Consider the following 144,179-nt stretch of genomic DNA (forward strand, 5'->3'; position numbering starts at 1 on the left):
ATGTCAAAACACTTAAGCTCAATATCAATAATCAAACTGTAGCTCATCAATGTAATACAATTGAATCAACCAATCACTGAACCCAATCAACTGACACTTAATCAAAACTCAACCAATCAACTGGAACAGTCAGATCACTGTAATCAATACAAAGAACTGAACTCAGAATACTGTATCAACACACAAAATCAACTACAACCCTGATCATTCAAATGCCAAAATGTATACGCTACTTTACTTAAGGCAACCCGTGTGTATATGCGCTTTTCTGTAGAGAAACCCTTGTACCGATTTTAATATACTGAACACTGAAAACTTTTAATTCTGAATCAAACACGGAATTTACCAGAGATATACTGAAATATTTTGTTAGCTTACAGAACTCTCATACAGCCAACAACATCAACAATCTTTTCAACCAATCAGCATGTAGACAAATTCAACTTCATCATTCAATCAATTCTACTTTAAACATTATCACCCAACCCGATCAACATCAGGGCTTCATTGACAGACAACAGAGAAATAGTAGAACTGATCAGGTTGATCAGTCATTTATGAACAGAAACCCTTACTTTATATACGCGACTTTGAAGAAGCAAACCCACGTGTATACGTGCTTTTCCCGAGACCAACCAGTGTATAGATCTGCAAATTTTGACCTAAAACTGCGCAACTCTTCAAAAAGACCCAAATCATAATATTCAGAGATAAAACATGGTCAATACTAAGATCTAGTTAATCCATGAGAGATCATACAATGAAAATTCATTTCAAGTCCGGTGATCCTGATCCATCATTGTGTTCATCGGTGCATAATTATTTCAGATCTACGTGACAATTATGGCCCTTACAATGCAAATATACTTCAGATTGAAGTATTCATCAAAAACCCTTTCACATGCACACTTAGCACTTTGATCTTCACATCCTTATATAGTTTAGTCCTTATCCAATACCACAGGTCAAAACTACACTAGTGCGGTGGTAATCTTTGACAAGATCAATATCCGTTGTCGCACTCATTACTATGGGCCAATACCATGGTAGAGACCCCTGGTATTTAGAATACCATGGTGCAAAAACCATATGCTACTTTGCTTCACCAAACTCGTGTGTATACGCGACTTAGCCTTGACGAACCCGCGTATAGATTTTCAAATATTCACCTGTATCAAACTTTTGATTCTGATCTGTAAACCTTTGACCCATCATTTTGGTATTCTGTTCCATCATTCTATCACCTCTGAATTGACCTGTGGATTCATCTAGTTACCATATACTTGTTTTGTTACAAGTGAGTTTCCATCAAGGACAACACATGCATCATAATGCCAACAATCTCCCCCTTTGGACTTGATGGCAACCATGTTGGTGTTGATCACCTCAACCTGTAGAAACCTGTTAGATACATCAAATAATCGTTATTCAAACACCAAGATATTCTCCCCCTTTGACATCAAGGGAAAAGGGCGGACCAAAGCTCCCCTTTGGATCTGATTTGCACTATACTATCCATGCTCCCCCTGAGCACATGCTGAATCTTCAGAAAGATTTTCAAATGAAGAACATGACTCTATAACTCAACTGAGTATGACCTTTCTATCACCAAGGACTCATACATCAATCACCCAACCAAGTGGGGATACATATTTGACTCAACCACTCAACCAAGTGGGATTACATTTTTGACACTACCACCCAACCAAGTGGGATTACATATTACATCAACTTCCCAAACATAGTGGGGTTTCAAAATTCATAAGTCCAAAAGGACTTGACCACAATAGTCCATACATGGCTGAATTTTACAATGAGTACATCATAGGTCTTTATATGACCTTTACATCAAATGACATTTATAACAAAGACTAAAGACATAAACAAGACCATGATAGTTATCAGCAACTATCATACACCATATATGATCTACACCATAAGCATCTATCAACAGCATCAAGAACAACAACCTGTATATGTCCATCATCAATTCACAAGATAAGACAATGTAGCTTTAATATCATCAACCTATGACTAAGTATGCTGCATATAGATTTTCATATATATCTGCTATCAACTCATCCTCTTGACCTTATCAAGATCAACTTGCTCTTTTTCTATGTTCATAAAAAACATAGCCTTTCATGAATCAACTAAGCATATGCCATATCTCCAAGCAGTAATGCCTATATCTTCACAAAACCATTCACATCATATCATATACATGTGAAAGCACCATAGTCATCATCCATGACCACAACATCATCATCAAATTATCGTAGCAAGAACTGCATGTTCTTTCCTCAACAACCCTCAATATATCAAACATGTATCATTACTAGGGAGTTTTCTAACATCCCACATTAAGGGAATTTTGAGGTCTAAAATGGGCCTCCTACAAAAAATGTAGGACCAAAATAAACTTTATAAGAACCAATAGAATTCAAGATGATGATGTCAAGCATGGGGGATGATTCACCATTTTTGGAGTAAAAAAGTAAAAGGATTAAAAACTAATAAAATAATAAAACTAATTTTTCAACTCGTATTTTCAACTTATCTCCCTAAGGTTTTACTCAAATTTCGAGCGAGATTGCAATCACGTTTTTCATGTATTTCTCATTTTTCATGTAGCAAGGTCCATTGAAAGTATGCAACATGGGTACTCCTTGCACGAGGAATCAAATTGTGCATCCAACGAGTGTTTCCGCTCGAAATTTGAGTAAACCCATAAGGAAATAAGTCGAAAATACGAGTTGAAAAAAGTTTTTTTCTTTTTTTCCTCTAAAATTTGATGATGTAATCTAATCTTATTTTATTGTTAACACTATTATTTTATAATTTCCTTAGGAGGCCCATTTTAGACCTCAAAATTCCCCTAATGCATCCGATAAGAATCAACCATGATAATCAACATATGTGAGAACCAAGCCTATCATCATAAAGTAAGATAGGAAGAAGTATTCATCATTTCTTATCATCATCATTATGTGACTAAGTAAGCCATGTCTCCAAATAGCCATGTCTTCATGAAACCTGCAATAACATCATTCCCTTGGCCAATTTTCTTCATATAAGATCTTTTATACCAACATCGTGCAACTTAAGTAATCATCCATGTGATCCTTATCTTGTAATGTATCCATCAATATGTATCTAGCTTCTCATCAATGAGAAAAGCAAACCATGAGCTCACAATCATTTGTCAAACTTTCTTGATACCATCAAAAGCAACAATCCTCAAACATGTGAGAGCCAAGAACTATAGGAATCCTCATCCATAACTGCACCATATGAAATTTATGCATCTTTGAAGGCATGATGACAACAACATAAAAGTAATGAGTGACACTTATCATCATCAAATAATGAAGTTGTGTACTCAAGCTTTGTTTTTCTCCTTGAACTTATGAAGATCACCATGTAAGCAACATAACATATGTACTATATGCATCATCAAAAGAATCATCCATAAATCTGATCAATAGCATCAAAACAACTATGTGGCTTAAGCAATATATAAGTATCATCTGTGATTTCATCATAGACAACCCATGACCACAGCATATAGCATGATGCATCATTTAAACACTTCAACAACATAAGCATCATCACCATTGATAAGCATCATTACGTACCAAGGACTTCTAAAGCAAACATAATGCCAACAATGCATTATTAGAAGCATAGAAAATGCTCCCCCTAAACCTGTGCCAACTATTCACTGTCAGATCTGATCATTTCATATATCAGTAAGAATCATCAAGGCATCATCATCAACCAGTTATACATCAAGTCATCAACAACTTATGAGGGCCAAAAGAACTTCTAAATAGCATCAACAGACTGTAATCATCAACCATCAAAACAGAAAAGACAATTGATAATTGACTGAACCATATCAGACCCTCTTTCCTAAGTCTATCCCACTGTTTCTTCATCAAACCAAAGTATATGCGACTGTGCAGTTTAGAACTCGTGTATACATGCGACTTGTATTCATAAGATCTGCGTATAGAAAGTGAAATACTGAAATTTCACACTTTCAGCTCCCCCTGAGTCTATTCTGATTGTACCTGGTCCTAGAACTTTTGCTAAAACATTAGTTCCAAGAATACCATTACCATGATGGTTCTTCATGAGAGACTCCATTTTACTCTTATCTCCAGTCATGTGATGAGAACATCCACTATCTATGTACCATTCATCTTCGTCTTCGAATGAGAAGAGAGCAAGACCACACCTTATCTGTTCTTCTTTTTCTTGCTTATTGGTGGATCCATCTTTTTCAGATTTTCTGATATTAATGTTCTTATTTGGTTGCTTACCATATTGTCTACGGCAATCCATAGACTTGTTCCTACATTCTTTTGCTACATGCCCAAACTTGTTACAAGCATAACATCTTATATGTTTCATATTCCTTCTATAGCAATCAATGGCTTTGTGACCAAACATATTGCAAGAAAAACAATATCCCTTAAAGTACCTGGAAGCTGATGATCTTTCTGTGAGACGGTTATTAGCTTGAAACATTATACTTCTGCAACTAGCTGCAACATGTCCAAAATTATGACATAAAACATTCAACATTATTGATCAGAGGAAAAAATCGATTAACACTTCTATAGTTAGGAGTAAATGATTTCCTTTGAAGACTTTCTTTCCTTGGTTGTTGATGGGGTTGACTTCTTATCTCCTTGTTGAGCATTTCAGATTTTGCATTAGAATTCCTTGCCTCGACTTGTGAGCTAAATTCACCTTTAACAATTTCATGAAAACCAATACCAAATTTGATGGTAGGAGACCTTTGACTACTAAGAATATTAACCAAAATCTTAGTACTATCTTGAAATCGCAAAAGTTTATCATTTTCTTCTAATTTACCTTTTAAGATATTTACCTCATCCTGATATTTCTTTTCCTTTTCTAGATACTGCTTCTTCATGATTTCTTCAACCTTTCTTCCTTCCTCCACTTCTTGTTTTAATTTGAGAATCCCAATTTCTTTTTCCTCAAATGCTTGAAGTAGTTCTTCATTCTACTTATTTGATTTTTCAAGGTCTTCTTTTAGAGAGACAACCTCAGCTTCAAGACCTTTACCGTAACTGGTTCTTTCTTTAAGTTTCTTGGTTGTTGTATCATTTTCATTCACTTGATTTCTTAATGATGTTACTTCATCCTGTAGCCTTTGACATTGATCTTCCTTTTCCTTGTACTGCTTCCTTATTTTGTTTCCTTCCTCCAACTAAGTTTTTAACCTAGTAACCTCTTCTTTGTAGGTACATTCCCTTTTATCAAATAGATCTTGTTGATCTCTAATTTTATCTATGAGCCTTTTAACTTCTACTTCTATGGTCATTAGATTTCTTTCACTTTTACCCATAAGAGAAAATTCAGTTGTTTCATTGTCATATTCATTATCTTCAATATTGCATGAACAGGGAAAGGTATCACTAGAGGACCAAAAATCAGTACCTAATAATTCTTTTGTTTGATCATCTTCATTCTGAGGTGATTCTGAATCTGAATATTTTCTTCCATCTAATAGACAATCATCTCTATCACTGTCACTGTCTCTTTGAGATGTCTTCTTCTTTTGAGGTGCTTTCTTCTTTGCTTCTTTCCCATTGTCTTGATAGATCTCCTTCAAGCGATAAAGCTTCTACCAAAGGACCTACTTTGATACCAATTGTTGGGAAAAATACTGGGGGGGGTGAATCAGTGTTTTCAAATAAATAACTTTTTCATTTCATATTCTAATTTCTATACGCGACTTTATTGAAAGGAACCCGCGTGTGTACGCCACTGTTCTTAAGACAACCAACGTACATCCATTAAACTTATTTTTCAGTTAATTCATCATTTGTTTGTCTTCATCCAGTGCATCAGTATTTTATTAAACATTAGATAGACAGTAACCATGTGTTGTAAGAACAAAAAAACCATCACACATAAGAAACACATGTGAAGACTAGGATTTAAGGTGGAAACCCAATGCGGAAAAAAGCCACCTGTTGTTGTCGTCTCTGTCTTATTTTTAATATAAAAAAAAATCTTTTTACAATCTTGTATTGGTGCAGACTCGTACCAGTACGCAGGCACCCACCTACGAAAGGCTACAACCTTCGCTCGTTCTCCAACTCCTACTAGAAGGGAGCTCCAACCCCCTGATCTGATTACCAGCTATGACTGGCAGGAAGCTTCGACTTCCTCACTAAAGGCTCCAACCCTCAGCAACATCCATGGACCACGTTTCATAAATTTTCACACTAGATCCAATATCAACACTTAAGCTCAATATCAATAATCAAACTGTAACTCATCACTATAATACAACTAAATCAACCAATCACTGAAACCCAATCAACTGACACTTAATCAAAACTCAACCAATCAACTGGAATAGTCAGATCATTATAACCAGTACACAGAACTGAACTCAGAATACTGCATCAACACACATAATCAACTGCAACCCTGATCATTCAAATGCCAAAATGTATATGCTACTTCACTTAAGGCAACCCACGTGTATATGCGCTTTTCTGTAGAGAAACCTGCGTACAGATTTTAATATACTAAAAACTGAAAACTTGTAATTCTGAATCAGACATAGAGTTGACCAGAGATATACTGAAATATTTTGTTATCTTACTAAACCCTCATACAACTAGCGACATCGATAATCTTTTCAACCAATCAACATGTAGACAAATTCAACTTCATCATTCAATCAGTTCTACTTCATACATTATCACTCAACCCAGATCAACATGAGGACATCATTGACAGACAACAGAGAAACAGCAGCACTGATCAGGTTGATCAGTCATTTATGAACAAAAACCCTTACTTTATATACGTGACTTTGAAGAAGCAAACCCGCGTGTATACGCACTTTTCCCCAGACCAACGTATAGATCTGCAAATTTTGACCTAAAATTGCGCAGCTCTTCAAAACTTCAGAAAGACCTAGATCATAATATTCAGAGATAAAAACATGCATCAATACTTAGATCTAGTTAATCCATGAGCAGATCATACAATGAAAAGTCATTTCAGGTCTCATGATCCTGATCCATCATTGTATTCATCGGTGCATAATTATTTCAGATCTATGTGACAATTATGGCCCTTACAATGCAAATATACTTCAAATTGAAGTATTCATCAAAAACATTTTCACATGCACACTTAGCACTTTGATCTTCACCTCCTTATATAGTTTAGTCCTTATCCAATACCACGAGTCAAAACTACACTAGTGCTAGTGGTAATCTTTGACGAGATCAATATCCGTTGTCGCGCTCATTACTATGGGCCAATACCATGGTAGAGACCCCTGCTATTTAGAATACCATGGTAAAAAAACCACAAACTACTTTGCTTCACCAAACTCACGTGTATACGTGACTTGGCCTTGACGAACCTTTGGATTTGAGAAGGTGGACTCAACTCCTCCTAGGAAATGACACCAAAAATGTTGTCACAAAATCAAGCAGGCCTAATGTAAATCTCCATTAGGTAGAACTAGACCTTCAGACTGTTGAAGTTTCTAATTTTACTTAGTTAGAAACCCTCCATGCACTTTATCTGATTTATTCCTACCTCCTTGTTATCTTCCTTAACAAGTTATTTACAATGTAAATACTGAAAATAAATACTAATGCATGCTCAACATATTATAGATCAACAACTAAAAGAAACAAGAACAAACACACCACATGACACCATTATTTTTGGACTAATGTCCCCGGAAAAACCTAATGTGGGAAAACTGGTGAAGTTATCTGAGGGTTTTCTTATTAAGCAATATCAGAGTACAATCTGGGTGCCGAAACTAGCCTACCCAACAGAGAATTTCTTAGCAGTAATAACTCTTGGTTTCTGACAAATCTACTAGCTGAAACCTTGGATAATCCTTCCGGCAGCTACTCAGCACCAATCTGCCCCAGAAACCCCAGCGTCTGCCCAGTCTAGACTGCATCAGCCTCTCCTAGCCCAACGCTGGCACTACGTCAGCCTATCTTGGCCTGCGTCCAACCTAGGAGGCCCTGTGTCAGCTCTCTGAGCCTCTGCGTTAGCTACGCCGACCCTTCTAGTGCTCTGCGCAACACTTGGTTGCCTCTGCGTGGCCCTGCGTGAGCACTGGATGCTCCTGCGTCTCTCTCTCTGGCTGCTTTGTTGTTAACCTGACACTATCCCTATCTCTCTATCTCTTTGTACTCAATGCCCCGCAGCTACTCTCCCGATCACTAATTCTATCTCTCTTAGCAAACCCCGCTCTAGAGAATAGAATGACTGATCACTCTGGTGTATTCTCCAAGTGACCCTCAAGCCTCCTCTTATACTTTTCCTGTTGACATCTCAACGGTCGAGATTAAGTCCCTAATCAATGGCTAAGATTATATCTGGCTTGATCCATGTCTTTTGGACCATTCTAACACAGATTCATATTAATACACATTAATATTTTATTTTCCCTAAGTTTAGACTTAGGGACTCCATTAAAAATATTAATTATTTTAATATCTCTTGATCTGTTTAGAATCTGCCCAAACCCTTTCTGGGTATTGGAGATCTCATGTGCCCAAACCTCTCCACCAAATTTCGTGGCTAGAGCACATCTGATGCTACCCCAAATCAACACAGACACCAATAAAAAGAGTTATCTTGTTCTTTAGTGGTATTTTACCATGAGAGAGGCTTCTATACTCACCTAAAGGATATTTAATTACGATGGCTCAAGGTGATTGATATGAGGTCTATAAAATGGGATAAAGTATCGACAAAGCCTAGAAGGCCTAGATATTCTATGCCAAAGTTCAAGTATTTAATTCCTAGACCAATTTGATGGTTGTTATAAGTTAGGATTTTTCTTGTTTTCAATGATAGGGTATATAATGTCGTACAATAGCTAAGGGAAATTGTCTTTCAATGGATAATCAACAAAGGGAGCAAGGCCAATAGTAGATCAGAAAAGTTATCGACATTGACTAATAAAATGAAACAAGAGAGCCATCTATGGGCCCGTCTGTTGACCCGCCTAATCTCACAATATTTTTTTTTATTTGATTTATAATTTATTTTATTTGATTTTGTCAGCGACTTACTCGCTGCCTAGAGGAAAGGGATGTTTCAGGGCGGGACTAGGTGGGACTGAAGAGACAAATATAGGAGATCCAAATTAATAATGCTCCATCCATAGGTCATAAACACCAAGGATTAGGGTTTACCAATGGAAATATATGGTTGAAAACATGCATAAGCAACAAATTAAGAATGACATCAGCAAAGTGGTGAGTTTTATCATGCAACAATGCTAGATTTTGCTTTTATATTATTTATTGATGCAATTCCTACTTTATGAACCATAAACATCAAACTTACATTTTATTTTTAACAATTTTCAACATAAAAACCCTAATGGCTAACCCTAGGTATTTAGGAAAATATAAAGAAGAAGAAATTTAATTAATTTAATAGATGGTCAACACAACTCATGTTTAGTGCCTTATCATAAATGGTGTTAATGTAGTCTTCAAAGCTAAAATCAATGATACTGATTTTGATGGAGTAAACATGATGATTAGGGAATTCACTTTTAAAACTCTAACTATTTTCATTGTGAGGGGAGAATTTAAGTAGAAGAAATACACACTCATAGTTTCCTTATAGGTTTCAAAAATAACATTTTTCATGTTATAATGTAGGAATATTTCAACATAAAATTAGTATTCAATCATGTCACAAAATAGAAACGCTACTACACAAATACAATATGAGAAATATAGAAGATAAATCATGAAACTTATAATATTATCCAAAAAGCCAATTCATTCAATCCTAGGCAAACATCTCCACACAAAGTTCCATCTCTAAGAGAATTTGCACCATAAAAAAGTCACATTGCAACCCAAGTAGCGAAAAATGACTAATTCACACACTTTTCTAGAGGAGTGATCAATGTGTGATGATGAAAAAAGAAATAAGGGAGCCTCTATTTGTATGAGGCTTAAAACCAACCTTATTTTTACAAATTTACAAGTAAAGTTCTAATGCAAGATTGCTCGAGTGTTCAACGGGTGAAAGTTTACAAACCAACCTCATAATAGCTCAAACATAGAACAAATAATGCCAAAACAACCCATACGCGTGGGAAATAGTCTCCTCCATCATGACATCATTCTCTAGAAGTGATCAATATGTCACAGGTGACAAATGGGTAATGAGTGCTCCATACTCCTAGAGATAGATCAAAGTACACAGGTATACCTATAAAACCATGACGTAATTATCAAGGTCCCTATGTCACCCTTCTAAGCGAAAAAGGGGTGATGTGGTAGCTTCATGCTCAGGCATTGGGGTCTCTCAATGATGTGCAAGCCCTCCATTGTCATATCAATGATAACCATCATCATCCAATCTATGGAACAAGTAATTCCCATCAAACAATGTCAAGGCCATCATGGGGGCATCCTACGTCTATCTAACATTATAAATAAATCAAACACCAAGCCTTGTTGGCTTAATGTTTTAGCATATGGGGGTACTCAAGTGAGTCAAGTACCATGTGGAACCATCTCATGGCCCAACGCTTTGCTCTGGAGGGGAAACACTATATCACCAAGGTCAAAAAGCTCTTTGTACTAGGTAAAATAACCTCTATAATGTTATTGAATGGGATGAGAATCATCTCTCAAGAGGCCTATGTTGTTGTGATAGCACCGCCTAACAATTCCTCACTCAAAATCTAGTGAAATCAGCAATCATTAGGGAAAATAACCAAATATGCATAATAGTGGACCATACCTAATGTTAGGGGCACAAAAATACTTCACACAAAGCTCAACTTCAAATGTCTAACTAGATCAAGTCACATAAACAAGTTACCCCCTTATATCCGAGATAGGTTAGGTTAATAATCTTATTAGGTGTTTCCAACCCCCAAGGGGAAGTGACATGTCCTAGGTTAGTCCATCAATCTATAGGTGTGCGTGAAAATGATGGCTATGGAGTGGTTAAGACTTTAGGGCAAGGTACCATAGACATGTGACCAACTAATGGAGGTCCAAAATCCTAAGTGTATATATGTACAAAGGGAGAAATCGTATAAGCACAAGTTACTCCTTTACTCGGCCTACTTTTTTTCAACCCTCTGGTGTGCCTATTACCTCTTTATGATTTATCTTTATTTAGGTGCATATATCAATATCCCAAGCTTGCTTTTGAAATTTTTAATTACCTCTTTAGGATGAGTTAATTTCTCACTCATAAGGGTTGGGACATACAAAAGTTCCTTTCTTTAGATAAAAGCATCAAATGCTTGAGGAACCGATTGATGGCTAGTGAGGGGAATGGAGCTCATGCTAGCTTTTGCTGACGCACTAAATAAATGTCCCAACCATTTTTTGCATTTTGCATTTTTCTTTTGTTTTAGATTTTCTTATGCTTTTATCTTTCTTTTAATTGAATCAACCTCCGGAGCTATGTTTTTTGGGCCCAAACGTAAGGATGAGGATGAAGGGTGTCAAATCCAATGACCAATTATTACCAGCCCAAAGAATAGGGGTGAATAAGGGAAATGATGGAAAGTGGTAAGTATGGATTACCTTGGACACACTGCTTCAATTGGTGCTTCCCTAGTAGTGCCCTAGTAGTGTCCTTCCTATAACCCTAAGGCCTCAGAGGAGGTCCCACAAGACTAGAGTAAAAGGCTAACCTACCAAATGAAGTGAGGGGACAAGAATACAATTGAGATTGATCATTTATCTAGTTTGCATCTTGATCCATATTAGTATGCCCATGAAAGCACATTATGGAAATAATGACTAAAGTACTAGCCAATGGATGACACGCCTTCCTTCAAGAAAGAATGTCAAATGGGAGAGAGAAATCTAACCATAACAAAAAGCATAGAATCATAACATCATGTTATGCGTGATCATACAGGGCCACCCATTGGCTTCTTGTCCAAGGAGATGAATTTTTTTCTTCCATGGGTTACCGACTTTATGGTGAGTAACAGTGCCTACAATCATAGGGTGATATTTCATTATTTCTTTGTTAAGTTACCTAAATGTGAAATTTGTTAGACTATTTCAGCCCCCCTCCATGTAAAACCTACATTGTTGAAGACTTAACCAAAAGTCATCTCCACCCCATCCTCCCACAAAGTAAACACAACTTGTGGAATTTCTATCATTCAGGTATGTTCAACAACAAAAGGGTTATCTTTTGCATCAGTGATTAGCACTTTTGTTTTCTACTTTTCAATGAAATTCAATTGGTTTTGATGTTAAAGCAAAGAAAACCTCTACTGGTCTTTAACTTGAGCCTTTACCAATTTGATAGAACAATCTTTCCATAACAAGATATTATTGCTTTTGTTATTAAATTAGAGAGAAACCTTTACCATCTGATGCAACACTTTACCATTTGTTCAAGCACTTCAAGCTTAGCACACACAAATCCATCCCAATATCTCAACTATACAAAAGCAAAGCCACTATTTAGTTTAAGTTTCTCGTTATAAATGGTACACCCTCCACTGTGAGGAACAAAAATAAAATAAAAAATTGTGAAAAGAAATAATATGATTTGTATTGTCCAATACAAAATTCCATATTTTATATTTATGATTCCCACTTTAAAAGACAATTGTAAATACCTCCTCTTATCTCACCAAACTCTTCAACTAAATTCATCTACTAATATTGTTACCTAAATATGTCTAATGAACTAATAAAAATATAGCTTATATCTAGATATTGTTATCCTTCTCTTTCATCTTCTTTTTATATGTATTTTTATTCAAATATATATGATAAATTGTAGAAAATACAGATTTACACAAACGTATCTAATTAACTACAAATTTTACAAATATATATAATAAACTAAACTACAAAATTTACAACATGATATGATTTGTATGGTCGAATAAAAGGTTGTAAATTTTATATTCATAACTCTTTCTTTAAAAGTTAATGATAAATACCTCCTATTATTCTACCAAACTCTTCAACCAGGTTCATCTATCATATTTTTACCTAATTATATCTAATAAACCATTAATAAATTATCTACATGTAGTTATTCTTCTTCAAATATATCTGATAAATTATAGAGTACAAATCTACACACGTTAACTACAAAGTTTACAAATATATAAAATAAACTAAACTACAAAATATACAACATATCTCAAATAACTTTAGAGAGTGTACATACAATATAACGTCGAGTTGGTAGTAATTCTCTCTTACATTTTCCTTTGTATGTGTTTTTCATTGCTGACTTATGTGTACATATTGGGACATTCCAAATGATAATGGGAACCTTGGTGTCTTACTAACACAGAACGATGATTGAAGTTTTGCCAAATCACATTCAAAATAAAAACCAACGAAACAAACAACATCTATTTTAGAGCTCTATTCATATAACATAGAAACGTAGAATTATGTTGAAGCTTTGCCGAATCACAGTCAATAAAAACCAACAGAATAAACAGCATCAATTTAAGAGCTATTCAAACCGAGATTGCAAAATTAGTGTCACGCTTCTATCAGCAGATATTGTTATTCATTTAACATATAAGCATAATTTTGAAAATTAACATCAAGCTTCAATCAGCAGATATTGCTTTTCTTCAAAATGTCGTAAATATTCCTGGTGTATTTAACATCACATCTGTTCAACTTGTATTTGTTTATAATGGACAAGCCTACTTCCAACTTCATCTGTATCTAACCAGAACAATGAATCTAACAGCTGTATCGTCCTCAACAGCATGAGCACCTAAAACTATCCATCTGGCCAATCAATCCTCTAATAATAATTGGATCTAGCAGGTACATAATTGTTAAACAGTTTCTTTGGCTTTTCTTGCAACCTAAATTCTCAAAGAAATCAAAAGCTAGCTAGATCTACACAATCGCTAATGGAAATAACTGAACGGCTAATCCAGAAAATGAATTTCCTCAAGAAGAAAAGTTTGTTTAACATCTATGACGAATACTCTCCAAAGCATGTCTGACATGACCCTGGAATCATAATGCCATATAATGCAGAAAAAACACAACTTGCCACACATCTTTCAAAGTTAATTTTTAAACAAAGGAAATAAAGGTTCTTCGGTCCAGAGGAGAGGATTAAACCTGAATACAGTTGAATAGCTTCGATTTCAGAATTTCAAGAGAAACATTAAACCATGTTAAAGACATTACCTTCACGTTTACTGCATAATAAATATTTCTTTAACCATAGAAAGCAAAATGGTTGCACAGAATGCCATCCTGCCTAGAAGAGCTACAAATATTTATGAATCAAGAAACTACAAAAGCCATAAGGGGAAAATAAGTTAAAGCCATCGTATTATTTATACAAATGGACCAAAATAACGAGCAGATAAGAACATCGAGTGACTGTTTCAGCGTCACAAACAGAATGCATACAAATATCATATTCAAAGCACCCGATTTCCTATGAAGATTATATATGCCACCATACAAAAACAAATAGATAGATTTTGTTAAAAATACCATCCTTTAAGAACTGGCCATTTAGCAATTGAAATGGAGTCCTTCATAGATACCATTAAACCAAAATTCGCCCCCACTCAAGAACACCACATCATGCTAATAATGGAAAAGTTGGTTTGGAGCAGGCAATGGATCTCTCTGAACATAATACACCAGCCCATAGCAAACAGATAGTTTATCTCAATCACAAGCTAAAACAACACCTGTCCCAGTTGCAATAATACTTTTATTTTATTCCTCAGGTCGTTGAACATCCTCAGTCATATCATCAAAGTGCCAGTCCTCGAATATATCTCTTCTAACTGCACGGCAGCGAACCAAACGAGGTGTACCAGGAGGGTCTTGACTGGTCACAACAGGGCGTGGAGATGCCTGCGAACTGGCTGCACTGTTTGCAATATCTGTAGGAGCTGTCATGGGAGTCCTCCTCCAGCAGTTCATTGTTGCTCCACATCGTCCTTCACCATCCGAATCTGAAACTGAGTAGCTCCTGAATGACTCTGATCGACTATTTACACCATGGCAAGCAAGACATGAAAGACTTATGGCTTCACAACATCGACTAGAAAATGGCAGCCTACGCCTCATCTTCGATAAACCAAATTTAACACACGACAATGGTCCTGAAGATAACTAAAACATGCCGTAACACTGGATGCAAGTGGATCTCGCTCCCTTCCTTTCCAAATCTGCACGCGTGAATGTCAAAAACTAAGAGTCAAATAACTTTATATCAAAAAAATTGCAAATCTAAAGAAATAAACTCAGAATTCAGCATGTGTGACGTACGAGTGCAACATGCCCGAGGAAAAGCCAAATTTTGAAAAAAGGAAACAAGGTAGTCTAAGTAATCGACGTTCTTGATCTTTTCGGGGGATATTTTCTGGTAGATTTTACTGGAAATCTGGCAGGGATTTCTTGGAATTGTGAGTTTGAATCTATAACCTGCCCAATCCTAGTGCTTCATGGTATTTCAGGACACTGAATCAATTTGTGCATTCAAAAATGCATCTAAACAGAAAATTCATTCTTGCAAAAAACTGCATCTCCAGATTCCGGCCCAAAAGACAAAAACGTCTGTTAGTTAGAATGCACCGAAGGAAACATAATAATGGTTATGGTATTGAATGTTATAGCACACCATATCGTCGTTTAAGTCCTAAAAGAAATCATAAAGCAAAATTTCTTACTTTTCCATTACCGAAGGACATGTATTGGATCAAGAATATAATATATTTTGGGAAGAGCAAACTCATATTAATCATATAAATATATCAAAATCTAGCTATAATGTCAAAGAACCACTTCATATATAGTAAGTGCATCCCAAATTTTGTAAAATTACGTGCTATAAGCTTGGTTCTTTTGTCAACTTTAAGTTCCTTCTGGAATATGATGTTGCTCCTTGGTTGGCAATATCCTTGCATGAGTTCGACAACCAATCTTGAGCAACCCAGGGACCATAGTACAAAAATATATACGAAAGAATGTCAAAATCATTGTATGAGAAAAGTAGAATTATCAACCAAAAATGGATGTAATGTTAGAGTTGTTTTCCATAAAATCCCTATTTATGAAGGTGTCCAAACCTCTCGAGTAACCAAGGTTCGCTACGAGAGACCCAAAAGTGTATTCAGATCTCAGCCCATGCAAACCAAAAAAACAATGTTGACATGCCCCTTACTCTTGGAAGTCCGACTGCAAACTTTGGCGTGTGCCTCTCTGATACTTCCGTTATTGTGTTAAAATATAATTAGTAATAAATATTGGTAACAATACAATAATTACCATTATTAATGTTTCAAGTATTAAAATGTGATTGGTAATTAATAAACATGTTAACATATCTAGAATTATATAATAGGCCTGTACTGCTCAAGTTGCTTCAACCTCGAAGTAGGATCCGAATAACACATTCCTTGAATAGACAAAGATATCATATTCTTGAACCAGAGTGCACAAGACTTCTGGACATCGCTTGCAACAATTTTTTTATAGAAGAATTGACCTCCTTTTACAATTAATGAAGCATTCCACAAGCAACACTGATCAGATGGAATGAATCTTGAAATAGCCTTTTATAAATCTGGTAATATCCTCTTAATTGACATCAAATAAGAGCAACTGGATGTCAAAATCCAGCTGTACATTGAATAGGTCATCACTGTTTATTACTTTATAAAGGAGTTTCATGGACAATTTGAGGATTAGAAGGGAAAATTTGAACTTTGAAGCTAATATTGAGATTATTATTCCATAATTATAGAACAATTGGAACCATTTAGATTTTTTTATTAGTTAAAAGAAAAAGAAATCACCAACAGAAAATTTAGAATCTAATTTTTCATTTCCACTTCTAGTAGTCAACATTGGCAAAGTCTAACAATTCTACATGTTTGTCTTTTTTGCCAGAATCCGGCAATACAATTCTTGGTGACATTGCTATTTTTCATTATGTGAAATGCATTTTTGAGCACATACGGATTCAGGGCCCTGAAAAATCCCTGGGGCACTCACTCAGTACAGATTTAACAACTCAAATCTGCAATTGCAACAATTGTTGGCTGGATTTTGGGTAAAACTCATCGAAAAACATTCCCAAAAAAGAACAAAATCTCAGAACATTTAGACTACGCTGTCAACATTTTGCAAACACGAGGATCTTGTAAACTAATAGGCTACCTGTTTTTGCCTTTTTAATTCGTTATTTCTATCCATTTAGTTCATTAATATGAGGCTAAAGGAGTCTTCAACAATGCTATTTGCATTGCATTCTATGACAAAATCAACAGGATTGGCTCCTTTGTTGATCCAAGTTCATGCCTCCTCTTCATCCCCCCAAGGAGTGGTTAGAGAGGTAAATGATCAGTGAATGGAACAATGTCTTTGTCATAATTGTTCTTGTTATTGCAAAATCTAGAAGGTTTAGTGCAATGCCTCACTAGGCAACCTAGGTCTTATGGCAACAACAAGATCAGACACCATTCTCACCCCCAATGGCCTTTCTCAAGTGTGTCAAATACGAGTATCCATACACCACCAATAAATATCCATACACCAGCACTACTTTTGAGTTGAAGAATGCAATTAAAGCTAGATTTTTCCCTTTTGATTATTAAATGCAATTTCTATCAATAGAGAAATGACATAACAAATGAAAATTACCATAAAATGCAAATTAAAACCAAACCCTAACCCTACTTAAGAATAAATTAGGAAAAAGAGGTAAGAATTTAAAATGATCACCTTTACTCAATTAGGCAATGGAGTTAATTAGGCAAGATCAATGATAGAGGTTCTTGGATGAAGAGGGTGGAAGATCAAAATGCTTCTCTTAATAACCCTAGCGATTTATTTATATGGGAGATTCAAGGTCAAAGAATGCATGCACCAAGTTCATTTGATGGATTCTTGAAAGAAAAATTTTGCATAACCACATTGTTGCCGCAAAATCTAGCAGGCCTTGGAGAGGGGTACCTAACAAGGCTATTAGTAGGCCAAGAGACAACAATGGGGTAGTGGCCCACTGTCACCATAGCCAAAACCCCCTGCTCTTCCAAGAGGCTGAAATTCCAAGTGTGTGATGATGAGAAACAAATGATTCATCTCCTCTTTTTATATGAGTACTAATGTCCTTTTTAGCCTAAAATCCCCTAAAACAATAAATTATGTCACAACGATGAGTTAGGTCACAAGCAAACCTACTAGCTTAAACAAAAACACAAGAATTTTCCCACAAGTGTGAGTTGTAGGGCCATATATGCTAAATTCATCCATGCATGAGGATTTCTAGGGCATGTGTTGAGGGCTTAGGGTGCCAAGAGTGGTGTAGAAGCCCTCTAAAATCCTCCTCTGAGGGTTCGCCTTTAGATCTCTATCAATCTTCCTCTATGGACCCCAAATTTTATCTTGGGGCAACAAAGGTGGTCTCATGTGCCTCCATATGGCCATAGTGCTTGTCTTTGCTCCAACATTGAGGGCTTACAAGGTGGTGCGAGCCCTCCCAAGTCTTAAGGGGTGAGACCATACTCATCTGCGCCATGGATCAACTATGATCCCCCACAAAGTGCTAAGGCTGGCTAGGGGCATGTTGGGTCTAGGTGCATCATCCTAAAAAGTCATCAAATGTAGGGCAAAGTGATGAAATGTTGTGGGTGTTGAACGTGCCCAAGGGTGTGTATGATGATCTATTGTTGCTTGGAGTCCCATGGCTTTCAAATCTTCACCTATGGGTGACAATATGCTTCTCTAGAATCCTAGACCCAGTTAAGGTGGCCAGGTCCAACTATGGAACCACCTAACAATCACATCACAAAGTCTAGTGAAAGCAACAAACCATCAGGTACAATAATCATTTTTACATCTAAATGACCAAACTTGAAAGTAAAGGGCTATTTGACACTTCAAATAAGACATCCCTTCCAAAATTAGGGATTTGAACTCGCAATGGTGTTACCTGCCTAGGTAGGAGTGGCTAAAGTATTAGGTGTTTCTAGCCCCCAAAGGGAAGTGACATTTCCTTGATCCAACTTTCAATCAATAGGTATCATGTGAAAAATTATGGTAATTAAGGGGAGAAAACTTCATGGCCAAGTGCCACGGTCAAAGGGACTAACATGATGGGGATCCACATCCCGAGTGTATAGATGTGAGGAGGGAGCAATCATGGATGCATGAGTTACCCACTCAACCTTTGTTTTTCCACCCCTCTTGTGCTCTTTTTACTTTTTCTTGATTTTTCTTTGTAATATTGTTCGTAGCTGAAAGGGTTAGAGCTTGCTTTGTATGATGTATAACAATTGTATTACCCCTTAATGATGAAGCAATTCATTTCCCATCAGAGTTGGGATATGCAAGGGTTCCTTTCATGATGTATAGGAGCGATATGGTGCTCAGGAATTGGGTGATAGCCATAATGGATGAGGTAGAGCTCATGGTAGGCTTTTGCCCATGTGCTAATGTGTATGCCCCAGCCATCTTTTGCATTTTAACATTCTTTATTTTATTTTGCTTGTGGCCAATATAAGATTTTTCCTTTCTTTCAGCTGCATTAACCTCCTAAGGCCAAGTTTCGAGCCCTACTTAGATATGAGGATGTATGGTGCCAAATCCTAGAGAACCAATGGCCATTTGAACCTGAAGAATGGAGGTGGAATATAGGGCTTGAAATGTAAGATGAAAAGTGGTAAGTATGGAATCAGGATAGATGGAACAAGATATCCCAATCAAGGCTTCCCAAGTAGTGTCCCTCCTATACCCATTGGTCCATTAGGGGAGATCCAACTGCACTAGGATTGAAGATTAAACCCCCATTTAAGGTGAAGGAACACAATCACGATCAAAACCCCTCCTCCTTCTAGGTCACCCCATAATCCATGCCAAAAGCCCAAAGTACAAACAAGCATAATGCCCTTGATTGCAAAATTAATAAAGTACCTTTTGATCGAAAGCCCACCTTTGTTCGCGTGCTCCTGTGAGGTGGGTGAGAAGTCATGTGACTAATGCAGGGGACAAAGATGAATGGTATATCGTCTTTGGCTAGTGGTGGCTGTAGGGTTTGTTGCCTAGCAGGCTAGAAGAGATGTTGGGAGAAAAAATTTCTCCTATGGGGTCACCCACTTTTGGTGGTAATGTTGTTGCACAAACTAGCAGGCCTAGTAAATAGGCTAAAGTTAGAGGGCACAACAACAATTTGGGACAAAGGCCCATTGTCACCACAGCCTATGTCCCCTTCTCTTCTCGGATTTTCACCGATGGGAGGAGTCCCAATATGGAGGAAATCACCTAGGATTGTGGCATTAATGATGAGGTCTGTAGTGATTTCAGAAGCCCATTTAAAGGAGAGGCTCAATATGAGGCTCACTTGCTCCAATGAAGCTTAATGGCTCTCTAAGAAAGACCTAAAGGAGTAGGAATCAAGATCTAGGGATTTATGATGTTACAATAAGGTTAGGTATACCTAGAGTCAAGATCAAATGATATAGGACCTCTCAATAAGCTCTTTAAAATAAGCAATTGCTTCCAAGAAATGTGTTGCTAAAATCAAGAGACCTAGGTTGGGTCCACACGAGACCTAGGGTTTTAGGATTTATCATGAAAGGGAGGCCTCCAAGGAGAACTCTAGGTCAAGCTAGGACAAGGAAAGGGTTAAGAATGATCAAGCTTTGATGGGAGATAACCCTCAAGAAAGTCTTTCACTATGATGTCAAGATTAGCCTTCAATGTCTGAGCTAGGGCTTGGTTTTTCTCACAAATGAACCGTTGAAATCTCGTGAAACCTTGAAGATCTCTAGGAGAGACACCAGCGCAGAAGGTTATCCAAGCAAAATGGCAAAATCATCCCTCTAAAGAAATTCGCATGATTCCCTAGCAAGGTCATCCCCGAAATTTTTGGGAAGAAGAAAAGATAATAAAGGAAGGGTGATCACCAAAATTTCTTAGACTAGTGCCTTCCCCTTGGGCAATGGAGTCTTTATGATTCGAAATTTAGACTAATTCGTTCCTCAAGGAGGTTGAAAAATGATGCCCTAAAACCTATCTCTCAACAATTACCCATCAAAGATCAATGAACTTTCATGGAAGAAAAGAAACTTCAATCCACTAGGAACATTCTTCTACTTGTTATCAATGAGTAACATGCACAAATTTGCAATCTAACAATCTTTAACAATGATATTCAGCAATTAGGGCATAAAAGAAAGAGCTAGTTGCATAATTTCCACACATTAGACATTATTCATGAAAAATTATTTTACACAATTCACTTACAACAAGAGATATATCCAATCCAAGATCAAGACAATGGCTCCAAGAAGAAAATCGAACTAGCCTCCAAAGATATCGAATGCAAGAAAAGTATCTCCAATAGTCATCCAAGAAGAAATGTGAATTACTCAAGAAGAGCTAATCCAAGAATGTGATGATCATCCAATACAAAATGAGGCCTCTCTTATTTATATGAGGCTCCTCAAGTTTGATTTAGCCTAATTTAGCCCCTAACAATATTTTAATGTACAAAATAACATGTCTTTGGTGACAAGCCCACCAAATAGCTCATGAAGTGAAAGATAAGCCATCCAAAGCTAGCCGAAATGATAAAATAATGGTAAGAGGGTCGTTGGAAGGCCTGAATGAGTCCTCAAAGTGCCATGATGAAGAGGAGGGCTCCATAAATGATGATCAAGGGGGTGGCCCCTTGATTTCCAAGAAAAACATCATGTGGTGCTCCCAAGTGGTTATGGGGCACAAGCAATGGTCTCATGGGTCTCCAAGTGGCTCAATAACAAGTTGATGCTCCATCAGTGAGGGCTAGAAGATGACACATGCCCTCCCTTGTCTCCCTAGAGGAAACAAAACTTCATCTGGGCCATGGATCAGCGACCAAGTTCGAATGCAAATGTGTGGTCGGTTGGGCAATGTGGTCCAAGTGCATCATCATCTTTGTATGGTTGGGGCACGAACAAGCAATGTGTGTGGTGCTGAAGAAGCCCATGGTGTGGCAATCAATGCTCTGCAATGACGGAGGCCCATGGCTCTCAACGCTCACCCTACAAGTGCCATTATGACCCTCTGGAGGGCTTGGACCCCGTATAGGGATACCAAGTCCAAGATGAAGACCCACCTGCAATCCTTTATAAGGTCCAACACGTTTCCTTACCCTTCAGTACAATTAATCACTAGTGCAATTAAGTAAATAAGCGTGTTGATCAAGGGAAAAAGTGGACACTTCATAGTGGCATCCCCTTCCAAATGGGCTTTAAACATGTACAAATGTTACCTTGCTCGACAAGAGAGGTTAATGAAGGATCCTATTAGGTGGTTTCAAACTCTAAGGGGGTGACAGGTCCATGGTACATCCATCAAATTGCAAGTGTCATGTGAAATAATGGAACGGAGTGGGGGCAAGAGGGAAGGATCCAAGCCACGTGCCATGGTACAACGGTAGCTATGATGAAGGAAGCCCACACATCGGGTATATGAATGTAGGTAGGAGGGAGTAACCATGGTACACGAGTTACCTCGACTTTTGTTTTTCCACCATTCTTCATATGCCTTTTGCCTTTTATTGATTTTTCTTGATTTTACTACTCGAGGCTCAAGGGGATGAGAGCATGATGCATAATATGTAGCAGTGAATACCCCCTTAAGGTGGGGCATTTCATCGCCCACTAGGGGTTGGGACAATCATGGGTTCCTTAATGATGCAGGGGGAACTCATAGGGGGCCTAGGAACCAGGGTGATGGCCACAATGATAGGAGTAGAGCTCATGTTTGGTTTTTGCCCACACGCTAAATTTTATTGTCCCGACCATATTTTTCATTTTACGGTACATTTCATGTTGTATGTGGCCATATTATGCTTTTATCTTCCATTTTAGCTACATCAACCCTTGAGGGATTATTCCAGGCCTAACCCAAGGTGTGGACAAGGGGAATGGGAGGCTAACACCTCATGGACCCAATGGACAAATGTGGACCCAGATGGGGAAAATGTGAAATGGGTTGTAATGAGAAAAGAGGAGTGAGAAATATGGTATCGGGAAGCGCGACCATGCAACCAAAATCATGGTTTCCCATTTAGTGCCACTCCTAAAGATGGTAGCCAATAAAGGAGATCCCAAGGGACTATGATACAAGATCAACCCCCAGGTTGAGGTAAGGGAAAAAGAGTACCGTCAAAGCCTATTCTTTTCGTTGAATCCCCCCACTAATCCATGCCGAAATGTGCCCAAGAGAAGAAAGCATAAACACCCAATTACATAAAGAAAAATCATACCTTCGGTGTTAGATGGTCCACCTTCAAACATATGATCATAACAGATGAGCGAGGGCACACAATAGTTGGCTCAAGTGGCGGAGAAAAGTGGCACATTGAGTTATCAAGTCGCTGCAAGGGGTTGTTGGTTGTCCACACTCCATTTAGAGATAAGTGAGTGAATGTGATGATGATAATCTAAAAGTGACTACCCTCTATTTATATGATGGAAATCAAGTCACTTTTCACAAAGTTACAACAAAAAGACCCAAAGGTTTGCTTGAAGCATTCAACTAGGCCTAAAGGTCACACGCTGACCTTAAAATTAATTTACAAAATGATAATACATGAAAATACATCATAAATCCTCCACATATGTAGAGGAAAGGCTCTCCAACATGACATCACCCTACAAAAATGGATATCTCCATCAAGCAAGTGGAAAAATGGGTCCAAGAGTGCTCCTCACTCCAAGGTACATCATCAAAGTGCATGGGTATATCTCCAAGTAACATATACTCTACCATGATGTCATCAAAAAGGAGGCTAACATCACCCTTCTAGGGCATATATGGATGATGTGGAAAGGTCATATTGGCATCAAAGGCATGGTGTTCTTGTTAATTTTAAATAACAATGGTATGTTCTATGCTTAAGACAATTTACTTTCAATGTCCCTTTAGCAGCCCAATGACAAATTCCAATTATATCCAGTAGCAATCACATTAACTTATAAATATTGATAGTAAATGCAGATAGAACATAAAATCATATGTAGAATACAAGTCAAGACAAGAGGACACAAGATGTGGCGCATGCCAGGGACAAACCCCAATGTGGGGAAACCCTTTGATCAAATCTTCTTATTATTTTTCAATAGTTCAGCAGAGAGAGAGTACAAATATAAGCCCAAAACAGATATGCTAAAACAGCAGTCAAATCAGCCCTAACCAGAAAGTCAATGGTGGTCAAAGCTACCCCAAAACATCCTCCAAACAGCAGTCCAATTCGGCCTTCCAAGAGAGTCAAAGTCAGCTCAAAATCTTCAGTCAAACCCAATCAAAGGAGAGAGAAGTCTGCTGTAATTTTCTGCAGTCAAACATAAAGTCAACATTGGTCAAACACCTCCAAATGCCTCGATTTTTGTGCCAATAAATGCGGCCTAGGAAAAACAAAATTCTGGCCCAAAAACCAAGGTCAACTCTGGTCAAACACCCCTTGGTCAACGATAGTCAACACTCTGCAATTTTGACTTGTTCTGCCCAGAAAAATTTGGCCTCTTGCCAGATGTGCGAAGTAGAAGAGAGAAGCCTCCAATGTTGTTTGACCCAATAAAGAGAGAGAAGAAGATGTGATGAGATGATGATGTCCAAATGAGGAAAAGGTCTCTCTTATTTATACACAACGTTGAGGGTGAAGAGACACATTTGTTGGTCTTCATGAGCCTACATTTAACTGGATCCGACCTTGACAATTTGTCCATAGGAGAAATAAATTCATAACTCCATTTTTGCTTATCAGAATGAGATTATCTTTATATCAAAATTGTACCCCTCTGAAAGAGGAATCCAATGCAATAATCATCTCCATCATATGAGTTGTCCTAAGGTGGAATTTGGCCCTGGTTTCCAATTTTAACACTCCCTCTCAACTAGGGAGAATTCCACCTGTCAATCCATCATCATGCCAACTTGTCATCTTGTACCATCATGCCATCACTGCTCTGCTTTACTGAACCATGAAGTAATAATGAAGAAGAAGTGATCGAGAGTATATCATACCACTCTCCACTGACTAAAGTCAGTCCTTAATCCCAGATCAAGTTGTTGAACACCATCCATCCTATTCATAGGGAGTACGGCAGTACACGATGCGTCCATCAATAGTGTTATGGTCCCTAACCAACTTTTCCCAACTCATTGGCCAGATGAAAGGTACTTCCCATGAGTTTTGGACTCTATGGGTAGGATGTGTGTCAGGGCATCAACAGGAGAAGGTGAACCACTCATCCTACTCATATGCCATAGGAGAAGTTGAACCACTCATCCTATGCATATGTCAACTGTAGGGGAAGGACTCACCCTACATGCATGTGTCTGGGTAGGGGAAGGTGAACCACTCACTCTACACACATGTCAACCATAATGGGGTATCACAGGGGAAGGTGAACCACTCATCCTATGGTCGCTCATAGCTAGCTCCAAGAAGTACCCCACGCCCCCAGGAGCTCCCAGAGCTCTGTGTCCAACTCATACGAGACCCTCATAAGAGGGTCATTCCACGACTCCAAGTCTCTCTCAGAAGAATAAGAATTTTACCTTCCTAAGAGACTTCGTGAGAATGTCAGCAACTTGCTCATCTGTCCTGATGTGTTGGAGCCTAACTGCTCCCCGTTGTACCATAACCCGGATAAAGTGGTACCTGATATCGATGTACTTGGAGCAGTTGTGGAAAATGGGATTCTCTGATAAATGAATCCCACTCTAGTTGTCGCAGAAGATCACGGTTGTATCTAGCATGTTCTCAAATAGCTCACTGAAGAGCTTCCTCAACCAAACTGCTTCACAATAGGCATACTTGCAGTAATGTATTCAGCCTTGGCGTTTCTTAGTGCAACCGATTTCTGGTTCCTTCTCATCCAAGATATAGAAGCAGACCCCAAAGAGACACAACATCTGTTGGGAAAAATACTGAGAGGGGGATGCTGAATCAGTATTTTCAAATCAATAACTTTTTCATTTCATATTTTGATTTCTATACACGACTTTACTGAAAGGAACCTGCATGTGTATGCAACTATTCTTAAGACAACCAGCGTACATCCAGTAAACTTATGTTTCAGTTAATTCATCATTTGTTTGTCTTTTTTTTTTTTGGTAGGTAAGCACCCACGGGGGATTTGAACCAGTGACCTATTGCAAGGAGTGCCTTAACAGTGCACCCATTCACCGTCAATCCAAAGCCCCGTGGGCTATCATTTGTTTGTCTTCATCTAGTGCATCAGTATTTTATTAAACATTAGATAGACAGTAACCATGTGTTGTAAGAACAAAATAAACCATCACACATAAGCAACACATATGAACACCAGGATTTAAGTTGGAAACCCAATGCGGGAAAAAACCACCTGCTGTTGTCGTCTCTGGAAAAAGATTTTTACAATCTTGTACTAGTGCAGACTCATACCAGTACGCAGACACCCACCTACAGAAGGCTACAACCTTTTCACGTTCTCCAGCTCCTACTGGGAGGGAGCTCCAACCCCCTGATCTGATTACCAGCTACTACTGGCAGGAAGATTCGACTTCTTCACTGAAGGCTCCAACCCTCAGTGACATCGGTGGACCACGTTTCATAAATTTTCACACTGGATCTAATATCAACACTTAAGCTCAATATCAATAATCAAACTGTAGCTCATCAATGTAATACAACTGAATCAACCAATCACTAAACCCAATCAACTGACACTTAATCGAAACTCAACCAATCAACTGGAACAGTTAGATCACTATAACCAGTACAAAGAACTGAACTCAGAATACTGTATCAACACACAAAATCAACTACAACCCTAATCATTCAAATGCCAAAATGTATACGCTACTTTACTTAAGGCAACCTGCGTGTATATGCACTTTTCTGTAGAGAAACCCGTGTACCGATTTTAATATACTGAAAACTGAAAACTTTTAATTCTGATTCAAACACAGAGTTTACCAGAGATATACTGAAATATTTTGTTAGCTTACAGAACTCTCATACAGCCAACAACATCAATAATCTTTTCAACCAATCAGCATGTAGACAAATTCAACTTCATCATTCAATCAATTCTACTTCAGACATTATCACCCAACCCAGATCAACATCAGGACTTCATTAACAGACAACAGAGAAACAGTAGAACTAATCAGGTTGATCAATCATTTATGAACATAAACCCTTACTTTATATACGCGACTTTGAAGAAGCAAACCCGTGTGTATACGTGCTTTTCCCAAGACCAACCAGCGTATAGATCTACAAATTTTGACCTAAAACTGTGCAACTCTTCAGAAAGACCCAAATCATAATATTTAGAGATAAAACATGCGTCAACACTTAGATCTAGTTAATCCATGAGCAGATCATACAATGAAAAGTCATTTCAAGTCTCGTGATCCTGATCCATCATTGTGTTCATCGGTGCATAATTATTTCAGATCTACGTGACAATTATGGCCCTTACAATGCAAATATACTTCAGATTGAAGTATTCATCAAAAACCCTTTCACATGCACACTTAGCACTTTGATCTTCACATCCTTATATGGTTTAGTCCTTATCCAATACCACAGGTCAAAACTACACTAGTGCCAGTGGTAATCTTTGACAAGATCAATATCCGTTGTCGCACTCATTACTATGGGCCAATACCATGGTAGAGACCCCTGGTATTTAGAATACCATGGTGCAAAAACCATATGCTACTTTGCTTCACCAAACTTGTGTGTACACGCGACTTAGCCTTGATGAACCCGCGTATAGATTTTCAAATATTCACCTGTATCAAACTTTTGATTCTGATCTGTAAACCTTTGGCCCATCATTCTGGTATTATGTTCCATTATTCTGTCACCTCTGAATTGACCTGTGGATTCATCTAGTTACCATATACTTGTTTTGTTACAAGTGAGTTGCCATCAAGGACAACACATGCATCAGAATGCCAACAATCTCGCCCTTTGGACTTGATGGCAACCATGTTGGTGTTGATCACCTCAACTTGTAGAAACCTGTTAGATACATCAAATAATCGTTATTCTAACACCAAGATATTCTTCCCCTTTGACATCAAGGGCAAAGGGCGGACCAAAGCTCCCCTTTGGATGTGATTTGCACTATACTGTATGTGCTCCCCCTGAGCACATGCTGAATCTTTAGAAAGATTTTCAAATGAAGAACATGACTCTATAACTCAACTGCGTATGACCTTTCTATCACCAAGGACTTAGTTACATCAGTCACCCAACCAAGTGGGGATACATATTTGACTCAACCACTCAACCAAGTGGGATTACATTTTTGACACTACCACCCAACCAAGTGGGATTACATATTACATCAACTTCCCAAACACAGTGGGGTTTCAAAATTCATCATAAGTCCAAAAGGACTTGACCACAATAGTCCATACATGGCTGAATTTTACAATGAGTACATCATAGGTCTTTATATGACCTTTACATCAAATGACATTTATAACAAAGACCAAAGATATAAACAAGATCATGATAGTTATCAGCAACTATCATACACCATATATGATCTGCACCATAAGCATCTGTCAGCAGCATCAAGAACAACAACCTGTATATGTCCATCATCAATTCACAAGGTAACACAATGTAGCTTTAATATCATCAACCTGTGATTAAATATGCCGCATACAGAGTTTCATATATATCTGCGATCAACTCATCCTCTTAACCTTTATCAAGATCAACTTGCTCTTTTCTATGTTCATAAAAAACATAGCCTTTTATGAATCAACTAAGCATATGCCATATCTCCAAATAGTAATGCCTATATCTTAACAAAACCATTCACATCATATCATATACATGTGAAAGCACCATAGTCATCATCCATGACCACAACATCATCATCAAATCATCGTAGCAAGAACTACATGTTCTTTCCTCAACAACCCTCAATATATCAAACATGTATCATTACTAGGAAGTTTTCTAACATCCCACATTAAGGGAATTTTGAGGTCTAAAATGGGCCTCCTACAAAAAATGTACAACCAAAATAAACTTTATAAGAACCAATAGGATTCAAGATGATGATGTCAAGCATGGGGGATGATTCACCATTTTTGGAGTAAAAAAGTAAAAAGATTAAAAACTAATAAAATAATAAAACTAATTTTTCAACTCGTATTTTCAACTTATCTCCGTAAGGTTTTACTCAAATTTCGAGCGGGATTGCAATCACGTTTTTCATGTATTTCTCATTTTTCAGGTAGCAAGGTCCATTGAAAGTATGCAACATGGGTACTCATTGCACGAGGAATCAAATTGTGCATCCAACGAGTGTTTCCGCTCGAAATTTGAGTAAACCCACAGGGAGATAAGTCGAAAATATGAGTTGAAAAAAGTTTTTTCCTTTTTTTCCTCTAAAATTTGATGATGTAATCTAATCCTATTTTATTGTTTCCACTATTATTTTATAATTTCCTTAGGAGGCCCATTTTAGACCTCAAAATTCCCCTAATGCATCTGATAAGAATCAACCATAATAATCAACATACGTGAGAACCAAGCCTATCATCATAAAGTAAGATAGGAAGAAGTATTCATCATTTCTTATCATCATCATTATGTGACTAAGTAATCCATGTCTCCAAATAGCCATGTCTTCAAATAGCCATGTCTTCATGAAACCTACAATATTAAATAACATCATTCCCTTGGCCAATTTTCTTCATATAAGATCTTTTATACCAACATCGTGCAACTTAAGTAATCATCCATGTGATCCTTACCTTGTAATGTATCTAGCTTCTCATCAATGAGAAAAGCAAACCATGAGCTCACAATCATTTGTCAAACTTCCGTGATACCATCAAAAGCAACAATCCTCAAACATGTGAGAGCCAAGAACCATATGAATCCTCATCCATAACTGCACCATATGAAATTTATGCATCTTTGAAGGCATGATGACAACAACATAAAAGTAATGAGTGATACTTATCATCATCAAATAATGAAGTTGTGTACTCAAGCTTTGTTTTTCTCCTTGAACTTATGAATATCACCATGTAAGCAACATAACATATGTACTATATGCATCATCAAAAGAATCATCCATAAATCTGATCAATAGCATCAAAACAACTATGTGGCTCAAGCAATATATAAGTATCATCTGTGATTTTATCATAGGCAACCCATTGCCGCAGCATATAGCATGATGCATCAGTTAAACACTTCAACAACATAAGCATCATCAACATTGATAAGCATCATTACGTACCAAGGACTTCTAAAGCAAACATAATGCCAACAATGCATTATTAGAAGCATAGAAAATAACCCCCCTAAACATGTGCCAACTGTTCACTGTTAGATCTGATCATTTCATATATTAGTAAGAACCATCAAGGCATCATCATCAACCAATTATACATCAAGTCATCAACAACTTATGAGGACCAAAAGAATTTCTAAATAGCATCAACAGACTGTAATCATCAACCATCAAAATAGAAAAGACAATTGACAATTGACTGAACCATATCAGACCCTTTCCCTAAGTCTGTCCCACTGTTTCTTCATCAAACCAAAGTATACACCACTATACAGTTTAGAACTCGTGTATACATGCGACTCGTATTCATAAGATCTGCGTATAGAAAGGGAAATACTGAAATTTCACACTTTTAGCTCCTCCTGAGTCTATTGTGATTGTACCTGGTCCTAGATATTTTGCTAAAACATTAGTTCCAAGAATATCATTACCATGATGGTTCTTCATGAGAGAATCCATTTTACTCTTATCTCCAGTCAAGTGATGAGAACATCCATTATCTTTGTACCATTCATCTTCGTCTTCGAATGGAAAGAGAGCAAGACCACACCTTATCTGTTCTTTTTTTTCTTGCTTATTGGTGGATCCATCTTTTTCAAATTTTCTGATATTAATGTTCTTATTTGGTTGCTTACCATAATGTCTATGGCGATCCATAGACTTGTTCCTACATTCTTTTGCTACATGCCCAAACTTGTTACAAGTATAACATCTTGTATGTTTCATATTCCTTCTATAGCAATCAATGGCTTTGTGACCAAACATATTGCAAGAAAAACAAAATCCCTTAAAGTACCTGGAAGCTGATAATCTTTCTGTGAGACGGTTATTAGCTTGAAACATTATATTTCTGCAACTAGCTGCAACATGTCCAAAATTATGACATAGAACATTCAACATTATTGATCAGAGGAAAAAATCGATTAAAACTCATATAGTTAGGAGTAAATGATTTCCTTTGAAGACTTTCTTTCCTTGGTTGTTGATGGGGTTGACTTCTTATCTCCTTGTTGAGCATTTCAGTTTTTGCATTAAAATTCCTTGCCTCGACTTGTGAGCTAAATTCACCTTTAACAGTTTCATGAAAACCAATACCAAATTTGATGGTAGGAGACCTTTGACTACAAAGAATATTAACCAAAATCTTAGTACTATCTTGAAATCGCAAAAGTTTATCATTTTCTTCTAATTTACCTTTTAAGATATTTACCTCATCTTGATATTTCTTTTCCTTTTCTAGATACTGCTTCTTCATGATTTCTTCAACCTTTCTTCCTTCCTCCACTTGTTGTTTTAATTTGAGAATCCCAATTTCTTTTTCCTCAAATGCTTGAAGTAGTTCTTCATTCTACTTATTTGATTTTTCATGGTCTTCTTTTAGAGAGACAACCTCAGTGTCAAGACCTTTACCGTAATTGGTTCTTTTTTTAAGTTCCTTGGTTGTTGTATCATTTTCATTCACTTGATTTCTTAATGATGTTACTTCATCCTGTAGCCTTTTACATTGATCTTCCTTTTCCTTGTACTGCTTCTTTATTTTGTTTCCTTCCTCCAACTAAGTTTTTAACCTAGTAACCTCCTTTTCGCAGGTACATTCCCTTTTATCAAATAGATCTTGTTGATCTCTAATTTTGTCTGTAAGCCTTTTAACTTCTACTTCTATGGTCATTAGATTTCTTTCACTTTTACCCTAAGAGAAAATTCAGTTGTTTCATTGTCACATTCATTACCTTCAATTTTGCATGAACGGGGAAAGGTATCACTAGAGGACCAAAAATCAGTACCTAATAATTCTTTTGTTTGATCATCTTCATTCTGAGGTGATTCTGAATCTGAATATTTTCTTCCATCTAATAGACAATTGTATCTATCACGGTCACTGTCTCTTTGAGATGTCTTCTTCTTTTGAGGTGCTTTCTTCTTTTGCTTCTTTCCCATTGTCTTGACAGATCTCCTTCAAGCGATAAAGCTTCTGCCAAAGGACCTACTTTGATACCAATTGTTGGGAAAAATACTGGGGGGGGGGGGGGGGGGGTGAATCAGTATTTTCAAATAAATAACTTTTTCATTTCATATTCTAATTTCTATACGCGACTTTACTGAAAGGAACCCGCGTGTGTACGCGACTGTTCTTAAGACAACCAACGTACATCCAGTAAACTTATGTTTCAGTTAATTCATCATTTGTTTGTCTTCATCCAGTGCATCAATATTTTATTAAACATTAGATAGACAGTAACCATGTGTTGTAAGAACAAAAAAAACCATCACACATAAGAAACACATATGAACACTAGGATTTAAGGTGGAAACCCAATGCGGGAAAAAGCCACGTGTTGTTGTCGTCTTTGTCTTCTTTTTAATATAAAGAAAAACCTTTTTACAATCTTGTATTAGTGCAGACTCATACCAGTACGCAGGCACCCACCTGCGAAAGGCTACAACCTTCGCTCGTTCTCCAACTCCTACTAGAAGGGAGCTCCAACCCCCTGATCTGATCACCAGCTATTACTGGCAGGAAGCTTTGACTTCCTCACTAAAGGCTCCAACCCCCAGCAACATCCATGGACCACGTTGCATAGATTTTTACACTGGATCTACTATCAACACTTAAGCTCAATATCAATAATGAATTGTAGCTCACACTGTAATACAACTGAATCAACCAATCACTGAAACCCAATCAACTGACACTTAATCAAAACTCAACCAATCAACTGGAACAGTCAGATCACTGTAACCAGTACACAGAACTGAACTCGAAATACTGCATCAACACACAGAATCAACTGCAATCCTGATCATTCAAATGCCAAAATGTATATGCTGCTTCACTTAAGGCAACCCACATGTATATGCGCTTTTCAGTAGAGAAACCCGCGTACCGATTTTAATATACTGAAAACTGAAAACTTGTAATTCTGAATCAGGCATAGATTTGACCAAAGATATACTGAAATACTCTGTTAGCTTACTGAACCCTCATACAACCAGCAACATCAATAATCTTTTCAACCAATCAACATGTAGACAAATTCAACTTCATCATTCAATCAATTCTACTTCATACATTATCACTCAACCCAGATCAACATGAGGACTTCATTGACAGACATCTGGGAAACAGCAGCATTGATCAGGTTGATCATTCATATATGAACAAAAACCCTTACTTTATATTTGCGACTTTGAAGAAGCAAACCCGCATGTATATGCGCTTTTCCCCAGACCAGCGTATAGATCTGCAAATTTTGACCTAAAATTGTGCAGCTCTTCAAAACTTCAGAAAGGCCTAGACCATAATATTCAAAGATAAAAACATGCATCAATACTTAGATCTAGTTAATCCATGAGCAGATCATACAATGAAAAGTCATTTCAAGTCTCATGATCCCAATCCATCATTGTGTTCATCGGTGAATAATTATTTCAGATCTACGTGACAATTATGGCCCTTACAATGCAAATATACTTCAAATTGAAGTATTCATCAAAAACCCTTTCACATGCACACTTATCACTTTGATCTTCACCTCCTTACATAGTTTAGTCCTTATCCAATACCACGAGTCAAAACTACACTAGTGCTGGTGGTAATCTTTGACGAGATCAATATCCATTGTCGCGCTCATTACTATGGGCCAATACCATGGTAGAGACCCCTGCTATTTAGAATACCATGGTGAAAAAACCACACGCTACTTTGCTTCACCAAACTCGCGTGTATACGTGACTTGGCCTTGACGAACCCATGTATAGATTTTCAAATATTCACCTCTATCAAACTTATGATTCTAATCTGTAAACCTTTGACCCATCATTCTGGTACTTTGTTCCATCATTCGATCACCTCTGAACTAATTTGTGGATTCATCTAGTTACAATATACTTGTCCTGTTACAAGTGAGTTGCCATCAAGGACAACACATGCATCAGAATGCCAACAGCATCCAAACATGCTCTTACGATTCAACATATGTATATCCATGTAGTCTCGAATCCCCGACAGTGTATCTCAGTCCATAGAGGATTGTGCCTCGGAGATATCTCAAGAGATTCTTGGCAACAATCAAATGAATGTGATGAGGCTCGACTATATATTGACTCAATTTATTCACAGCGAAGCATATGTCAAGACGGGAGTTGACCAAAACATCAGTGCCCCCACAAGTTGACAATACTCGGTATGGTTCGCCAGTCTGAGCCCAGCAGCACTTCCACATAGCTTCTTGAAGTTGAGTTCCATCAGAGTAGTCACGGACTTGCAGTCCACCATCCCACATCTCTCAAGTAGCTTCAAAATATATTTTCCTCGAGAAAGGAAATTCTCACCTGGCTTTTGTCAGACCTACAACCCTAGGAAATAATGCATCAGTCACAGGTCCTTCATCTCGAACTCGGAAGCCAACTCCCTCTTGCTTTGATGAATGAGAGGGTCATTGCCTTTTAGAAAGAGATCATCCACATAAAGGACTAGAATAAGAGGTCTGTCATTTTCAACCTTGAAGTATAGGTTCGGATCAGCATCACTTCTTGTATATCCCAGCTTCATCAGATAGATATCGATCATCTCATACCAAGCCCTAAGGGCTTGCTTCAACCCATAGAGGGATTTCATCAACCTGCATACATGTGTCTCACGATCTTGAACCTCGAACCCTTCAGGTTGTTCCACATATGCTTCCTCCTTAAGCGAACCATGCAAGAAGGCAATTTTGACATCCATCTAACGAAGGTTCCATCCTTGCGAAGCAGCAAGAGCTATGATCGAATGGATGGTGGTATATCGGGCAACTAATGCAAATATCTCATCATAGTCTACTCCTCCTTTTGAGAGAAGCCTCGAGCTACAAATCTGGCCTTGAATTTCTCAGCATCTTTGTGTAGATTTCGCAGTGTGTCCAAGAAATGCAATGCTCTGCTCACATCAACCCAATTCATAACGAGTAAATGGGCGGAGAAGCCTGGTAACAGGAAGCCATGGCTGCTTGTGCAAGATGTTGGCAGAAGGCCTCTTCATTGTTTGGCTTTCTTCTTCTTCACAGGAACCTGGAGGAATACCCCCTGCATCTCCTTTCCCTCCTTCGTGGCGCCAAATGGTAATGTAAAATTTGTTACTTTCTATGGATCAGGGGCAGGCTTGTTCTTGCACACAATCGATCTCCATCCATGTCTATCATTTGTTGTTTCCAATCCCCTCACAAGAACCTCCTTAAAACTGACCCCCATCTCATCCATAACGGTCAGGCATCGTGGAAGGGGAGGGCGACAGTAGAGGGACATACAAAGTGGTGGTGGTTGGTGAGGACAGCCATGAAGCGGGGATAGTGGAAATATATGATTCTGCATTCAAGTCATGGAGAATTGCAGGACACCTGCCACATGAAACTCCCATCAGCTCCATGTTTGATCTTGTACAACCATTTTGAAGTGACCACAAACATATTCTTGGGTCTAGGAACCACATCGCAAACATCATTCTTCATGATTGACTCATACTCTTCATTCATCGCATCCTTCCAAACCTGTTGCTTTACAACTTCTTCGAATGTACAAGGCTCAGATTGTACAATGGTACTCATGGCAACTAAGTAGCCTTGGTACCTATTCTTCTTCTTGCTTTCACAAATTGTCCCCCTCTGTGCAATGTGTTTCTCGACGTCTTCAAGAGTATCTTTAAGCCACAAAGGCCTCTTTCTTGTAGTAGAGGGATCACAAGGAGGTGGATCAATGGGATCCATCGGTCCTTCAACATCAGGCATCTGTTCATCTGACAAAGATTCATCCTTCTTTCTTGCATCATCATCATCATCATTGTTCTTCCTAGGAATAGGAAGATTTCGAATCTTTCTAAGTGCAGAATCTTAATCAAAAGTGACATTGTGACTTAATTCCACTTCCCTTTGACTAGGCACATAAATTCTATATGCCTTCAAAGTTTCACTGTAGCTCACGAATGTTCCTTTCTTCCCAAATGCATCTAGTTTGTTTCTTTTCTCTTTCGACACATGAAAGTATACGGGACATCCAAAAATTCTAAAATGAGAAACATCAGGTTTCTTACCGGTGAATACTTCTTCGGGTGTCTTGAAGTCCAACACTTGATGTGGGCATCGGTTTTGGACATACACAGCGGTGTTGACAGCTTCTCCCCATAAGAACTTTGGAAGACCTTGATCATGAAGCATAGCCTAGGTAGCTTCAATGATAGTACGATTCTTTCTTTCGAAAACACCATTTTGCTCAAGAGTATAAGTGGTTGTAGTCTCCCTCTTAATGCCATCTTCTCTACAATAGTCTTTGAAGTCATTAGACTCATATTCGGTCCCATTATCAGTCCTCGGAACTTTTATCTTCTTCCCTATTTGATTCTCGACCAAGGGTTTGAAGAGGAGGAACCATTTCAATGCTTCATTCTTCTTCTTTAAGAAATAGATCTATGTCTTGCGAGAGAAGTCATCCACAAAAATAGCATAATACAAATATCCACTCAAAGATGTCATGGGAAACATACCTGATAGATCAGAATGGACCAATTGAAGAATATTAGTGGTTTGAGTCTCAGTTGAGGGGAATGGTCCCCTTGTATGTTTTCCAGCTTCACATCCCTGACAAACACCTTCATGAATCAAGTTGAATTCGGGCATACCTGTGACCTTCTTCCTTACATCGAGTAAGGCTTTAAAATGAAGGTGAGAAAATCTTCGGTGCCATAATTCGGATTGAAGAGAGGTGTCACAAATCATAGCTCCCAACGGACTTCCTCCAACTTGATAGAGACCTTCAACTCTGAATCCTAGAGTGAATGCATCTCTTGGATTCCTTTGCCAAAGACGAACCTTCCCATCAACGAATGACACCTTAAAACCTTTATCTTCCATTGCAGAATTAGAAACCAAGTTCTTTTTCAAGTCAGGTGCATATAACACTTCTTGTAGGTGAAGGGTTTGACTTTGATTTAAGTGAAGAGTAACGGTCCCAATTCCTTTCACAAGATAGGTGGCATTGTCCCCAAGTATGATCTCCATATTTGTCTTCTTCTCAACCAGGTTTGAAAGAGCTTATTTATACCCAGTGAAGAGCCTTGAGGCACCACTATCAATGTATCTAGAGGAGAGGCGGTGGAGAGGGAAGAAATAAGATAAAATTCTTTTTGCTTTACAACATTAACTTCATCATACCTGGCGTTTCTCGACTTCTTGGGAGGATGACCACCTCCATTTTGAGTAGTAGGAGCATTCCTCTTTCCTTGTTATTAAAGTTGTTGTTCCTTCGATTGCCATTGCCCTTGAAGTTGTTATTATTGTTGTCATCATCTCGTGGAGTATCCTTCTTGTGAGGACACTCTCTAGCAAAGTGGCCAAACTTGTTACAATTGAAGCATCTTCCTTTTCTTCCTTCTTTGAATCCCTGCTTGAACCCTTGTCCTTGATTCCTTGGACCAGCATTGTTCCTTCTCTTAGAATGAGCGGAGAAGGCAGTAGGATTGTTTCCATTTGAGGGCTTGTCTCATTCCATCATCCTTATTTCTTCTTGAGTGCATCTGGCCAATAGTTCCTCATATCCGGAATCCTGTCATTGTTAAGAATGGTAGTGTTGAACACATCCCAATCTCTTGTAAGGCCCCCAAGTGCAATAAGAGAGAGTTCCCTATCACCAATGACTTGTCCAATAGATAAGAGATCATTCTTGATCTCGGTAATCCTCATGAAGTAGGATTGGATGGATTCAACTCTATCCATCTTGATATCTTTCAGCTTGTTCTTGAGAAAGAGAATTTGATTTGCATTGTTCACTTTGAACATCCCAACCAGCTTTTCATAGATCTCCTTAGATGTTTCCAAATCAGAGATATATGCAACCAAAGGCTTATGAATGGAATCAACAATAATATTCTTAGCTTTTACCTCACATTTCTTGTACTTGGTTTGTGCAACAGCGGATGCATTTGAAGGAGGCTTTGTTATTCTTCCTTTGACATAGTCCATGGCATCATTCTCTTCCAAAGTCAAATCCAAAGTCATCTTCCATGCATGATAGTCAGATTTGTCCTTAAGCTTGTCCTCAGATTTGAACAAAAATGTAGTCGTCATTGGGAATCGAGACTAGTTCCAAGTCCTTGTCCAACAGCTTCCTTTAGTGATTGTTTTGCTTTACTCTTGCTTGGGCTTTGTCTTCATCTGAGCTTTGATACCATGTTAATTTTAATTAACAATGGTATGTTCTATGCTTAAGACAATTTACTTCAATGTTCCTTTAGCAGCCCAATGACAAATTCCAATTATATCCAGTAGAAATCACGTTAACTTATAAATATTGACAGTAAATGCAGATAAAACATAAAATCATATTCAAAAGAGAAGTCAAGACAAGAGGACACAAGATGTGGCGCATGCTAGGGCAAATCCCAATGTGGGGAAACCATTTGATCAAATCTTCTTATTATTCTTCAATAGTTCTGTAGAGAGAGAGAGAGTACAAATATAAGCCCAAAACAGATCTACTAAAACAGCAGTCAAATCAGCTCTAACCAGAAAGTCAACGGTGGTCAAAGCTGCCCCAAAACATCCTCCAAACAACAGTCCAATTTGGTCTTCCATGAGAGTCAAAGTCAGCTCAAAATCTTCGGTCAAACCTAGTCAAGGGAGAGAGAGTTTGCTGTAATTTTCTGCAATCAAACTTGAAGTCAACGCTTGTCAAACACCTCCAAATGCCTCTATTTCCATGCCAATAAATGTGGCCTAGGAAAAACGAAATTATGGCCCAAAAATCGAGGTCAGCGCTAATCAAACACCCCTTGGTCAACCCTAGTCAACATTCTGCAATTTCGACTTGTTCTGCCCAAAAAAACTTGGCCTCCCGCCACACGTGCGAAGAAGAAAGAGAGCTGCCCAACGACATGTGCTAAGTAAAAGAGAGAAGCCTCCAAAGTTGTTTGACCCAATCAAGAGAGAGAAGAAGATGTGATGAGATGATGATGTCCAAATGAGGAAAAGGTCTCTCTTATTTATACACAATGTTGAGGGTGAAGAGAGACATCTGTTGGCCTTCATGAGCCTACATTTGACTGGTGCCAACCTTGACAATTTGTCCATAGGAGAAATAAATTCATAATTCCATTTCTTCTTGTGAGAATGGGATTATCTTTATATCAAAATTGTACCTCTCTGAAAGAGGAATCCAATGCAATAATTATCTCCATCATATGAGTTGTCCTAAGGTGGAAATGGCACTAGTTGCCAATTTTAACAGTTCTAGATGGCAGTTATCATATGAAATAATGATGGAATAAAGTGGGGCAACAAAGAGAGCTCCAAGCCACATGCCATGATACAAGGGTAGCTATAATGAGGGAAGCCCGCACATGGGTATAAATATGTAGGAAGGAGCTACATGAGTTACCCCAACCTTTGTTTTTCCACTGTTCTTGATATGTCTCTTGCCTTTTATTGATTTTTCTTTCTTTTAATTGCTTGGGGCTCCAAGGAATGAGAGCATGATGTGAATGATATAGGAATGGATACCCCCTTGGGGTAGGGCATTTCATCGCCCGCCAAGGGTTGGGACAATCATGGGTTCCTTAATGATCCAGGGGGCTCACATAAGGGGCCCTACGAAATAGGGTGGTGGCCATAATGATAGGGGTAGAGCTCATGTTCGGCTTTTGCCCACGTGCTAATTTTTTGTCCCTGCCATCTTTTGCATTTTGTGGTACATTTCTTGTTGAGAGTGGCCAAATTATGATTTTTACTTTCTTTTAGCTACATCAACCTCTGGGGCATCGTTCTAGGCCTGCCCAAAGTTTGGACAAGGGGAGGGGGAAGCTAACTCCTTGTGGACCCAATGGATGAATGTGGACCCGAATGGGAAATATGTGAAAGGGGTTATAATGAGTGGAGGGAGATGGTGTATGTGGTGTGAGGGAGTGAGACTACGTAGCCAAAATCAAGGTTTCCCATGTAGTGCCACTCCTAAAGCTAGTAGTCAATAAAGGAGATACCATGAGGCTAGGATACAAGACTAACCACCAAGGTTGGACAAGGGGACAAGAGTACATACCAAGCCCATTCTTTCCGCCGAATCCCCCCACTAATTCATGTCTAGATGTGTCCATAATAAGTAAGCAAAAGTACCCAATTACATAATGAAAGTCATACCTTCGGGGTTGGAAGGTCCACCTTCAAACATATAATTTCATCACAGAATGGGCATAGGAACATAATGGTTGGCTCGGGTGGCGGAAATGGTGGCAAATCAAGCTATCTGGAGGCTACAAGGGGTTGCTGGCTACTGGCTAAAGACAATCTAGGAAAAAAACTTCTCCTATGGGTGTCACCCACTGGTGGTGGGTAACAACCTGCTCCAACTAGGACATGATCTCTCAGTAGAGTGAACAAACGTACTTGAATGAGGAGGTCATGAAAACACCAGTTATTTCTTAGGATCGTAGACATGTTACCTACACATTCAAAGACTAAGCATACGGGACAACATGTTTTTGCGGCATCTCTTGGTCGTCCATGCTTTTGTTGGGCCATAAAAATCAATCAAGAAATAAAATTTAATTCTAAATGCAATTTTAATCTAAATGAATCTTAATCTAGCATGATAATATCATATGACATTAGCTCTAAAGCAAAAATCAGCATGCAATGCATCCTACTCTAATATGCATATTACATCACACAAGTACTAAGTGTAATCATAGACCCAATGAAACCAACATATCATCCAGTCAATATGTGAACGACTGCCCCTCTTCTTACTCATGCAATAGATCCAAAGGGAAGGGCAAGATGCTCGGAACGACTATATGGAAGGTCACAAGGGCGGGAGGTGGGAAAATGGAATATCCTCATATGGAGGATCATGGACAAAGAGGGAGTAAAGGGATACAACCTATTCCATAGGATCCTCTCTTTCAACCAAAAGATAGAGATATCAACAATTAAGCCCATAAATTTCCAATGAATGGAAACCTTAGGCATACCATCCTCATCATGGTCCCTATCATTTGTATCGAGTTTTGCAGCCACCACAAGGTCATGATCGAAAGGAATAGGAGACCGATGACATGGAGAGACAAAAAAGTAGGTTGCCCATGATGATCACACTTATGAGAGCGTGAGGATTCCTCATTATTAGTGATAATGTAAGAATGGGTTGAGGAAAGGGTCCACACGAGACTCAACAACATTCCCAAGATCGTGAGGAAAGACAAGGGTCCTATGGATGTCATCATCATCAGTGTCATAGATAGGATCCTTGTCAAAATGATGCCCATGAACCTCCCATTTCCCCTTTTCAATATGTAAGTATTCATTGATATCAAAGTTCAAAGGGGGAGCGAGATCACTTTTCCCAAGATCTTCATGATGTTCAATGAAGGCTTCCTTTTGAATATCCAATGGTTGGCACACCTAAAAATGTTAAAGAAAGTCATCAAAGAATGCTTCAATAGATGAGATACTCTTAGGTTTGCAATTATGTAACCATGAATCATGACCATGGAGGGATCTCATAAATAGCATCATAAGGACATCGTGATGAACCAATTCAGCCTTTGAGGCATATGTGGCAAATCTTGCCACATGATCAACTACAGATAGTGGATCACCATCAAACTTGGGCACCCCATGTATGATAGTCCAGGTGAGATGCTTAGGGCGTCCAGGAATGTGAACGATGTCCAAGGCAAGTAAATCATCAAAGAAAGACATCCTATTGAGTTAGGCATATCAGTTATGTAGGAGCTGCCAAGGTGAATTTAAATGTGCCTAAATATATGCTTGCTTCACCCTTCAAGCATTGACTTTGGAGTTCAATGAAGAACTAGAGCTTCGTTCTTCCAATGGAGTCGCCAAGAATGATATGTCAATATTTTTGTACGAGAATCAAGACACACGTCTCGTGTCCCCGGCAATGATGCCAAAAATGTTACCACACAATCTAGCAAGGGTCCTAGAAGGGATTCCTAAGGGACAACTACTAGACCAAATGGCAACAACAGGTTAAGGACCCACTGTCACCTCAATTAATGTCCATTGCTCTTTACGGACTTTCACCGATGGGAGGAGTCCCTATATTAAGGAAATCACTAGAATGATGAGGTCAATAAAAACGTGCAATGTGATTTCCAAAGCCCATTCACAAGAGAGGCTCAAATAATGGCTTGCTTGCTCTCCAAGAAAGGCTTAGGGAGGGAGGCCTAGACCTAGGTAAAAAGGATATTCAACAAGGAATGTACTTAGATCAAGGATTCCCAAGGAGATAGAAGGACCTCTCTTAAGGTCTTGTGAGATAATCAAGCATATAAATGTTTGGGACCACAAGAGAGACCTAGGGGATCCGTGCAAGGCCTAGGGTTTAAGATGATCACCAACAATATGACTAGGCCAAGCAAGGATGAGAATAAGGGTCAATGAGAGATGAACTTCCATTGAGTTTTTGAGTGAGAAAGGACCCTTTGAAAGCCACCAACCAAAGAAACCTAGGAGCGAAAATGATGTTGGTGCTAGGGCTTGGGTTTTCTCCAAATTTAACAGTGGAAAATGCTTCAAACTTTGTGGACACTTGGAGGACACCCCAATGCAGCTATAGACCAACTCGCGCTTGATTTGGGCTATCCTAATGCATTTCGCACAAGGCCCTAGGAAGCTATTACGGTTAGGGCAAAAAATAGGAAAAAAGGTGAAGAAAAGGGTTTGGAGATTGATCAACTAGGAATGGGGCCCAGTGCCTTGACAATTGGGAGAAGTTGAGTCAAGATAGGCCTTGATGAAGGAATTTCGGTCTACCAAGGAGTCCAATGCTGCTTTTCGCTATCCCTAGATGAGGCAACTACCTAGCAACAAGGGATTTATACTTCGATTTAGCAATAGATGATGGAGTTTAAAGGTTTATTAATCAATACAAGCCTCTAGGAACATTCATTAACTTTATCTTTGACATGTAATGCATGCAATACTTCAAAATCCAAGTGTTTCCACTAGTTCACATTACAATTAGGGCACAAACGGACTTGACAAGACATTCCATACATTAATCATGTAACATAGTAAAGAAAATAGCATTAAATGACAGTTTCAAGAGAAAGAGAATATATCCATCCATCACATTTGCAATTAGAAGCTCCAAGATAAGAAAAGCAAATATCCAAACATCAAAATGCATCAAGAACAACCAATTTCGTCCATCAATTGTAGGTCTGAATTCTTTTCACAAGAGAAATCCTAAACCAAATGATGATGAATGATACAATGAGGCTCTCATGTATTTATATGAGTCTTAGGGTATTCGAATAGCCTAAATTAGCCTAATAATGCCCCTAGAATAAAATAATGTGCACAATAACACTACTTTGGTGACAAGCCCACCAAATAGCTCCAAAAGATAAATAATAAGACTCTCAAGAGGGTCGAAATGATAGAACAATAGCTAATGGGGTTGTTGGAAGGCCAAATCAAGTCTCTCATGTGCCACAATGAATAGGAGGGCTTCAATGACAATGAGGAGGGGGTGGCCCCTTAAATCTCCAAGCAAATAACCTGTGGTGCTCCCAAGTGGCTGTGGGGGCACAAAGAATGGCCTCATGGGTCTCCAACTGAATCAAGCAAACCTATGCTCCATCTATAAGGGTTGGAGTAATGATACAAACCCTCCCTTCTCTCCCTGAGTGAGACAAAACCCCATCTGGGCCTTGTATCAACTGCCAAGTGTGTGGTCCAAGTGCTTCATCATCATCGAATAACAGGGACACGAGCAAGAAATAAGTTGTGTTGAAGGATCCCATGGTGTGGTTATCTGCTCTCTGTTGTGGTGGAGGCCCATGGCTCTCAACACTCACCCTACAAGTGCCATTATGACCCCCTAAAGGGCTTGGATCCCATATAGGGAGGCCAAGCCCAAGATGAAGACCCACCTGCAATAATGTATAAGATCTAATGTGTCTCCACACATTCTAGTACAACAATTTCATTAGTGCAATTGAGTAAATGAGCTTACAAATCAGGGAACCAATACTTCATAGTGGCATGCCCTTTCATAATGAGCTTTACAATGTACAGGTGTCTCCAGGGTCAGGAGGGAGGTTAATCAAGGACCCTATTTGGTGGTTTCAAGCTCTAAGGGTATGACAAGTCCATGGTACATCTATTAGATGGAAGGTGTCGTATGAAATAATTATGAACAAAGTGGAGCAAAAGGGAGGGATGAAAGCCACATGCCATGGTTCAAGGGTAGCTATAATGAGGGAAGCCCACACTTGGGTGTATAGATATAGGAGGGAGAAATCGTGGTACATGAGTTACCTCGGCCTTTGTTTTTCCACCCTTCTCCATATGCCTCTTTTAACTGCTTGGGGTTCTAGGGAATGAGACATGATGTGAAGGATATAGCAGTGGATACTCCCTTCAAGTAGGGAAATTCATTGTCCACCAGGGGTTGGGACAATCATGGGTTCCTTAATGATTCAAGGGGCTCACATAAGGGGCACTAGGAACCAGGGTGATGAACATAATGATAGGGGTAGAGCTCATGTTCAGTTTTTGCCCACATGCTAATTTTTTATGTCTCAGCCATCTCTTGCATTTTGTGGTACATTTCGTGTTGAGAGTGACCAAGTTATGCTTTTTACTTTCTTTTAGCTCCATCAACATCTAGGGCATCGTTCCAAGCCCGACACAAAGTGTGGACAAGGGGAGGGTGAAGCTAGATCCTTGTGAACCCAATGGACGAATGTGGAACCAGATGGGAAATATCAATATGTGAAAGGGGTTATAATGAGCAGAAGGGAATGATGTATGTGGTGTCAAGGAGCGGGACTACGTAGCCAAAATCAAGGTTTCCTGTGTAGTGCCACTCCTAAAGCTAGTACTCAATAAAGGAGATCCCACTAGACTAGGACACAAGACTAACCACCAAGTTGGACAAGGGGACAAGAGTACAAACTAATCCCATTCTTTCCGTGGAATCCCCCCACTAATTCATGTCTAGATGTGTCCATAATAAATAAGCAAAACCACCCAATTACATAATGAAAGTCATAACTTTGATGTTGGAAGGCCCACCTTCAAACATACAATCATAATAGAATGGGCGAGGGCAGATAATGGCTGGATCAGGTGGCAAAGATGGTGGCACATTGAGCCATCTGGAGGCTGCAAGGGGTTGTTGGCTATTCGCTGAAGACAATCCAGGAGAAAATTTTCTCCTATTGGTGCCACCCACTGGTGGTGGATAAAGGTACTAAACCAATTGAGAACTGGTCTAAACCATTGTCTTAAAAACCAAAACTAGATTTTGTACTAGTCCCCCTATCAAACCAGGTTTCAGACCAAAACTAGATCAAACTGACTTGCACAGAATTCAATGAATAGGTCTTTAAAAAAATACACAAAATAATATTTTTTAATGAAAAACAAATTTCAAACCATGATTCCAAACCATTAGAGACAAAATATGCAAAGTTTGTTCCTCTATATACCATGTAAAGGTGCATATATCAAAATAGCACTGAGTGTAATACATATCATCAACAAAATACATAATCAATGAAGCTATAAATGGCCTCTAGAGTCCAAAAACAATGTTACAAGTTATTGGGCCACTAGCCTACTACAAATCATTGAACAACATGATCACTCATCAAATTCATTATTAATTCATATCACTACTAGAAATGGGATCATCAACAAGAGCTATATAAAAATCACTTGGCTTAAAGTCTTCAAATTCAAATTCCTCAACCTTATAATATGGTAGAAATTGAGAAATCTTAACATGCCTAACCAATGATTTTGATTTGAGTGAAGCGTTCATCTCCTCAACCTTATAATATGGTAGAAAAAGCTTTAAATTCCTAATAAATTATTTTGGTTTGAGTGAAGCGTACATTTTTGTTAAGGCCATGGCAAAGGAGTTCAACAATCAATACCACCAACATCAAAGTACATAAAGGGCGTCATGCTCTTGATTAAAAATCAATTCCCTACCCCCATACATGATAGAACTCAATGAAAATGTTGCAAGCCTACCAATCCTAAAATCCTGAAAACTATTCAGTCTATCAAATTTTGTGTGGGATGTTAAATTCTAATTTCTCTGCATTAAGTCTGATATGGCTAGAACCACTCTTAAGAATCTTGAAACAATTAATGGTAATGTTAAAATTTTAAGTAAAAAATGATATTTCCTTTTACTTTAAGAATTTAAATTATCGTTGGTAGCCCACATTGTTAAAGTTGAGTTAGGTTTTTTGTTTAGGATTAGGGTTTGAGGAGGGGGAGGGTTGGTTTTATAGCCAAGGGGGATTATTTTGAAAGGGAAACTACCCCTAGTTTCTTCCAAAACCACCTAAAAAACCGCCACTGTGGGTCCTAGACTCTCCCCACCACATGTGAGATATGACTAGCCTAGTTTGGAGTGGAATCGACAAATTCAAGCCAATTGGTCCTAATTAGATACCAACCAATCTCCAAGACAAATTTTTCTACTAATTCATTGGCTAAAGGTTGTTGACCAACTAGTTTGACCAATTACCAATTCAAACCAACCCATTTTTCTAGTTGTTTTGATACTAGGGAGGCTGGTTCAACCACTAATTTAGGAGTTGAACCATCTAGGTCGACACTGATAACACCAATAGTGACAAAGGGGAGGAAGAAAGCAAAAACAATAGAAAAGAGCAAAGTTGAGGGCAATATAGGGCAACATCCTATGGGCAATAACGGAAATGATGTGGATAAGAGAAACATTGGTTTCCTGAAAATTAATAGTTCCATGTGTGTCATTTGAACAAGTCATGAATTTTCCCATATTTAATAAAGGATGACAACTAAGAAGGATGAAACAAATCAAGTTCAAGAGTTTTCAAATTAACCAAAAGACATCAAGAGATACAAGTTTGGGAAGGTCGAGGTAATAAGAATGACAAATGACAAAGCAGAATGCATCATGACATGAAATGAAATGAAATTATACTAATATCTACAAGTGAGAAAAATAGGCCCATGGGACTAAGAACAAAAATATTTAACAATGAGGAATGCCTTGAGCATCTTCAAAGTAGTTTGAAAACAAGTAAAAGAAAGTAAGATAAATGACGTAGAGAAAAGTGTTGGAAACTAGGAAAACCAAGGGATGCTAGATACAACTAATGAGGTAAAGTAGAAAGATGGTGATGTGATAAAATAGGACTAGATACAAAAAATAATATGACAAATGCAAGACGTTTTTTTTTCCCAAGGATGAAGAATGCAAGACTTGCATAAAAAGGCAAAGAAATTCAAGAGAAGGAAAAAAGTGGTATGGGTGTAGGGACATGAAAAAGTCAAGAGCAGCAAAATTGCAAAAGAAGGGAAAATGTTAAGGGGAATTGAAGAAGAGTAATCAAAAGGGAGCATGAGTATTAAAATTCACATAGTTTACAATGTTGTAGGCATGATCAATAAGGGATGGGAACATGACAAGGACCAAAATTGGCAAGCTCTAATATTACTTGTACGCAAGGATAGCTATGTGGATCGATAAGGTCATTCACACCATAGGAGATGCTTAGATTAGAGAGAAAGTAACAATTAAATATATTGAATAGGAAATTGTGACAAAGTACAAATGCTAAATGTCATACATATAATATCAGCATGCTTCTTACATTGCAATGGTCACCATTGGGCAATGCCATTTACCATTTGCACAGGGACCTGCCAGCCCCCCCAACCAAAATAAAAAATGTGCCCTCTGTTCTTGTGTTTTTGGGACTTGTGAACCCTTAGGAAACGTCCCTAAACTGTTGGGGACTTCATCAAGGACTTGTTGGCCATCCCCAAGGCATTTTGGGCAAATGTCAAGTACATTCTAGACAAATTTCAAGGATTTTTTGGACAGATTTCATGGATTTTCTGAGCAGATTCCAAGGATATTCCAAGAATATATCTTCAATTTTAACAATCATGGACATTGGTGATTAGACAATATGATCATTTCTTCCATTCATTATTTTTGTATTGCACTGAATCTAAATTGGTTGTACAAGTTGTAACTCAAAACATGGATTTTGCATGATGACTTTCAATTTGGGTTTCTAGTGATTTGAATATTGTATTTTAAGCAATAACATTACAACAAGGAAAGCCTCCATGTCAAGAAAATAGGAAATGCAAAATTTCAAAGGATTGACACTTGTGGTTATTGCTTTTGTTCTTCTCATATTTTAGGTCATCTAAGCTTTTACATATTGTCTATCAGTTTCCAAGTGTCATTCAATTCCAGTGTTTCCACCATCCCAACCTCAAGCATTGTAAAAGAATCAGATAGTAGTGACTTGAATTAGGTACTAAATGTTTGAATAAATTCCTATTCAATCACCTTCTTAATCCAGTATATGAATATAATCTCTTTACAGAACCAAAGTGTTTTATAGTGGGTTTCAACATAGTTGTTAAAGTCTGAAAACCTATTGAGAAGGGAATGTCTTTTATGTTTTAACAAAACCATCATTAACAAGAAACATGAGGAAGAAAAGCTGCTACAGAGACAGTTCTCTATCTCATAGACTCTTCATGGACCTTGTTGCAAATTTCAAATAGTTACACTTAAGTTTCTAAAGCTAAACTACATTTTGCTCGTGTCTAATGGCCAATAATAGAAAATCAATCGGCCCTTTTTTGAATTGCTCAAGCTTTTCAAAGTTGGCAAGTGTAAGTATTCAGCATAAAAATATATAGTATAGCTTGTCATGCATACAAGCTTGAAGCAACAATGAATTTCGAATTTTTTATATTCTTTATATAGTATGTGTGTGTACATATATATTTTATTGTCATCCCTTGAAATTTTTGGGGCTGCACTCTCGCTGCCCCGGGGATGCATCCCCCCATGTTCCCATTTCCCCTGTCCCTAAAACTTGTAAAACATAATTATTAATTGATAACTTACGAGAAATAATTAGTGTTTATAGCAATAGATCTAACATCATACAACAAAATCTCAGAAGTAATGGGTTGCACATAGAGTTACTAAAAACTTGTTGCCCTATATGTGGTCTTGCATCATACGTCTTCAAAATCTATATGTTATAATAGTTCTTTTACAACCCAGCTCAAGGAAAAATAAATTTAATTTGTAGAATATGGGTCCATCACACTTCAATTACAAGTTCATCCAAAGTGCATAGACCATTTTATAATAAACAACATATACAATATATATTTTTTCTAGTTTTGCATATCTGTTAGAGCGATCTTATTGATTTTTGATACTAGCTTGCATCTCAGTCAAATCCAATAACCTTGTTGTGGTGAAATTGTTGTTTTCTGTATTGGTCACATTTATTCAATCAATGGTAAAAGACCTTCATTGAGTTGCACTAAAGGGGTTAACATCTCACTTAATTTCGCCTTTTCATTCACTGGAATATGTTGTTGGCTGAGGGTTTATCTTGAGTACTTCATTTGATTTATGCTTTAAAAACTCCTAAGAATTAAACTGATACTTGAAGTTGTTCAACGTCTTTTCTTTAAAATCTAACATTCAGCTCTCATTTTATCTCATTTGCTGGCACATTACGAGTTTGATCATGCATGGATGTCATTTACACATAAAATATGAAAAATACATTTTCACTGGAGTCACCTCCATTGTCATAAAGTTACTGCAAGAAGGGTTACAGCATATGATAAGGATATTATAAGTCCTTTGTGTTGCAATACAAGACTTAATGTATTCAAATGCCGGTTGTGGCTCTGATGTGGCCTAAAGTCTGAATCATGGTTTGCACTGACATCTAAGGGGTGTGTGTCTAATTGGAAATTTTTGGATGCCACTGGAATCTTAATAATCTTACCATAATCAATTAGCATCTAAACTAAGAAATCTCGATTTGATGCAATTTATTTCCAGCATTATCACTCACAGTTAATGATTTGATTTGACGCTTAATCTTAAATTCACAGTCTAATATAAATGGTTCATGGCTTGTCCACATATCATTTAATGAGCAGCCTTTTTTCCACTGTTGACCTGTGACAAACGTAATGTGCGAAAAATTGATATTCTGGGATTCTATCACACCATTAAAGATACATAAAATTGTGATATTTCATGCTATATTCCACTAGCTGAATGAGACTGCCAATATATCATGATGTAGTTATAACCTGTAACATGTTCGAATGCCATAAACTCATGGTCCATTATGCTGGTTATTGTCTTCAATTTTGAGCACTAATCTGAAATGTCATAATAGCAGTATAATATCTGAGTTTGAGGAACTGAGTTACTGAACCACACTTGAATCACATTTAAGTTGCTCATATTGGTTTGAAATCACACTGCTGTTTATTCTTAATGGGACAGGATTCACACTCGCAATTTCATGTTACATTTTGGATCGTTGATGTGAATGTTCATTTTTGGCACTCGTGAATTAAAACGACTGGTTTAGCAGCACATGGTCACAGCCCCTCTTTGTTATCTTCTTTGAGATGTTCGTCCAACAGTTTGTGTTTGATGTAGTAATTGTGGACCATGGTCATCAAAGACTGTCATAACATACTCATTTCCAGAATTCTAACACAAGTTCATGTTAATGGTAATCCACATTTCAATTGGAAAACTTGTGTTACACTTGTTAACCATACAACACTTTGCATATTTTATTTCACTCTTAACTTATGGCAATATGATTGTTTGATCAATCACATTCATAATCAATCCAAGCTAAAAACTACTCCCACATCTACAAAATTTAGCTAGATAGACCTTGGGGATACCCCCCTAGACTAGGGATTTTGTAGTCTAAAATGTGGGGCAAGGTCACAAAAGTGACAGTGGATGGCTTGCTTGGCAGTTGCCTCTAGGCTCTCCTATTGTAGTTAGGACTCTTTTCATCTATGCAAGGGTTTGAGTGGAACAGGGCCACTTCAGGCTAGCAATACTTTGAGAAAAATTGCTGAATGATTACAGATCAGTAAAATAAATCAGTGAAAACAATCCTCTTAAAGGTGGCACTAAAACTGTCAAAAATTCTGCAACTTGATCAAATCTATAACTACACTGCAGCATAGTTTCTTAAAGATTGTAGAACAAAATTACAACTTTACGGATGCTTGTAAAGCTATGGCCTAGCAGTAAGTAGGAGCACTTTTGACAGCAATGACCCATGCTCAAGAAATGGCAAGCATGCTGCTGCTATGTTAATAGGGGTTTGGGAGCAGATAAAGTTCAGGTGCAAGTCCTAGGTGATTTTGACTGAATTTGGCACAAAATTATCAAAATCATCAATTTGGCACAAAATTAAAGTTCAGGTGCAAGTCCCTCAATTTGGCACAAAATTATCAAAATCAGCTCAGGGAATGACTGAACAAGGTAAAATAGTAAGAGTTGATTCACAATCAAAAAAATCTCCAGAGTTGACTCATTAAAATCAGAAGAAAAAAAAATACACTAAATTTCAAAGAAAAAGATATATTTCACATATATGGAAGTTATCCATATAATGCCAACCATTTATAAAAATCATTTTAAAGCACATAGATGATCCTACATAGTACAAAATGCCTTAAATTCAAAACAATTAACAGGTATGCTCGTTGTGACTTGTCTGCTGCGAAATGGAGCATACTATTTTATTAGTTTTAATTCCCACAGCTATGTGATTTAACATCAAGCAATTGTAGAGATCACAAGAGAGAGAGAAGGATCAAATGGAACCACCAACAAAATCAAAATCAAGATGAAGCATAAGTACATCATAAAGAGAAGCTAAGATGAACCCATCAACAAGAGAAACACAGGATATGGTGCATATAGGCTAAAGTATCAATCACTATGAATCAATATGATGTGATGATACAAATGATAGCTTGGGTTGTGTATTTTTCCATAAATCAAATGAGCCATATCTTCAAGAAGGAAGGCACACCTTCAAAACGGGGTTATGGGCCCACTGAAAAGGGCACACACCCTAGGAGAGTTACTAGGCCAACCTAGTCAAATATATATAAAAAACAATCGACAGGATGTTTAGCCATAAATGACCAGATGTGAAGATTTCCATCCTTGTAACACCTGCCCCCTTAATGTTATCATGGGGACTTGAAGGAGGAGGTTTGGACATGTCTAGCTCAATAGAGATACAACCGTAGCTCAAAATGGAAAGGAGAGTGGGTATGAGATAACCCAAATCAAATACAAGCATGAATAGGTATATGCAGTGTTTTACGACTCCGACTCCGACTCGGTCGAGGATCGACTCTGACTCCGACTCCGACTCGGTAATGACTCGGCCGGCTCGATTTCAATGACTCGGTCGTTGTAAAAAATACATTAAATATTTATTTTTTTTATTAAAAAACATAATTTTAAATATTTTAAACATAATTTTAAAGATTTTCATTCATGTTTCCATTGTCCAAACACACAGTGGGGGAAGAGTCGAAGACAGTTTTGGAATTTATTGAAGGTGCTTGGCCCTTTCTTCTAGACCACATATGAAGTCTCTGTGGCTCCATTGAAGCTACCTGGAACTATAATCTTGAGCAGTCACATAAAATGCTTGAATCTCCATGTTCATTGCACATGCTAAGTATGAGTTCTGTTGAGGTTATGACAATGTTTGCATTAACAGTTTTGTTGGTGACTCTTCATCCTACAACAGCATGTAAAAGTTACACAATTAACCAGTCCTATTGTTTGCAGCATTAAGGTGATTGAAGAAGTCTTGGTAACAGTATGGTGGTGGAGCACATACATGTGCATTGATCTTTGGATCCTTGATCAGAATTTCTGAAAGGGTTTGAACTTTGTATTGTTGATATGAGTATTTTCATAAACATTATTGTCCATACTGTGATAGACGGAAGATGCAGCCTTCTCTTCTGTAACTTTTGATCCATCACATGTGAAGGTTTAGGTCTAAATATTGACTCTACCGTAGTCACTAATCACTATCAGTAAAACTTGGATCTCTCCTATTCTATAAAGAAGAGATGATACAGACTATTCGGCATATGTCTTAGAGAAATGACGAGCTAGTTGCTATGTAATTTTCATGTTTTGAGTTAATAGACAGTGGTGGAAATGGTTGCTGCAATATTAGCTTGCTGTAAAATTATAACACTTATATTGTGATTTCACAGTTCACTTGTGACTCGGCCAGCTACCCGGCCTGGTTGACCGAGTCATATCTCGGCCGAGTCATTGGATGACTCGGTCAACCGAACCGGGTAGCTGGCCGAGTCACTCCCCAGGCCTTTGACTCGGTTCGACTCGGCCGAGTCGGAGTCGATTCGGCCGTTTTGTAAAACAATGGGTATATGAAGACCCAACCGTCATCATAGAACTACTCAACTCCTAAGGAAATTCTTGGCCAATAAGGCTTGCCTATAGGAAGAAGGAAAAATTGAAATAAATATCTCCCTTCTCCATTTTTTCCTTCTTCATTTTTTCCTTCTTCAATATCTCCTTTCTGGCTTACCTCTATCCTTTTGCAAGTGCTCCTTCCAATTTGGAATTGGCCTCTGTGGTCATAGCTGGCTGAGCACTGGTCATGCAGTATATAACTCTTCTCAGCCTTTTTGGAATCTAGTCCCAAAGGAACTTAACATGGACGTGAGCTCACCCGATTTGGCATCTTCAGACTCATCCATCTGCAAACATTGTCAAAAGGAGCATGCTAAAATGAATGCAGAAATTTGTGATTTGCATGTGATGCTCTACCAACAGAGAGCCTCAGATTGCAACATGTTGGACACTATTGAAGCTCAACAACAAGAAATTTCTCGTTTAGAGGACGAAGTTGAAGCACTTCAAGGCATAATTATGGATCTCCAACTACAAAATGCCAAGCCAACCAGCCCTACAGAGGACCTGCATAGGGATATAGATCTTAATTGCCTAGTTGATTCTTCTGACTCAGTTGTTTTGTCATGACTGGTTTCAAATGCTTACTTCTCTTGTTTCAATTTTGTCGTGTCTATACTACTAGGATAATAAGGGTATTGTTGGAGTTAGCAGATTTCGCTGTTATCTGGGCATGGGTAGATAGTTTTCATGTGACAGCCCAGATGTCCATGGACAAATTTGCAATATAAATCTCTCCGGTATGTCACAATCAGGCGCGGATTTAATACAAATGTACTCATTCCTGCTGCAAGAAAAGAAAAAAAACCCTCCCCAAAACACCATAAGCACCAATACCAATACAATTCCACAATTAAGAAAAGAGTGTCTCTAGCAAAGAAATGAAAGAAAGAACTAATGGCATTTGTTGCATATAGGATATCCCATAAGGACAAATAGTGTGAAGGATTTAGAACCACACAATTAGATTGAGACAATGAAATACGCTTGGAGTCATCCTTAGAGTCAAAGTAGAGTGAGATAAATGTAATTGACTAGTGAGAGGAAATTGCATCAGAGGTGCTTTAAAGGGTCTCCCTTCATAAACAAATTGCAACATGCTTGTTAGAGTCATTATATATAATCATCAAAAGCTAAGTGTAGACCTTGTGTCACCAACTAGAAAATCCAACATAAAAATACAAATCCTTGAAATATGAAGATTATCTCCAAATCAATGTTTTAAAAAACAGTCCACTCGAACTTAGACTCAACCAAGTTGACCAAGTTGACCCTGAACCATATTGGCTATTCCATCTAAGTCCATACCAACTCAACCAAGTTGGTCTATTTCCTACCGCAATACACAGTTTGACAAAAACTTACATAAACCCTCAATTCTATCACTCAAAACCCTAAAATCAAACTATATAGAGACTGCCCCCCACCCCACTTTTCCCTCCATTTTCCTTACACCTCTCTCATTCAATATTTGGGAGCATCTAATTTAAAGTGAGCTCATGCCGAGAATCCCATTTCGAGCAATGGTGTGAAGTTTGATGATTGATCATGTTGATCAATTATATGTGGTAGGCCAATCGCTTCTAACATGTTTTTTGGACTCTAGATGATATTTAGACTCTAGAGCCTCATTGATTATGTATTTTATTTCTTTTATGTATTGCACTAACATTTTGATATATTCACCTTTACATGGTATATACATGAGTAGACTTTTCATATTTCGTCTTAGAGTTTGGAATCTTTAAAATATATGTTTTCATTCAAATGTTAAATCTTTATGTATTTTTTAGCCTCCAAGGGTGCAATTCGAGAAACAATAGCCGTGATATGAAGTCTTAGTGAAATTTGAGGTTCGAGGTTCAAATCCCTAATTTACCATGTGGGTCATGCATGGGAGCATGTATGATCCGAATTTAAACAGGAATGCAACAAATTACAAATATAACCATAAATACAGAGATGCAGTAGAAATAACACTACCTCTCATTAATATCAAATAATGAAATATGCTTACAAACAGAATGGAAATGAGATTAGCTCGGGCAATGGTAGCTTATCTCTGAGAAGAAATGTGGCGGCTACATGCCTCTGAACTGAGTTACAATGAGGCTCAAGCGCCTTTTTATTATTGAACAATAAGAGAAAACCTTAAACAACCAAAACCCAAACCCGAGGAGATGTAACACCAAGAGTTTATGGGCCCTGTTGGGGTTAGTTGGGCAGCCAGCTTCCTGGGGCCGTAGCTTGGTCATATTATCTTCGTTTGATGCGCATGATACCTTGTTAGAAAGATCTCTCCGAGGACTACAATTGAAAACGTGATCTCAATGAGATCGCTCAGAGGAATATTGCCAAAAAAAAACGTCGTTTAGGGCCTCAAAACAGCTCCAGAAGTTCAGGACCCGAAAAACTACCAAAAATAGTAAATTGTGCTACAATTAAGGAAACTGGAAAACTGAAAGAAACAATGGTGGGGGTCCACGTGGAATAGGCAGGTGGCCACCAATATCCACCTGGATCAATGTATGGGTTCACCTAGAGGTTATAGTGGTAGCATCAAAATTGACCACGTGTCAGGCAAGTACGAGACAGGTCCAGTTACCGATCCCTATAGATACAACCAAAAAAAAACTTTATGTATTTTTTAATAAATCCTCTAGATGAATAGAACAAACACTGCCTTAAAAAACTATAGATTTCTTGCTAGAAAATAGCAAAATAAGCACTGTATTGCCATGGAAGAGTGCAGAAATCTACAAAAGGTCTCCCTACATCTTCTAAAAGGACTAGAGAAATGCCAAAGTAGATGAGTGCATGTGAAATAAGGGGTAAAACCCCTTAAAAACTATACAGTGTTTGAAAAATGTTGAAAACCCTAATTTTTATATTTGGAATAACCCTAAAAATGTGTTGGGAACCAAAGTCTCATACCTAAAACCAAGCCTTGGGCAATTCTTACAAGACACAAATCTAGATAGGCTTCATATGAGTGGTTGAATAAGGATGAGGAATTTCACACCTATTATGATACAATGTTTATATTGATATATATATATATATATATATATATATATATAGAGAGAGAGAGAGAGAGAGAGAGAGCAAATGGAGCCACCAACAAACCCTAAATCCCCATGAACCATAAGCACATCATAAAGAGACAAGAAGATGAACATGTGATGGCATGAACAAGCAAAAAAAGAGATATGATGCCTTTAATCTAAAAAATCATTCCCATGAATAAATATAATAAGATGATATGAATGACATCTTGAATTATATTTATACACAACATGTAAGGCATCCCTTCCAAGAGGGAGGCATGCCACCCACTATGATACGATCTTGGGGACAAGAGGAGGCTTCCCTATAGGTTGCAAAGCTCAATGTGTAAGTTAGTATTAAGTGCAAGTATGAGAGAGCTTAGAAACTTTCAACCCTGAAAAAATGAAATGGCTTCATGGTTTTATAGGGGTGATGGATGAAAGGGAAGCTAGTGCCTTACCGTTCGACTGTTGAGTCCATATATGCAATTTTTGGTGGTGTTCTAAAACAAATTAAGGGATAAAAGCAACTAATTGGCATACCATATAACCACCATGATTCAGAAACTAGATACTACAGATTCATAAAGGGAAGAGAGTCACTAAGGGGATCTTCCACACCCAAACTAGTCAAGGAGTGGCCTTGTTTAAGAAAAGGAAATTATGCTTTTGCTTGCCAAGGAATTCGAGGGCATATAATTTCAATCTCTTTAGAGAAACTGAGGAGAATATTTTACACTCAATGTGGCAAAGGAAATTCACTATGGCTCCAAGATTAACTCTTACAATCCCAACCTAAAACCAGCCCTTGGGTAATTCTTACTAGACACAAATCTAGATAGGCTTCAAATGAGTGGTTGAATAAGGATGAGGAATTTCACACCTATTACGATACAATGTTTAGATCAAGAGAGAGAGAGAGAGAAAGAGAGAGAGAGAGAGAGAATGATCAAATGGAGCCACCAACAAACCCTAAATCCCCATGAACCATAAGCACATCATAAAGAGAGAAGAAGATGAACCTGTGATGACATGAACAAGAAAAACAAAAGATATGGTGCCCATAAGCTAAAGACTCATCCCCATAGGCTAAAGAATCAATCACTATGAATAAATATAATAAGATGATACGAATGACATCTTGAATTATATTTATACACAACCCATGCAAGGCATCCCTTCTAAAAGGGAAGCTATTATGATACAATCTTGGGAATACGAGGGGGCTTCTCTATAGGTTACAAATCTCAATGTGAGTTAGTATTAAGTGGGAGTGTGAGAGAGCTTAGCAAGTTACAACCCAAAAACAAAATGTAATGGATTTATGGTTTTCTAGGGGGGATGGATGAAAGGGAAACTAGTGCCTTCCCATTCGACTATGGAGTCCATATATGCAATTTTTGGTCGTGTTCTAAAACAAATCAAGGGCTACAAGCAACTAAATGGCATGCCATATAACCACCATGATTTGTATACTATATAATATAGATTTGTTTAAGAATCTATACTATAGATTTGTTTAAGAATTGTCACTAAGGGGAGCTTCCACACCCAAACTAGTCAAGGAGTGGCTTTGTTTAAGAAAATGAAATTATGCTTTTGCTTGCCAAGGAATTCTAGGGCATATAATTTCAATCTCTTTAGAGAAACTAACAAGAATATTTTACACTCAATGTGGCAAAGTTAGCTCACTATGGCTCCAAGATTAACTCTTACAATCCCACCCTGTAATAAGAAGTCTTCAATGGTGCACCTAGAACATGTGGCCACACAATGAAATTGTACAAAAAATAAAGACCATAACTTACAAGAAAAGATACCTTATTCTCCAAGATTTGGAGCTAGCTAGCTCCTAAGTTCTTTTATTAATCCACCCCTCCAAGACCAGGTACAAATGGAGAGAGAAAACTATAGGTTCTAGCTCAACTATCCTCTATAATTAAATAATAATTTTGCCATGTGCTTATCCAAGGAAAATACTAAAATATTTACAATAACAAACTAAGTGGGTGAATTAGCTCAAAAAGGCCTAGATAAAATATTAAATATAATGTTTCAGATGAATGTGGTGCCACATATCATCTTCCTCAACTTTCTAACTCATGTAGGGCGCATGCATAGAGCCACTTGTCTCCTCCACGTGCAAGGCGCTCTCCAAGACACAACTACCTCAATGAAATAATCGAAATGTTTGGTGTCTTGGCATGTGGAAGACATTATTTGCCCCTTCTAGTGATTTATGTCTTTTTTCCTAAGTTTGACTTAGGAAAAGTACAATAATTAAAGTCAATAAATTATTGTGGACTATTGTGTTATTTTCTAAGGATAAATAATTTAATAATTTAAGTGACTTAGAAAAAATCTCAACTGTTGATCTTCAAGATGTTTCCAGAAGGAATCTTCAAGATGTTTCTAGAAGGACTCTTCAATATGTTTATAGAATGAAGATTCCAAATGTTTCTAGAGGGGAGATTAGAGTTAGAGATTTGGACTTGATGAAAATTATAAATGGAGCCTAGCGATGGAGGTGAAGGCACAATGAAGAGCACAAGTGTGTGAGCTAGTCATCACGAGAGAGAGTGATTCTCTTTGCAATGCGCGTGGCTCAGTGACCAGTGCACAAAGGAGGAGAAGTGCATGTGGGTTTAAGCGAATCTAGGACGGCCGAGTTGCTAGAAGAAGAATGAGTTTGTCTAGAGGACGTTGATTTGTTGGAGTGTTGGGGTTTTTCCAATGCGCATGAGTGGCAGGGTGCAAATCAAGTTGCTAGAGGGAACAAATCTGATTGTTGGAGGTCGATTTCATCTAGAGGTAGATTTCCTTATGGCCGATTTACCTGTGCTGAATTCATTTTTAGGGCACTGAGTTGCAGGTTCCAGATTGTATTTCTCCTTGTATCTTTGTGGGTCGAAAAACCCAAATTTTCCAGATAATGATATGACGGAGAATTATTTGTGGGTTAATTAATTTTTGCAATGTGTGATTGATTTCTCCACGTGGGTGGGTGGGAGATCCATCCATTGGTAACCTACAACATTAGTCCCTGGGATAGCCATTGGTTGGTTGGTTACACTTTGAGTCCGTGAGAGATCCATCAGTAGACTTTCAAGATTGACTCCCTTCCTTATCTAACAGATATGATCTCAGTTTATCTAACTGTGTGAAATGAAAAGTTGGCCTTTTTGGTAAGATCAATCCTTTTCTAGAAGTTAAAAGATACTAGTGATTTTATTTGTTGGTGATTTAGTTATTATTTGGGCAAATAAATAATAAATTGGGGATAAATTAAATTGTCATGAGAAAGGTATTAAAAATTTAACAAAAAATTGCCTAATTAATGAGGTAGCATACTCACTAAAGTGTGTGCATAAATGACAAGTGTAACATTCTCTAAAGAGGGTGCTCTTCTAGAATTAGCCACCTACATATAATAATAATATTTCTTTATCAAATAAGTAGGGTGAATTTCCAAATAGAAGAGTAATTTTCCAAGTGTATAACTTATTGATGAAAGTGATCTTTTAGAAAATTTATGGAAATGCCAAGTGTAATGTTTAAGTGCTTATTCTTGAAGCCCTTTGACTTAAAAATAATAAAATATCTCCATGAACTAGTGCACCCTTGGTCTTTGAACGAACTTTGACTGGAATAGAAATAAAATAATCCCTCAAGCAAGCATGCCCTAGAAAAGACTACCTTGTGTCCTACCTTCTAGGAGATGGAGCGAAATGAGATGTAGGCATGAAAGTGACTTTTACCTAGGTAAAAGATAACAATGTCATGTGATACACAATCTACCTAGGAAAAATGGTGAAGTCTAGTGAAAATGTATTTAATGAGATGTAGGCATGAAAGTGACTTTTATCTAGGTAAAAGGTAACAATGTCATGTGATACACAATCTACCTAGGAAAAATGGTGAAGTGTGGTGAAAATGTATTTGTGAAGTGGACTTCACCTAGGCAAGATTGATAATATGCTTGTAACAAATAAATTAACTAGATCAATTAATGGAAATGAAATGGGAAATGAATTAAACTAGGTAATTGTGTTACCACATTAGAGGACACTCATGTTTTAACCATGCAACCCAAAATGAAAGTGACTAGGACAGAACTAGGTGAACAGCATGATGGTGGTCCATGAAAAATATGATGCACCACTAAAGCATCCTCCATCAATATTCCAACCTTCAAAAGGCTATTCCAACCTTCGAAAAGCTAGAATGATCACACCAACCTGCACAAGATCAAGCTTAAGACCAAGTTTACCTCTCATACAATATAAGGGGTAACACAACTTGAACCAAAAGCACATCTTAAAGAGATGAAAAGATAAAACCATTATGGCATGAACAAGAGATACACGAGATATATTGCCCGCAAGCTAAAAACTTGGTCATTTTGAATCAATACAACAAAATGATACAAATGAGAGCTGGAATGGTATTTATAAACAACTCCAATGAGACGTCCCTTCCAAAAGGGAGACATCCCTATAGGAAGCGAGACATCCTTTCAAAAAGGGGGTTATGGGCCCACAAAACAAAATCACATTAAGTAAGGTAACTAGGCCAACATAGTCAAAAATATTTAGAGAAAAAAATAAAGAGGTTACTGAGCCATAAATGACCACACCTAAAAGATTACCATCATTTCAGTAGCAGTGAGGTTTTCGGGCTTGTGTTAAAGCAGAGACATATATTAATTCCCACTAAGTGAATGTGGGCTGGTGAGGCCAAGTGCAAGTCATGGGTGATTAAAGGAATGGAAAAAACCCTCATGGCACAGCACAACATAGACAAAGGAAAGCTGAAAATTACTATGAGCAGCATTTCCAAAAAAAGGATCAATCTTTATCTTGTTTTTTCCAATGGCGTATGAGTGTATGACTTAGCCTATCTTATCTACATGCATATCTAAAAAGATTCAAAAAAGGAGAGAATAACACAGATGTTCTGGAAGACAGTACCATCATCTTATTATGAGGGAGAGATGAGCATTTTATAAACAATGCAAACATTCTCCTTATGCATTTTTAATTACAAAATATATGAGATAAAAATCAATTACATTATTAGATAAAACAACTATAGAGATGTTTCCATCTTTACTAGTTTTTGATGTTTCCTTCTTTTTGAGTTTTAGATGTTGCCAAGAAAGTAGTGTGTTTTTTCCTTGTTGTCCAGATGTTTCTGATTGGTGAACCTTTCTTGGTTGCCCAATTCCTCCCTATTTAGAGTGGGAAGCGTCCCGACTTCCTCCACCAAAGGAGGGAAATTGTGCTTCAATGGTTCTATTGTCAGCCATTGGGTATGCACTGGTGTGTCCCTTCCAACCAACAAGATATGATAAGTCAGGAGCCACATTGGCACCCCTAACCGGTGTCATTCTTCTCAGTGAGAGTTGCCCCTATGAAACAACAGAACTTGTTGCATGCTTGCCCATCAGAAGCGGTGAGCGGTGAGCTGTTGAGATTATTCCTGCATAGAAAGTAGCATGAATTTGAGAACAAGCAAAAGGTTGCTTGTCTAACACAGAATCTTCCACAACAGGGCCCTTCAAATTTTTGAGAACAGGGCCCTTCATTGACTTCCATTCTTCAGTTGTTTTCCTGTTGTTGAATACAGTATCCACACTCTACCCAAAAGTTGTCAACAATGGATTTGCCCCAACATGTATTAGGAAGCACTTGCAATAAGATTGATTTGGTGTTCAATAGAGAATTGGGGATGCAACACTGTGGGTTTGGTGAAGATATTTGCAAATTCTGGCTGTAGTGGAGCCATGGCAAGGGGTATTGGGTTGGTGTTGTTTTCTGGCTTGACAGAGCGAACCAAACACAAAGGAATGTATTGGTTTATATTGACTTTCTTAATGGCAGCTTTGCCAGTAAGAGGTTGGATTGATGTGAGGGCCGAGGATGTGAGCACATAGGTGCAGCCCTCATGTTGCAAGTGGTATTTGTGATCTTTAGCATGATAAACAACATCTCGGGCTTGTTGGTATGGAATGCCTAGTAACAAATCGACACAATCGAGAGGAGAAACATCACATACCACAGTATCTCGAAAAGGACCAATAGCAAAGGTGATAGCACAACATTGGGAGACAGTAAGATGAGGGCTTTCCTTTTGAACCCAACCTATCTAATATGGGTTGGGGTGTGGAGTGGTGAGGATCAAGCCAGTTCTAATCTTAGCCGTTGATTAGAGACTTAATCTCGGTCGTTGAATCGTCAACAGGAAAAGTATAAGAGGAGGCTTGAGGATAAGTTGGAGATACACCAAGAGAGATCAGTCAGTTCGATTTTCTAGGGCGAGGTTTGCTAAGGAAATCGAATAAGTGATTAGTTGCAGTAAGGGCCAGTTCGGCAGGTGGTCAAAGAATACATAGCAGAGAGGTAGTAAAGTGTCAGGAGAGGCAGTGCAGAGCCTATGAGGGTTGATGTAGAGGCTAAGGAGGCCAGCACAGAGGACGCGAGGGCCAAAGAGGCTGACGCAAAAGCCGAAGAGGCTGACGCAGAGGACGCAAAGGGCTTCAGGGCCAGCGCTGGGTGATTCTATGGGGCAGACTGGGAGCTGATCAGCTGACGCAGAGCCGAGAGAGGGTGACGCAATCCCTGAAGGATGACGCAGTTCCTAAAGGGTGATGCAATTCCAGAGGAGTGCGTGGAGCAAATTTTGCTGTCCAGCACAAGGAACATTGGGAGTCACTGTGGGATTGTTCATCCGGCTTCTAATTAGCCGAAATATCTGTCTCCGGATAGAGGTACTACTGCTGAGGGCATTCTCTGTTGGGTGAGACATTTATGGCACCCTAGTTGTATTCAGAAATCTGCTTAATAATAAAACCCTCATATATGTTGCACCGATTTTCCCGAATTGGATTTTTCCAGGGACGATTGTCCAAAATTAACGGTGTCCCTTGTGTTGTCTTAGTTTATTTCAGTTGTTGATCTGTATATTTGTAAAGGCTGCAATTGTGTTTACTTCAATGTTTATGTTATTAAATAACTTGTTAATATAAAGAACAAGTAGGAGATAGTAAACCAAATATTACAGTATGGGTTTCTGATGTGTTAGATTCAGAAATTGTCACACCACAAGATTCTTTTGACTCCCATTGTCGAGGATAAGAGTCACCAATTCATGTTTGATTTGACATTTATGGGTAAATAGAGGTGCAACAAAGGTTCCAACATCATTAGAAGTCATGAGGATGAGAGAGGGGTCTACTTCGGTAGGATTGTCAAGAGAAACAACTACAAGTGAGGGAGAGGAATTTGGTTGCTCTACCTCTGTAAAAAGAGTCTTGTTGGGGTGCATATTTTGAAGTACACGACAGTCTGCTGAAGCATGTGAGTTGATCTTATGAAATGTACACCAGCGGGATGAGTCAAGGGCCACATTAGATGGACTAGTAGGAGATGGACCATTTTTGGTTTGAGGAGATAGAGTTTGAGGAACCACCTTACGTTCTACAGCCAAGGCCCCAATAAAGGCCTTGTCCAAGGAAGTACTATCAAACAACTTGTTATCACCAAAAAATTGATCATCTAGCCATAATTTACTAAATGGATCGAAGTACACCATGTAGGGCCAATTTTACCATAGTAAAATTGCTTTCACTATAAGAAATTACTTAATAAACCACATTTGTTAAGTTATTTCTAGTTAAACCCATGAAGAATAATTAAATAAATCACTATATATTTAATTATCTTCTAGGAATAATTAATTAAACCATTGTTTAACTAATATTCCTTGTCATATTTGACCCAGTTATTAGAAATAAATAAATAAATCATTAATTATCTTATTTTTCTCTAGGAATAATTAATTAATTACTAATTAGTTATTATTCCTTTTCAAGTTTGACTAAATCCCCTAGGAATACTTAAATAAATCGTTATTTGTTTATTATTCCTTAACCATATTCCTTGAGATGATAAATAAATCATTTATTTATTTATTATTTCTAAATAAAAGAATTTAAACAATTTATATACTTTTTGCCTCCAACCAAATATAATAAAATATTCCAAATAGTTAATTCTAGAATTTGGTTAATAATATTTTATTATTTCCCATTATTCGAGAATAACCTAATATTTTGTTATAAATTGAAGGGTTTTACATCCATTCTTCACTTTTGATCACTTTCATTGTTGCATGCATTGTTGCCGCTCTAATTATTATCACTGTTGCTCACCATTTTCTTTTCCATTTGAGTTCTCATTGAACTCAAATATTTTGTTTGTTGGGTTTTACACATTATAAAGGAGAGAGACTCTACAAAAAGCTGAAGACATTGAGGATAGCCAAGAACCCATCCCATTCCATTTTGTTGTCTAACTATTTTTGTTGCATAGATCAGGGCTTTGGCAGGGTTTGTTTCTATCATTTGCTGTAGATCCACACTGTTTAACAACGATTTTTACTGTTTAGGTTGTTTGTCATCCACAGTCTAAAGTGGTTTCTTTTCATACACTCTCGATAAAAAAACACCCCAACAAATGGCGACTCCACTGCGTTTTTAAGTTTGATCCAGAAACCTGGGTGACCTTCAGTTTTCAGCTTAGGGTTTTTCTTTTTCAGTGTCTTAATGTTATTTACTAGCACTCTAACCCTAGATCAGTCAAATTTCTAACTTCTGCAAGTTTTCTGGTTATTTCCGCAGGTCACAGGAACCAGCCACGACAGAGACGAAAAAAATTTCTGAGACTTGCTGCCCAAAAACTGAGGAGCAAAAATTGCACTTTTATGCCCCAAACCTACGATCTAGAAGCCCATAACACACTTTCTGACCCAAAAAGTTTGATATCCCTGGAATTAGGTCAGTACCTGCGATTTTAGGGTTTTCTGGGAATTTTTCTGATCTTTTTCTGGGTTTTACCGAGAGCTATCTATTGGGTTGGTTGACCACTTTCTTAGCCCGCTTAGGCCTTGATCCACTATATTTCGCTCGTCGAAGTGGAATTTAGCCCCTTAGAGCTTCTGATACGCTTCCACCTTTATAGGAGGAGTTTAGCTGAGCAAAAGTCTGAGTTTTTGCAGAGCTTTCAGCCATATTTTCTAGATCTGTACCTTTCTTCTTCAAATCTTCAAAGATAGGTTATTTCCATCCAAAGTTCCCAACCTTGTTTGGTCATTTTCCTTAAGGTGCCACTATTTGCCCTAGGTTTCACACCCATCGTCCTATCTTTTGCAGCAGTTTTCCTCACTGGATTTTTGTTATTGCTGCACCACTTTTCAACAGCATAGTGTCATTTGATCTCAGTCACACCAACGCTTAGATCTCTTGGCGTTTTTCGTGTGTTTTCAGTTCATTTTGCCACCAACAAGCACAATGTTTGCAAACCAAGTTTGGGTGGGGTTTAGATAGTTGATTTACTTTCAGTTCATTTACAGTATTTCAACAATCTTTTTCTTTTTTTAAACACGATCTGGGCTTAATTAATAAACACACTTGCACACACAAGCACACCTTAAGTAAAGGGCGCTTGGTTAACACCGCCAAGCCAAGACTTAATTAATTTATCTTCCCAAACAGAGACAGAGACATTTTGTTTATCTCCCTTCACCATTTTCGTGTCACTTGTGTTGTACAACCATAGCGCCACCAAGGCATTTGTCGCGGAGACTCTTAGGCCTTCATCCCCAGTTTCCGCTTGGGCGTATTACTCCTCCCCGCAGGGTTCGAGTTCATCCTCCCCCGAGTCCCCATACTGACTTTTCTTCTGGTTCATCAAATTCCTCATCCGATTCCGAGCCTCTACCACATACCATCATCATGTCAGGACCCACTGCAAGTGCAGGAAACCAACTTGGTGTTGGCTTCGGTCCTACCCCGGTAGTCACATCTAGCGGAACCATTCCAGCAGCTCCTTTGCTCCCTTTTATGGCTGGGTTAAGCCTTCCGGATTTCAACTAATTGATAAATGACCCCATACACCATGATGCTAGTTGGCCAGCTATGCCAACTAAGCTTCCCTCAAACATTCCCAAGTTTGAGGGTAATTCTGGAGAGGACCCCACTAATCATGTTCGCTCCTTCCATATGTGGTGTTCATCTAATTCCATCATTGATGACTCCATTCGTCTTCAGTTGTTCCAACACACGCTCACTAGAGATGCTGCGAAGTGGTATGTTGACCAGCTCACCGCTTCTCATTCCACTTTCATGACGCTTTCTAAAGCGTTCCTTTCATATTTTCAGTTACCTCTCTGATACGACACCGGTACAGAGCTCTTGACCGCATTTCATCAGTCCTCTACCACCTGTCTTTTCGATCATGTCCAGGAATGGTGTAGAAGGAGGAGCATGTGTCGTGCTCCGCCCTTCGAAGACCGTGTCTACCTCGATTGGTTTCTTAGGACTCTTTTAGCACCCATTGCCAAAGATGTCGCATCTCACTTTCCTCAAACAAAGGAAGAAGCTCTCCAAACCGCTCTGATATGACTTGATTTATGCTCAATCCAGTTATGTCTATACCATTATACCAAACCTCCCTCGTCCTGGTGGTGCCAATGCACCGGGGGCATCTCACGCCGTCGACGGTATCGTTGGAGCTATTTCACATCCTTCGCCGTATACTCAGCAGAGTTATGGCTATCCGCAGGGGGGCACCAGTTCCTCCAACACTTATCCCCCTCCTACCAACAACATGTATTTAGGACAAAGCACATCTTATGCATTCACCCAACCACATCAGCAGATGTCAGGGCCAGCTAGTGCTCAACCTGTCTACCAGACCGTTGCCCCTTCACCATCTTATACCTATGCACTGCTGAGCACTCCAGCCCCTCAGGCATTAGTGCCGCAGCCTCCCATGCATCCTCAGCCCCAGCAGCCACCGCCCCCTCAGGGTCAAGTGTATGCACAGCAAAGTGCGACCAATCCCCAAAGTTCGAAGAAAAAGAATAAGGGGAAGGGTAACCAGGGTAACCAAGGTAATCAACCTAATGAACCCCAAGGGAACCAACCTAACACCAACAACCAGCAACAAGGCAACCAGCCTAAGCAAAACAAGGCTATTCGTATGAACAAGCCTTATGCATGTTGTGGTGTACATGGCCATTATACTCATGAGTGTCCCCTCTTACCCCAGATGCGCCAAATGTGGGAAGCCCAAGCAGCTTCTAGAGGTCAACTGCCCATGCAGCAATCGCCTCAGAATCCTGCGCCATCTCAACCGGCCGTGCTCACAAATCCTTTCCCTCAGCAAGGATTTGTTGTTGCTCAACCTCAGCAAGGTCAAGCAGCCCACCCTCCCCAACCTTTTGGTCCTGGTGACTACCAGATCCTCATGATGAATTCTAACGAGGTCAATACCTCTGATGTCAACTTGCAAACTTGGTCGCATCAATACGACAAGCCATCGTCTTCGTTCGCAACTGAGACCAAAACCAAAGCATCTACTAAGCCTCTTATGACACCAAATGGTCTGTTACAGATCCCTCAGCCTAAAGTTGAGTCAATTCCCAAGATCCCCAAGGGACCATTACACTGTAATGTGGCTTCTAACCGAGCTGCCCATACATACAGTATAGTAGATGACTTGGCACAATCACCCGTTGCCATGTCGACGCTAGCGGTCCTCCAATCATGCCCATCTCAGAAGAAAGCTCTACTAATTGCTTTGGGCGCAGTAGATCCTTCAAATGATATTTTGATTGTCTTTCCCGTTGATCCATCAGAACATCCTCCATTACCATCATTCGTTGCTTTCCAGATACCAGTGCGAGTCCATAATTCCATCATCTCCCGATGCACTATTGACGAAGGCACATCCACCTGCGTGATTTCCGTTGTTGTTTGGAAGCAACTCAAGTCACTCAAATTGGCCCATTTACCATCACTTTGCATGCTTGGGACGGTCACCCCTCCCAGCCTCTCGGCATGTATCGCAATTGTCCAGTGACTCTTGTGGGCAAGACTGTTAATGTAGACATTGAGGTTATTGATGCCCCTCTAGATTACAACATTCTATTGGGTCGTAGTTACACATACACCATGTCAGTTGTCGCGTCTGCAATTTTCTGCAAGATGTGCTTCCCCCATGAAGGGAAGATCGTCACTATCGATCAATTGACATATTATGAGCCGTCATCCTTAACCTCCCCTGAGTCCATTATCTCATCGATGTCCGACAAGCAATCTGCCACCCCTCTCACCAGTGTTTCACCCAGAGTCTACAAAGATTCCACCTTGTTGGGTGCTTTCCCTAGTCCTCCCCTCCCATCTCTGAGCCTATCTCTTTGAGTGTTTGCATGTTACAAGCGTCACAGGCTGCTCAAAAGCAATCTGGTACCTCTGGTCAACAACCAACTCCTCAGCACCCTGTTGTTACCATCTCAGCCGAGCCATCCGGATCCACCCCTCCAGGACCTCCTCTTTTTGTGGGTGCCTCCCCTTTGTTTCCACCAAGTCTTAATCATCCAGGAACTATTCCACCAGGACATCACCCTGCAGGACAGATACCTTTCTTGTTTCCGCCCCCTGGAATCTTTTATGTCCCTGTCATGGCTTCGTTGACTCTCCCTAATATGACTTTGGGGATCCCAGTATGGTACATTGATCCCCCAGCAAGCACTCTGCCTAGTCAGCTCAAACCATATCATGCTTTAACCCCGATTCAACTGATCCCTACCACCCTTGTCGCTGTAATATCCCTTTTCCAGGATAACCCTCAAACCCAAGTGAACTCCAACCAAATACGTACAAATGATATAGTAACCGGGAAGCTCAACGTGATAAAAATAACAGTGGTGCAACATATAATAATGTAAACATGAAATATAAGCAGATACTCAAGAAATGCAGAGAGAAATGCTAAGCCATTTTATTATACTGAGTAATGGAATGAGTATAGGAGGTGATCAGAAAGATGGCACCTTGACTTGCACAAGGCAAGTGAAGAAATACACTCAGAACAGTAAAGGAATGGCCTCTCTCTGAACTGCGTCCAAGCTGCTGGAGAACTGTCGTGCTGCTGCTACTACTGGAAATCAAATGAGGATTTGGGGCTGTTCCCCTCCTCAGAAAATGCTGAAACTCTAGAATCAAACTCTACTCAAGAAACCTAGAAAAACCCAGAAAGCTTTTCTGAAATAATCGACCCCCGAAAATCACCCCCTTGGGGATCTACGCTGTCCCTCAAGGCTCTGCGTTGCCATTGAATAGAATCCTCCAAAACTCAGCCCGAAACTCTGCCAAAATCCTCCAATATACAAGAGTTGATCCCTTGCTCAAACTCCTAGCTCAAATCCCCCAATTCGGAACTCCCACCAAAAGAACTGCATCCCTCTCTCTCAAGACTGCGCAGTCCTCAAATGCTCAGCTCCTCCACAACACCAAAGATCAATCCTACTACAAAAGACCGTTGAAAACTACCTTTCCCGAGTAGGCACTCGAAGTCCCCCGGGGCTAAGGGTGAGATCTCCAAACGGAGACACTCAATGCACTAAACAGTGTTGCAGACAGGCTAAACAGCCAACGTGCTCCAAGTCGAAGTGACTAGCTCAAATGCACATAATTGAATGCCAAAATGAGGAGACTCTTCTCTCCTTTATAGTGTTGGCCTCTCTCAATCCCAAGGCCCACCTCCTCCAACTTAGTCCCTCTCTTGCCACGTGTTCCTTTTCATCTGCGCAGTCCCTCCAAGTGTCTACATGGGCCCCATCTCTGCGTGGTTCTTTGGTCCCCTTGGCTCCCCTTTAAGTCACAACGTTGTGCTACAAGGGAGTGACTTCATTCTAAAAGTGAGTTATGTCCCCCTTTCCTCACCTTTTTATTTATAAATAACTATAGAAGGCAAAATTGAACAAAATCGAATATTCCAATTAGCCATGGCTAATTAGGGATATTACAGTCTCCCCCGGCAAAAAGTTGCTTGTCCTCAAGCAACTGAAGTGATGGATGCTGCAAAATTTTCTCACTCTCCCAAGTGGCATCCTCATCTGGTAAATTCTTCCACCTCACCAAGAATTCCCGGACCGTCCTGCTCTGCAGCTGCCTCTCCCTAGTATCAATAATAGCCTCTCGCTGCAACACCAAATGCCCCTCATCATCTGTGGGTGGTAGCTCATATGTCATTGTCACATGCTGCCCCAATGCCTTTTTCAGGCATGATACATGAAAGACGTTACGAATCTTGTTGCCTTGGGGCAACTCCAACTCATACGCAACCTGTCCAATCCTGTGTATCACCCTGTATGGCCCATAAAAGCGGGGCTTGAGCTTCTCAACCCCCTTCTGCTTTAGTGACAATTGTCGGTATGGCTGTAATCGTAGGTAGACCAAGTCCCCTACCTCAAACTGTCTCTCCACCCAACCCTTATCGGCATACAGCTTCTGCTGGTTCTGTGCTGTAGCCATATTATCCTTGAGAGCTCAGAGAATATCCTGACTCTCTTGGATCCAATCTTGGCTCTCAGAGCCTTGCTAGCACCAAACATCATGTCAGCAAAAGATAAGGGATGATATCCATACAAAGCATAGAATGGTGACATACCAATGGACATGTGATGTGTAGTGTTGTAGCAGTACTCCCCTACATACAGCCACTTCAGCCATGCTCACTGCTGCCCACTGACATAGTTACGCAAGTAGCCCTCCAGCCACTTGTTAACTATCTCTGTCTGCCCGTCCGTCTGTGGGTGATAACTGGTACTCGGTGTCAACGCCGTCCCCACCAACCGGAAAAGCTCCTGCCAAAACCCACTCATGAAACGGTTGTCCCTGTTGGAGAGATAAATCCCCTCTGCGGACAGAGGCGATCCCACTAGCCCAAAATGGGACTAGCAACAATCAAATCACGCTACTACGCAAGTTCCTAGTTGCATATTAAAAGTGGATTACGAGAACCAACCTGGAGTCCAACGCTAATGTCGAAGAAGAGTTGATATTCCCGTTCCCTTGCTCCGGCAGGTCACAATCCTTGCGATCCCCGCGTATGGATACCTGCATATGCAAAGAACAAAACGAGAACAAGCATAAAATCCACTAACATACAACTATATTTCAGTCAGAAAGGAAATAAACCAAACATCATCATGATGAACAATGAGATTGGGACCATAACAGTAGTCGTTTATTAATGAATAATAAGCAGAGAAAGATACAACCAAGGTTCTGACGTTGAACCTATCCTCTGGCTGGGCGAGCAGCTATGTATGTCTTGCAATAGACCTTCTCTCTCTCAGACTTCCGGCAGCATAACCTCCCTATGCTTCAAGACTCTTACTATCACTCAAGACAAGCATAATCACAACTAGCATTACTCAAAAACTAGCTTGTCTAATGCATGAGGACAGACTTTTATAGATGGAGAGGGGAGGAAGATACAATGCACCAGGACACCCATTGTGGATTGGCATTATCTCCGAAAAGCCGCTGTGGATAGATGTCAAGGATAGATGATGACTCTCGACCTCTATCAGATGGATTTTATCCTCAAAAGACTTCGTGATCTGAAGGGAAAAAACATATGGGTGCGCGTTTGTCAAAAATCATTACCAAACTTGGTTGGCGCGGGTGTTGTTCTAAGACAGAGCGCCAATGGTCGCACCCCCTTTTGAGGATCTCAGTGACTGGCGCGGGTAAGACACTGTGGACCCGCGCCAATGGAAAAAAGGCACTTTTCAGGGATAATTTGCAGAAGGTGTCTTTAGGGAACATGAAGCACATACTCAGGGGAACATAATGCAAGTGTTTTTAGGCTATGTCACTGCTCACAGGTCCCGGAATGCGTCCTCCAATGTACGGAAACAGGGGTAACAGGGACGGTGACCAATGGTGACAAATTACTGTGTAACAGATGCCCCCTAAAGCATGAGGCCCGAGAGAGAGAGAGGGGTGAAATGCTTTTCAAGAACACATGTAGCTGCCGCCGAGAATCTTCATTAAGAGATACAACTGATAGCTCAAGTACATGATGTATGTGGTATGCTCGCAGCCATCCATATGAGAGTACATAATAATCTAGATCCATAGTATGGACGCAGCCATCTGATTAGGATCAATGAATCGACTCAGGTATGGTCGCAGCCATCCAGTGAATGAGTCATGTATCAAGAATCACGCCTGGATTACAACAAACACAATCCAGGGTCTTGCGCTCCATCTCGACCCGAACAAAAGTACAAGTTCAAGCATGCGAATATATGAGCTGAAGTTGAACACGCATGAACATCGTCTGATTACCAGTCAATATTGAAAACTGTTAACAGACGCGAGAGGTACCACCAATAATGACAATGGCCCTCAAGGTACTATAGGTACAATCTACGGCGTGCGAATTAGTGATCTGACGTCGAACACCCGTAGAATCATTCGATCGGAGGCCAATGATGAAAACCTCACGTCGAACACGAAGAACCTGCCATTGAGGCATGCAGGCTCCAAGGCACCGGAAGGGAGTCTCTAGATCAGCTTCCTGGATAATGAGCTGAAGTCGACAGGAAGTGACCTTGATCGAAGGTGGGCCATAATGTTTCCCACATCATCGACACGAGACAGAGAGATAATATTGTGAATCAAGATTGTGCGAGCTATCGGAGGGAGGTTGTTTCTTTGCGGAGGTCAACTTCTCTTGAACATATCGGCGGCACGTCAATGGAATTGGCAGTGTTTGACATCAATGTACCAGAGGTCAGGATGACGAGGCAATGAGCAGATGAGAGGTCAAATAGGAGTACCCAAGTCCACGGAAGCAATTGAAAAATATGAGATGAGATATCCCCACCCAGACACGAAAGCAGAGAAGTGCCATGTTCAAGAGCGACATACTGCCGACACGACGGTAATTATGGTTCCTTTTTTCCCCCGCCATTTCTGGCGAGTACCCCAATTATTTTTAACAAGCTTGATGGGGATAGCATATGCTTGTGGTAGGTCATTTCGACAAAATCCGATGTCATCAGGTTTTAACGAGTCTGACAAAGGAAGAACTCGGCGTCTTTTCATGTTTAGAGAGTTTGAAAAGACAGCAGAAAAGGAAACTCCAGGGGTGTCCTTTTTCGTAAAGTTGTGTCTCTCGAGCCCGAAAAAGTATAAAACAATGCTCGAAAGAACCGCCCGATCATTACGATCGAGGAGTACTTTTCATAAATAGTGATTTCGACCTGAAAAAGTAAAAAAGCGATCAAAACCACGTCGTTTCGTAACCAATAACGAGTTTGAAACGACAAAAACCCGGTAATCTTTTTATGTTTTAACAGTCAGGAAAAAGAACTTAAAACGACCGCCTCTTATTTACTTTTAACTAGTCAAGAGGGAAAACTCGACAATCTTTTCGTCTTTAAATGGTCGGAAAAGAGCTGAAAGAAGACCTCCATTTTTATTTTCTTTAACGAGTCAAAAAGGGAAAAATACTCGGCTATCTTTTCATTTTTTACGAGTCAAAAAAGAGCTTAAAGGAGACTCGTCCTGAAGGAACGAGTGGTATAAAGGGTAGCAACTGGTTCCGACAATGGTGGAACTGCTCAAAACATATAATAGTTAAGAGGCTGGCTAATAAAACCACTCATCGCTGCGGTTCCTCAGGAAAGGATAAAGAGAGAGCATATGATCGGCCAAAGAGATGGTGGCGATGGAAAGAAACAACCAAGGCTCATCTAGCAGAATTTAGCAGATAGGCAGCAGTCACGAGATGTAAATCAGATATGGGTTCATTTTTACACAAGCTTGAACCATGAAGAACTCTGCTTGGATTCGGTTTCATGTTTACACAAGCTTGAAATGAAAAACTATGCTTGTTATAAGTTCGCATGCCCCCAGCATGATAACGCAAATCGAGGTACATGCCCCCCAAGCTTCATTGCATTCAACAAGGTGGATGGAATGAAGGTTCACTCTCGAGATCTGTGAAAGACTCGACTTGTATTTTACGAGATCTTAATCAAAAGACTCGATTTGGAAAGGGAGTTGTTTCATTTTTTAAGGAGCTTGACACAGGAAAAGAACTATGCTCCGACCAGTACCAGTTTCATTTTTTAAGGAGCTTGACACAGGAAAAGAACTATGCTCCGCCCGAACTTCATCATAATGAACAGGAAGTCGGGGCTTCCGAGAGTGTCACTCCCGATGGAAGGGAAACATCTTGGAAGTCAGGGCCCAATGCCCCCAGGACACTATGCACAACGGCGGCATCACTGGATATAGGCACGGGATAGGTGGCCACGTAGTTGATCTGTGGTGGGGCAGATGCAACTGGTGGATGAAAACCAGGAGGGGATGACGACTGCGCAGGAGGGACCCGTGGACGAACGAACGATAATTGATCGATAGTCACAATTCTTCCATCGTGTGGAAAGCAAACCACACGGAAAAGTGAAGAGACAAGGGCCCCCATGGCATAAACATAGTCACGGCCAAGGAGAAGACTGAAATCTAAAGCACCTTGGGTAACCGATACGTCTATATAGACGGTTTTGCCTCCCAAAGTAATAGGGAACTTTGGAAGGATCCCTAATGGTTGACTAGTTCCTCCGTCAAAAGCCGTCAGATTCGGTGCGACTGGCACAAGCTGTGGGGAACCCAAAGCTTGCCAAGTAGTGGTAGGCATAAGACTGACAGATGCACCCTCATCCAAAACAGTGCCAGGTATCGCCTTATTATAGGCGTGTACCGTAACCCAGAAAGGCACATGGGATGGAAGGCGGGAGGTGGTCAAACGACTCCAGTCGAAGGAAACGACTGAACTACTTGGTGGGGGAATCGTATGATTGCCCCCCTGCTCCAAAGGGACCGAAGCAGGACTCTCGGGAGCAGCTGGGATAGGAGAGTCATTTCCGAACTCAAGAGAATCTGAGGAGACGAGAAGAACATGGGAATTATGCTCTTTCGAAACAGAGTGATCGAGTGGTGAACTCGAGTCGACACTCTTTCCGACCAATGGTTGGTCTGGAACAGGCTTGGCAGAGCCAGGTTCAGGAAGAGGAGGCTGGACAAGAGAGGAATCTTGGTCGATCTCTTTGTCAGCAGGGCAACGATCTGCGGCTGCAGAGAGACGTTGATAACCAACGGGAAGTTGGGGTGAGGGAGCTGTAAGACTTTCCAAGAGAACAGAGGCTTTATCCATGAGCGGACAAAGGTGAAGGGGATGATTGCCTTCACAAAGTCTACAGGGGATTCGAATCTTCCCTTTTCCCTTAACATTTCCAGCTGATAGTGTAGCATCGCCGTGAGCTTCAGAGGACGATGAGGGGCGGGCCGGATCGCGAGACCATACTTCTAAGACCCTGGGAATGCCAGGACAATCGCGAAGAAGATGGTCCTCCTTGCACAACCTACAAGGAAATTTGACCTTCCGCGGAGGAGCCGAAGGTGGCTCGACTTGAGTTGTACTTTTAACCTCTCGCTTAGGAGTCTTCTTCTTCTTCGTCTTCTTCTTCTTCTTCTTAGCCACCTGGTTACTTGAATCCAGACTTTCGCCAGGTGAAGTAGAAGATGAGGACGTAGAAACAGGCGAAGAAGGGGAGAGGTCCACCTTGGAATCAACATGATGTTGTTCGGGTGGAGGAGACGGTGGAACAGGAGTCATCACACTCGGGACTACCGAGGTCGAAAACAACCATACGGGCAAACCGATGGTTAACCCAGGCAAAGACAAAGTTGCCATATACGGAGCACCGACATTTCCAAAAGAAGGAAATGGACTAGGGTTTCCATCCGGGGGAACACCTTGGCCGGTAGACTCAGGGAAGGATGCCATTGAAAACGAGAAAGAACCCTACTCAAGCTAACGCAAACAAGATCTAACTGGGTAAATGTGAATCGTGGCCAAATAAATTTTAAGACGCACGGACTTAACTTGACCTTTTCATGTTTTAAGAGTCGAGAAAAGGACAAAAAATGACTCTAGTCTCCTTCGAATGTTTAATGAGCACAAAGTGACAAGACGCTCACAGGCACCTTTTCTTTTAAGGAGTCCGAAAAGGATCAAAAGTGACTACTCTGGAGACTCTAGGCAAAGGGTTTACCAAACAATCCGTAAAACTGCTTATACACCTTGGCAATCAGATGAAAACCAAGGACTTCCTGTACTGCAATCAATCTTCCCGAATGCTATGTTCAGTGCATTACGGCTTGTAAGGCGGCAGACTCGGCTTCCTATGGATAAAGGATGATAGCCTAGTGGAGTCTCCCGTATATACGCGACGGTACTTGGGAGCTCAGTCCGTACTGGTACTTATTGTCTCTCAGGAGGAATCACCCAACCATCAGCGAGGCAATAGTTACCAGGTTTTACGACGCCGAAACACGTCTCTAGCCTAGACCTCTAGAATATGTGCATTAGGTTCCAATGCGTTGTTAGGTTCATTCGGTTTATTTTACAGTTGCTCTTCAATTAAGTTTCAGTTTTTTGGTCCTACCATATGTGATATCTCAAAAATTTCCTAAATGCACACTATATGCCAAAATTATATCATTTCGTTCAATGAATTCTAACTACAGGAGAGTTGAGATTTTCAAACAAACAAAATGAACAATAAACAAACAACAAAGATCCTAATGCAGCTAATAACAAGAAATGAAACTTTTTCTTTTCTTTTCTTTTTAAAAGCAACAAATAACAATAAATGCTAACTAATATAATGCAAAAAGATCCTTTGTTTTTTCTTCTTTTAAGATGGCATAATGCATTTGTTAGGATATTCCGACACATAGGATATAGTTAAGTTCAACTTGGTCTAGTATAGAGTTAGGTATAGAGTTAGGTAAAGTGTCTTTCTTTACCGTTGTACATTTTGTAACTTACAATCCGACGGTCACGATATGTAGTGATCCGACGGTTCACTCTCACCTCGGTATTACCAACACTTGATCCGTGGCTTGACACCCGATTGGTCCATGAGTTCTATTTAAAGCGCATGGAGGGTCATTGTTCGGGTAATCCGTGCATGAGAGAAGCTTATGTAAATTTTCATTCTTTGATTAATAAATTGCCTGTAGTACCCACGTTGGGACAGGCCGTGGACTGTTTCCCTCTTTGAGGGTTTTAACCACGTCAAAAATACTGGCGTATTGATCTGTGATCTGGTTGTGAGCGGTGTCCTTTTGGTGTTCTTTCTGAGGAACTTACCTTGTAAATTCCTACATGGTATCGGAGCTATTTGAGGGCCGCGTCCGTTGGTGATCCAAATCTGAAGCCGGTAGAACTGCATGCGACTGTCGTTTCCTAGATCTGCTGTTTCTGACTGCTTTCGGGCCGAGAGGACTGCTCTGTTGCGTTCGGAGCATCTGTTCCAGTGAGGAACCCCTTTCGTTTCACGCGAAAAGGTTTCCGGTAGCCCTAGCTGCGTCATTTTTCAGATCGGGAGGTATACAGTGTTTTTTGCAGTTTACTGTTATTTTCTCTCTGCTTATTTCGGTTTCGGTTTATTTAGCCTTTTTTTTAACCGGATCTATACCTTTCATTTCTGCGTATGCTCTTTGCCCTGCGACTCTGTGCGATCTGGGCAAATCAGAAACAGAAAGGAAGGATTTTTCTCATGCGTATGCTCTTTTCCCTGCACCTTAGTATGATCTCGGAAAATCAGAAACATTGAAAAAAATATTTAGTTTTTCGGCTAAAGCTAACTTTGAGATTTTTTTTTTTAAATTTCTAGTTTTTTGGCTAAAGCTAACTTCGAGCCGCAAGGTTCGTTTTTCTTTGCATATTCGTGTTGGGTTTTGTGTTTTGTGTTTTGTAGGGAAAAAGAGCTTTCTCAAGGCAAGCACGCAAACCAAGGCCCCCCTCCCCCTCTCTCTCTCTCTCTCTCAAATTTTTTGTATAGATCAATTGGTTCAAAGCTATTTTAAGAGAGTAGAGGTCTTGGGTTCAAATCTCCATTTTGTGGGGGCGGATTTTTTCATTCCCGCACATTCGCGCACTTTGCCGGCAACGTCAACAATGTTTTTTCAAAAAGCCATAACTTCTTCATCCGGAAGCCTTTTTCAGAGCCGTTTTTTTTAAAACCGCCTATTTTTTCGAGATCTATCCATTGGAACACTTACTTTCAGCATCTTCAGCTTCAGTTTTTTAAAAAAAAAAATGGAAAGTCCATGCCAAGTCATTCTTGACAGCACTAACTACTTCCAATGGGTAGCCTACATGGAAGATTTACTTAGAAGTAAAGGTCTCTTCAGAATAGCCACAGACCAAAAGAAGAAACCAAAAGATGAAGACAAGGCTGCAAAATGGGAAAATAGACAAGATCAAGCACGTGGTTTGATAGGGATGTCTATTTCTCCTGATCTTAGATTCCACATTGCAGAACTTGAGACTCCTCATGAAGCATTAGAAAAACTCGCTAAAGTTTTTGGGATTAAAAATGAAATTAGAGCCCATCAACTTGAAAATGAGTTGCTTACTTTGGATCCTAATAATTTTTCTTGCATTGAAGATTTCTTGTCCAAATTCAAGACCCTTAGATATCTCTTGGAAGGTGTTAAAGTTAAGAAAGAAGATGGTAACCTTATTTATTCCATCCTTACTAAGTTGGGACCAGCCTACTCTGTATTTGTTTCCACTTTCCATTCTACAAGGGAAGCTTTCATTTGTCAAGGAAAAGACTACAAGGCCCCTTCCTTTGACTCCTTTTGTGATTCCTTAATAAGAGAACAAGAAAAACTCTTACACCTTGGTCTTCTTAATCTTGGAAACTCTTCCACGAAAGCGTTAGCCGCCCAGCAGCAACCAAATTCAAAGAATCCTAAGAAGTCATATCCTCAAAAGAATGGTCCTAAACCAACTCAGCCTCAAAATGAAAGATCATTTCAGCAAAATGATAAGACCAATAAAAACAAATGGAAGAAGACTGATAGACATTGTAACTTTTGTAATCGAGATGGCCACTTAGAATCTAAATGCTTTAAGAAGATGGAAGCCTTGGAAGCCGCAATGAAGAAACATAACATCCATGTGGAGCCTACTTCAACTTCAACTTCCGGAATGGCACTTTCTGCATGTCGTTGTCAATCATCTCAGTCTGGTTATGCATTAAATGTATCTTCTTCTTCTTCTCATTCTCATGAGTGGCTCATTGATTCTGGAGCCTCTTATCACATGGCCAAAAACCAAGTCATGTTTTCTTCTTTAAATGATTGTAACACCAAAAATATATATGTTGGTGATGATAGATCTCTTAATGTTGTAGGGACTGGAACTGTTCATCTAGACAATGGTCAATTTAATGATGTATTATGTGTTCCAACCTTATCCTGCAACCTTCTATCTGTCTATCAGATAACTCATTCAGGTGAAGGTAAAATTGTTGAATTTTCACCTCATGATGTTGTAATCAAGGATCTAAAAGATCCTAAACAGATTCTAGCTACTGGTCTTGCTGATGATTCCACTGTTGAATTTTCACCTCATGATGTTGTAATCAAGGATCTAAAAGATCCTAAACAGATTCTAGCTACTGGTCTTGCTGATGATTCCACAAGGTTGTATAAGTTTCACAACTTTGGGTCATCCAATCTTCCCTCAGTATTTGTTGCTCATAATGATGAAGTGAGCAAACTTTGGCATGAGCGATTTGGTCACTTAAACTATCGCTCCCTTCAACATCTATGTAAAGAAAATATGGTGACAGGTCTTCCTATGGTATCTTGCAGAGATGGTGTTTGTTCCGGATGTGTACTCGGAAAACATCATCGGGACAGTTTTGACAAACGTGCCTCTTGGCACGCCTCAGCCCCTTTACAGCTTGTGCACAGTGATTTATGTGGTCCTCTTCCTGTTGCTTCATTCTCTGGCTGCAAGTACTTCTTAACTTTCATTGATGATTTCTCCAGACGCACTTGGGTATACTTCTTAAAACTCAAGAGCGAAGTATTTAACACATTTTTGGCCTTCAAAGCCTTTGTTGAAAAACAATCTGGACATCAAATTCTTAAGCTAAGAACTGATAATGGTGGAGAATATGTTAAAAACACATTCATCAACTTTTGCACCGAAAATGGAATTCAAATGCAACATACTGTTCCATACACTCCACAACAAAATGGTGTAGCTGAAAGGAAAAATCGCACCTTAAAGGAAATGGCTAATTGTATGCTGCAATCTAAAGGACTCAGTCTTAGTTTTTGGGCCGAAGCAATTAATTGTGCAAATTATATAATCAATCGCACTCCTACTAAGGTTCTAGAGAATATCACTCCAGAAGAAGCTTGGAGTTCCATTAAACCAGATGTAAGTCACTTTCGTGTGTTTGGAAGTGAAGCATGGGCCCATATTCCAGATGAAAAGCATAAAGCTTTAGAACCTAAGAGTGAGAAATGTACTTTTGTTGGATATTCTGAAGATGTAAAAGGTTATAGACTTATTCCATTTAAGTCCAAAAATGTTATCATTAGAAGAGATGTAAAATTTGATGAAAATAAATCGGCCTGCGAGCCTAGTCCGGCGGATGTGCCACCTCTTCCTATCTCTTCTACTTTTGAAAACATTTCTTCTTCAGATGATGAAAGCGAGGATGATAATCCTCCCCCACCTTCTCAGGATCCTCAACTTCCAAGATGGGTCCGTGCTACTCGGGATGCAGCAGGTGATCTTGCCGGTGATCCTACAGATCAGCGACGTACACGTTCTCAGTTTGAAAGAGCCTCTTCTTTACTGGCTCAAGCTCCAGTAAATCATGATCCTGACACTTTTGCAGAAGCTTCAGGCCATCCACATTGGGAAGCAGCTATGAATGAAGAATATCATTCATTGATGACAAATGATACATGGGATCTTGTTCCTCTACCAAAGGGACGCAAACTTGTTAGATGTAAATGGGTTTACAGAACCAAGTATGGACCAGATGGGAAAGTTGATAAACATAAAGCTCGTCTCGTTGCTAAGGGCTTTTCACAGGTTGAAGGCATTGACTACACTGAAACCTTCTCCCCTGTTGCCAAAATGAACTCTATCCGCCTTGTTCTTTCCCTTGCTGCCTCTTTAAAATGGGAAGTCCATCAGATGGATGTTAAATCTGCCTTCTTGCATGGGGACTTGCAGGAAGAAATCTATATGGAACAACCCATTGGCTTCATACAAACAGACTCCAGCCTTGTTTGTCGACTTAAGAAATCCCTTTATGGCCTCAAGCAAGCTCCTCGGGCTTGGTATGCCAAAATGGATAGCTTTCTTTTAGAATCTGGCTTTTCTAGGTGTCATTCTGACAATACTGTCTACACCAAGAAAGTGGGCAACTCTCTTATCATCCTTGTTCTTTATGTTGATGATCTTATTCTTACTGGTAGTGATCCCAACCTTATAAACCATGTGAAGTCCAGCCTTAAAAAGAAATTTGAAATGACAGACTTAGGACACTTACACTATTTTCTCGGTCTTCAAGTCTTGCAATCCAAGGAGGGTATTTTCCTTTCCCAGTCCAAGTATGCTTGTGATATTCTTCGTCATTTTCACATGGAACACTGTAAGCCAGCCCCTTCTCCCTTTCAGTCTGGAGTCAAACTTTCAGTCTCTTGTACTTCTCCTGAAGTTGATGCTACCTTATACCGTCAACTTGTAGGAAAACTCTTGTATTTAACCCATACTCGTCCTGATCTTTCCTTTGTTGTTGGCCTTGTTGCTCGTTTTATGCAAAACCCCCGTGAAAGTCATTGGAAAGCAGCGAAAAGAATACTTCGTTATGTTCGAGGTACAGTACAGTTTGGGATTCATTACAGTGCCAAAGCAGCTCCTCTGTTAGTTGGTTTCACTGATTCTGATTGGGCTGGTGACCCTGATGATCGGAAGTCTACTGCCGGTTATGTCTTCACTCTTGGTTCAGGACCTATTACATGGGCTTGTAAGAAACAGGCTGCCATTTCTCTTTCGTCAGCAGAAGCAGAGTATCGTGGTGTCGTGGAAGCTAGTAAGGAAGCCTTGTGGCTTCGTCAGATCCTATCAGAGTTTGGCTTTGAGCAGCAGCATCCAACCACACTTTGGTGTGATAATCAAAGTGCCATTCAGCTATGCAAAGATCCAGTCCAGCATCAGCGCAGCAAACACATTGAACTACACATGCACTTCATCAGAAAGCTCATTCATGACCATGTTCTTGAAGTGCAATATTGTTCAACAGATGATCAGGTTGCAGACATCTTCACAAAGGCTCTCACAGAGGCGAAGTTCACTAAACTTCGATATATGCTTGGAGTTCAGGAAGTTGTCACTAAGGGGGGATAGGCTCTAGTGCCTCCTTCCTTCTCCTATTGTGTCATATTTGTAAATCCTTCAATCCTATCCCAAGTTGTTCTTAAGGGGGGATGTTAGGATATTCTGACACATAGGATATAGTTAAGTTCAACTTGGTCTAGTATAGAGTTAGGTATAGAGTTAGGTAAAGTGTCTTTCTTTACCGTTGTACATTTTGTAACTTACAATCCGACGGTCACGATATGTAGTGGTCCGACGGTTCACTCTCACCTCGGTATTACTGACACTTGATCCGTGGCTTGACACCCGATTGGTCCATGAGTTCTATTTAAAGCGCATGGAGGGTCATTGTTCGGGTAATCCGTGCATGAGAGAAGCTTATGTAAATTTTCATTCTTTGATTAATAAATTGCCTGTAGTACCCACGTTGGGACATGCCGTGGACTATTTCCCTCTTTGAGGGTTTTAACCACGTCAAAAATACTGGCGTATTGATCTGTGATCTGGTTGTGAGCGGTGTCCTTTTGGTGTTCTTTCTGAGGAACTTACCCTGTAAATTCCTACAGCATTTAAACGAATTTCAAGAGATATTAACAGGCATAAACAAACAAAATTCACTCCATGCAAAGAGAACCAAATCTGAAACACCAAGATGAACTGTCAAAACAACGAAAAGCGCACAGACCTTCAATGAACCATGTGATCTAAGTTCAAATGAAGTCAAGCAAAATCCAAACAAGCTAGAAGTGAATTGCCCAGAAGCACGGAATAACAAGCTTTAACAACTACTAGACCGGTGCGGAAAACAACCAAAAAGTTGACTGGATAATCAAAAAGCAAAACTTCCCACAGAAGGCTCGACATGCAAAGCCACTAGATGCTCTAGGGCTGGGATACAAAATCGATAGAAATAAGCAAACAACTGAAGGACAAAGGTAACAACCAGTCAAACAGAGGTCCAACACACTTCCAGAAGCCGCAAAAGATATACAAAGACAAAAATCTAGGTTTAAAGAGCTTCCAACAAACACACTGGCAAAATTCACAGGGCTGGCGCGACTGTCAGCCTGCAACTTGCGCTATCAAAGAATTGGCGCGAGTTGTTGTTGTGCAACCTGCGCCAACTGGCGTGACTGTCAGAGGAAAAAACGCGCCAACCGCGTTTGCTGGCCCAAAAAATAAATACAACAGCCCAGGGTCTGGTCAACAGTACTCAGATAGGTCTAACAGCAAGAAACAGCTTCAAAGCTGACCCAGAAAGCTCATTTATACAAATAGGCAAGAGAAAACTAACATGCAAGACAAAACTCCAAGCCGTTCGGTTCATAAACCAAACCGGAGATCGACTGAAGTGGCGTTGATCTACTCCGCTAATGCAAAGCAATAGCGTTTCAAAGGTTGCCTGGCCGTGCTTCAGACTCCGTCCAAGGTTTATGAATCAAACAACAAATAGCTCCTCCCCAGTGGAGTCGCCAAAATGTTGGAGAGGTAAATCCCCTCTGCGGACAGAGGCGATCCCACTAGCCCAAAATGGGACTAGCAACAATCAAATCACGCTACTACGCAAGTTCCTAGTTGCATATTAAAAATGGATTACGAGAACCAACCTGGAGTCCAACGCTAATGTCGAAGAAGAGTTGATATTCCTGTTCCCTTGCTCCGGCAGGTCACAATCCTTGCGATCCACGCGTATGGATACCTGCACATGCAAAGAACAAAACGAGAACAAGCATAAAATCCACTAACATACAACTATATTTCAGTCAGAAAGGAAATAAACCAAACATCATCATGATGAACAATGAGATTGGGACCATAACAGTAGTTGTTTATTAATGAATAATAAGCAGAGAAAGATACAACCAAGGTTCTGACGTTGAACCTATCCTCTGGCTGGGCGAGCAGCTATGTATGTCTTGCAATAGACCTTCTCTCTCTCAGACTTCCGGCAGCATAACCTCCCTATGCTTCAAGACTCTTACTATCACTCAAGACAAGCATAATCACAACTAGCATTACTCAAAAACTAGCTTGTCTAATGCATGAGGACAGACTTTTATAGATGGAGAGGGGAGGAAGATACAATGCACCAGGACACCCATTGTGGATTGGCATTATCTCCGAAAAGCCGCGGTGGATAGATGTCAAGGATAGATGATGACTCTCGACCTCTATCAGATGGATTTTATCCTCAAAAGACTTCGTGTTCTGAAGGGAAAAAACATATGGGTGCGCGTTTGTCAAAAATCATTACCAAACTTGGTTGGCGCGGGTGTTGTTCTAAGACAGAGTGCCAATGGTCGCACCCCCTTTTGAGGATCTCAGTGACTGGCGCGGGTAAGACACTGTGGACCCGCGCCAATGGAAAAAAGGCACTTTTCAGGGATAATTTGCAGAAGGTGTCTTTAGGGAACATGAAGCACATACTCAGGGGAACATAATGCAAGTGTTTTTAGGTTATGTCACTGCTCACAGGTCCCGGAATGCATCCTCCAATGTACGGAAACAGGGGTAACAGGGACGGTGACCAATGGTGACAAATTACTGTGTAACAGTCCCTGTCACTGGTGATGGTCTTAGGAAGACCATGTAGACTGAAGACCTCTCTGAAGAATAGCTTGGCCACCTGCGCTGCTGTGTAGTGTGCGGATATGGCGAAAAAATGTGCGTACTTTGTCAGTCGGTCAACAACGACAAAGATGCAATCCTTGCCCTGTACCATGGGCAACCCTGTGATGAAGTCCATCGAGATACACTCCCATTTCCCCTCCGGGATGGGAAGAAGCTGCAATAATCCTACGGGATGGCTCATCTCCCCCTTGTTCCTCTGGCAAACATCGCACTCCCGAACATGCTGGAGTACGTCCTCCTTGAGGCCCTTCCATGAGAACCTCACTCTAATGGCCTTGTAGGTTTTGGTAAACCCCTGATAACCGGCCAAAATCATGTGATGCCTGAAGTATCTTCTTCTTGAGCTGAGATCCCTCAGTCAAGAAGATCCGATTCCTATGGTAGATGATCTCATCGACCACCCTGTACCTATCATTTGCCACCTGCCCATCTAAAACCTCACATGCAAATCTGTTCTTGAAGTACTCTACTAAAAGTCGAGCCCTCCAGTCTACGTCCAAGCTCATAAGAGACAACGTGGTTGGTCTACGTGAAAGAGCATCTGCTACCACGTTGTTCTTACCCTTGACATACTAAATGTCAAAGTCATATGCTTGGATCTTACTGATCCACTTCTGTTGCCTCTCCTGTAGCTGTTTCTGCTCCAAAAAGAACCTGAGGCTGTTGTGATCAGTGCTCACCCTGAACCTGTTACCCACTAAATACTCCCGGAACTTGGCCAATGCATGCATGATGGCCAACGTCTCCTTGTCGTATATAGAATACAACCTCTCGTGCGGGAGGAGTTTCCGACTCTCAAAGGCTATAGGGTGACCTCCCTGCATCAATACTGCGTCGATCCCCTCTCCCGACGCATCACACTCCAAAACAAATGGCTGCGAAAAATCCGGCAATGCAAGCACTGGGCAGCTGCTCATAACCTCCTTGAGCCTATCAAAGGCTCGTTGCGCTGTATTCAACCAACTGAATGCCCCCTTCCTTGTCAGATCTATCAGGGGTGCCGCAAGCTGTGAGAAACTCTTGACGAACTTCCGGTAGTAAGTACAAATGCCAATGAACCCTCGGAGTTCTGTCACGTTCCTCGGCTCCGACCAATCTCTGATGGTGGCCCTGATCTTCTCCTCGTGGACCCTCACTCCGTCCACCCCTATGATGTGTCCCAAATATGACATCTCCGTCAACCCAAACTCACATTTGGAGAGCTTGGCATAGAACTGCTGCTCCTCCAAGATGCGCAATACTGTCTCAATGTGTTGGAGATGCTCCTCCCAAGTCCTGTTGTAAATGAGGATATCATCAAAGAACACCAACACAAACTTCCTTAAGTGACTGCAGAAGATGTGATTCATGCAAGACTGGAATGTACATGGGGCGTTGGTTAGCACGAAGGGCATCACCAAAAACTCAAAGTGCCCATAGTGACACCTGAAAGCGGTCTTGGGAATGTCCTGTTCCCTCACGCGAATCTGATGGTACCCAGATCTCAAATCAATCTTTGAGAAGAACCGTGCTCCTCTCAACTCATCCATCAACTCATCGATCTTGGGTATGGGGTACCTGTTCTTCAGTGTCTTCTTGTTCAGGGCCCTATAGTCAATGCACATCCTCAATGTGCCATCCTTCTTCTTCACCAACACCACGGAAGAAGCAAAAGGACTCGTGCTCGGCCGAATGTGCCCAAGAGCCAGCAACTCCTGAATGGCCCGCTCAATCTCATCCCGATAGGCCTTGGGATGCCTATAGGGGGTAGTAATCACTGCCTATATGCCCTGCTCAAGCTCAATGGTGTGCTCAAACCCCCGGTCCGGTGGCTGTCCCGGCGGAATCTCCCCAAACACTATGGCATACCGGTCAAGGATGGACTGTATCTCTGGGTGCACTGTCTGCCCTGTAGTCCCTGCCTCTGATGCACGCAGCTCCATTGCCCACTCTATGTCTCCCTTCCGGAAGACTGCCTCCATCTAATGAGCTAAACTAGTCTGAGGCGGATATGTGTGCTAACCTTGTATCTTCTTATGCCTCCCTGTCTTCTCATCATCCCACTCCATCTCTAGGGCCTTCCAATCTGTAGTGACCTTCCCTAGAGTGATAAGCCACTGAACACCCAGTACTACGTTGGTGTCCGGAATGTTGACCACGAAAAAGTGGTCAGTCAGTGTGTAAGTGCCCATCGTCACTGATAACTCTGGAACATAACGAGCACACACCATGGTCTGATCTCCTAGGACCAAAACTGAAAATCCATCGAAGCTCTCTGTCGGTATACCTCTCCGCTCAACCATTTGTGCATCGATGAAGTTGTGGGTTGCCCCACTGTCGACCAAAACTGATACTTGTTGGCCATGTACTGTCCCCCGTACGCGCAGCGTCAAATACTTGGGAACTCCTCGCAATGTTGCAAGGGCTCCTCCGGTAGGTGCAAAAGCTGCACCACCTGCTGCTGCTGGTGGAGGCGGCAAGGGACCCTGCACGGCATGACTATCTCCTGCCTCCACATCATCCTCCTCATCCTCTTCCCCGCTGCTCTCGGAGAAGACCTCAATAAAATGTGCTTTGCTAGCAGCACATCTATGTCCCGGTGCCCACGGCTCCTGACAGGTAAAGCACAACCGCTTCTTCTTCAACTCCCTCCCGGTGTCATCATCAATTTGTGCTCGTCCTGGATTCCCCTTCGGAGGCAGAATCCTCACATCCTTCCCCTTAGGCTGGAAAGCCTGTCTCTGGGGTAAGGTGTCCGGGTCCTGGGTAAGGCATCCTGTAAGTCCCGAGTCCTACTAATAACATCCTAGAGTGTGGCTGGTCTAGTGGATCTGACTAGACCCCAAAGTGGCTCTGCTAAACCCTCAACAAACATGTAGATCCTCCGTGCCGTGGATAGATCTGGCACCATCACTGAAACCCTCAAGAAGTCTGTAATGTAGGTCTCTAGGCTCCTGGTCTATTTGAGCCTTGTCAGCTCAACAAAGTGTTGTTCCGGATCCCTCCGATCAAACCTCTCCATCAATCTCCTGGTGAACTCGGCATACGTCATCACTGTGGAATGTCCGAGTGTAACCATCCCATGGAACCACCAATCCTGGGCCTCACCATCCAAATGTAATGTCGCCACCTTGATGGCCTCTGCCTCCGACATCTGGTTAAGCTGGAAATAGATGTCCAACTTCTCCACCCAAGACCTTGCCGAACTGTTTGATGAACCATCAAACGTAGGCAAGTGGAATCTACTAGCTGTGCAGTGGGTGTCTCCATCGTGATAATGCCGGTGTCCTCTATGATGGTCGCGGGGTCTACTATCCCGTTGGAGCTGAACAAAGTCGCTAAATGAGAGAGCGTCCCTGAACTCCTGCCCATAGGCCTGGTATTCTGCAAAATAATCACCCATGTGACCGGGCTCTGCCTCCTGCTGGGCTCTAACCCCCATGTCTACTCCTAAGAAAGTGGGCATGGGAGAGCATGTAGGGGCATGTGAGGCCATCTGCTGAGTAGTGTCACGCTGAGTGGCACCCTGCTCTGGAAAATGGTGGGATGTACCCGATCCCTCACCAACCTGGAAAACTCGTGGGTTCTCACGCTGTCTAGCCTCTACTGCCGTGAATTTCTGCCCCATCACCTCGATCTGCCTCGACAAATCCTGCACTGATTTGAGGAGCATGTCCGCAAATCTCTTTCGTCCTCATCTGCCATTGGATCCTCCTGCTCTGCGTCCACCACAGGCTCCTTCTGTTCTGCACCCACCACAAGCTCCTCCTGTTCTGCGTCCACCACCGGAACACAGTCTCCCTCTCCGTAGGTGTTCTCCAACCTACGCCCAGTGTCTCTGTATCTCCTACCTCTGTAATAGATGTAGGGCTTTTCTCCCAGTGTCATAGATTGCTAGCTCCACAGGCTCAACCAGATCTATGCTCTGATACCACTGTAATATCCCTTTTCCGGGATAACCCTCAAACCCAATTGAACTCCAACTAAATACGTACAAATGATATAGTAACTGGGAAGCTCAACGTGATAAAAATAACAGTGGTGCAACATATAATAATGTAAACATGAAATATAAGCAGATACTCAAGAAATGCAGAGAGAAATGCTAAGCCATTTTATTATACTGAGTAATGGAATGAGTACAGGAGGTGATCAGAAAGATGGCACCTCGACTTGCACAAGGCAAGTGAAGAAATACACTCAGAACAATAAAGGAATGGCCTCTCTCTGAATTGCGTCCAAACGGTTGGAGAACTGCCATGTTGTTTCTATTGCTGGAAATCAAATGAGGATTTGGGGTTGTTCCCCTCCTCAGAAAATGTTGAAACTCTGGAATCAAACTCTACTCAAGAAACCCAGAAAAACCCAGAAAGCTTTTCTAAAATAGCCGACCCCCGAAAATCACCCCTTGGGGATCTACGCTGTCCCTCAAGGCTCTGTGCTGCCACTGAATAGAATCCTCCAAAACTCAGCCCGAAACTCTGCCAAAATCCTCCAATATGCAAGAGTTGATCCCTTGCTCAATCTCCCAACTCAAATCCCCCAATCCGGAACTCCCACCAAAAGAACTGCGTCCCTCTCTCTCAAGACTGCGCAGTCCTCAAATGCTCAGCTCTTCCACAACGCCAAAGATCAATCCTACTGCAAAAGACTACTGAAAACTACCTTGCCCGAGTAGGCACTCGAAGTCCCCCGGGGCTAAAGGTGAGATCTCCGAACGGAGACACTCAATGCACTAAACAGTGCTGCAGACAGGCTAAACAGCCAGCGTGTTCCAAGTCGAAGTGACTAGCTCAAATGCACATAATCGAATGCCAAAATGAGACTCCTCTCTCCTTTATAACGTTGGGCTCTCTCAATCCCAAGGGTCACCTCCTCCAACGTAGTCCCTCTCTTGCCACGTGTTCCTTTCCATTTGCACAGTCCCTCCAAGTGTCTGCGTGGGCCCCATCTCTGTGTGGTCCTTTGGCCCCCTTGGCTCCCCTTTAAGTCACAACGTTGTGCTACTAAGGAGTGACTTTATTCTAAAAATGAGTTATGTCCCCCTTTCCTCACCTTTTTATTTATAAATAACTATATAAAGCAAAATTGAGCAAAATCGAATATTCCAATTAGCCATGGCTAATTAGAGATATTACAGTGGCTGCTCCAGTTCCACTGCAACCTCAATAGGAACCCACTCATGTTGCGAAAGCATCCGAACAGGGGAGCAAAGCCAAGAAGGAACCTAAGGACAAGGCTCCCCAAGCACCTCCCGCTCCCAAGGCTCCAAAGTCGACACCTCTGTGCGCTTTGTGTAATGTTGTTGGGCATGCCACCAATAATTGTCCTGAACTTCCTCGTCTCAAACCTTTGGTTCATGAAACATTTCCTAAGTCTAATATCCCTGAGGTCCAAGTTACCTTACCGGATTCAGCCAAGAGACTTAAAACGTTGCGCACAAATCACCCTTGTGCCTTGTGCAATCATTATGGTCACTATTCCCATTGTTTCCCTCGTCTCAACAAATTTTGGGATTGCCTCCATGTGCTCGTGAATTCGAGGCCACCCGTAGTGGATCATCTACTCCTCTACTTGTGGATTCTAGTACCACTAGTACACCAGAACAAGGGGACTCTGGTCCCACCATCGTGATCCCTCCCCCCGATGTCGAGATGACGAACTCCACGGTCCATATCCTTTACCTATCATCATCCTTGACTTCCTCGCATGAAAACCTTTCTAAGGTTTTTGCGCGTGCTTCTATCGAACCTCCTTCGTCGGAAACCCAAGTCTCAACATTGGTATATTTTCCATCTACTAGCTTGTCGTCTCCCATTTTAGATGATGTGTATGATGCACCAAGTACCGCTACCACATCATGTAGTCAATCTTCTTCCTGTCTGCTCATCTTCCATTCTGATGAGGACATCATGGAAACTATGTCTACCCCTGATTACCCTTGGGATGATATGCACCATCGTGCATACTTCCTGTCGGAGCAGTGTCACGACCACTATGTTGTAGACTTCATCCATGGTGATGTCGAGTGGTTTAGACATCCCATCCCTGCCCCAGATGCTTTCGAATCGTTATCACTAGGACCTTATATCATTCGTAAGGACTTAGGCAAGGGGGCATATCTTCTGGAGGATTTTGAAGGCCAACTCAGAAAAGGAGACTTTCATCAGTTAGTTGGTCTTGCCCCCTCCGTCACTATCCTCTTTCGATTCAGCGCCATTGGTCTCTCTCTCTCTCTCTCTCTCTCTCTCTCTCTGACTCCCCTTCGATCTCTAGTGATTGTGCCCTTACAATGTACTTCGGTCATACGTTTTGCTCCTAATGTATCATCCAGCCATAATTTACTAAATGGATCGAAGTACACCATAGTAAAATTGCTTTCACTATAAGAAATTACTTAATAAACCACATTTGTTAAGTTATTTCTGGTTAAACCCATGAAGAATAATTAAATAAATCACTATTTATTTAATTATCTTCTAGGAATAATTAATTAAACCATTGTTTAACTAATATTCCTTGTCATATTTGACCCAGTTATGAGAAATAAATAGATAAATCATTAATTATCTTATTTTTCTCTAGGAATAATTAATTAATTACTAATTAGCTATTATTTTTTTTCAAGTTTGACTAAATCCCCTAGGAATACTTAAATAAATCATTATTTGTTTATTATTCCTTAACCAACCATATTCCTTGAGATGATAAATAAATCATTTATTTATTTATTATTTCTAAATAAAACAATTTAAATACTTTTTGCCTCCAACCAAATATAATAAAATGTTCCAAATAGTTAATTTTAGAATTTGGTTAATAATATTTTATTATTTTCCATTATTCGAGAATAACCTAATATTTTGTTATAAATTGAAAGGTTTTACATCCATTCTTCACTTTTGATCATATTCATTGTTGCATGCATTGTTGCCGCTCTAATTATTATCATTGTTGCTCACCATTTTCTTTTCCATTTGAGTTCTCATTGAACTCAAACATTTTGTATGTTGGGTTTTACACATTATAAAGGAGAGAGACTCTACAAAAAGCTAAAGGCATTGAAAATAGCCAAGAACCCATCCCATAAAGGGCACTGGTAACATTATTTGTTCCTTTCACAGGTGTCATCTAATAAAATATATTCTTTATATATCTGGTTTCCATTGGATTATTGGAGTTACTTGCGCTTATTTTCTTATTCCATTTTGTTGTTTAACTATTTTTGTTGCATAAATCAGGGCTTTGGCAGGTTTTGTTTCTATCATTTGCTGCAAATCCACACTGTTTGACATCCATTTTTACTGTTTAGGTTGTTTGTCATCCACAGTCTAAAGTGGTTTCTTTTCGTACACTCTCGATAAGAAAACACCCCAACACAACTCAACTTCTCGACGAAAAAACATTAGTAGACTAGAATTAAATTTAATAATTAATACCTCTTCTGGATCAGAGATATGGAGTTGAATGTGTAATTTGTAGAAGACATCAATGTATGCTTGCATTGATTGATTCGGTAGTTGTCAGAGTTGCAACCATTTGGCAAGGAGATTATGGAAATATCACGGGGGGTAAAAACGTGCCCTTAAGGCTTGGCAAAAGTCATCCAAGATGTGAGATGTGTGGATTTGGTCTCGGCTTGGTCTCTGAGTTCAACAACCAAGGATATATTCTCGAGTTGAGTATCCCACCATGTTTGCGCCAGGCCCTCCAACTGTAGACTGGCGATTTGAAGCTTAATGTCCTCTTCCATCGTGGGACATGTTTTGAAAAAGATAGAGACTACGAAGCTAAAAATCGACGGCCTCTCCATTCATTTGGCCTAAAAATTCGGGCAATTGAAAGCGTGTGTCCCACTGTCTCTGTTGTTGCAACATAATTAGCTCTTGAATAGCCATGGCTAAATCATGGACTTGTGAGTCCTCGGTTGAGGGTTCTCAACGGGGCGGCATGATTTTTATCCACTAAAGGGATTGAAAGGTACCTCAAGCGACAATCTATGATGGGAATCTGAAGCAAAGAGGGCACACTAAGAAGGGTGTTGAATTGTTAAGCCACAAATCCCCAAAAAAAATCTTTGAACAAGTAGATGGCTTCCAAGATCTTATGCTCTGATACCAATTGATGTAGATCTAAAAAGATTCAGAAAATGAGAGAATAACACAAATGTTCCTGAAAACAATACCATCATCTTATTATGAGGGAGAGATGAGCATTTTATAAACAACGCAAACATTCTCCTTATGCGTTTTTAATTACAAAATATATGAGATAAAAATCAATTACATTATTAAATAAAACAACTATAGAGATGTTTCCATCTTTACTAGTTTTGTTTCCTTCTTTTTTAGTTTTAGAGGTTTCCTTATTGTCCAGATGTTTCTGATTGGTGAGCTTTTCTTGGTTGCCCACCATCTAACTTACATTTGACTCTTGAGCTGACTCGGGGTTATGCTTCAACGCTGAGTACGACACACATAAGCTGCCTTGACTTGGTTTCCTCAAAGAACAAAATCAAACTCCGGAGCTGACTCAGACTCCGTAAAGTCTGGTAACACAAGTCTCGCATTGACTGTTACACTGATCTGTGTCAATGGAGTTTGAGCCCTCGCACAAAACAAATGAGACAACGACTATTCCGTCAAAATAAACTACTTTTTGGACAAGCTCGCAGTACGATTCAAGACCACTACGAACTGATAGATGATTTAGACCAAGCAAAGGCTTATTTCTCCACCGCTTCAGACAGAAACCTGTTAGAGATCTTCAGTAATCAATATACTATTCAAATTTAGCAAATCACTACCTTCCCTAACATTGCCAAAAGTTGCTCAAATTCCGTCAAGAAAATTTACAGAACCTGCACTACCCCTATTCACAAGAAAAAACTAATCCTCCGGTTTCGATTTGAGTTCTATTATTTTTCGCCATGCGGAGGACTCGAGTTCACTTTGTATTGATTGAGTTGGACACGGCAAAAGTAAATCTCCTCGAAACCCTTCGTTAACATTGAAATTATAAATTCAGCGCTTTCTCTGGACATCATCCCGTGTATATTGGAGATTTCCGTCCGTAAACGAATGGTGTTGTCTACCGAGCCCACGATTTTGTCCGGAATTTTTTTGGGTCAGAATCCAGCAATTTTTTTATTACAAAATCTTAAATATTTAGTGTTTTAATTACGATTTTAAAACTAGAAATATATTTAGAATTATCAAAAACCTATGGAACACCCCCAAAATTCACAACTTAACCACTGTAACTTACTTTTAAGAAATTCCAACCTAATTTAACCCAATATTTGCCAAAAAAAACAACTATTTCAGGCGAAAATGTCGCCTGTTTAGCCTACGCGCTAAAGGAATTGCAGTGGAGCAAATTGGATCAGTTTACATTACAGAACGAAAAAAGCGAAGTACTTAAATCTCGGAAAACAATGCAGAGTACCTTCTTCACGAGATTGCTGTCGCATAAAGGAAAATATCGCTAATTCCCGTCGAAAACGGTGCCAATTGTGACGTAGCTAAGGATCTGGAGTGCATACACCAAGAATCGGAGTATCAGAGATCGCCGGAAATTTGTCCGTAGACCACTCGATGAAGTACAAAAAAGCTGAAAGTGATCGAGGAAAGAGCTAGAAATATCTGGATCTACGTAAAAGTGGACGTATATACGTATATGGGATCGATACATACGATGCTTCTACCATACGGGCTTATATGTACGTTGAGGCGTCACCGTCGGGCGTATATGTACGTTGAGGTGTCACTGTCCGTCACAGGCGGCCAGTCAATGCCCAGTCCACGAGGGTGCGGCTACCATTAAAGGCGTGTGATAAAAGGCAACCATATGCCTTTTTCCCGATTTACCTTTGGCGGAATTTAATGATGCAATTTTTAAAGTTAATTATTACATTTACAAGGCGGGAAATTTACATCGAGTATATCATTACGTGATTAATTTATATTATATATTTAATGTTTTAATTTAATGTTAGTCAATTAAAATAGTTTTTAAAGAATCCCATCATTCTTTATGGTTGTACTTTTAGTATTTTTTAATACTCTTTTAAATAAAATTAGTTTAGTTTTTGAAAATTTAATGGAGTGATAGGAGCCATAGGGGTTATTCTTAATTTTGATTAAAAAAATTTGAAATTGAGTATAGTTGGGGTCAGGGAATTATGTAAATAATGCGGTAGATTATTTCAAAGGTTTATTTTGGCGGAAGAAGCAAATATCGAAGATTTGGTGGTATTGGAAGATTCTCACTTAGTTATCCATCACCTTGTTCATGGATCTTTGTCTAAAGATTGCAAGTTGTGAAGCATTATTGATCGAATCAAGAATATGAAATTAGCCTTCTCTACTATTAGCTTCTTTCATGTGTTGAGAATAAGCAATTTTATTGCAAAATCTAATATTAGCCTTCTCTGTTATTAGCTTCTTTCATATGTTGAGAATAAGCAATTTTATACCAAATATTTTCCGAACGTGTTTCGAACTACTTACTATAGTTCATCATTAGGACATAAATGGATAGTGGAACTAGAGAACTATAAATAGTAGAGATGCAATGGCTTAATCCCAACAGTGAAAAAATTGAAAATTATTATCTTATTAAATTATTAAAAACTATTATCCATTTGTGTTCTGATGATGAACCACAATAAGTGGTTCAAAACGCGTCGACTTAAAAATCGATATGTGATTTCATCCATAAAAAATTTGGAATAAATCATGAATCACAAAACCCTACATTCTGAGATTTTGTACCTACACAGAAGGGAAGTTTCCAACAAAGTTCATTAGTTTGAACGAACATGATTAAGGGTTTCAAAGAAGATAGTTGATCTGACGTTTCTCCAGCTATGTAAATAATAGTTTTTAATTTTTTTACCATTGGGATTGAGTCATTGCATCTCTACTATTTATTAGTTATTTAGTTCAACTATCCCTTTATGTTTTGATGATGAACCATAGTAAGTGGTTTGAAACGCGTCAACTTAAAAGTGGATATGTGATTTCGTCTGAAAAAATATTTGGTATAAATCATGAAATACAGTGTAGATTTTTATTGTAGATTCAATAGCTTATGTGATATGCTAAAACACAAGACAAGAATATACTCTAGTCTTTAGAAGAAACCAAATTTGATCGATGAAAACAATAAGCAGTAAAGGAAGAATATCAATCGCACATAACCCAATATTTCTCTTGGGAAAGCAACTGCTAAAAACCCCAACTATCTATATTGCATTAACCAGAAGATCTGAGAAGAAAATACAATGTTTGTTCAACCCGAACGATTCTTGCACTAATACAATCTCTCTCTCTGCCTCACAAGCCAGCTCAAGCCAACACTTGGCCAATTTTGTTGCCTGCCAGGCCCCTACTTCCTTACGCAATTCCAGAGAAAATTAGCCCATATTTAATTGGAAAATCCACTCTCCATAACTGCGCATTCTATCCATAGGCCCTCAACTGATTGCATGCACCATCTGTACAACTCGGAAAATTATACAATTGATAGTACATTGTCCCTGAACTCTAATCTCAACTAGGTCTTCCTCTGAACTTACATGCATGAGTTATTTATGAGTGAATCTTCAGTTAATTGGTGTGGCATTGAGAATGCATTGGTGCCCTTCCCCACTACTAGAGCTCCTACTAGTTACTCCAATAGTTAGAACTTGTTTAACTGATTATAACTCAGTTAGACTGAGTTATCTAATTACAACTTAAAAGAACTCAACTTGGGCCCATAAAATTTAGGGATCACTCTACATGACTCTAGATAGCCTTCCAACTTGAATTTCCTAAGTCAATTAAGTCAATTTAACTTAATTAACTATTACAAGTTGCTATGAGAATAGAATTTCAATTTAATTCACAACTTAATTCAAGGACAAAATAAATTGAATTTCTTATTGCTATTTTTAACGCACAGAAGCTTACATTATGAGAATAAGTAATTTTGTTGCAAATTATCTCACCATTAGAGTTGTAAACTTGGACACAAGAGTCCTAATGAGAAATGGTATTCCTTCCCTCACAATTATTCCTTAACAATGGGTCTGCTATGCAGTGTAAATTTTGTCTATATCTACAAGTTTTTTGGAGAACTTACACCTCCAAAGACCTTGTGTCCTTTAGGATAGTAAAATGGCTAATAGATATTGAGAATAAAGATCATTGTTAGGTTATGGGTATAGCTAGCCTCGAAGGAGTTTCATTGTACTCACCTATTGTATAGGGCGTGACTAGACGTGGATTTTGATTATAGAGACCATCTCTATACATTTTTTTTTTGGAATACAACCATAAGTAGATAAACATTAGAAACTCAAAGATATTAAGGAATTTACATCAAACATCCATGAATTACAATACATTCCACATATCATCGGTTTTATATTCTATTAACCATAGGCACAACAAAATCATATAACAAAACATCATAAATACCACAGATATTGTTCACCCGGAGAGGAGATTTGATTTTGGCCTTGCCGCTACTTACTCTCCCTTGTTGTCGCTCGCCTCCAAGTGTGAACGTCGATGTGCCCTAACTTAATTTTGTGACCCGCTGGTTGACCTCCCAACCTACTCCTTGGTTACTCTTCTTCCTTGCAACCCCCTAAGATGCAATGAGGTTGTACAATGGAGAAAATGTGGTAGCTAATAGAGGTGAGCACTCATTGGCTTAAAAGCCCCCGCTCTAAAGACATCTACCTCACTAAACTCAACTATAGCTCGTAGCCACTCACCATGACATAATCTCATCCATCCAACAATAGGGTAACCAAAAGTCCCCTATTCCATGGCTTGCCCCTTCTTTTATAGGGGGCTTACTAGGTGAAACTTGGCACTTCATGCATAATTAATTATTTGTATTAATCCAAAAGTTTGATTATTCACCCTTCCATGTGTCACCCCCTCACCAAGGCTCTCCAAAATTATTTACTTAAATTTTAATTCAAAAATATTATTTTTCCTCACTCCAACAAGACTCCCTATTTATTTTCCTAGTTGTTTATTGAGCTCCCCTTTTTACTCCTTAATTTGTATTCATTACTGAAGTCAACTGATAAGTCTCAGATTTGGTCCCCTAACTACCTCCTAATTTAACTCAATTTGCCTCTTAGATGGATATTCTTATGTTGGTTCTTGTCACATGGATGTTCTCTAAATTTCTCAAATTTTAATTTATTAAAATTATTTTAATTCACCACCCTCTTCTCTTAATGAAGTTTAACTATTTTAGGATTAATATTTATAATCAACTCCATGTCCCTCTCCCCCACCCCATTTTTACTTAGTAAAAATACTTATGTACATTATCTACCTAATATTTTCCAACATGGGAAGGGTAGAGTTTTCAAGGTACAACGTTTTCATTTCTTCCTATTCTCCCTTTACCCCAAATTTATTCTTGATTTAATTGTCTTGGTTCTAACCTCATTCGTCGCCTGATGTGAATTAATAGGATTTTGATATCTTGCTTATATTTATTAGTTTCTTTTTGGTGCCAAGGGTGTCAAATCAATTGTGCCCTTTAAGAAATTCCCTTCAAAGCTCCAAGGGTGACATGCCTATTAGTTTATTTATGATGCCAAGGGTGCCCAAGTCATTAGTTCCCTTCAAGAACTCCCCTTGAAGTTTCAAGGGTGCCACAATGCTTTCCCTTCAAGCATCTAATGGCTACGAGGGGAAAAATCTATGTGCCAACAGAGACTGTTATCATCTCTTGTGTTGCCCACTATAGTGAGTCTAATGGTGTTGGGGATCAAGGAATTCACCTTGATGTGCGTGCCCTAGTAAATCCTCCTCATGAGCGAACCAAATTGGGAACTACTGCCACGACATCGTGATCTTCAAGATGAAGATGTCTCAACCCTTCCATCCCAAGTCATGACGAGATTGTTAGCAGGTGGACTCAGGGACACTGTCCCACCCCTCCCATGCAGTTTCATCCATTTGTATAGCCCCATCACCCATGTGTGATTCATTTCAGCCAAGCAACTAACATGTGCCTGCAACCACTAACATGTCATTAGAATTTATAGCAAGATTCAAATTGAACTTTAAAATTTCAAAGACAAAATATTCATTTCCATCAAACCAGATGTCATTGACTCATCACATGTGAGTGCATCTAGTTGTTTCCTGTCATACTCGATAATCATTAGTAACAAAGTTTCACAGTGTTAGTCATTGTCATAATAGCCTCATCAACATGACATAGTCATCCACATCGTTATTCATCGTGAACCATAACTAATGTAAGTAACCAACATAAGGAACACATCCATCACTTCCACTAATAGTAGAGTCAAGTGTCTAGATCCTCAACCTGAGGTCCTAAAAGAATAATGTGTACGCCTTAAGGCTAAATCAATGTTAATGTCATATCAAGGTCATTTAACTAGAGCGGGGCACTACATTTATTTAATACAATATTCTCATCACAGTTAAAAAATAAATAAATAAATCCAATTAAGAATGAAAGTCCAAAAGGTTTTTTCGCTGCCGCTCAGGACCGAAGCCTTGGCCTACGCGCGCCCCTCTGAGACTGCAACCTCCTTCTGGTATCGCGGCCGCTTGGGCCTTGGCCTTCTGCCATGCCCCCCCGGATTCTCCGCGGGAGGGAATTGATCCTCAAAAAGCCTTCTCAGATCTAGTGAAATCCCTCCCTCCACAACGCCCCAGACCTGCACTTTCGAAATTTGTTAAGAAATTAGATGTTCTTCAAGAAGTTCAACTGCCTCCAACCCTGCCTCGCATGGCGGCATTATCCCTGGCCAAAAAAGGTCTCATAGGTCAATTTACGGGCCTTTGGCCCTCCCAAAGAACAGTTCAAAGATGGGTTGAACGAAACTGGTCAGACAAAATCCAAGGGAAAATATCAATTAGGTTTTGTGGAAAAGAATATTATACATTCCATTTCGAATCCAAAGAGGATAAGGACCTAATCTTCAGAAATGGGTCGTATTTCATGGACTCCAGGGGCCTCTACCTCAACAAATGGACCCCAGATTTTGACCCCGAACTGGATGTTCCCAGTGCTGTTCCGGTTTGGGTCCGTCTCCCTCACCTCCCTCTCCATTGCTGGGGAGATGAGTCTGTTCGTGCCATTGGGAACGTTGTAGGAAAATATATTGATCGTAGCGAGCCGAAGGACAACATGCAAGCTTGTGCAAGGATCTGTGTCGAAGTGGATCTAGGCAAAGGACTGCCCGAAGCAATAAAGCTGAAAGTGGACGAATGGAGCCATGTCCAGCAACTGGACTACGAGCAGATACCATTTAAATGTAAGGTATGTCACGAATACGGACATTTTTCCAATAGATGTTCTAAACTTGTTGATGCAGAGAGTGACGAGCAAGAAGGCCATTGGGAAACAGTCAAAAAGAAGAAGTTTGCCCCTCCTTCCAAGCCTCCCTTGGAGTCTGATCCTCCTGTACCCTCTGCTCCGCGTCCCTCTTCTTCCTCCCCTTCTCCATCTGTCCCCCTCCCGCCTGATCCGCCCCTCCCCCCCTCTTCTAACCCCTTTCTAGTCCTTTCTTCCCTAGAGCCTCCTCCAGAAGATCCCTCCTTGCCCCCCTTAGTCTTATCCGAACCTTCTGAGCCCCACCCTTCCCAGATCAACTCATCGCAGGTTTCCCTTGAGCCCTCTCTATCCAGGATAACCAGAAGCTCTTCGAAAGATCATGGAACATCCAGCGACACTTATAAAAAACCGGGACCTGGTAGAAAATCAGCCAAGCAACACAGGGATGAGAACGCCCAGAAAGACATAGCCATGGGAACGCAAACACCAATAGAATCTTTCATTCTGGGGCATCAAGAGAAAGAGACAAGTCACAAAGATCAAGAGAGGCGAGCACCTCTCCGCATGCCCAATACCCAATGATGAAAATCTTATCTTGGAACAACAGGGGTTTAGGGCACCCCTCCAAAGTTGCTGCCCTCAGAGACCTAACTCATAATGAAAAGCCAGATATTATGTTGATACAGGAGACAAAACAAGACCAGCATGAAATGAGAAGAATAATAGATCAGCAGAAACAATATATAGGATGCACCAGTGACTCAAGAGGAGCCTCCGGAGGAATTGCCACCATCTGGGACTATAGTAAATGGAACTGCACTTCAACAAATCTTCACCAGCATTGGATCAGAACCACTCTGGACAGCAGAACAGACAACCATACTGTAATTATCTATAATGTTTATGTTCCCAACCATTACAAAGAAAAGGAAATCTGTTGGGACGATCTAAAGGCAAGTATCGATGGGGAGCTAAATTCAAACATCATAGTAGTAGGCGACTTCAATCTAGTCTTACATTTCAATGAAAAAGAGGGGGATATTTCACTCCAGATCCCTTCAGAGGTCGACTGGAGGCTATCACTCAAGAACATGAATTAGTTGACATTGCTCCTAAAAATCGCAGGTACACATGGAGTAACCGTAGGATTGGCATCGACAATATAATGGAGAGGCTCGACAGATTTTTAGTCAATATCTCGTACCTCTCTTCCTTTTCTGTAGGATATGCCAGCGTCCTCAATACCTCAGCATCTGATCACTACCCTATTACTCTCACTCTGGAAACTCATTTCCCCCTCGGGCCTATTCCATTTCAATACAACCCCCTTTAGAATTGGATTCCAACAGTCAGAGAAATTTTTCAAGAGGCTTGGAGCCAACATGTAGAAGGTTCTCCAGGCTTCATCTGGGAAACTAAATTAAAAAGAACCAAACAGGTGATCAAGGAATGGGCCAAAGAGAATTACAAGGAACCTGAGGAGGTTAAAAAGAAAATCAAGAGTGAATTAGAGAGCGTCCAATTAAGGATTGAAGAACATGGCCTATCTCAACAAAACAAGGAGCAAGAAAGTGCTCTCTATACTCAGCTGAGCCACATAAATAGGGAGGAAGAAACCAAATGGCGTATAAAATCCAGGCAATTATGGCTCTAAGGAGGAGATAAAAATACAGCCTTTTTTCACAAACAGGCCACTGCTCGAAAGCTTAGGAACAATGTAAGTTCAATCTTGGATAATGAAGGAAATCTGCACAGCACCCAAGAGGCCATTAGAAAGGCCGCCTCTGAGCATTACAGAGATCTCTTAACTGAAACTAAAGGAGAAGAGGATTATACTGATTTGCTCCAACACTTACCCAAAGGAATCACTAAGGAGATGAACGACAGTCTAAATAAGGAAATTAAAGAAGAGGAAATCAAAAGAGCGATTTGGAATCTGCATCTTGATAAGGCGCCTGGGCCTGACGGATTTCCCATTTGCTTCTATAGGGTGTTCTGGGGTCTTATTAAAAAGGACCTGATTAAGATGATCAGATGGATTCAGAGAAAGGGTAAAATAGGCGGGTACACCAATGCCACCTTTCTTGCCCTCATCCCCAAAGAAAACCGGCCCACTTCCTTCTCCCGATTCCGACCCATCTCCCTCTGCAATTCTTCCTATAAAATTCTGTCCAAAATTCTAGCTTCTCGCCTTAAACCCCTCCTTCCCTCTTTGATCTCTGAAAATCAAGGAGGTTTCTTGCCCAATAGGAAAATCACTGATTCCATTCTTCTAGTGCAAGAAGCCATACATTCGAGCCTCTCTAGGAAGGAAAAAGGGTTCATACTCAAGCTTGACCTGGCCAATGCCTTTGACAGAGTTAGGCACTCCTTCCTTATAGCTGTCCTAAAAAAGATGGGATTCGAGTTGCCCTTCATTAATCTTATAACTGCTTGCATCTCTGGGCCCTGGATTTCCCCCCTGATCAATGGCAGACCAGGTGAAGCATTTCAATCCTCCCGGGGTCTTAGACAGGGCTGCCCCCTCTCCCCCTATCTCTTTATCCTCATGGCGGAATCCTTCAGTCAAGCTCTGGATCATAACAGGAGAGTGGGCCTCATCACTGGAATCAAATTCGGGAATGGAGCCAAGAACATCAATCACTCACAGTTTGTCGATGATACCTTGTTAATTGGAGGAGCCTCCACCACAATAGCAAGGAGGTTCAAGAAACTTCTTGATCAATTTATGGGGTATTCTGGAGGCTTGGTCAACCAGCTTAAAAGCTGTATATATGGATGGAACACTTCAAATCAGGTCATTCACAGTATCGCAAATATATTTGGTGTCTCTTGCAATCTGGATTGGACCCATTTCTCTTACCTGGGCATGCTAGTGAGCCTAGGTCCTTTGAAGGCTGGAACCTGGGACGGAATCATTGACAAGGTGAAGCGGAAGGTGCAGCAATGGGGATCACTGTGGCTCAACCCAGCACTTATCCTTCTCAAATCAGGTATCACTTCTCTCCCCCTCTATCGTTTCTCTCTTTACCAAGCTCCTGCTACCTTCCACCACAAAATGGAAGTTGTTCTCCGCCACTTCCTATGGCAAGGAGGGAAGAACGACAAAAGCAAGTTTAATTTAGTCAGCTGGAAACATGTCATTCAAACCCAAGACAGAGGAGGTCTCGGTATTAGGTCGCCTAAGTTCTTAAATCTAGCCTTTGGTGGGAAAATTGCATGGAGGCTTATAACAGGTCCCTCTTCGTGGTGGAAAAGGGTGTTGGAGACCAAATACCTAAACTTCCCCAGACAACAACTTCTTGATTCTGATATTCCTAACAGAGACTCCTCTAAAATCTGGCGACTATGCAAAAAAGCTATTCCATTCATGATTCAGAATACTTCTAAAGTTCCTATGGGGGGAGCTAGTATTAACATTGGAGCGGATAAAATCCTGGGACAACAACCTACAAACATGCATGAAGAAACCATACCCATTCTAAATTTCTTCAACAACAGGGGTATATACCATCTGGACCAAATCTCTAACTGGGATCCGCAATCTCACATTTGGATAGGGTGGTCCTTCCCGGAAATACCCAACGAACTTAACCCTAGTCTATGCTATCTGCAGTCTCTCCTTCACAGTAAAGCTCCCATTAAGAAGAATGAGAGGGATGGTTTTCGTTGGGATTTAACCGGATCAAATTACACAGTCCAAGCAGGCCACCAATATCTCTGCAACAACACCTTTCCCATGACTTTATGGAATCACTGGAAAATGGTTTGGAAGTCAGAGGCGCTTCCAAAAATAAAAAATTTCATATGGCTACTGCTGAAAGGGAAAATCTTAACAGCAGAGAACCTGCAAAAGAGAGGCATCAATGGCCCATCTAGATGTCCCAACTGCTACAACGCCGAAGAAACGATGCACCATCTTTTGTAGAATGCCCCTTTGTTGTAGATTGTGGGAAAAGTCTGTCTTTCACTGGTAACTTACCTTGGAACTCTCAACACTCCATAGCTGAAGTGATTCACCTCTGGAAAAAAAGTTGTCCCTGGAAAGAAAAAAGAAGCAACCTGGTGAAGAGAGTATGGAATACTCTCCCTTATACCTTGCTATGGCGAATTTGGCTAGCAAGAAATTGGAAAATATTCCAAAACAAGAGCTCAGCTACAAGAATAATTTGTAACAAGGCCAAAAATCTCGCCCTGGAAACTATCTCAATCAAAACTCCAAGCAGGATAGATGCAACAATGTATAGTGTGGAAGAACGAAATTTTATTAGTTACATTCTGGACAAAAATTACAACGCTCAGAAAGGTAGCATGGTGAATGAACAACGCAGTCAGGAAACTCACTCTTGGAAAATAAGTGCAGCAATCGACAGGGAACACAATTTAAAATAAAGCACTGAAATGTCTTGGGGCCAGCTCAATTGGTAATCTGAGATATGTGAAAGCGCTGAAACTCAACAGACCCAGGTTCAAATCCCCCTAGCTTATGGAGAGGAGGACAAGTCGTAGACCCTAGAGATGGGTTGTTGGGTTCCTTTGGATCAGAAAAAATTACTGAAATGATTAAACTAAAATTAAGTTAAGTCTAAAATTTTTAATAAATATAAAAATATATTAATAATTCCAATATTAATTTCGTTTACTTTATTTTAATTATTCCCATTCTTAATTCCTTTATTAATCATTCCAATACTTTAAAATTGTGGTTAATACCTTTTCTATTATTTATATTTTAATAAATACATTTTATTTTAAATTTGTGGTGAAACTCTTTTAATAAATCTTTTTAATGGCTTTATCTTTATTTTCTTTTAATAAATATTTTTAATGGTTTTATCTTTATCTATTTTATCTTTATCTTAATTTAAATTGTGGTCATTATCTCTTTTTAAATATATTTGAACATCATGGTAATTTTTTTTAATAAATAAATTTACATACAAATATGTTTAGCACTCATCTTTCTTTCACTATGTTTATATTTTAGATATTAGTTTTTTGGATTAATCAAATTGTTAGGATTTGGAATTGAACACAATTTGAAATAAAACATTGAAATGTCCTGGGGTTAACTCAATTGGTAATCCGAGATATGTGAAATCATTGAAACTCAAGAGACCTAGGTTCAATCCCCTGTTTGCGACCTAGTTTATGGAGAGGAGGACAAGTTGTAGACCCCAAAGGTTTACTAGTAGTTTCCTAATGTCATCTAAAAGATAGTAGTTTTCCTCCAACAAATTATTATAGAAATTAATAATATTAAATTATAATGGAATTAAAATATTTGAATATGAATTATTCCAAACAGCAAGCCTTTAACCCAATTTATCTTGAATAAGTCAAACCCTAACAAATTATATTATATAAATTTATTATTTGTAGATATTATTATTATTATTAAACAATTAATTTATGATATCGAAATAAAATATTTAATTATTAAAAGGTAGTTTCTAACTAAATATTAAACAATTTAATAAGTCAACCCCTAACCAATTATAGATAATATTATTATAAAATTTGATATTATTAAATAATTAATTTATAATATCGAAATTAATATTTAATTATTACATAACAGCTAGTTTCTAACTAAATTATTAAACAATTTAACAAATTAACCAACGACTAGTTTTTCAACGGATAACTCTGGGCAATGATGCATCCATGGTATTTATTCCCTCAGATCTATTGATTTCTCACCATGTCTTGAGGATGAACCACATTAGTTGTTTCAAAACGTCGACCAAATCCTAACGATGTGATTAATATGAAAGAATGATATCTAGATTAATCTGAAAGACTGATATCTATATTTTGGATCATAAAAGTCTTAGATCTAACAACATATTTATATTCTAATCAATTTTTTTAATAAATGTATTTTATTCCCTAAAAATGTTTTTAAAACTCATTTAACATTTACTTAGTTTTTGATCCATTTAATGTTCATTCAGGCCACTAATTTTGTCTTTCTTTATAAATAATCATGCACTCTTTTTTGATGGAGTTGTTTATATGTGGGACTTTTTGGAGTTTCTGATAGATTTCTGGTTGGAATCCGATGAAAAAAAATTGTGGTGAAATCTTGATTTTTGTTGTTTAAACTAGTTTTTTGACCGCGTACATGGATTCAACACCCTCATAAACCCTTGGGTCACTTCGATCGGGAAGAGTTCACCCATCAAACTTGTGATTTCAATGAATCCCTGTTAGATTCTAAACAAATCAAATCAGAAAATAAACCGGAAAATTTTTCAAAAAGTCTCACATCTAGGCAACGCCTTTTATGATCTATCATGTTTTACTTGAGTCCTTGATGATGGGTGTTGAATCCAATCAAAACATAGGACAACATTAAACTCGCACACAACATACACCCAAAAAAAAAAAAATTATGTGAGTCATTATTTTTGAAAAAAAAAAAATCAAATATTGTCTCGACATAAAATTCATAAAAAAGATAATAAAATTTGCTACTTCAACTTTTTCTGTTCATTTTTTTTTCCATAAACATCCTTTATCTGACATGTCATTTTTAGTGAAATGTGAATTTTCTAAATTGTATCTATATGCAAAAATGTGTGTTTTTTGGTTAAGTGTTTAAAATTATTACTTTTTAGTAACAATTATTTTATATGTATTGAAGTATTAATGAATTATAAACATATAAAAAATTCTAACTTCAAAATATTAATTTTATTATTTTTTTAAATTTTACGAAAAAAAATGAAATTTCATTACATAAAAATATTGCAAAGAAAAACAAAAAACACAAACTTGAAAAACACTTAAAAACAAACATACTAGAAGAAAGAAGAAGAAGAAGACAACTTGAAAAATGGTTAAATAATCAACATTAAAAAAAATAATAAAACAACAACAAAACAACACATTCTTAATACATAAGAAAATTTAAAGTGTCAAAAATATGTACCCCAAAAAAAGTTGATGTTGCATCAACACTTTTCAAATCAACATTAAATTCACAAACATTTAAAAAAAATTGATAAGAAAATTTAAAGGATTAGAAATATGCAAAAAAAGGTCAAAATGTATCAACACTTTTCAAAATTAGTATGAAAATCACCGACATATATATATATACTTAATACATAAGAAAATTTAAAGTGTCAAAAATATGTTTCTCCAAAAAAAATGTTGATGTTGCATCAAGACTTTTCAAAATAGACATCAAAATCATGATTTGATGTGACTTCTAAATAAATGAGAACTTGGTACATTTTTCATTAATATGGTTACTTTGTTCTTGACCTTATTCAGTACAAGATTCAATATTACCGCTTCAACCCCTCCAATTAATTTACACAATCCTTATCCCTTTACAGTAGTTTGATCTCAATGTCATATTCTCGTATCTTGGCCAACCAACTAGCCCATTTCCCTTCTCTCAACTGTTGTGTCAACATCATCTTAACATGTGGATAAGGTACATCAGTTGTTACATGTAATTGCAAAAATATAACTTATGAAGTATGCAATATATTTAACTAGAGCATAAGCTTGTTTTTCTGTCAAAGAATACTTCAATTTATGTTCTTGTAATGATTTACTCATGAAACAAATTGGATGTCATTCTTTGGGTCAAGACTATAACAATGTTGCCATCATATGCAATGTGTACATAATGAAATCCTTTATAAATCCAGGGCTGATTAAGACTGGATTTAAGGCTATTGTTGATTTAATATCTTCAAAGGCTTTTTAAGTTTCTTCTATCCATTCAAATTTAATGTCCTTCTTCAACAATTTATTAATAGGCTTGATGATGGATGCATAATCTAAGATAAAGCACCTTCCAAAGTTGATTTTTCCAAAAAATGATTGGAATTATTTTCGTGTAGGCAAAGGCCTTAATTCACCTATTGATTTGACTCTCTTTGGGTCTATACAGATTCCCTTTTGGCTCACCATATGACCAAGTAGTCTTCCCTTTGATATTACGAATAGGGATTTCCCAGGGTTAAAGGATACTCCATGTTGTATGAATCATTCAAAAATGTGTTCTCAATGAGCCCAATAAGATGTTTCGAGTCTAGAATATACAGTTAGGTCATCTTGATAGTCAACCATGATTTTGTTGATCGTTTCTTTGAATGTGTAATACATGGCTCTTTGAAATGTTGCCATAACACTTTTCAATCCAAATGGAATTCAATAAGCACAGGCTCCCCATGGTGTAGTAAATGTTGTATTATGTCTATCAAATAATTCACTTGGGTGAAAGAACAAAAAAATATTGGTCTACAACTTATTAATGGTATTTAACCTTGAGTCGTAGAGAGAAGCATAACAACATAATTTCGAGTACAGAGCCTAGTGATGCAACATGTGTCCAAGAGGTTTTTTATTCTTAAGAAACTATTTGTTGATGTGTCAATCAGTTTGATCCCAAGACCAAGACCATCAGAGTTTCTTTACAAGGAAAGCACTTAATTCTATTAACTCCCAAAGTTACCAAACCCAAAACAGGATACTCATATTGTTGAACTTGATAACTTCCTAGAGTCTTAGGGTGACAAAATTAAATTTATTTAAAACTTCATGCTTTATACTACACAAATTCCAACCAACCTTTTTCTCATTTATATTTCACTACAATTAGATTCGTATAGAGTTTTTTTCTTAGTTTTTTCCCATGTTATGGGATGTGAATTAAAATTTCATGTGCCTCGTTGAGTCTTTTATATATATATATATATATATAAATTTTATTGTCTTTGAATGGGAAGAAGTTATCTCCAATGTGATTTCTTTCCAATTAGAAAATTATACAAGACCCAAAGGTTCTTCATGACTACCTATCTAGTGATAGCCACAGTTTATTGTAATTTTTTCAATGACTCACCCACCAAGAGTAACATGAACCCTGAAGTAGAACAAGTACAATTTTGGTACCATGTTATGTGAAAACACAAGGATATATTTCAATTCCACATTGTCCAGGACAAATTTCTCAAAGAGTTTCAGTACATGTTAATAGGAAATGAACCATAGAGAATATCCTTAGAAGCATAGGAATTCCTGAAAGGAAAAGGAGTGCATGCAGAAAAGGACATCCACACATATATCAAGAATTATGGTTATGAATATAGATTGTTATTACTTCCTACATTTGTTTCTAATAAATATTTGTTGCAAATGTCTGTAGATAGTATTTTTCATCGTCAATTTTCATTGACATGACAAAGAAGAAACAAATTGTTTCATTGCCCTTTAACGTTGGAGAGGTTACGATGAAGAATTATACACATATAGTAAAATTGCTTGAAACATTAAAGCTTTTTAACTTGAGTGAGGTTGAATATACGCAAAGATTTGATCCCAACGGCCTCTTTTCAAGACATTTGGCATTAGTGTGATATGGAAACTTGTTCACCAAAATTATAGAAATAAGTGGTTAAATGAAGTAGGAACGTCAAAGGAAAAGGAAACAATGATACATAATGTTGGGTATGTGTTATATTATTTGCACAAATTATATGCACCACAAACAAATGGGGGTTCAAGGGGTGGTTTTTCATCCCCCATAGTTGGGGGGAGTGCAGGAGGACAATAGCCCCCCAACATGGGGTTCAAGTCAGTGCTCCAAGAAAAAAATTAGGGCACCTTTTTGCATACATTTTTGGTAGTTTTTGACCCATAATTTTGTTGAAAGTGGTTTTGTGATGTATGGTAGTTTTTCCCATGGTTTTGTAGTTTTGGTTGTGGAACTAGAATTTGATTGGAGGTTCATATCCTATAGGATGTATATTGTATTGTAATATGTCGTACAAAAACATAATGAAAAAAAATAAAAAAATAAAAAATCATTGGCTTTCCTAGGTTTGGATTTCCAAGATAAAGTCTTTGTGTAAATTTGTGTGTTTTCCATTATATATTTTCTATTTTTATTAAGAATATTTTTGTAGCTATTAATTATATAGGGTTAAAACCTCCATTTGGTATAAAATCATTTTTGGCTTCAAGGGGATGCCTTTGCAGCTAAGGGGTTTGGCTCGGACTTGTGGTAGACCATGTTTTAGTGGGAGATCGGTGGGAGTGATTCTTCTAGTGAAAATAAATAGTTAGCAGTTCAAAAAAAGAGATCGAGAAATTTGATGGGAAAATTTTTGAGTTGTGGAATCTCAAAATGGAAGACTTGTTGGTGGACAGAGATTAGTGGGTTGTTGTGGATCCAAGTACTACACCAACACCAATGTCAACAAAAGATTAGACGAAGTTAGATCGGAAGGAAAAGAAAACAATACAACTTTGTCTCTCATATTTAGTATTATTGAACGTGTCAGGGGAAGCAATAACAAAGGCTTTGTGGGACAAGTTAAGGGCTTTGTACCAATCTAAGTTCTTGGTGAACAAATTGCTCCCCCGAAAAATTTGTATAACGTAAAGATGAAGGATGGAGACTCGACGATAGATCATATGAGTGCCTTAAATACTATGGTGAGTCAATTATTATTTGTTGATATTAATATTTGAGATGAGGATAAGTGCATTAGTTTATTATGTTCTCTATCACACTCGTGGGATAGTCTGGTCATTTCCATAATTAATAATGCAACTACCTTAAAATTTGATGAAATAATCTCATCCTTGTTGCCATAGGAGATGAGATGGATAAACATGGAGAGTCATAATGGAGATTCCTTTTCTATAAGAGGATACTCCCAAAACAAAAATAGAAATAATTCCTCAAGTGGGAGATATAAATCTAGAAGAAGATTGAAATCTAGGAAAGTTTGTAAATATATGTTGGAGATGTGGAAAATAAAGGCATTACAAGAAAGAGTGTAAATACAAAATTTCAGAAAAAGGAAGGGATCTGAAGATGCTCCTCTTGTAGAACAAAAAGCCTCCTCAGATGAAGGAGGGCATGTGTACTTGGCTTCTTCAAGTACACAAGTAGACCATGAGGCATGGTTGATTGACTCAAGCGCATATTTTCATATTAATCCTTAAGAGTGGTTTTGTGAGTATGAAATATTCAACTGTGATGATGCTTTCTTATGAGATGAATTGAGAGCCAAAATCATAATATGGGGAAAATTCAAGTTTAATCTCATGGATGGAAGGATCAGGACACTCCTTGGTGTTTTTCACATCCCAAGATTAGCCAAAAAATTGATTTCTACAAGCAATATGATCAATGTAGGTGTAAAAACAATGTTTGAAAAGGATACATGTAGGAAAATTTGAGGAGAAATGGTATTGTTGAGGGGAGTTTAGATTGGAAATATATATAAGTTGTTGGGGAGAACTATTAGTGTTGTGTTCAAAAACTCAGTCGTTCTTGAGAGTGGAGCAAAAGAAAAAAAAAATGTGCAACTTTAGAAGAAAAGACTATTTTGTGGCATCAAAGACTAGTACACATCAGAGAGAAGGGCCTTCAAGTACTACATGGAAATGTTATGATAAAAGGTATGTCTAATTTCTCTCTGTGTTTTGATTTATGTGAGCATTTATTATATAGGAATCGTAATCAAGTGAGATTCTTCTTTGGTGCTAAGAGGGTAAAGGTAATATTACAACTAGTGCACAACACATGCACAATGATGTGTTTGGACCTATGTCAGTTCCATCACTGGGTAAATGTGCGTACTTCGTCTCATTTGTATATGAGTTCTCAAGGAATACATGGATATATTTCGTTAGGAATAAATCAAAATTATTTGACAAATTTAAATAATTTAAGGCTTTAATTGAGAATAAGACAGAGAAAAAAATAAAGTTGTTGAGGATAGATAATGGTGGAGAGTTATGGGGGAAGGAATTTGAAGAGTCTTGTAAAATGTGTGGCATAGCACGACATAATACTACCCCATACACACCTCAATAAAGTGGATTCACAAAAAGGATGATTAGGACATTAATGGAAAAGCAAGGAGCATGCTTAGTGGTGCCGGGTTAGGACAATAATTTTGGGCAAAGTTAATGGATATTGCATGTTATTCAGTGAATATATCACCCTCATCAATGTTGGATTATATGACTCCACATGAGGTATCGATAGGTAAGAGACCATCTCTCACACATCTTAGGGTATTTTTCTATGATGCATATGTACATGTTCCAAAGGAAAATAGAACTAATTTTGATAGTAAATCTAAAAGGTGCATCTTTATTGGTTATAAAGATGGTTTAAAAAGTTACAAGACTTTGAAACAAAAAAAGAAGGTTGTGTTACAGTCAAGACATAGTATTTAGGGAAGTAAAACATGTTATAGAAAAGGAATCCCTACCAAGGGACAACTTAACCAGAGAAGATAGAGTTTGAACTAAATGATGAAAATTCAGACTCTACATAAGAAGAAGAAGAGCCACATACTCTAGTTTTGAAGTGATCAGTTCGGGAAATAAGGCATCCATAAAGGTTTACTCCAATTGATTTTTGTTCAATTTTTTCTCTATTTATTAATGATGATTATCCTATAACTCTTAGGGAGGTAGTGGATTCAAAAGATGGAAAACTCTGGAAAAATTCCATGGTCAAAGAAACAATGATATTAGACAAGAATGATGCTTGGGATCTAGTGAAGTTTTCGATTGGAAGAAAACCCATTGGAAAAAAATGGGTGTTTAACAAGAGGTTGAATGCAAAAATAAATGTAGAAAAATACAAGGCTTGGTTAATAGGAAAAGGATATTCCTAAGAGCATCGAATTGATGTTGGTGATATTTTTTCTCCTATTGCAAAGCTACATTCTAGTCGATTTCTTTTATATGTTCTTGTTTCTTTTGATTTTGAGGTAGAAAACATGGATGTGAAGAAAACTTTCTTGCATGGGTATATGTAAGAATAAATATATATGAAGTAGCCATAAGTATTTGTTGTGAAGGGTAAGAAAGTGTTGGTATGCAAGCTGAAAAATACAAAGTTGGTATGCAAGTTGAAAAATCCCTTATATGGGTTAAAGCATTCACCATCAATGTGGCATCAAAAAATTGATGCATATATACAAGGATTTGGATTTGAGAAAAGCAAATCACTGTGTGTATTTTAAATTAGTTGGTGATCATATTATTTATTTAGTCTTCTATATAGATGATATGTTGCTAATTGGAAATGACAAGAAATTCATCTAGAAAGTGAAAACCTAGTTTTCTTCTCAATTTTATATGAAGGATCTTGGTGCTGCAAATTTCATTCTCTTCATGGAAATTAAAAGAGATCAGGAAAAGATGAAACTTTGGTTGAATCAGAGGATGTATATCAAGACAATATTGTAGAGGTTTAATATGCAGGAGAGTAAACTAGTGAAGGTCCATATTCCTATAGGTGTAAATTTATCTTCAGATCAGTGTCCCAAGATACAAGAAGAGGAAGAGGACATGTCCCATGTTCCATATGCCAGTGAAATTGGAAATTTGATGTACGCAATGGTTTGTACAAGGCCAGATATTGTACATGCAGTGGGAGTATTAAGCAAGTATATATAAAAACTAGGGAAAGTGCATTGGACAACAATGAAGAGGGTTTTCAAGTATTTGTTTGGCACTATTGATTATGGATTGTGCTACCAAGGAAGACCAGGACTAGACAAAGTGTTGTACATACATGATTTTTGATGCATACTAGTCTGGTGATCTGGATTATAGAATATTTGGAGCTATCAATTGGATGACTAAGAGAAAACCTATAGTGGCAGTTTCGATTACAAAAGTTGAATATATGGTAGCCACTCATGCAAGTAAGGGAGAAGTTTGGTTACAAAGATTGTGTTTATGTATTGGGTTGGTACATAAATCTATAAGGATAGATTGTGACAACCAAAGTGTATTTTTCTTTGTGAATAACCATGTTTATCATTAGAAGAAAAAAGCACATCGATGTTCAGTTTCACTTTTTTAGAGATATGATCAAAGAAAAGAAGGTGTTGCTAGAAAAGATACAAACTTTGAAGAATTTTGTAGATGCATTAACAAAATATATGAGCACTAAAAATTTCTCTTGATGTATGGAAACAATGGGCATTATCACCATGAACTATTAACTGTATACTCTTGTGGCCCCTTGTTTGCAAACAAAACAACAAGTGGGAGAATGTTGGGTATGTGTTGTCTTATTTACACGACTTATGCACCAAGAATAGAGGGGGATTCAAGGAGGGGTTTTTCAGCCCCTCTGGTGGGGGGTATGCAAGGGAGCATCTCACCCCCTACACGGGGTTGCAGGTAGCACCCCGAGAAAAAACAATTGGGAAACTTTTTTGCATTCATTTTAGTAGTTTTTGGCTTACAATTTTGCTTAAAGTAGTTTCTTGATAGATGGTGGTTTTTCCCATGTTTTTTCAATTCCATTTATGGAACTATGGTTTGATTGGTAGTTTATATGTCGTAGGATGTATATTGTATTTTAATATATTGTACATAAGACATAATGAAAAAAAAACCTTGCTAGTTTTCCCAACTTTGGGTTTCCAAGATAAAATCTTTGTGTAAATTTGTGTGGTTTCCATTACAAATTTTATATTTCTATTAAGAATATGTTTGTAGAAATAAATTGTACAGGGTTAAAACCTAAACATAATGATGATTTAGTGAACAAAGTGATCACCGATTCTTAAGGGAAAAAAATAAAGAGGAAAGAATATGTTCTGCCCAACAAACTCCCGCTCACAATTAACAAATATTGAACAATCATGTGGGAACCACTCCATAGTTTTATTTCCATAAATTTAGGAGACGTTACTTAGAAATCCCTTGGAGAATCCTCAAACAAGATCCAAGGCTTCAAAAGCACTTATCAGGGTTTTCTCTCATCCACTTGTAGTGTCCTATATTTGAAGGTTCTTGGATAATCTGTAGCATCAATTGTTAAACTTCTTCTTTTTCTGAGTCTTTGATATCATTGACATGTCAAAGCGTTCTCTCAACCCTCTATAACACCCTGTATCAAAAGTCGAAAATCGGAGGTCAAACTATTATGCTACCATGAAATATTTCACTTTTTATGACTCTCTAACATTGACCCTATATCAGAGAGGTTTTCTCGCATCCTTAAAAATCCCCTATATTAGACATTGGAATCCATATGGAATTGCTATGAAATATTGATTTTTATTCTTACTTCCTTTGACTTCCTAACATTGTTGCCACATTAGGAAACTTAAGATTATGGAAATCCTAAGTCATCTAATTGTTCTCTCTGATTAACCGTCCCCAATATTAACATCTAGTCCTAATGGGCATTAGCCCCTATCTTCCACCAAGAGTCAACCATGCCCTTTATAAGGTGTTTTCCATAAAACACTTCCAAAAGTGGGATAACTCATTTTTCTTTGAAACATTTCTATGGATTTTCCATTAATTTATTTCCCTAGGTATAAAAGCCATTAACATGATATTACTATGTTGATAATAGGATTCTTCAATCCAATATGCACATGAATTAGACTTTATATTGAAAATCAATGGATTGACTTTGTTGGTTTGCATTAAAACCTTCCTGGTATTGCATTAAAACCTTCTCGTAATTTCCATTAATTACTATAAAGGAAGCCTTGAAGACCTACCCTCACTCATTTTAAGCTGCATATTTGTGGAATTCGCCCTCAACTTTGCCCCCTTTTAGCACCAAGGATAACTTCCCAATTCAAGAATCATAAGTATAAAGTTTGATTTTTATAATAGTAAGAAAACTTGTTTTGTATGTGCATTATTGCATGTAGGTGTCAAAGGTGTATAAAATTAACAAAATGTCGAAAACAAACAAAGGAAAAGGGAAGAAGCTAAATATTTCTAAACATGTGGTGTTAGACCCTCCAATGATTAAAACCCACTTCGAGGATACCAAAGTCTGATGGAGTCAATGTATACTTGGATTGGCGGGGGGGGGGGTTTCTGAAACGTATGCCAACTCTCAAATTTGAGGTAGATGATGAAGATTATGAAGCAATGTGAAACATCAGAAAATCGAAAATATATCATATAGCCATGAACCGCCCATTATGCCATATAAGGACGGGACAAGGCAGGCCATAATGCATGTCAATTTACAACAAGAAGCCATAGTCAATGACACAGGAGAAGTTGTGGCATCCCTTAAGGCTAAGGTTTCTAGTCATATTTATCATCTAAAGTGTCCAAGAATTAAGTTGAATAAGAATTTCCTAGACAATTTCTTTTCCTTTCATCCTAAATTCATTAAAATATTTAAGGGATGGTGGCGGGACAACGACTCATTCAAGGAGCTCACAAATAAGTAGTACCCTACTTAGTGTTTAGTCAATTTAGTGTCCTAAATTTCTTGCATAAATTATCAACCGAAGTTTGTAAACTGATGATGTGTGGTGCACTATATGTGCTTAGTTAACCTTTTCTTACTTTGTTGTTTTGTATTTTATGTTGTTTTGGGGGGTTTTTCTTGTTCTTTGATGTCTAAGAATGTTCAACCTAAAACTATGAGAATATTTAAGTGAATCTAAAGAAATGTTCCTAAGTTAATCTAATTCTCTAAACCAAATTTGTTGGCTAGTTAGAACCTAATTTGGAAAACAAAGCATCTATCTTATCTTATCATTAGTCCTAATCCATGGATCTAATTCTTAAAACCAAAAATGAAATTTCATTGTTTGTTTGAAGTAAAGATAGAAAATGAAACCAATCAAAGTACTTCTGGTTACTTTAGCATTCAATTATGAAGTATGATCTTCTTGAGATGAAGTATAAGCAACTGTATGTACTTTAACTTCTAATGTCCTAGAAAAATAAGCAGAGTATGCAACTAAGTGAGAATCTAAAAGCAAGAATATGAAAGCATGTAAAATTAACTGTAAACAACTAATGCAATTTTGACTTTCTCCAACATTCAAATGTGAAGCATTACCCTCTTGAAGTGTTATGTAAGAAGTCAATTATGCCTTAGTTCCTAAGTTCCTAGGAAGCTAATAACAATGTACTGAGTAATTTCAATCACTGTATGAATTAGACATTTAACCATTTAGTTTAGGATCATCATCATCTTGAAATGGCTTTTGAAAACATCCATTAACATCGTTAATTGACAATTTTGTTCTGAGAAAATGAATGACAAAACAGTAAGAAAAGTAAGCAATTGTGTATTCTTATCACTTCAATCTTAATTCAATTTGGAAACAGAGTTATTTTTCTCCATGAAATATCTTAGAAGAACAAGGTTGCACAGTTGTGAATTATCACTATGCTATTGATAAAAAATTGGAATGAAATATTATCCTAATTAGAAAACAGATTTGCTGAAAATAGAGTAATGCAAATTGAACTAAAAACAACAATAAAAAAAACCTCTTGTAGTGCAGGGGCCCTCTACAACTAATTTGGCTGGACTGCTAGCTAGTTAAAGATGCTTTTAACTAATCATTCGACACATGAACTTTATGTTATGATAAATGAAGTCTGAATATAGAGTATCAGCAAAAAGCATGAATTTAACACTTTATTTCAATTGTTTCTCGGTTCTATGTAACCGATATTTAAAGGAAAATAACATAACTGTTTGTGAGATAAACTTGCTACAAGTGTCTAATTCGAATTATATTTGCAATAGGTCTGTTGGACTCTTGATTTCCTACGAAAGAGAAAATCAAGAGTCCTACTGCTTCTGGATAACGTATTTTGACTCCATCTTTGACCATGATCTTAGGCTCACTTTTCTGTCGATCTAGACCGAGTGAATATGATAGAATCCATGTGGATATGATTCTAGAAATGCCCGTGTAGCCCGATTCTTCATTTGACACCTGGACCCTGCCAAACCATGAGAGTAGCTATGGAATCCATAGTTAGCTGCAGAATAGGTTGCGTTTTGTAGCTAAATTGCAAAAATATACTCAAATAGCAAGAACATGAAAAATATAATATGGTAGTCATTTTAATGCTTTCCTTAAGACAAAACTTAGCATTTACCATTGATTGGGGTATGTAATCTTATGAGAAAGTGAGGGAAAAAGGTGAGACAAATTGTCAAGGAGAGGGTAATTTTGAGGTTCAACACTTAGCACATGCAAACACCATTTTTCCATCTCACAATGATGATCAACTAGATATGCAATGAGTTTAATGCCTCTTATTTTAAATTTGAATGGTTGCATTTAGTGGTAGAGATAGTTTCCATTGGTCACATATCCAATTTGTCAAACATTTTATCGACAAACTTGTTGAAGGCCCTTTTAAAGTTAAGTGAAGCCCCAATGAATCAAGGCCTATATTTTTACGTGTTGGCATATTTAATGGATTCTTTTGTGCTACCAATAAGTTTCCTAGTCTAAATTGGAAGTGGACACCCAAAATGCCACCTATCCATATCTATTGTCAAGAATCATAAGCAAACTACTACCCCAATTTAATTTATGATATTTATGACCATTTTTTGGCCTGAACACGCCAAATTCTCTGTGTTTTTCCAGCCCCTAGGATATGTCTAAGTATATGGTTTTTTGATGACCCCTCACTTGATGCCATAGTTGGTCCCTGATTGATTGATGATAAGGGAGATTGATTATTAGACTATCAGAGCTAAAATAGAGTTGGTTTTAGCCAAAATTTGTAAGAGTTCATGGCCAGGATTTCCTATTAGAATTGGCCACTATGCACTAACTAAGTTTCCTCAAGTAAAAAAGGAAGCAGAAAGCCTTAAGGATCTTAAGATCCTCACTCATATTTTTAGGATACATAACCCTCATAGTGTAATCAAAGAAAAATGAAAGTTAGTGAAGCACTCACACAACTATGAACATGAGTCCCTTCCTAATGACTCAATGGTTCAAGATGTTTTTATATATGAGGAGGTAAAGTAAGGGATGGAGGAAAGGGAACAAATAGACTTGTCGCCTTTCCAATATCTCGAAGAAGGGTCGAGAGAAAAGGAGAGAGAACAACACTCCTTGGAGATAAGGGCAATCTGAAAATCCAAAGATGAAGAGGACAATACTAAAGTCAAGACCTTATAAATAAGTTGCTTGAAGCTAGACTAGAAGAGAATAGGAGAGGTTGGCTCAGACTGAAGCCAAAACAAGAGAACATGCCACTACTGCTAACATAGAGGTGCAAGGAGAATTGTACTTATTGGAGAAGAAATTTATTAAATGACAGGAGCATAAGGACCCCCCTTAACGCCATCATAGGAGAAGGCCCTTGAGGAAAGTGCTTCAATAAGTACCCTAATATAGAGTTCATTCGTTTCTCAAAATCCTATTTCCCTTGTTATGTTTCTCCTTATATAAATAGGAACCTCCCCTATTATTGATAATCCCAAGGATCTCAATGATGTAGTTGTTGAACTAGTGGACTACTATTATAGAAAATATATGAGAGTTGTCATCTGAAATGTTCCTAAATGGATAAAAATAGGAATGACAAGAGAAGAGATGGATATTTTGGAAAGCATTGAATAAATAATAATATGGAGTGTCACTGTCCAAAGAAATCAAAAGGTCGTTGTGGAAATAACCTCTATTTTAGGAGCCCTTGCCACAATAAATAAAGCAACTATTTAAAATCTATCCATGGATGTGGATCAATTAACCCAAGTGACAAAATCATTGTAAGAATAAATGAAAGAACAAATGTAGTGAATGGAGGTTGAATGCCAAGATAGGTTATAAGAATAGCCCATAGGACTCTCAAATTCCTTTAAGGCTTAGTATAAGCAGAAAATGGCATAGATGAAATAAGTTGACACCATTGAGCTAAAGGCATTAAACGAAGGTCACAAGAAAGAGGTTAATGCTAAGGTTGAACAAGCCTAGAAGGCTCAATCCAAAATTCAGATACTCAAATAAAAGGCCCTCAAAATCAATAACAATCTTCAAAAGGCTCAACATTCTTTCATGGGGAAGTTGGGGAAGATCAAATATTACTTTGAATAATTGGAGGGAATAATTAGTGAGTATAAAACCCAAGTGGCAACCCAAAATAAAGCTTGTGAGGCTCTCGATTAAGCCATTAAATGGAAAAATAAACATTAGGATGCTTCGGATTCACTACCCCGACATGATTTAAAAACAAAAAGCAAAAGACGAGTCTTTGATTAATGTTTGGAAATTAAAATGTGAGGAAGGTATGACAACTGTGAATGAAGATACTGAGTTGGCTAAGAAAATGTGGCCCTCAACCATAGAATTGATGGAGGAATGGGAGCCTGAACCCATAGAGACCTTCCCAACTTTGTCCCTATCAAGCTAAATCCTGGAGAAATAAATAGGATCTAGAAAAAAGTGGTCTTGAAATTGAATAGGTTTCAAAATTTGATGATGATTCAATGAATAAATTCATCATTTCTCCCACCAAAGTGGCAATTCAATCCAACTGTTACACCATTGACATGAAGAAGGATATTACAAAGTTAGTTTATCAAGCATTGAAAGGGGAACAATAGTTACAAAAGATGGAAAGCCCCAGAGAACATGAAATCATGAATATCCATATAGTCTGGAAAACATATTGACAATAATTGCACTCAAATAAGTCCTAATGTTGCATTAGTGCCAAAGGAGTTGCCAGTAGATTGTAATTTTATAACTATAATTAAATGTATAAATAGAAAATCTTGCCATTGAGAAAGCAAAAAATGAGGGGAGTGAAAATCTAAAGGTTATATGTTCTTGTTAAACTTTGTTCTTGCAATATTTTGTAACAAAGGATTTTTCAACCAATGAATACAATTAGATTTTTCTGGGAGACGGACATGTCTCTCATGTATGGTAATTATTGATTTTATGGTTTATGAGTATTTTACATTAGCATAATTTTATGAGAATGTCAAGATTTTATTATAACTAATTGTTTGGTTTTAATGTGAGCTCTGCTTATAATGGTTATGGAATATATAAATATTTTGGTAAATTTGTGATCATTAATAGCTTCATTTATATTTAAGAAAATAACTCTCCTTATTGATCTTCAACTCGATTCAGTTTAGTGATTAACCTCCCTAATCTTAAAATAATTAATATTAATTGTAAATCAAATCCAATAAGTAGATATAAAAGTAAGGATAGAAATAGTGTCAGTGATTAGACGTAGTTTACAACTTATAGAAAGGATTCCTTACCTGAAGTGGAAACCATGCCCACATATCAGTCGGAGACTACCACTCCAAATGTAAGTAGGTCTAATTAAGGCCCATGATCCAATTTTCTTCCTCGTTGATGACTACGTTTGCAGTGTTCCCATTTTAGGCATCAGTAGAACCCTACAACTACACAACCCTCTTTAGCCCGACAAACATGTCATAGTTCCTCCTTTACCTTGAGGAGACAAGAAACAAATACAAATTGTGGAGACAATAATGAATGATGATCACCTGGAGATGATGGAGAAGAACCAACACCACATTGTAGCCTAGATAAATCACATATTATTACTTCATAAATGGTAAAAATTCTAATAAAAAATGGTCTCAACAAGCAAAAGGATCAATTGATATGGAAGTGGATAGTGCTACAGGTCCAGACAAGGTTTACTTGAGATCCAGAATATAGTAGAAGAGTTAGCTATAAAACAACGGTTTTTTTAAGAACAATTGTTAATAATGCACAATACTCATTATGAAAAATCTAGTAAAGAACTATCATTTAGAAAGGTGCACATTAAGAATAAGAAGGTCGCTAAGAATTGTAAGTCAATGGTAGATGTATCAAGAGTAGGAGCTATTGAATTTAATAAACTAAACATGACTACAGGGAATGCACTTGCTCAATTTTTTACTAGGAATGAAATAAAAAACATGAGATTGAAGAGAAACGTTAGTGAGATTGAAGAAGATCTCAACACCAGAACTTCGTTTATACCCCTTTTGGTGATTCAAGCCCCATAAACTCCATTACCAACCACCTTATTGATTGATGATTGATGATCGTGCATCCATGAAAACATTGTTTCAAGCAGATCCACCCAAAGGGATCACTTCCTTGGAGCCTAACCCTAAGAGTGTCAAGGAGAATTGACCCTATGACCTCAAAATAGAAACGTATTTTCATAATGGGCACTCAACTAGTTGAGCTAACCCTCGAGGCTCAATAAGCAACTAGGTATTATTGAAGAAGTGTGGGAAATTTGTTTGTATTTAAGAAATTTGTCTCAAAGAATTTATTCTTTTTCAAAATATTTGAAAAAGGACTTAGAGTATGTTCAACATTTTTCTAATAATTATTTAATGAAATTCATGATCCGAATTTAAACAAGAACACAACAAATTATAGATATAACCATAAATACAGAGATGCAGCAAAAATAACACTTCCTTTGATTAATATCAAATAATGAAATATGCTTACAAACAGTGTGGAAATGAGACTAGCTTGGCGATGGTAGCTTATCTTTGAGAAGAGATGTGGTGGCTACATGCCTTTGAACTGCTTTACAATGAGGCTTGAGGGCCTTTTTATTATTGAACAATAAGAGAAAACCCTAAACAACCAAAACCCAAACCCGAGGAGATGTACCACCAAGAGTTTATGGGCCCCGTTGGAGTTAGTTGGACAGCAAACTTCCCAGGGTCGTGACTTGGTCATATTATCTTTGTTTGATGTGCATGATACCCCGTTGGAAATGTATCTCCTAGGACTACGACAAAAAATATGATTTTTTCCAAAAATCAATGGTTGTAGATTGCTAAAAAAATGTTGTTTAGGGCCTCAAAACGGCTCCAGAAGTTTAGGACCCGAAAAACTGCTAAAAATAGTAAATTGTGCTACAATTAAGGAAACTGAAAAACTGAAAGAAACAATGGTGGGGGTCCAAGTGGAATTGGTGGGTGGCCACTAATATCCACCTGGATCAGTAAATGGCATAAGGAGTTAAATATTTTTGTCCTAGCACAACTCCTAATGTTGTATCTGAAGCATCGGTTGAAATGTGAAAAGGTAATTTCCAATTTGTCCCTCTTAGAATGGGTGCTTCAAAAATATTTTCTTTCAATGTTTCAAAAGATTTTTGGCAATCAGAATTCCAATTGAATTCACAATATTTTGTGAGCAATTTGAAAAGTGGAGATGCAATTTTTGTAAAGTTTTCTATGAATCTTCTATAGTAACTAGTAAAACCAAGAAAAATTCTAACATCTCATTGACAAGTTGGAATTGATTATTTAGAAATAACTTCTACTTTAGATGTGTCCACTCTAATTCCATTTCCTGAAATATGACGTCCTAAAACCATCCCCTCAGTAAACATCATAAAAAAAAAATTCATGGCTTAATGAGAGATTTGCTTCTTTACATCTAATGAGAAATTTTCCAAATTTTTAAGAGCTTCTTCAAAATAATTTCCATATACATTGAAATCATACATGTAAACTTCCACACAATCATGAATTAGATCAGAAAAAATTCCTAAAACTACCCTTTGGAATGTTGCAGGTGCATTACACACCCAAAAGGAAGTACTCGGTAGGCATAGGTTACCCACGGACATGTAAAAGTGGTTTTATCTTGATATTCTAGAGTTACCTGGATCTGGTTATATCCACTAAAATCATGTAAAATGAGAAATATTTATTTCTTGCCAATGTGTCTAAAACTTGATCTATGGAAGGAAGTGGAAAATGGTCTTTTAAGGTAGTTTTATTCAATTCCCTGTAGTCAATGCATACTCTCCATTTTCCATTATTTTTAGGAACAATTACCAATGGTGAAGCCCACTGGCTATCTGATATTGGATAAATGAAATTCACATTTAACAATTTTTGTAATTCCTCTTTAACAATTTCTCTCAAATTTGGATTTATTATTCTGTAAGGCTGTCGGATTGGTTTAGCATTTTCTTCAATGTAAATATGATGTATACAAGTAATATGAACAATTCCTTTCATGTCAGTGTATTCCCATGCATAAGCAGAGGAATGTTCTTGTAACATCTTTATTAAGTCTTTCTTTTGAAATTCTTCCAGATTATTATTGATATTCAAGGTTTTTTCTGGGAAGATTTCTATTGGAGAATTGCCAAATTTTTCCATAGAATGTAAATATAATCAACGAGATGATAAATATTCAATATTGCATTGTTCTTGAAAACTTTGATTAGATTCACAATATGAGGAAGACTCATTATTTTCCATTAAATTAAAAATATGATCATTTTCATCTATTTGTGAAGTAACAAAGATTGGTCATATATCAATATCATCATCTATCCATTCTTCACTTTCTACTTCTATTGTTGTTTTTGCAGGAGGATGTAATGTGAATTTATTTTTTGAACTTCCATAAGAAATAAACATATCACTAGATCTACAACTTATAAAAGCATTTGTTGTATCTAACCATGGTCTTCCTATAATCAATGGATGTCCTCCTAAATTACTCTTGGGTGTTAGAATCATAAAATCAACAAGATAATCACAAGAATCTAAGGATACAAATATGTCTTCTAATACACCATCAGGTTTAATAACAGATTTGTCTACTAATTGCAACAATGTAGGTGTATATTGAAGATTAGGAAGTTTCAATTGATTCATAGTTTGTTTACTCGCGATGTTTATAGCTGCTCCTAAATCAATCAATGTATTTGGAATTTCAATACCATTGATGTGTTTTTTTCACAATGGGACTTCCTGAATCAAGGTATTTCTGAATTGTTGTTTTTCCCATCATGATATCTGCAATTTTTCCAACTAACTGAATTCTTTTGATTTCTTTTATCTTTCTTCCTAGCCTTTTAATACTCAATTCCCTAATTGTCTTTGCAAATATTGGTATTTCTTTGATAGCTTGTAACAAAGGATTTTTTATACAAACATTCTTCAGTTCATCTATCATATCATAATCAGGAAATTAAATATGTTTTTCTACCCATTTATCAATTTTTAATCTCTCACTAAAAGGTGGTATTTGGACGGATACTAAAGGTTGTTCTATGATAGGAATTGAGTTTATTGGAATATCATCAAAATGTACAGGGGTGGTTTGTTTTTGATATTTTTCTTCTTGACTAAGATACTTCTCTTTTTCAAAGAGATTTTCCTTTTTGGATTCCTGAATAACAACTAATGGGGACTTCTTTTCCAATACTCTACTAGATCTAAGTTGGACATTGTTTAGGTCTAGTGGAGTTATCATGTAGGTTTGGAAAGTCTATCCTTCCATATTGTAAATAGTTTGTGAATTTTTATTATTATTTGGATTTGGAAGTGGTTGAGCAGGCAATTGATTTGGTCTTTGTGGGAATGGTATTGAAAGTTGTGGATTCGGATTCTGAGGTTGAGTTGGTTGAACATGTTGAGGAAAATATTGTGGTGGAAAAATAGGGTAAGGTTGTTGATATTATTGATATTGAGGATATTTTCCATAAGGATTTTTCCACCCTTGTGCCCAATTTTGAGGCCAATATTGCCAAGGCATGGGTGCAGTCCAATTGTTTTGTGATGGTCTGTAAATGCTTGTGTTAAATCCTTGAGTCATGTTTGGTTGTGAATTTTGCCATGGTCTCTTAGCAACAAAACAAAGGGGATCTACTTGATTTGGTATTATTTCCTCTTAATAAAAAACTTTAAGACCTGGTATTTAAGGGCATTCTTTTGTATCATGATTTTCTACACATATAAAACAGGTTTCTACACTTTTTAAGTCAAGAGGGCATTCTCTCAGAGTATGTTTATTTCTACATTTGGGACAAAAGATTGATAATGCAACATTTTCAGCATTTTGCTTGTTTTTCACTTTAAGGGTATCTATTTTTCCACTAAGACTTCCCAAAATGTCTATTTTAAAATTTTCAAGCAAGTTGCCTAATTCAGCCCTACTCATAGCCCCAGCTATAGATTTATTAATCCTAGACATGATAGGATCTCTTGGAATTTTTCCCAGTTCTTGCCTTACCTCTTGAAATGTGTATGCATAACTCACAAATTTCTCCAAATGATAACTGAGAAATATCTCCCTTACCCATAAAATTGAGAATATTAATCCACTCAGCTCTAATGGATTTTAACAAGAGAGCTTTCAAAGTTTCTTCATCTAGTTCATGCATTTTATATGTTTTAACATTATAAGCAAATATTTCAATGAAATCTTCAATATTTTCATCTTCTTTCTGTGTCATTTTAAAGACTTCATCCTTAATATTATGGGGCATACAATAATCCTTATAGTTCTCTAAGAATGTAGGTTTCATTTCTTCCCATGTTCTTATAGAATGTGCTCCTAAGCCCATGAACCATTTTAATGTTGCATCCTTAAGAGTTGTTGGAAACAATTTCAACTTTTGATGGTCAAGAAAGTAATCATAGGATCTACACAAGACTTCAAACTCAAACAGTAATGTTTTAGGATCCTCACTTCTTAATCCATGAAAATTTGGAAGGCTGGAAGGTAAGATGTTTTTCATTGTAGTTGTTGTATCTTCATCGAGGATAGGAAATCCAAAGGGTTCTGTACCTCCTCTACCTCCTCCTCTCCCTCTTCCTCCACCTCTATTTCCTCCTATTTCTCCTCCAATCCTAGGTTCTTCACCATTAACATTATGTACCTCTCCTTCCCCTTCTCCAATCATTCTAGATTCTTTAGAACTAATATAGGGTTCCAAAATTGGGTTTTCTAGTTCTTCTTCTAGCTCTTCTAGTTCTGGTTCTTCAATCAATGGTAAGTTAAAATATGTTTCTTCCTCTTCTTCTTCACTAGGGATCTCTAGCTCTTGTCCTAGAAGTCTTCTCCTGTTGAAGAGAGGAAAACTACTCCTTCTGTTGGGGATGTAGGATCTTCTTCTTCTATTACTTCTTTGGTCGATGAGGTTGGTGAATCTTTAGGTTAGATTTTAGATCTAAGTACCTCAGGAAGTTTATGTTTGCTTGCAAATGATGGAATATGAGTTTGAGTGGGTGGTGTAACATTATGAGGTCGTGGTGGGGTGAGCGATAATGTTGGAATTAAACTTTTAGCTCTACTACAAATCTACATCTAGAATCTCTTTCCCTATGCATATCATTTTTGTTTTTTATTTTTATTTTTAAATAAAAAGAAAAGATTCATATTTACACTTCCCCAAAAATGGCGCCAAAATGTTTGGTAATTTAATTAATCTTAAATTAATTGCATCAATTATCATCGAGGGCTAGTAAGCTAATGAAGTATAAGTGTATTGTATATACTAGAATTCTTTGATTATTCACACCAATTCTAAATTAAGTTGAGTTGTCGAAATATAGATTCTAAATTAAGTTATTGAAATGCACATGAGCAAAGCAATTATTCCTAGAAAATAAAATGATCACACTCTTTTACTGAAGACTACTTATGGAAAATCTCACACTCTACTTCAAAAGAAAATCGCACAACTCTAGATACAAGTAAATGAATCCCACACCTATTGTAAATGAAAATTAATTACACTCTTATAAAAATTATACCTAATATGAAATCCACACAACCAATAAAAGTCTGAGACTTATAAATCAATCCCACACTTGTAAAATGAAATTCAATTCATAAAACACACACACACACTGCTATATATCTGAAATATGCTTTGTAAGAATCAACTCATTTATCAATATAACACACTCCTGCATGAAAAACCAAAATAAATTGAATCTCTACTTAAATATGTTCACACTTGCTCATTACTTATAAATCACTCATGCTTGAAATATAACCTGCAAACAAACCCTCTATTTTACGAAATACAGTTTTATTCTAAGTACAAACTCACACTATATCTATCACTACTGTTAAAATTAATTCATTTGCATCTATAAAAAAAAGAGATGATTAGTAAAACAATCATAATTTCAACCTGAAAGAAATTAAAAATTCATCTACTCAATTGAATAGAACAGAAAGCTTATGAAATTATATAGAAATTCTACCTACTGAAGGCGAACAAGAATCCTTACTGCTCAAAGGGGACCTCCACGAGAAGCAGGTAATCACACTATCAATCAAATAGTCAACCACGCATGGAAATGAAAAGATTCCTAATAAACTGAATATTAAAAATAGAGTTTTAATTCTTCACTGTCGCATCAAAAATCATTGTGATTATGTCTGCTGCGAGGTCTTTTATAAATCATGTATCATTAAATGTTTAGAGCTCTATGCCTAATCTTGCTAACAGAATGCTAAAATTAACTATGAAAAGATAACATAACAAAATTTTCTCACGATTTGCTATTAAAAAATCAAATCGTGAGGCATATATATCGTTCCTCACTCGCCTGTTATAGCTGACAGAGTTGAATTTATCCTTGACCATGTAACTGGAAGCTTCTTTTATCAATCTGGTTCATGAAGGTAGGAGGGAATCATTGAGTGCATTGATCGCCACCTTTCCATATATTTCTCTCTCTAGTTGGCACCTTGGAACCTATCAAACCATGGACTTGGCTGCAGAATTAGACATTAGCTGCAGAATCATCCCAATTTGGTAGCTAAAGCAAATATTAGACTAATAATAAAGAACATTATCAACTTATGAAATACAAGACAATTATATACCTGCCATGCCATAAATCCTGTGATTTGATGCCCATTGAGTGATTATGATGGTCAAAGAAGAATAAGATAGGTGAAAAAGGGTGTAAAAAAGAAGCAATTATGAGGCTCAATAGTGTTTGTACTTTTATTATGGTGAGTTTTCTCAACTATCACTTTTTCACACCGTTTCTTTCACAAGCGCTACTTTCATGTGTATGATTGTCTATTTTAGCTCGCTTTCACTTTAATAAGTGTCGTTTTCATGTTATATTCCCTCCAGAATGTGTGGCTTTCAACTTCACTCGCATTTTGAAAGTTTTGTCTTCATGTTTTCCTGTTGTAGCAGGTGTCACTTTTGTTGTTTTCACTCCTGCATGTGTCACACCTTTTCATATCACCAAAGTTAGTTATGGTACACCCTTATGCATTAAAAGCTCATACATATGATTGGAATATGTGTTAGAGACATTCTTACAGCTAAGTGCACCTTTTGGCCTCAGTCGTCACTCCTCTTGTAACTTATGTTCTAAGTGTTGTAATGTGTCATTTCAATTGTCACACTTAGAAATAGGTGTCGCTTGGTTGTCATTACAAAGTGTGACTAATGTTCATGATTCCTATGCATTGTGTTGTCTTATATTGATGGATTTTTTGTGTGTGATCCATGTTTGGTCATGTTAGGATGCATTTGTTTCTCCTAATTTGTTGGTCCCACACAACCATTTTCAGAGCTCTTATTGGTCCTTCAGCCCTGTTCAAATTCTAAGGGAATTAACCCTTTTACTAGGTGATGAGCGCAACTTATTCATAAGCCTCATTGATGTATCTTTCCTCCCATACTCATGCACTAAGTATTTTCTAAGGTCTCCTCCCTCTCATAGTGAATTAGTACTTCCTAAGGATAAGTTATCTAGCCTTGTGCTTCCTCCCTCAGTGAAAAACACATTCCAGATGAACAAGTAACTGTTGTTGGAGAGAATTTAGCCCTCCCAAGCTAAAGTGAACTTCAAAAAAATGAAGCACACTTCGAAACAATGAATCACACTTCAAAACAACGAAGTGCACTTCAAACACTCAATGAAAAAGTGCACTTCAAAACAACAAGGGTCCTTTGAACACACTTTGAAACAATGAAGTGCACTTCAGATCAATGAATGATCCTTTGTCTCTTAAGAAGTGCATGGCACACTCAAATACTCGGGAGATTCTAATATGAATCAAAGACCCTTTGGAGGGTGAAGGAGAAGAACAAATTGGATCCTTCATGAATATGAAGCATAGATTAGATCTATCACAAAAAATGGAAGATGAAGCAGCAAGGAAGATAGCTTGGCATTGCCACCTCATCATGAAGTCCATGTCATCATTTTCAAGTTGTAATTTGAACAAGTGTCATCATAATGCTTAATATGTGTCGATGTGTCATGCCACATCATCATGTGGAATGTAATGATGTATTCTCAAGAAAAGGACAAAATGTAATGTGTGGAAGTCCAACTGTCATATGTTGAATATGAGAAGTCACGTAATCATATATGGAGAAAATGTCTTTAGGAGAAGTCCAAAAGTCATTAGAAGTTCAAGATTTGTTTAGAAGTCCAAAGGACACATTAGAAGTCCAAGAGTCATGAGGGTAATTCAAGAGTCAATTTCGTTATGAAAGGTCACTCTCCTTATTATAAAAGCAACCTTGTAACTCAAGCAAAGGGTTGTTGGAGGCTTAAGCTTTGGAGAGCTAGTCTTGACTTCTCTACTTGGAATAGGAGAGAAAATTATTCTTTGGGGAAGCAAGAATATATATTATTGATTTGATATTACAAGTATTACTAATGTTCATGTCATCATTCTCAAGTAAATTATTCTTTGGGGAAGCAAGAATATATATTATTGATTTGATATTACAAGTATTACTAATGTTCATGTCATCATTTTCAAGTTGTAATTTGAACAAGTGTCATCATAATGCTTAATATGTGTCGATGTGTCATGCCACATCATCATGTGGAATGTAATGATGTATTCTCAAGAAAAGGACAAAATGTAATGTGTGGAAGTCCAACTGTCATATGTTGAATATGAGAAGTCACTTAATCATATTATTGATTTGATATTACAAGTATTACTAATGTTCATGTCATCATTCTCAAGTAAATTATTCTTTGGGGAAGCAAGAATATATATTATTGATTTGATATTACAAGTATTACTAATGTTCATGTCATCATTTTCAAGTTGTAATTTGAACAAGTGTCATCATAATGCTTAATATGTGTCGATGTGTCATGCCACATCATCATGTGGAATGTAATGATGTATTCTCAAGAAAAGGACAAAATGTAATGTGTGGAAGTCCAACTGTCATATGTTGAATATGAGAAGTCACTTAATCATATATGGAGAAAATGTCTTTAGGAGAAGTCCAAAAGTCATTAGAAGTTCAAGATTTGTTTAGAAGTCCAAAGGACACATTAGAAGTCCAAGAGTCATGAGGGTAATTCAAGAGTCAATTGCGTTATGAAAGGTCACTCCCCTTATTATAAAAGCAACCTTGTAACTCAAGCAAAGGGTTGTTGGAGGCTTAAGCTTTGGAGTGCTAGTCTTGACTTCTCTACTTGGAATAGGAGAGAAATTTATTCTTTGGGGAAGCAAGAATATATATTATTGATTTGATATTACAAGTATTACTAATTACCAATTATTATATTAATTACTATATCAGTTATTATATTAATTATTATATTAATTATTATATTAATAATAATTAATATAATTAATTATTGTATAATAATTTTAATCATTTCAATTAATTTTAATAAATAATATATATTATTGATTTGATATTATATTACTAAGTATTAATTATTATATTAATAATAATAATTAAAGTAATAATAATCATTAATTTTGATCATTGCAATTAATATTTCTAACTACTAATTATCCTATTAAAATTATTATAACCTTTCAATTAATCTTAATAATAATTTATATTAATTAATATTACTATTACTAATGATTATATTAATAATAATAATAAAATTCAATTAAAAAAATAATAATAAATAGATAAATATATATATATATATATATATATATATATATATTAATTAATTAAATGAATTAATTAAATCAAGAGGCAGCCGACTTCTCAAAAAATAAAAATAAAAAAAAATTGAGAGCCGACCTTCCCCTCTTTTCTCTCCTCATTTCTATTTAAACCCTAAAAATCTGCTCTTCTTCTATCAAGCATTCAAGTTGTCCTGATGATGGATCCCGGTTGGGATTTGAAACGTTGGCAGAAAAATGTTCTTACTGTGGAATCTCCGTTGACTAATTCGAAAATAATGTTCCACTTCTGGAACTAGTGTCTCATCATTGTAACTATGTACTTGGATATTTCACCTAATTGAAATTCAACGAGCCAACACATTTTCATGCATGTCTCACAGTTTTTTTAGAATTATTCTTGGGATGTTTACAGTATCTGTTGTGTTCATATGTACTAGAGAAATTGAACTATTTTGGTGGATTTTGTACTTATCTTGTTGAATGTGTGTTGTTTTCGCTTTATAATCGTTATGTGAATTATTATGCTAACGAATAATTTTATGCTCTCGTGTGTCTCTCTTAGGTTATTACTATTACTTCCTACTAGAGACTCTCTTTTGTCTCCTGCTTGTGAAGGATTCCTTTTACACATTGTAATTGGTGTTTCACAATGTCAACTTACTTGTGTATTCAAGGCTTATGTATATAATCTCTTATGTAATGTGTTGAAACCTAGACGAAACTTTGTGTTTGTTATGAAACCATCTCACAAAAAGATAGAAAAGATAGATCAACGCCTTATAAACCAGTCTCTTCAAGGGGGCAACCTCCTTTACATTACACAAATGATCAATTCTTGGATGATACAAATGACAAGACCTCCTTTCTATATATAGGAGTCTAAGGGGTCATAATAATCAGAGCCGACATAACAATAATAATGTAAGGGCAAAACAATAACAATAGTGGGTTTCTATGGGGCACAATAATAACAATATGGGGACTACATGGGCACAACAATATAATAAGGGGGTTGTACTAATAACAATAAGGGGTTACACTAGCAGAGGTAACCTAGCAATATTGCAGGAACGCGCGCTCTGCTCTGAACCGCGGAGCCGAGATTAGGTTTGCCGCCGCCACAGTTCTTGGACGCAGCCATGAGCGGACCTGGGGGTGGGGAGTCCGCTCCCACCCCTCCATTATCCTCTGAAGATGCATTTCGAAGACTGTTAACGCAGAAAGGGAAGAAGCAACAGAACTCTGAGGTGCCGAAATTCATAAAAAAGCTTGAGGAAATACCAGAGATAGCACTTCCAGAGGAACAACCGATTAAAATTGCTCTTGCGCTGTCTGACAGAGGCCTGGTAGGGCAGTTTATGGGCCGTTGGCCGTCCACCAAAACCACGGACGATTGGATTCAGCGAAACTAGAGACCTCAGCTGAAAAATAATGTGATTTGTTATGCTGTAGGACGAGGCTATTTCATTTTTGAATTTACCACCAAAGAAGATCGCGACCTGGTGTTCAGAAACGGGCCGTATTTTATGGGAAATCAGGGACTGTATCTCAACAAATGGAGTCCTGACTTTGACCCATCCGTCGATGTCCCCAAGGAGGCGCCGGTCTGGGTTCGCTTACCTAACCTCCCGTTACACTGTTGGAGCTATCAATCTCTGCAGAAGATTGGTAATGGGCTGGGTCGATTCATTGACAAAGCTGATCACAAGGGCCAATATACATGTGCTAGAATCTGCGTGGAAGTCGATTTGGAAGCCGGGCTACCAGAAGCGATCAAACTCAAAGTTGGAGAATGGCAGCACTACCAGAAGCTGGACTACGAGCAGTTGCCTTTCAAATGCCGAACCTGTCATGAACACGGACACTTCCAGAGAAACTGCCCAAAAGCTCCAACAGGGAACACGGTTGAAGAAGAAGGATGGAAAGAAATCAGAAAGGGAAAGGTTGTTCCAAAGCCTCCGGGACAGAACAACTTCGTCCCAATGGGGAAGCCTCATTTTAACCCAAAAGCCGTTGCTGCTTCTAAAGATGGATCCTCCTCTGGAGAAAAGGTGGATGACAAGGAAACCCAAGAGGAAACAGAAAATAAGGAGAAACAAGGGAAAGTAAATGAAGTTGAACCAACAGTCCCTCCACCTGAGGATTGTCAGAGGGGAAATGAAGACAATGAAGAACACATTAGTCTAGCCTCAGACTCTGAGGGAGAATCAGAAGAGAGAGATTTTGAAACTGACAACTCGCTAGTCACCCAAATCAAGACGACTAGAGGGCGGAAATCCAAGAAGAAACAAAGAGAGGAAAAAACTTACATAGATGTCCTCCAAGGTTCCCAAAAAACTCTCAAAGCAATGATGAATACCAGATCTGGGCGCAAGAGTAACAAGGCTCCAATAGGAGCCTCATCTCCCCAAAATAGTAAATAATGAAATACGTCTCCTGGAACTGCAGAGGTTTAGGTAGCAGGTCGAAAGAGGAAGCCCTGAAAGATATAGTGAGAATATACTCGCCTGAAATCCTCCTCATCCAGGAGACAAAGTTGGAGGATCTTCCTCTCCTCCAATCCAGTAAAGTTTTTTGGAAAAAAGGCCATGGAAGAGCGGTTAGTGCAAGAGGCGCCTCTGGTGGAATAGCCACCTTCTGGAACAACGCCATATATGACTTTATTCAAGAAAAAAGCAGCCCCCACTGGCTCTTCATTCAGCTTCTCCACAAGGATTCTGGTCAGCAAGTAAGTATGTTTAATGTTTATGCTCCTGTATTGCCAAGCGAGAAAAAAATCTGTTGGAACTCGCTTCATTCATTTCTTTTAGAGCAAAATCCCGGGAATATCATCATTGCAGGTGACCTGAATGTCACCCTTGCTCTTGATGAGAAAAAGGGAGGCTCCATCGTCAGGGATCCTGCCAGAGAATGGGTTGAAGATATAATGCTGGGCTGGGACCTGGAGGACATTAAACCTTCTTCAGGTAAATTCACCTGGTCCAACAAAAGAATAGCCCCCAACCACATTGCTGCCCGTTTGGATAGATTCCTTGTCCACTCTTCTTTCCTAACTTGCGGTCTTATGGCAACCTCTAAAATTCTTCCAAATCTCACCTCTGATCATAAGCCCATTCTTCTCGAGCTTTCCCTGGATAGCAATCTAGGCCCCATTCCATTTCGGTTCAGCCCTCTTTGGATCCAGCAAGAAGGCTTTCAAGAGGTGGTCTCTGAATCTTGGAATAGGCCCGTCCATGGTTCTCCATTCTTTGTGTGGGAAGAGAAAATCAGGGTTCTAAAAAGAAACCTTAAAGATTGGGCTAAAAGACTGCAATCCCCCACAGCCAAAAGAAAAGAAACTCTAAACAGGCTCGCTGCTCATCAGTTAGATATGGAGCATAGTCCTGTTTCTCAAAGCCTGCTCCTAAAAGAAGTCGAGCTTCAAAAAGAGGTTCATAGATCTAGCAGGGAGGAGGAAGAATTTTGGCGCCAGAAGTCTAGGAATCTTTGGCTGCAGTCCGGAGATAAGAACACCAGCTTCTTTCATAAGCAAGCCGAAGCCCGAAAGAATTTCAAATCAGTCTCAGAGATTCATTACCAAAATTCTGTGATTAAGGATTTCGAAGGCATTAAGAGAGCTGCATATTCCTTCTATCAAGATCTTTATTCGGCTCCTGAAGAACCAGCTATTGACTCCCATTCCTATCCGATCGATTTAATTCCCAAATGCGTCCAGGATTCGGACAATGCCATGCTGACAGCTCCGATTAGTATGGAAGAACTAAAGGATGTTCTGAACAGCATGGAGCCTGATAAAGCCCCAGGCCCAGATGGGTTCTCTGTCAGGTTTCTTTTGACTTGCTGGTCAACAATTAAAAAAGACCTATTGAGAATGGTCAGAAAATCCCAGAATTGTGTAAAGCTGGGCGGTGGCATCAACTCAGCCTTTCTCGCCTTGATCCCAAAAGAGAAAGGCGCCTCAGACTTCAGCAGATTTAGGCCAATATCTTTGTGCAATTCCAGTTATAAGTTGGTCTCCAAAATAATAGCCAACAGGCTTAAAAACATTTTGCCAGACATCATCCCTGAAAATCAAGGCGGATTCATAAAAGGAAGAAAGATATTGGACAACATTGTGCTGGTCCAAGAAGCAGTTCACTCTAGTTGCCAAAGAAACGAGAAAGGTATGGTGATTAAGCTCGATCTGGCTAACGCATTTGATAGGGTGAGACATGAATTTTTGTTCGCTGTGATGAAGAAGCTAGGCTTCTCAACAGACTTCATAAACTGGGTGAAAGCCTGTATTGCCTCACCATGGATCGCGCCTTTGGTCAATGGCCGTTCTACTGACTTCTTCTAAGATTCTAGGGGCCTACGACAAGGATGTCCTTTGTCTCCACTTCTATATGCTATCCAGGCCTCGGTGCTTAGTTTCCAACTAGATCATAACCAGCAAAATCAAACTCTGCCAGGCCTCAGAACTACTCACAAGGTGAAAGACATTAATCATGCCCAGTTCGCCGACGACACCTTGCTGCTCGGAGGAGCCAGCATAATCTCTGCCAGACATTTCAAGAGGGAGCTGGACATTTACAGGTTGATCTCAGGCAGCAAAATCAATTATGCTCTATCTATGGCTGGAACTTTTCGATCAAAGAGTTGTCTGATATTGCAAGACTTTTAGAAATGGATGGAATTCGAAACTGGGAGTCATTTAAATACCTTGGGATCCCAATCTTCAAATCTAAGCCTAAAGTTGTCCACTGGCTGCCTCTGCTCGATAAGATAAAGAATAGAATCCAAGCTTGGGGTGCCTCTTGGCTGAATAATGCAGGGAAAGTCACCCTAATGAAATCGGTCCTAATAAGTATGCCCCTATACCAAAACTCTATTCTCCTTGCCCCCAAAACCTTTCTCAGCAAATTGGACAGCCTGTTGAGAAGATTTCTGTGGGAAGGTGGGAATAACAATGATAGAAGGATCCATTTAGTGAACTGGGAAACTCTCAAGAGACCATTTCTGGAAGGAGGCCTCCATCTGCGTAACTTGGCTGCCCAAAATCTTGCTTTGGGATCCAAGATTCTGTGGAATTTAGTCTCTGGAAATACTAGCTGGAGTAAAAGAGTCATTTGGAAGAAATACTTCCAAGGGCAGCGCTTGAGATGCCTGGATAAGCCTCCAAGAATTCAGAAAGGATCTCCGATCTTCAATCTTTGTAATGCTGCTAGGGAGCAATTCAGCCATTACCTTTATTGGATCCCTGGTAATGGAAGGAAAATCAAAATCTGGGATGATTCGATCTTGGGTGACCAACCAATGAACCATGTGGAAGGTCTTGCAAACATCAAAGATTGGCTTCAGTCTTGCAATCTGCACACATTGTGGGATATCTCGAAATGGAAAGAAGCTCCTGATAGAACCTGGGATGGTTGGAACCTGGGGGAGGTCCCCATTATGCTGCAGGGGGAAGCTTCATTACTATTAGATCTGCTCCAAGGTAAATCTCCTTCAAAAGCCACTGCTAAAGACAAAAGAGGCTGGGGATCCATCTCTGGCCATTACACTGTTTCCGAAGGTTATAAAAGAACTATGGCTGTCCCATATGCTCCTCCCAATCCAGCCCAATGGAAATTTATATGGGACTTCCCAGCTCTTCCCAAAATCGACTTCTTCTGTTGGACCGTTGCACACCAAAGCATCCTTACCAGAGATAATTTGCGAAGACGAGGGATGGAAGGACCTTCCAGATGTCCACTTTGCTGGTCTGATGAAGAAACTATCAGTCACCTGTTGCTGCTTTGCCCCTATGCTCAAGAAGTCTGGAGGGGAGTTCTGCTGTTAGATCCAACTAACCTTGATTTTCCAGATAACATCCCTGCCCTGTTCAGAACTTGGGCCAGCTTATCTCCCTTCTGCCTTAAAAATAAAAGTCTTCTTAAAACCAGTTGGATGTGGATCCCTAAATTCATTTGCTGGAAACTGTGGTTGGAAAGGAATAACAGAATTTTTCGAGAAGAAAGTTGCACTGCAATAAGAGTTATCTCAAAAATAAAAGCTTTGTTGGGCGAGGCTTTGGAAGCCAATACTTCCTCAAGGAACGAAATGAGTCTGGTCAAAGAGGAGGAGCAATGGTTCAAAGCTCTGGTCCCAAATCTGAAGGAAAGGCTCGTTCCTCCTGTTTCCGTCCATGCCAACTGGGAGATTAGGCTGGAAGAACTAGAGTTCATTAAGTGGAGATCGGCCCTGGATGACCATTGTTTATTTTTCGACGGGGCCTCTAAAGGAAACCCTGGGGTTGCTGGCAGTGGTGGAGTTCTATTGAGACCTGGAGGCTCTCCGGAACTGAGATTCCATTGGGGTCTGGGAATCGAAACCAACAACAGAGCGGAGGCTCTTGCATTGTGGCAGGGGCTGACTCTGGCGATTAACAGAAATATCCTTTCTCTCTCTGTCTTTGGAGATTCAAGAATTATCATCCAGGCAATGCTACACCCTAAGACCTCCCATCATGTTCATTTAGCCACCATTATCAGAAAAATCAGGCTATTACTGCCCAAATTCAATAAAATCTCCTTCTATCATATCTTAAGGAACCTCAATTCTCAAGCTGATATGGAGGCCAATCTGGGCTCCCTCTGTTCTCGGAGATCCCTGGTGGTCAATTTAATTGAATCTTCTTGTTTCATCCCTTAATACACCTGCTGATCGACCCTCCGTTCCTTCTTGATCTAAGGGCTGCCTATTCCTCCCTCATTCCTGTTCTTCGGGACCTCTTCTCAAATCAAACTAAGCAAACCGATGACTTCAAGCCTGATATCAGCTACCGTGTTATCGACCTCTGTTTACTGTTGAGTTCCTGCTTTCCAAGAGCCCTCAAAGGACCCTCAAGGGCGCAACTCAGTTTCAGCTTTGATACTCACTCCATTCTCAATCCTGAAGGCTGGGTTCAGCATAAACAGAACCTCTCACTTCCGGAAAGCAGCATCCACTGTACTTCGCAAAAACTTGCGATGGAGCTTCCCGCTGAAGAAGCAATCTCTCCAAAGCGTGGTCAATCAGGTTCCTACGCCATTGATGCTCTTTGGCACAGCAAGATCAAGATCCGTAGGAAGATCAACAGCATTGATGCTCTTTGGCACAGCAAGATCAGGCTCCGTAGGAAATCCTCTGGCACTGTGCGTTGTTCCTCCTACTCCAACAGCCAACACTAAGAGATCTCATGTCAAAGTCGACGAAGCTCTTTTCTCTGACTCCGAACATCGGATGGACTGGCAAATCTCCGAATTAGAGGCGAACAATCCCAACTCCATTAAGAACTCCCCAGATCTCTGTCTTTGACTCAGCAGAACTGTAAAAGCACGCGGTAGCTTGTTTGCCGCCCAAATAAAACTAACCGTTACTATCGCAAAAACAAAAAAACAATAAGGGGTTACACTAATAGTATAGGGACCTAACATGCCCCTCTCCTTCAAAAAGTGTTGTCCTCAACGCTTGAGTAGTTTTGGATGATTCTATATAAAATTCTCATCCTCCCATGTGGAATCTTTAGTGGGTAAGTTCTTCCACTTGATGAGATACTCTAAAATTGATCAATTTCATAGCTGTCGATTTCTTGTTTCTGTGATTGCTCCAAGTTCCAATATGATTTTTCCTTCCTCGTCAAGTTCTGGCAATATTGTTTGAGCTGGGATCTTCTGCAACTTTTGAATGAGTGGCCACACTTCTTCGTCCTTCTTCATCCTTCTTCCATTCATCCCTTGCTTCGTTTATCTAATCTGGTTGGATAATAGAAATAGCACAAAACAATGCTTCCACATCCTCATCCTTTCTTGAGAGTGCATCCGCAACAACATTTTTCTTCCCTTTTTTGTAGATGATTTCAAAGTCATAACCCAACATATTTGTGACCCATTTTTTCTGTTCTTCTAAATATAATCTTTGTTCTAAAAAGTATTTAAGACTATCATGATCCATTTTTACCTTGAAGTGTCTTCCCATTAGCTAAGGTCACCATTTATTAATTGCATGTAGTATTTCCAACATTTCCTTCTCATAAATAGCTTACTTGAGATGTAGCCATAAAATTACCCAGTCGCCTACATCAAAACTTCTTTCACTGTGATGTTAATCTGCCTGTTGTTTCATTCGATTCTGCACCAAAGTGGCATTATCCTTTAAAAGTTGGAGAACTTGTTGTTGATGCTTGATGTGATCTTTCACTACTTGAATCTTTTTCTTATTCATATGTCCTTCTATATTGAGAGTTTGAGGAGTGGTAATTTCTTCCAATGCATTACAAGATATGGTCGGATTCATATCTTGATGCTCGATGTGATCTTTCACTTCTTGAACATTTTTCTTCTTGATATGTCCTTTGATCTTGATAGTTTGAGGAGTGGTGATTCTGACCAATGCATTACAAGATATGGTCGGATTCGTTTCTTCTTTCTCGATGTGATATTTCACTTCTTGAACCTTTTTCTTCTTGATATGTCCTTCTATATTGAAAGTTTGAGGAGTGGTAATTATTGCCAATGCTTTCCAAGATATGGTCGGATTCATTTCTTCTTTCTCCAGGGTTGGTTCCTGGTGTATATCCTCTTCTTTTGATGTTTCTTGATCCTTTTCTTCCTCCTATTCACAATCAATGTAAAATAATTTCTTCTCAGCACACTTTTGACCTTTAATGTATTTGTTATCACAATTGTAACAAAGTCCTTTTTCTCTTTTTTCTTCCAATTGTTGTGATGTCAACCTTGTAGGTTGTGGAAGGCTAGGAGAAACAACACTTCCATATTTACAGTTGTGAGGGGTAGAATTCCTTGTTGCCATAATTTTTCTTTCCACTTTGCTTGCCAACCTGAATGCCTTCTCTAATGAATCAGGTTCCCAAAGACGAACCTCATGTTGAATGTTATCCTTTAAAGTCCCTATGAAGACATCAATCCTCTACTTCTCTGGAATAACATTTTCCCTTATATTCAATTTTTGAAAGTCCTCAATGTTCTCTGCCATTGAAAATTTTTGTATGAGATTTATCAATTGGCTAAAGAAGGTGTTTTTCTTTGTATCCTCATAATGTGCTATCATTTCCTCTGTGAAAATTGACCACATGACAAGTGGTTTACGAGAACAAAGCCCTTTATACCATAAAAATTGATTTGGTGATAAATAATTAGATGCAATACGTACATTTTGTAACAGTGGTACACCATGTAGATCAAAATATTTCTCTATTTGTAGTATCCAATTACCGGATCCTTGCCATCAAACTTCCTCATCTTGCTTTTTCTTGATTTTAGAAGCTCGATCTTGAAACAACTGTAACTCTGTACTTGATATCTTTAAGTTCTAAAATTTTGGACTGTAATATCCCTCTGAGTCCTATTTCTAACTCCGCAAGTATGAGAGCAATTGGATTCCTGAAGAAAGATCTATTCCCAATCTCCCGCGATGACCTAATTATAGACTAGTTCAGTAGAGTGAACTTGCACGACATGACACGTGTCATTGTTTCAATTTTAGGTTCTGAAAATTATACCCAAACATAATACAACTTGTCCTCTTTTTGCAACTTCTTACGAAATTTCAATCTGATGCTCAGAGAGAACATTATGACGATTTTCCCAAGGTGACCTATTTAGGATGTAATTCGGGAGTCTGCAAAAACTCTAACTTCCTCAGATCATATATGCGAAAATATAGCGAGACAAGATCTAAACTTTGGACCTAAGGTTCAAACTGCTTTCTTCTCAAATGGGTTTTTTTTCAATCTTCTGAAACTTCATAGCAAACAAGTTGTAGTGAAACTTCCACAATGACTTGTTTTAGATGAAACTCTGGAGCTTGCAAAAAGGCTAACTTCCTCAAATCATATCTCTGAAAATATAGAGAGGCAAGATCTGAAATTTGGACCCAAGGTTTAGAGTGATTTCATCTCAAATGGATTTTTTTGTTAGCCTCTGAAACATCATTGAAAAAAAAGTTATAGCGAAAATTCCATGATGACCTGTTTGGATTAGCGAAACCCTAGAATCCAAAGTTCTGATACCAAATGTTATGAAACCAGCTCACAAAAAGATATAAATAATAGATCAATGCCTTAGAAACCAGCCTCTTCGAGGGGGAAACCTCCTTTACATTACACAAATGAACAAGTCTTGGATGATACAAATGACAAGACCTCATTTCTAGATATAGGAGTCTAAGGGGTCATAATATAATCAGAGCCGACATAACAATGATAATGTAAGGGCACAACAATAACAATAGTGGGTTTCTATGGGGCACAATAATAACAATATGGGGACTACATGGGCAGAAAAATATAATAAGGGGGTTGTACTAATAACAATAAGGGGTTACACTAATAGTATAGGGACCTAACAGTGTTATGGTGGTCAGGTCGATACTCTGGATGGGGCTCCTACTCCAAATGGTGTGAGGTCTAACTGGGACTTCACATCAAAGAGACCCCCTGTATGTTGGTGACATCCAACACTATTAACAATATCCTTCTCTATTCGGTGGTTGAGAAAATGTATTATGGTATATATGTTTGATTCATGTTAGTAATTTATATATGGATGTTGTTGCAGATACTGCAATGAGCTATGTTATAAATCTCCAATAAGCGGTATAGTTTTCATGTTTGCCATGTTGGTCATGGTTTGCAGTAGTTGTCCATTGTAAATGCTACATTGAGCTATGTTATAAAGCTCCATGGGCATTATGTTTTGTTTTCAGTGGTTGTTGGTCATAGGTGTCATAGAACATCAAGGATGATGTTCCCCCAAAAGGGAGGGGTTTGTAACAACCCCTAGGGTATTTTATATGTAAATAAAATAATATCAAGGTCATGGGACACGCATTACAAGTTAAATGTTGGAAATTGGAAAAGGCATTAGAAAAGGAAAATTGGAATTAATTGGAATTTTACTTATGAAATAAAGGAATATAAGAGAAAAGGAGGATAAAGAGTCACACATTTTTGTGAGAGGGAAATTGAAGGGAAAATGAAGAAAATAGAGGCCTCAATGATAAAAAATATTCTAAGGATCAGTTGCTAGCCTTTTGACAATTTTTGGGTTAAGCTATCTTCCATTCTCTCATTCTCTCATACTCTTGCACACTTAGAGTATTCTTGGAGCATTCTTGGAGCACTTTGGCATACATTATATTTGGAGAAAGAAGGAAAAGGAAAGTAGGAAATCACAAGGGAACAGGTGGATCAACAACTACAGTTTGATTGCTTTGCAAGTAACAGGTTGCATGTGTGATTTCCTTGCTGATTTATGGATGCATGGTACATGCATGTGATTTTTTGGTTGTGTTGTCATTGGCATGGATATTTTCCTAGATTGACAGTGGTTTTAGCCTTGCCTTTCCATTTCCTAGATAGCCATGGTGTTGTGGGTTTTTCCACTTGATTACTTTCTAATTGGTGCTCATAATTCCTTATGGATGTGGGTTGGAGAAAATGATCTGGAATCCCTGGAACAACTTGGGTTGAGTTACTAGTCCTAGAGCCTAGGTTGGGACAAACACTCAGCTGCCTTTGGTGGGTTGAGTTACTAATCCCTAGAGTTGGGTTGGACAAACGCTTTAGAGCCCTAGAAGGTTTTTGGTTGAGTTACTAGTTCCCAAAGCCCTTAACAGCTTGGGTAGAGACCAATTTGGTTGTTGTTAGTGATGTCTGAACGTAAAGGTGGAATCGCTGTGATTGAGGGTTGAGGTGGTTTTTCCTCTGGAAACCTTGGTTGTTTTATCTTGTTTTATTCCATGAGATCACATTTTCAAGCTTGGAATATGGCACGGGGGTGATTAGCTGAAAGAGAGATTT

General features: G+C 38.6%; 1 long non-coding RNA gene across 1 annotated transcript; it reads right to left on the reverse strand.

The window, feature by feature from the left end:
* Positions 1-14,353: 14,353 nt before the first annotated feature.
* On the reverse strand, positions 14,354-95,336 carry LOC149212433 (uncharacterized). Its single transcript, XR_016250769.1, has 2 exons — positions 94,995-95,336; positions 14,354-15,238 (listed from the first exon to the last, which is right to left on the reverse strand). It is a non-coding gene; the product is annotated as an uncharacterized LOC149212433 (long non-coding RNA).
* Between the last annotated feature and the right edge of the window lie 48,843 nt (positions 95,337-144,179).

This window comes from Pinus tabuliformis, chromosome 1_1 (genome assembly GCF_031772625.1).
Source record: "Pinus tabuliformis cultivar Carrire ecotype Pingquan chromosome 1_1, CPIR1, whole genome shotgun sequence".
Lineage (NCBI taxonomy): Eukaryota > Viridiplantae > Streptophyta > Pinopsida > Pinales > Pinaceae > Pinus > Pinus tabuliformis.